Source organism: Entelurus aequoreus, linkage group LG18 (assembly GCF_033978785.1).
Source record: "Entelurus aequoreus isolate RoL-2023_Sb linkage group LG18, RoL_Eaeq_v1.1, whole genome shotgun sequence".
Classification (NCBI taxonomy): Eukaryota; Metazoa; Chordata; class Actinopteri; order Syngnathiformes; family Syngnathidae; genus Entelurus; species Entelurus aequoreus.
Genome location: NC_084748.1, coordinates 15,297,688 through 15,402,464, shown reverse-complemented (window position 1 = coordinate 15,402,464; position 104,777 = coordinate 15,297,688). Strand labels below are relative to the sequence as shown.

At 38.2% G+C, this 104,777-nt stretch overlaps 4 protein-coding genes and 1 long non-coding RNA gene across 5 annotated transcripts in view; 1 reads left to right on the top strand and 4 right to left on the bottom strand.

Moving 5' to 3' along the window:
• Window positions 1–12,740: 12,740 nt before the first annotated feature.
• thumpd1 (THUMP domain containing 1) lies at window positions 12,741–22,908 on the bottom strand. The gene is made up of 5 exons (XM_062026589.1): window positions 22,397–22,908; window positions 18,350–18,509; window positions 17,901–17,986; window positions 15,730–15,892; window positions 12,741–13,568 (listed from the first exon to the last, which is right to left on the bottom strand). The coding sequence occupies exons 1-5, from the start codon at window positions 22,604–22,606 to the stop codon at window positions 12,973–12,975; spliced, it is 1,215 nt and encodes a 404-aa protein (XP_061882573.1). The 5' UTR covers window positions 22,607–22,908; the 3' UTR covers window positions 12,741–12,972.
• A 1,998-nt stretch (window positions 22,909–24,906) lies between these two features.
• On the bottom strand, window positions 24,907–38,700 carry eri2 (ERI1 exoribonuclease family member 2). The gene is made up of 9 exons (XM_062026587.1): window positions 37,850–38,700; window positions 37,678–37,742; window positions 37,520–37,600; window positions 37,080–37,207; window positions 33,596–33,758; window positions 33,412–33,512; window positions 32,005–32,086; window positions 31,848–31,936; window positions 24,907–28,768 (listed from the first exon to the last, which is right to left on the bottom strand). The coding sequence occupies exons 1-9, from the start codon at window positions 37,870–37,872 to the stop codon at window positions 27,710–27,712; spliced, it is 1,791 nt and encodes a 596-aa protein (XP_061882571.1). The 5' UTR covers window positions 37,873–38,700; the 3' UTR covers window positions 24,907–27,709.
• LOC133633845 (RNA exonuclease 5-like) lies at window positions 38,278–66,788 on the top strand. Its single transcript, XM_062026586.1, has 19 exons — window positions 38,278–38,400; window positions 40,578–40,829; window positions 43,725–43,845; window positions 43,919–44,039; window positions 47,031–47,138; window positions 47,213–47,301; window positions 47,378–47,493; window positions 49,142–49,280; window positions 49,354–49,448; window positions 49,520–49,622; window positions 54,030–54,118; window positions 54,510–54,618; window positions 58,257–58,364; window positions 58,430–58,567; window positions 58,686–58,778; window positions 60,135–60,462; window positions 66,048–66,178; window positions 66,411–66,523; window positions 66,600–66,788. Exons 2-19 carry the CDS (start codon window positions 40,597–40,599, stop codon window positions 66,664–66,666), a joined length of 2,301 nt encoding a protein of 766 aa, XP_061882570.1. The 5' UTR covers window positions 38,278–38,400; window positions 40,578–40,596; the 3' UTR covers window positions 66,667–66,788.
• Window positions 40,330–73,798, bottom strand: LOC133633847 (uncharacterized). The gene is made up of 5 exons (XR_009821841.1): window positions 73,644–73,798; window positions 66,041–66,158; window positions 47,045–47,237; window positions 43,706–43,995; window positions 40,330–40,849 (listed from the first exon to the last, which is right to left on the bottom strand). It is a non-coding gene; the product is annotated as an uncharacterized LOC133633847 (long non-coding RNA).
• A 1,205-nt stretch (window positions 73,799–75,003) lies between these two features.
• parn (poly(A)-specific ribonuclease (deadenylation nuclease)) overlaps window positions 75,004–104,777 on the bottom strand; it is a 33,173-nt gene continuing 3,399 nt past the window's right edge. The window contains exons 3-26 of the mRNA XM_062026585.1: window positions 104,116–104,195; window positions 99,952–100,019; window positions 99,302–99,383; window positions 95,441–95,501; window positions 92,538–92,706; window positions 92,370–92,432; window positions 92,203–92,241; window positions 92,082–92,124; window positions 89,234–89,314; window positions 89,085–89,141; window positions 88,913–88,990; window positions 88,792–88,835; window positions 88,677–88,719; window positions 87,543–87,618; window positions 87,366–87,476; window positions 87,236–87,305; window positions 87,104–87,159; window positions 83,986–84,072; window positions 83,826–83,900; window positions 80,022–80,181; window positions 79,768–79,886; window positions 77,365–77,407; window positions 77,110–77,264; window positions 75,004–75,739 (exon numbers count right to left, since the gene is read on the bottom strand). Of these exons, the coding sequence (XP_061882569.1) occupies window positions 75,696–75,739; window positions 77,110–77,264; window positions 77,365–77,407; window positions 79,768–79,886; window positions 80,022–80,181; window positions 83,826–83,900; window positions 83,986–84,072; window positions 87,104–87,159; window positions 87,236–87,305; window positions 87,366–87,476; window positions 87,543–87,618; window positions 88,677–88,719; window positions 88,792–88,835; window positions 88,913–88,990; window positions 89,085–89,141; window positions 89,234–89,314; window positions 92,082–92,124; window positions 92,203–92,241; window positions 92,370–92,432; window positions 92,538–92,706; window positions 95,441–95,501; window positions 99,302–99,383; window positions 99,952–100,019; window positions 104,116–104,195 (1,904 nt within the window). The 3' untranslated portion in view covers window positions 75,004–75,695. The remainder of the gene's footprint in view (window positions 75,740–77,109; window positions 77,265–77,364; window positions 77,408–79,767; window positions 79,887–80,021; window positions 80,182–83,825; window positions 83,901–83,985; window positions 84,073–87,103; window positions 87,160–87,235; window positions 87,306–87,365; window positions 87,477–87,542; window positions 87,619–88,676; window positions 88,720–88,791; window positions 88,836–88,912; window positions 88,991–89,084; window positions 89,142–89,233; window positions 89,315–92,081; window positions 92,125–92,202; window positions 92,242–92,369; window positions 92,433–92,537; window positions 92,707–95,440; window positions 95,502–99,301; window positions 99,384–99,951; window positions 100,020–104,115; window positions 104,196–104,777) is intronic.

Genomic DNA, 104,777 nt, shown 5'->3' with positions numbered 1-104,777 from the left:
CAGCAGCTGCTGGTGACGTCAGCGGGACAATCCGACGAGAGCCTCCATCAAAACGACAAAGAAGAAGGAAAAGAGAAAGAGTAATTATTTAAGTGAACAAAAATCAAACCTCTCAGTGGACAAAATAACTTTTTTGGAGTATCGCAATGCTTTTTCTAACGATATAGTATTGATTTATAATGTTTTTAATAGCTATAAAAAAAAGTTTAGAATTGAGAAAGGCAGTACAAGAAGTGGACATTTAGGAAGTAGCAGACTATTTGTTTACATTTAAGTGGCAAGCTTTCTGTACAATTGCAATAAATGATTATAATTTTCTGACTCAGTTTGTCTACCGAATTATTACATACAGTACATATAAATTGTAATTTACATTTAAGTTAAAGTACCAATGATTGTCACACACACACTAGATGTGGCGAAATTTGTCCTCTGCGTTTGACCACACACCCTGGGAGGTGAGGGGAGCGGTGGGCAGCAGCGGTGCCACGCCCGGGAATCAATTCCAACCGTTGATGCTAAGTAATTACCCATTACCAGGGAGGTAATGGGTCCGACTCGGCCGGGGTTTGAACTCACAACCTACCGATCTCAGGGCGGACGCTCTAACCACTAGGCCACTGAGTAGGTATATTTACCACTGAACTATGCAGAATAATGAAGCATGTCACATGTAGACGCATTTTTAAAGTATATATATATATATATATATATATATATATATATATATATATATATATATATATATATATATATATATATATATACACGTATTTTTAAAGTATATATATATATATATATATATATATATATATATATATATATATATATATATATATATATATATATATATATATATATATATATATATATATATATATATATCCATCCATCCATCCATTTTCTAGCCCTTATCTCTTTCGGGGTCGCGGGGGGTACTACAGCCTATCTCAGCTGCAATCGGGCGGAAGGCAGGGTACACCCTGGACAAGTCACCACCTCATCACATATATATATATATATATATATGTATATATATATTAGGGCTGCAACTAACGATTAATTTGATAATCGATTAATTTGTCGATTATTACTCCGATTAATCGATTAATAATCGGATAAAAGAGACAAACTACATTTCTATCCTATCCAGTATTTTATTGAAAAAAAACAGCATACTGGAACCATACTTATTTTGATTATTGTTTCTCAGCTGTTTGTACATGTTGCAGTTCATAAATAAAGGTTTATTAAAAAATAAATAAATAAATAAATAATTTTATTTAAAAAATAAATTAAAAAAAAACCTCTGCGCATGCGCATAGCATAGATCCAACGAATCGATGACTAAATTATTCGGCAACTATTTTAATAATCAATTTTAATCGATTTAATCGATTAGTTTTTGCAGCCCTAATATATATATATATATATATATATATATATATATATATATATATATATATATATATATATATATATATATATATATATATATATATATATATATATATATATATATATATATATATATATATATATATACCTACCTAGGGTTGGAATTGGGGGTTAAATCACCAAAAATGATTCCAGAGCGTGGCCCACCGCTGCTGCTCACTGCTCCCCTCACCTCTCAGGGGGTGGAACAAGGTGATGGGTCAAATGCAGAGAGTAATTTCACCACACCTGGTGTGTGTGTGACTATCAGTGGTACTTTAACTTGAACTTTTTAACTTTATTGCAATCAAAGAAGAATTTTGGCATTTAATAAAATAGTGAACATACCGTACTAGACAACTGCTCTTTTAGTAGTAAGTAAACAAACAAAGGCTCCTAATTAGTCTGCAGACGTATGCATTAACATATTGTGTCATTTCCCATTCCATTATTATGTCAAAATTATGAGGGACAAGCAATAGAAAATGAAGGAAGGCAAGATCGTTCTATAAATATGTCCGCCATGCCTCCATGGTTTGATTTCACATTTTTGGGACTTCCTAAATATCCCAAATTCACAAAAACAGGTACCAAGAGGTAAGAAAAGTTAGTTTTGCATAATAGGTCCCCTTTCAACTTTAACTTAACCGTGACTTTTATTACCATAACAATTCAGGCATCTGGATAACAATATCAGCATTAAAAAACAAAGTCATGTGACATTATTTAGAGATTTGGGGTTAGGTCAGATTGGACCTTTTCTTGTCCAATCACATAAAGGTTTCCCTAAATAGTGACAGGTATTCAGAAAAACTCCTTGTCTCACCACTAATAGCTCATAATAACTCTTTCACAACGCCCGGACTGTGTCGGCCGCAAATGACTTCCCCGTAATCCCAATCAACTAAATCCGCCAGCTGGGGACCAATGGGAATGTTTGCAATGTGTGTTCCACCTGTAGGTGAACGCTAATAGCTGGCTGCAGAGGTTTGATAAGCACTTTCTATTATTATAACACACACTCCTAAACACTCCACATCATCCTGACTAACAGTGATTGGAAGTAAACAAATGCATCTCTTCGATGTGTGTGTGTGTGTGTGTGTGTGTGTGTGTGTGTGTGTGTGTGTGTGTGTGTGTGTGTGTGTGTGTGGCGGCAGCACCTTGCCTGGGGGCCAGGAGGACAAAAAAAAACAACATCTCGCCGCTAAATCCCAGTTTGGCATGCGAGGACGCAAACATGGCGACTCGCTGTTGTCGAGCACAACGCGGCGTGAGAGAGACTTTAGTGGCTCACCAAAAACCTCATTACGCCTTACGACGCCGCCTCATTTGCATGAAAATTACACTCATCTGCCAACAAGTACGGTGGCGCCTCGGAGATGGCGCACCTTTTGTTTGGCTTTGGGACATTTCCCACTGCCGTGGAAAAATTATCTGTTACGGGGTCAACGTAGCATTTTAGCATTGCTAACTGTCATGCAAGTGTAGGGATGGGTACCAGTCCCATTTGAACTGATAATGTACCAATAACCGGTGCCTGGGAATCGATAGCAGTACTAAATGTCAGTTTTATGTGTATGTTAATACATTTTATTAATTTTTTATAGAGATGTCCGATAATATCGGACAGCCGATGTTATTGGCCGATAAATGCTTTAAAATGTAATATCGGAAATTATCGGTATCGGTTTCAAAAAGTAAAATTTATGACTTTTTAAAACGCCGCTGTACAGAGTGGTACACAGACATAGGGAGAAGTACAGAGCAGTTGTGTCTCCCAGTCATACTTGCCAACCCTCCCGGGAGACTCCCGAATTTCAGTGCCCCTCCCGAAAATCTCCCGGGGCAACCATTCTCCCGAATTTCTCCCGATTTCCACCCAGACAACAATACTGGGGGCGTGCCTTAAAGGCACTGCCTTTGCGTGCCGGCCCAATCACATAATATCTACGGCTTTTCACACACACAAGTGAATGCCATGCATACTTGGTCACTTGTGATTTAGGGCTATATAAATAAACATTGATTGATTGATTGATTGATTGAACAGCCATACAGGTCACACTGAGGGTAGCCATATAAACAACTTTAACACTGTTACAAATATGCGCCACACTGTGAACCCACACCAAACAAGAATGACAAACACATTTCGGGAGAACATCTGCACCGTAACACAACATAAACACAACAGAACAAATATCCAGAACCACTTGCAGCACTAACTATTCCGGGACTTCAAGAAGGACACTTTTTACGTATGTCTAGCCTGTGTGCTATTGTGTGCTTAGCTGTTGTGTAGCTGCTAGCTCCTATAGTAGCCTACCATGTTAACCTGTTGCACAAGTAAATGGCCTGCTTGTTTCGCAGATTTTAGATGCAAGTCCATATCGTCATTAACCTACAGTTAACAACTAAGTTATTTCACTTCACCTTTTTCTGTGTTGATTGAGGTGTGTTGAAGCAGCAAAAAAGGACATTATGTTAAATGAAGAGTTTCTGTCTCTGCTAGTTGATATAATAATGTAACTGCATCATAAAGCCTACATGAACTCCATAGTCTCTCCTATTGCTATTGCACTATTTTTTCAGCTACAGTTACATTAATCATTAGTAATGGAACAGCCTAGTTTTGAATGGCAGGGTCCCTGCTATCACATGTTGATAAAAATATAACACTTACATAATAAAAATCAACTACAGGCTTCCCAAATGCTGTAATAAATTAAGCATGATGAGTTGAGCATATGTCAGCATGTGGCCCCACTTTCAACTCTTTTTTTCAAACGCTTATTGCAAACGCTTACTTACAGTAAGTCATTCATTTGACTTTGTAAGTCATTGTTTTAGTATCTCAGGTAACTAGGACTGTTTTGTTTTTACTTTACGGAAAAAATATTGAAATATACTGTATATCGTATATCGCCATTCAGCAAATGGAGCGGAAAACACAACCAAAGGTTGTAGGCTTCTACACGCGACGAAGCCGGCCTACTTCACCGCAGTCTGTAGTCTACTGCCCCCCCCAGGCTGTAGTGGCAGCGACGAGGTGGAGACGTGATGGTGACAGGCCGAGTTACACCGATCCTTACACCCACCCACCCCCTTCCCCGGTCCCTTCCCCCTGGAGAGTCACCACCTTAACTAACACATTTTCTGGGGGAAACACTGTATCCCGGGGGTCACCAACGCGGTGCCCGCGGGCACCAGGTCGCCCGTAAGGACCAGATGAGTCGCCCGCGGGCCTGTTCTAAAAAAATAAAAAATAAAATAAAATTTTTTTTTTAAAAATAAATAAAAATTTTTTTTTTTTTTTTTTTTTTAATTAAATCTACATAGAAAAACACAAGATACACTTTCAATCAGTGCATCAACCCAAACAACCTCCCCCATGCACACCCACTCACACAAAAGGGGTTATTTCTTTCTGCTACCAATATTCTGGTTCCCACAACATAGACAACACATCTGCAAGGGACACAGTCCCTGAAGCACACATGATTGTATAGGCTGCTGGTCCACTAACATTTTCATTAATTACTATTTTTTATGTAATTATTTTTATATTGTTTCACTTTCTTTTTTATCCAAGAAAATGTTTTTTATTTATTTATCTTATTTTATTTTTATTTTTTTAAAGGGCCTTATCTTCAACAGACCAGGTTGTCAATGAAATTAGATTTTTTTAAAGGGTTTTTTAAACCAGGCCCAGTCCAGATAATGTCCAAGTCGGACTCAGCAACACACACCTTCATTCATGTACACAGAAAAAAATTAGGGAACACAACAGATTGCATATAATTTATAAACAAAACACTTTGCATTCCATTCGAAAGGACGTTCCCTTTAGATTTCCGATCCTTAACATTTTACATTTATCATAATTAAGCTTAAGGCCAGATTGCTGTGAAAATATGTCCAAAAGATTAAGAAGGTTCCGCAAACAATGAGGAAAAATCTTATCTTTGTGAATCAGCCTTTTCTGACATGAACTTCATCAAGAACAAACACAGAACACGCCTCACTGATGCACATCTGCAAGACTCACTCAGAGTTGCAGTGTCAAGTTACACACCAGAGTACAACACACTAGTTAACAGCATGCAATGCCAGGCTTCCCACTAACTGACAAAGAAACAGATAACAGATTTGGTGTCCAGTTCAAAGTGTGACATGATTTAAAAATTTGAGAGTTTACTTTTGTATTTTACATGAGTTATTATTTGTACAAACATGGTGCAAAGTAATTCATGATTTGTTAAAAAAATGTTAGTGGCTAGCTAGTTAAAATGGGATATTGTGATTTCACAAGACTGTCTTAGAAGTGATCATTTGAAAATGTTCAATTTGAAAAATGTGCACTTAGAGAAAATATAAAAATAAAGCGTTGCATATTGATATTTATCTGTTTCTATATATATTTATTGTGAGAAATCATTAAGATGATCAGTGTTTCCACAAAGATAAATATCATTAATTATTAATAATAACAGAGTTAAAGGTAAGTTGAGCAAATTGGCTACTTCTGGCAATTTATTTAAGTGTGTATCAAACTGGTAGCCCTTCGCATTAATCAGTACCCAAGAAGTAGCCCTTGGTTTCAAAAAGGTTGGTGACCCCTGCTGTATCCTAATGAGCTGGTCCCCATAGGTGGGTTGTCGACATAACATGAACAGGTTCTGGGGTACCATTTCTTGTTTAATACATCCCCCACCCCCCAAAAAAAAATGCCAAAGAAAAAGCACAATATATTACCTTAGAAGCAGCAAGAACATTCAAATGTAAAAATAAGTCGACCAGTGCTTGGGAGGCGAGTCTCTTCACATAAATACCTTCTTCTATTGTCATCACACTTTGCCATCACTGCTCCGCTGATATTGCGGTGTGACAAAAAAAAAAAGCAGAAGAAAAAGCTTGATATGCTCTTTAGCAAGGTAGCAGTTTGACCCCGGAACAGATCATTTCTATGGCCATTGACTCCCTATGGCGAACGATGAGGAAGGAATGTGAAAAGAAAAAAAAAGTCCTCCTTTTGCAGGACATTGTGCAGGTTGGATGGGAGAAGAGGCGGCCATTGTTTGGCTAAAGTGAGACAAATGAGACCCAGGAGATCACTACTTAGCCGCTCATAAAGGTCAAATATGGAGCCACAGCGGCGCGCGCGGCTAATCCCGACCCCGGGGGACGGCGTGCACGCTGGCCTGAGGACGCCATTGTTTCAGCGACGCTGACATTTAAACGCTGTGGATGTTTGTCTTCCTCCTAGTTGGGCTCCGAGGCTTAATTAGACGTCGCCTCGGGGGCCATTTTTAATGTAAATATTCTCCCCCTCGCTACATTTGGACAGCGGCAATTCTCGCCACGGTACTTTAAGTGGCGCTAACCATTAGCACGGTCATTAAAAACCCCACCGCGTATGCTAGCCGTCGCCCAGTCAAGTCACGTCTAATTGGCATCACAGGCGTGATAATAAATAACACACCGCCACGTGGCTGTCTGCGGGTCACGCTGATTGGTGCCCCTCCGTAACGCAATCGGGAAGAGTCGCAGGTAAGCATGGCAGAGATAACGAACGCTGGGTCAGCAGCCGTGCAGGTAAAAGCGTAATGAGCGCCCAGAGAAAAAACAACATGGCTTATTTACTGCACATTTTCACAAAATCAGCTTTTTTTGGCGGAAAATAAGGGAAATTCTGCCCCAACTCACAGTTAAAACGCATGTTTTAACCTTGGAAATTGTATAAATAAATTACCAACTGTTAGCATTAGCATCCGTGTTAACGTGACTGTTCTCAAACATAATTTTGAAGAAGAAACAACTAAATAGCAAACACTTAAAAGCAGTGTTGGGACTAGTAACGCGTTACTGTAACGCCGTTAGTTTCGGCGGTAACTAGTAATCTAACGCGTTATTTTTTATATGCAGTAACTCAGTTACCGTTACTGCATGATGCGTTACTGCGTTATTTTACGTTATTTTTATGTAGTATCGGCTAGAAACAGAAGATCTGAGTGTGTTTTATTGGAGCGCTCCAGTGGAAAATAAGAGGCGTGCTTTCTGTGGGTGGGGGAAAGCACGCCTCCCCGCAGGGACTAACAACCTTCACTTTACCCGGAAGTGGGTCTTTACAGCTGAGGGTGAATGACGAGACCGGTGGTTTGTTGCAACTTTGTGACTTTATTGGACGCAGCCATCCACCAAGCTAGAACACCTGCACGCACTCACTGTCGCCGCTCCCTCACCTCTCTCGCCCACTCACTCACTGACGTCACTCACCTCACATGTTGTCATATCTTAAAGGGCCACACACACACACACATACGCTACTCTCATAACAACTAACAAGACATCATGGTGAAGCCAGAAGTCGAGTTTTTTAACATGGAGACATTCTCAATACTTTTCTTTTGTCGAGCACAAAGAAAATAACATTTTAGTTAAATGTAAGTTGTGTCTTGGATCAAAGATCCTATCGACTTAGAGTTAAAGTTAAAGTGCCATTATGTTGCAGCTATTTAAAATAGTTTTGTCAATTTTTTCTGGCCTGAAATAAATTGGCCCTTTGAAACATATCTTTGTCTTTGTGTGTTGTCTGTAGACCACATTGTTTGTGTGTTGTATGTAGACCACATTGTTTGTGTGTTGTATGAAGACCACATTGTTTGTGTGTTGTATGTAGACCACATTGTTTGTGTGTTGTATGTAGACCACATTGTTTGTGTGTTGTATGTAGACCACATTGTTTGTGTGTTGTATGTAGACCACATTGCTTTCTGAGTTCAGTGATGAAAATGCATGTCAAGTTGATCAACAGATTGTATTATTCTCCAGTGCAATAACAGTACTGAAATGAAGGCTAAAAGGACATTAATGGGAGCCTTAAAAAAAAGGGGAAAAAAATAAGTAACTAAATAGTTACTTTTCACAGTAACGCATTACTTTTTGGTGTAAGTAACTGAGTTAGTAACTGAGTTACTTTTGAAATAAAGTAACTAGTAATTGTAACTAGTTACTGGTTTTCAGTAACTAACCCAACACTGCTTAAAAGTAGGGATGATGTTCGAAATCGGTTCTCCCGGTTGTTCGATAAGAAAAGAACCGTTCGATAGGAAAATAACCGATTCCATGGACTCTAATCCCTTTTTGAGAACCAGTTCCCGTTATCGAGGCCACTATAGTAAAGAAAAAAAGTTGGTTCTTTATTTGAATCCCTGGGAACGAATCCCGTCCCACAAGAAATGCCCTGTGCGACATCACAGGAAATGTCACACAAGCAGCAAAAATAATGGACCGGAAAAAACGCCTCAAGGCATGGCTATTCACCTATAGTGATCACAGAGACAGGTTGTTTTTGTGTTACTGTATGTATTTGTTTTTCTGAAAAATCCCACTTAAAATAATTTGGGTAACAGGGGGGTAACAGTCAATATATATATATATATTTCTTTTCTTTTTTTCTTATAAAATAAAAGTGAGCTTTTGTTAAACCAAATATTGTGTTTTTTTCCATATACAACAACCTATCTGGATTCGATAAGAGAATAGATAAGGAATCGGTTCGATAAGAGGATTCAATAATGGGCTCGAACTCGATAATTTCTTATCAAACATCATCCCTACTTAAAAGTCAACAAACAGCACAAAAAAAACCTAATAACATAACATGAATTTCCCAGCAAAATAGTCTCAAAACAATTATTTTATTTGTAGTTTGAAATAACCTTGGAAAACTTATAAATCAATTACCAACTGTTAGCATTAGCATCCGTGTTAACGTGACTGTTCTCAAACATCATTAAGAAAAAGAAACAACTAAAAGGCAAACAACTAAAAGGCAAACACTTTAAAGTCAACCAATGGCAAAAAAAAACCATCTCAAAACAAAACAAGAATTTCACAGTAAAATAGTCTAAAAACAATTATTTTATTTGTATCTTAAAATAACCTTGGAAAAATTATAAATCAATTACCAACTGTTAGCATTAGCATCCGTGTTTATATATATATATATATATATATATATATATATATATATATATATATATATATATATATATATATATATATATATATATATATATATATATATATATATATATATATATATATATATATATATATGTATATATATATTAGGGCTGTCAATCTTTGGGTGTCCCACGATTCGATTCAATATCGATTCTTGGGGTCACGATTTGATTCAAAATCGATTTTTTTTTTTCAATTCAACACGATTCTCGATTCAAAAACGATTTTTTTCCGGATTCAAAACGATTCTCTGTTCATTCAATACATAGGATTTCAGCAGGATCTACCCCAGTCTGCTGACATGCAAGCAGAGTAGTAGATTTAGGTAAAAAGCTTTTATAATTGTAAAGGACAATGTTTTATCAACTGATTACAATAATGTAAATTTGTTTTAACTATTAAATGAACCAAAGATATGACTTATTTTATCTTTGTGAAAATATTGGACACAGTGTGTTGTCAAGCTTATGAGATGCGATGCAAGTGTAAGCCACTGTGACACTATTGTTCTTTTTTTTAATTTTTTATAAATGTCTAATGATAATGTCAATGAGGGATTTTTAATCACTGCTATGTTGAAATTGTAACTAATATTGATACTTTTGTTGATAATATTCATTTTTGTTTCACTACTTTTGGTTTGTTCTGTGTCGTGTTTGTGTCTCCTCTCAATTGCTCTGTTTATTGCACTTCTGAGTGTTGCTGGGTCAGGTTTGGTTTTGGAATTGGATTGCATTGTTATGGTATTGCTGTGTATTGTTTTGTTAGATTGATTAATTAATTTAAAAATAAATAAAAATAAAAATAAAAAATTTTCAAAAAATTATATATATATTAAAAAAATCGATTTTTAAAAAATGATAATCGAGTCTGAATCGCACAACCACCCCTAATATACATATATATATATATATATATATATATATATATATATATATATATATATATATATATATATATATATATATATATATATATATATATATATATATATATATATATATATATATATATATATATATATATATATATATATATATATATATATATATATATATATATATATATATATATATATATATATATATATATATATATATATATATATATATATATATATATACACAGCCTGGCCCTCGGCCATATTGTTTTAACCCAATGCGGCCCCGAGTCAAAAAGTTTGGGGGACCTCTGATCTAAAACAAAGCCAACAAACAAGATCAACACAGCTAATCTGCCGACTAATGACGTAACACCAATAAAAGATATGTCTACACTAATGTCGATTCTCGAATCAAAATATCGATATTTTAATCACTTTAGTTATTGGCCTTTTTTGTAAGGGGCGCCGGAAGTTGGCAGACCCGTCAGCGATCCTGTTCTGTCTCCCTGTAATGTTTGTCTGATCTTGAGTGGGATTGTGCTGAAAATCTTAATTTCCCCTCAGGGATTATTAAAGTATTTCTGAGTCATTAACAGGAAGACAGCGTAAAGCAGAGGGTGTCCATACATTTGGACTTGGGGGCCACATTGGGCTAAAAAGAGTACAGCCCCCCTTTAAATTAAGGTTCATGTAAACATAAACCAGCACTAGGGAGTTAGCTTGGTAGCATCACTGCTGCTTTTTAAAGATGTTTGATTTTCACCGAAACACACACAAAAAACGTTGTAATGTGAAACAAATAGCCCTAAAATGAGATTAGCACAGTTAATCTACCTACATTTATATTAATACTTGGAATATGTACTGTTGTGTAATATTAGCATTAGCATCGTTGCTAACGTGACTTCGCTAACGTTTTTCATTGTTCAAAATATTTTTAACAAACATACATCCCGACTTCAAATAAGATTGTAATTTAAATAAGTTAGCTTGTTACCATTCGCATCATAATTGAGTTGTTTGTACATTAAATAAATAAAAAACGGCCACACTAAAATAACATATTATATATTTAGCATTTATTAGCATTGCCGCCTTGCGGAGTATAATATCCGAGAACACATTTAAACATGTTAACTTTAGCATGGCCAGTTGTTTATCACAAACGTTTAGTCATTCTTACCTGTAGAAAGAGATTTTTGCTCCGGGAATGTATTTAAAAGAAAGGATAAAGAAAACAAGGGAAAAGCTACGTTTTATTGTGACTTAATTGACCAGTTCGAAGTTGGCTTCTGCGCATGTCCAATTTATCGAGGTCAAAGTTCGGGAGGGATAAACAAAGCCAAGCGACTCCATACTTTTTCTGGTAAACTTCCGTCAGTTTGGGGTTTGTTTTTACTCTTTAACGTGAATAGGAGGATATATATTTCTGATGTTTTGTTTATTCCGCGTCGTGTACATTTTTTTTAATATGCCGAAGATTTCCTTAAACGTAATGGTTGCAAGGCTCGGGAGAATGCTTTCAGTAGCGCCACTTAGCGGTGTGGCGGACAACTGCAACGAACAGTCCCAACACAACAGTCATCTTAACCATTGTGTGGTGTTCGGGTCTGTGTTCGTAATACCATGAATTGATTACGTGGACCCCGACTTAAACAAGTTGAAAAACTTATTCGGGTGTTATCATTTAGTGGTCAATTGTACGGAATATGTACTGAACTGTGCAATCTACTAATAAAAGTTTCAATCAATCAATGTGGGACCCATTTTCATTTTTTATTAAAAGAAAAATGATACAATTAATAAATTTTTCAAACTGAGACTCACTGACTTTGGCTCATTTTCTGTGAAGAACATATATCAGAATACATATTTAATGACCACACACCATACACATTTCTATTACATATAAGATGTCCGGGTCAACTGAACCCGGGGCTAATAGAAGTGTGGAAATTGATGTTCTGTGTACCACACACATATTCACCCACAGACACACACAGCAGGCCTAGACAGGAGGACAGAGTGTAGGTACACAGAACATCAGAAGGTCAAATGTGCGAGAAAATGAGAGCAGACAGTGTTGACAAACAATGTTGCAACCTTGTGTGGGAACCGCAGGTGCAGAAACACAAAAGAAGAATCCCTGTGGGATGCAGAAACTGTGCAACGTTCACATTGTTACTCAGCCAGCGTTTTTCGGTCTGATGGACTCGTTGCATTTTGTGGCTTTTAATGTTTAATGAACATAAGTTTATTGGGATAAGGTAAACATCTGTTCAGTATTTTAACATAAAAGTGTTTGATTGTGAGGGAGACCCACAAACGCTGGCTGAGTAACAACAATATGAACATTACACAAGGGTTAATTGAATTAAATGAGTCAAAACACATAAGGGCAAATTTTAATGGAGGAACTTTACAGAAGTGTGACACAGGATGACCTGATGAACATGAAAATTAAAGGAAAATAATTAAGATACATAAAAATTAAAAAAAATACTAAAGATTGAAAACAGCATAATACATAAAAACATATACCACTATTTTTGCTGAACTTAACTGATGGGTTATGGACCTAAAAATAAGCTTCCATGTAAGAAAAACAAAAAAACAAAAACTCACTCTCCATCTTTTTTATCGTCACAGTCCTGTGTCTTCTCTTCTTCCTCCACATCTCCTTTACCTGCCATCTTCTGCTCCTCTACACCATCTACCGCTTTTCTTTCCTTCTCCTCCTCTGACGCTTTTACTGTGTCGTCTTCCTTCTCTTCTACTTTGTCGTCTTCCTTTCCCTTCTCTGCTGCTTTGTCGTCTTCCTTCTCGCCTTCTTTCTCTTCTGCTTTGTCGCCTTCCATCTCTTCAACTTTGTCACCTTCCATCTCTTCAACTTTGTCATTTTCTTTTCCCTCCTCTGCTGCTTTGTCATCTTCCTTCCCCTCCTCTGCTGCTTTGTCATCTTCCTTTCCCTCCTCTGCTGCTTTGTCGTCTTCCTTCCCCTCCTCTGCTGCTGCTGCTGCTTTGTCACCTGCCTTCTCAGGCTCCTCCGTCTTGGGGGGGTCGTCTCTGACCACTTCCTGTAAGTTGTACTTCTTGTACACGGTGTATTCTCTGGCCACGCTGACACAGCACACCGCCTTGATGACCTCCAGCATGATGGTGAGGTCCGGCTTGCCCAGGTTCACTCTGTTCTTGGAGTTCATCTTCCCCACCAGGCCTGAAAGACAAACACAAGTTGTGGATGTTGTTCCACTCCCGTCCTGCAGACGGCGCTAACAAGTAAGGTGCCAGCTACAAACTGCATGTTTGTTTAAAACACCGGTGCCATCTGCTGGGTGTTTGTTACTCTGCTAACCAACACACTTGGATGTGTTGAAAACTAAAATAGCGGCTTGTTGTCTGTTTTTTTATTGGTCTACTGCACATTGAATTAAAAAAAAAAAAGATTTTAAAATGTGAAAAATAGAGCAAATTGGTAGACATGTGAATACAAAAGGCTTTAATGTTGATAGCTTTGAATCTAAATATTTATTTTAAAAACTGTGGTCAACATTAGGCAATTCCAGCCAATCAGAAGACATTAATTCTCAGCAAAAAAAAAGGGTGTGTGTATACCTGAAATTAACAAAACACACAAAAAAAGCTGGTTATATATTTGTGTTAGGTGGTGGGTGATAATGGGAATTTGGTATCGCTCCGATACCCAGTAAATAGCGAGCTGTTATCGCCGATACGGATACCAAAACGTTTGACTGGAAATGTCAGCATCGTTAACTAATTGTGTGACCTGGTTAGTTAGTCGATCATGCTTGGAAGAACACAGGAAAAATATTTCATGAACAATGTAAAAAAAAAAAAAATCACTTCATTTACTACATTGTATTGTAGACAATTGATGGAAAAAGTGGTAACCGCAAAACAAAAACAAAAAAAAACAACAATGTGCAGTAACAAAAATGTAAACAAAACCACTTCCAGCATTCCACGCCGATATTTGTGAAAAATTACGCCAGTAGTCCGGATGGCAGGGAGGGGAGGGGCAAAGACAGAGAAAGAAAGTGAAAGAAGAGATAGAAAAGAGAAAAAAAGAAGATACAAGATATAAAAAAGTGTGGAGGGAGGTGTGGCCAGCGTTGCCTGCAGGAGCAAAGGTCACCGCCTCTGTCCATGGTGCTGAGGACAGAGCACCATCAGACGGGGGCGTGGCAGTGCTGACGGCGAGACACAGCTGGCAGGTGATTAGATTTCACAGGTGGTACGTGTTAATCTAATCATCTTTAACAGTAAGCGGCCGGGAGCAGGAGGGGAGAGAGGATATGGACGTGGCTGAAAAGTCGCGTCCTGCTGGAGAGAAAACTTGTGCTAAAACAAATGATTATTAAAACCTTGTTAAAACCTGCAGGCTGGGCTCCTGTGCCGTGTCTGACAGTGGGACTGCGAGGAAGCAACATCCACAGGGTGAAAGAAGAGTAAAAGAAAGAGAAAAGAGAGAAAGAAAGAGACAAAAAGAAAGAAAGAAACAGAGAGAAAGAATAGACAAAGAAAGAAAGAGAAATTGAGAAAAATAGAAAAAAGACAAAGAAAAAAAAGAAAATGAGATAAAGACAAAGAAAAAAAAGAGAGAAAGAAATAAAGTGTGACAAGCGGTAAAAATGGATGGATGGAATTAAAAGAGAAAACGAAAGAGATGGAAAGAGAGAGAAGAAAAGAAATAAAAAAAGAGAAAGAAAGAAGGGACAGATAAAAGAGCTAAAGAGAGAGAGAAAGAAAGAAAAGGAGACCGATAAAAGACAGAGAGAGAGAGAGAGAGAGAGAGAGAGAGAGAGAGAGAGAGAGAGAGAGGACAGATTAAAGAACTAAAGAGAGACAGAGAAAGAATAAACGACAGAAAGAAAGAAGGAAACAGAAAAAAGAGAGAAAGGAGACAGAAAAAAGAGAGAAAGAAAGAGAATAAGACAGATAAAAGAAAAAGAAAGATAAAAAAGCAAGTAAAAGGCAGATAAAAAGGCATAAAGAGTGAGAGAAAAAGGAGACAGGAAAATGTGATGGATGGAAGAGAAACTGTAAGAAAAAGTATTGATCCATTATCAATACTCACCTTGGTATCAATAGTCAGATGGATACACCCACCCTTAATAGGTGGTGATTCCCGTAGAGAAATACCTAAATGGACTTTCAAATCAAGATGGCCGACAACCTATATGTTCCACAGCATACTGTAGGTACTTTGAAGATTTTCATGTGTATAGTAATATGTATATTACCATATATACATAAATATATCAGGGGGTTGCCTACAGCCACAGCCGGTGCGAATTACATTCCAAATTAAGAGCGTGTGGCGTTGAAATCCAACACGAGCGGGGCGGAGAGTCTACCTGCGACGGATTTGATGACATCCTCCCTCTTGCTGTGGTTGTTGTTGCGGGCCTTGTAGACCACCTGGTAGGTGGCTGTGTTGGGCCTCTTGAACCAGGGCTGCAAGAAGGTGGACAGGTACTTGAGTATGTCGTCCAGGAAGGCCCTGCATGTCCCCATCACCTGGGAGAAGCGACAAAAGAAAAAACAGCCCAATGATTCTTGTTCATTCTTAACTGGAAGAGACGCTAGCATGCTAAAACTGCTGCAAAATCATTTTCAAATCCTATTATAATTACAGATGTCCGATAATGGCTTTTTTGCCGATATCCAATATTGTCCAACTCTTAATTACAGATTCCGATATCAACCGATACCGATAAATACAGTTGTGGAATTAACACATTACCGTATTTTTCGGACTATAAGTCACAGTTTTTTTCATAGTTTGGTGCGACTTATACTCAGGAGCGACTTATGTGTGAATTATTAACACATTAGCGTAAAATATCAAATAATATTATTTAGCTCATTCACGTAAGAGACTAGACGTATAAGATTTCATGGGATTTAGCGATTAGGAGTGACAGATTGTTTGGTAAACGTATAGCATGTTCTATATGTTATAGTTATTTGAATGACTCTTACCATAATATGTTACGTTAACATACCAGGCACGTTCTCAGTTGGTTATTTATGCCTCATATAATGTACACTTATTCAGCCTGTTGTTCACTATTCTTTATTTATTTTAAATTGCCTTTCAAATGTCTATTCTTGGTGTTGGGTTTTATCAAAGAAATTTCCCCCAAAAATGCGACTTATACTCAGTGCGAAGTATATATGTTTTTTTCCTTCTTTATTGTGCATTTTCGGCCGGTGCGACGTATACTCCGGAGCGATTTATAGTCCGAAAAATACAGTAGTGGTCAATTGTACGGAAGATGTACCGTACTGTGCAATCTACTAATACAAGTTTCAATCAATCAAAAACAAGGTTTTCCAAAATAAGAGAACAACTTCAACTCCAGTTATGGAAAAAAATGCCAACATGGCACAGCCATATTTATTATTGAAGTCACAAAGTGCATTATTTTTTTTAACATGCCTCAAAACAGCAGCTTGGAATTTGGGACATGCTCTCCCTGAGATAATCCTAATACCCACTACAACTATGGGAAATACTATACTTTGACTTTCACAAAGTGCATTATTTTTTTAAACATGCCTCAAATGCCGAAAATATACTTTTCAGTTCTTATGTGTCTTGTGCATGTTAAGAATTGACAATAAATCATCTTCTTCTTCTTAAAACAACAGCTACAAAAACAATGAAGGCACACAGCTTCAGTCCAGAGTATACTAGAGCATACTTGCCAACCTTGAGACCTCCGAATTCGGGAGATTAGGTGGTAGCGGGGGGTTTATATTGTAGCGTACCGGAAGAGTTAATGCTGCAAGGGGTTCTGGGTATTTGTTCTGTTGTGTTTATGTTGTGTTACGGTGCGGATGTTCTCCCGAAATGTGTTTGTCATTCTTGTTTGGTGTGTGTTCACAGTGTGGCGCATATTTGTAACAGTGTTAAAGTTGTTTATACGGCCACCCTCAGTGTGACCTGTATGGCTGTTGACAAGGTATGCATTGCATTCACTTGTGTGTGTGAAAAGCCGTAAATATTATGTAACTGGGCCGGCACGCAAAGGCAGTGCCTTTAAGGTTTATTGGCGCTCTGTACTTCTCCCTACGTCCTTGTACACAGCAACGTTTTAAAAAGTCATACATTTACTTTTTGAAACCGATAATTTCCGATATTACATTTTAAAGCATTTGTCGGCCGATAATATCGGCAGTCCGATATTATCGGACATCCCTAGTGCGGTTTATATGCTGGAGTGCTCTATAATCCGGAAACATACAATATGTGTGGTTCCTGTTGATATCGTATCGGATCAATATCGGTGTCACCCAGTACTCAAGGCTCTAATATCCGTATTGTGTTGATTGAGAAAAAAGCTGTATCAGGACACTACTAAAAGTGAATTTAAACACTTAATAAAGCTTTCATGGTGGACACGGTTTGATCCTGAAACAGATTATTTCCTCGATACTTCCAAATTCAGAAATGAACAAAAGACAACTTGGCAATTCAATGTGCTAAGAAAAATAAATTAAAATATTTCTGGCGTCTCACCGGCAGCATTCGAAGGATCACGCGCGTCTTTTTCTTCTTGGTGGCGTGCAGATCTGACAGGATGTGATGCACCAGCTTATCTGACTCTACACCAGAAGGCAAAAAAACACAACAAAAGACATTTTTGGACTATTTCTGCACAGTTGAAGTGAATTATATTTATATAGCGCTTTTCTCTAGTGACTCAAAGCACTTAACATACTGAAATCCCAATATCTAAGTTACATTTAAACCAGTGTGGGGGACACTGCGAGCAGGTGGGTAAAGTGTCTTGCCCAAGGACACAACGGCAGTGACAAGGATGGCGGAAGCGGGGATCGAACCTGGAACCCTCAAGTTGCTGGCACGGCCACACTACCAACCGAGCCGTAACGCCCCAGTTGTAGATAACCATGATATTTACATAGTGTGATAAAACATTCAAGTCCACTTCAAATGACAAGGTTTACCCAGATTGCGGGTTCTGATGAAGATGACGTTGTTGGCGCCGCTCTCAAGGGCCTGGAAACGCCGCTCTTGGTAACCAGGGGGCCCTCTCAGCTGCGCCACTTCCCTCTTCAGCGCATCGTCCACGTCTTCATCGGGGCAGCTCCCCTCGCCCCCTGGAAACTGTCCAACAGTGTGAAAACCACATTTAAACTGGTTTAAAGGTTATGCAAAAGTGACTTAATAATAATAATGTTGTAGCATTATTATATCATGTTTATGAGCACCAAACGGGAGAAAAATTAATCATCCCTTCACTTGCTGGCTCCACTGTTGAGAGAAAAAGGTGCTCAAACGCTCGATTTTGAAGTTAAGGATGTCATGAAAGAAAAATTGTTAAAAAACAATATGTGGAGGGGGCGTGGCCTGCGGACCTGCAGCGAAGCGGGGTGTGCCAGGACCGGCTTCGAGATCCGCGACAGGTGCGTAGATGGCCCGCCTGGGCCTGCTTATCTAATCACCTGTCGCTCTGTTAAAAAGGCAGCAGCAGCCGGGGAGCAGAGGAGAGTTGGTGGTGGAGCACGAGCGAGACTGACACAAAAGACAATTGCTGAAAAGCACAACAAAAGACGATTCACTGAAAAATAAACATTTTTGTAAACCTGGAAGAGCCTGTCATGTCGGTGCTTGGTGGTCCGAAAAACCCGGAGGAAAGAGTCTTCCACACAAATAATAAAACAATCTTTGCAACACATCTTTAAAATCGAGCACTTTTATCTTCAAAACCAGTTTAGCTCCATTTGAATTGCATTAAAAACACAATTATTTACATTCTGTAACATCCATCCATCCATCCATCCATTTTCTACCGCTTATTCCCTTCGGGGTCGCGGGGGGGCGCTGGAGCCTATCTCAGCTACAATCGGGCGGAAGGCGGGGTACACCGTGGACAAGTCGCCACCTCATCGCAGGGCCAACACAGATAGACAGACAAAATTCACACTCACATTCACACACTAGGGCCAATTTAGTGTTGCCAATCAACCTATCCCCAGGTGCATGTCTTTGGAGGTGGGAGGAAGCCGGAGTACCCGGAGGGAACCCACGCAGTCACGGGGAGAACATGCAAACTCCACACAGAAAGTTGATACATTATATGCTTGAATGATAGGGCTGGGCGATAAAACAATATCAATATATATTGCGATAGACATGTTATTGATATCAGTAAATGCTTTTACATATATTGTGTAAATATTACATACATGTTATATTTTATATTGCTACTACGGTACATTTTTTGTCAATTTTATTCCTGCATTGTCCTTTCCATCCTTACACTTTCCATCCTGTGTAACTGAGCTACTGTGTGGAACAATTTCCCTTGTGGATCATTAAAGTTTGTCTAAGTCTAAGTCTTTCGATCATTTTTTCTTCTTCTTTGTTGCGATCAAGGTTGGTTGCACGAAAAGGAAAAGAGTTCTGTGGTCTGACGAGTCCACATTTCAAATTGTTTTTGGAAACTGTGGACGTCGTGTCCTCGGGAACAAAGAGGAAAAGAACCATCCGGATTGTTATAGGCACAAAGTTGAAAAGCCAGCATCTGTGATGGTATGGAGGTGTATTAGTGCCAAAGGCATGGGTAACTTACACCTCTGTGAAGGCACCATTAATGCTGAAAGGTACATACAGGTTTTGGAGCAACATATGGACGCCCCTGCTTATTTCAGCAAGACAATGCCAAGCCACGTGTTACAACAGCGTGGCTTCATAGTAAAAGAGTGCAGGTACCAGAATGGCCTGCCTGTAGTCCAGACCTGTCTCCCATTGAAAATGTCAATCAATCATTCAATCAATGTTTATTTATATAGCCCTAAATCACAAGTGTCTCAAAGGGCTGCACAAGCCACAACGACATCCTCGGTTCAGATCCCACATATGGGCAAGGAAAATGTGTGGCGCAATACGAAGCCTAAAATACCACGACGGAGACCCCGGACTGTTGAACAACTAAAGCTGTACACCAAGTAAGAATGGGAAATAATTCCACCTGAAAAGCTTCAAAAATTGGTCTCCTCAGTTCCCAAACGTTTACTGAGTGTTGTTCATCATCATCATCGTCATTTCTTTTTATTCCTTTCATGAAAATGCATATATACAAGCCATATACAGTTGACACTTTCATTGTTTTTTTGTTTCTTATACATTTCCATGATCAGAAAGGAGCAGATGGAAGAATATTATTCTTATATTTATCTGCCCCCTTTTTAACACAAATTATTTTAGATGGACTTTATCACTGTTCCCTCCACCAACACACTTTTTACTGAGTGTCGTTAAAAGGAAAGGCCATGTAACACAGTGGTAAAAATGGCCCTATGCCAACTTTTTTGCAATGCCATTAAATTATAAGTTAAAGGCCTAGTGAAACCCACTACTACCGACCACGCAGTCTGATAGTTTATATATCTATGATGAAATCTTAACATTGCAACACATGCCAATACGGCCGGGTTAGATTACTAAAGTGCAATTTTAAATTTTGCGCGAAATATCCTGCTGAAAACGTCTCGGTATGATGACGTCTGCACGTGATGTCATGGATTGTAGCGGACATTTTGGGACAGCATTGTGGCCAGCTATTAAGTCGTCTGTTTTCATCGCAAAATTCCACAGTATTCTGGACATCTGTGTTGGTGAATCTTTTGCAATTTGTTCAATGAACAATGGAGACAGCGAAGAAGAAAGCTGTAGGTGGGAAGCGGTGTATTAGCGGCCGGCTGCAGCAACACAAACACGTAGCCGGTGTTTCATTGTTTACATTCCCGAAAGATGACAGTCAAGCTTTACCATTGGACTGTGGAGAACTGGGACAACAGAGACTCTTACCAGGAGGACTTTGAGTTGGATACGCATGCTTGTGGAGATGGGACAACAGAGACTCTTACCAGGAGGACTTTGAATTGGATACACAGACGCGGTACCGTGAGTACGCAGCTGCGGCTTCCAAACATTTGATCGCTTGCCCGTACGTGCGTGCCGCTATGTGCATGTCACGTACATAACTTTGGGGACTTTGGGGAAATATATGTGCTGTATGAACTTTGGGGAGGTGAACAGTACTTTGGGCTGTGGGATTGAGTGTGTTGTGCTGGTGTTTGAGTTGTATTGGCGGGTTATATGGACGGGAGGGGGGAGGTGTTTGTTATGCGGATTAATTTGTGGCATATTAAATATAAGCCTGGTTGTGTTGTGGCTAATAGAGTATATATATGTCTTGTGTTTATTTACTGTTTTAGTCATTCCCAGTTGAATATCAGGTCCCACCCGCCTCTCACAGCATCTTCCCTATCTGAATCGCTTCCACTGCCCTCTAATCCTTCACTCTCACTTTCCTCATCCACAAATCTTTCATCCCCGCTCAAATTAATGGGGAAATCGTCGATTTCTCGGTCCGTATCGCTCTCGCTGCTGGTGGCCATGATTGTAAACAATGTGCAGATATGAGGAGCTCCACAACCTGTGACGTCACGCGCATATCGTCTGCTACTTCCGGTACAGGCAAGGCTTTTTTATCAGCCACCAAAAGTTGCGAACTTTATCGTCGATGTTCTCTACTAAATCCTTTCAGCAAAAATATGGCAATATCGCGAAATGATCAAGTATGACACATAGAATGGATCTGCTATCCCCGTTTAAATAAGAAAACCGCATTTCAGTAGGCCTTTAATGATTAATTGCAACAACAAAAAAAAGTTTCTCAGTTCGAGTCTATTCAATTGAATATAAGTTGAAAAGGATTGGCAAATCATTGTATTCTGTTTTTATTTACAATTTACACAACGTGCCAACTTCACTGGTTTTGGGGTTTGTATGAATTAAATAGCAAGGTTTTACACTTTCACACATTCGCATGACCTCCTGGGTTAACATCCGGGGTCTTGAAAACACAAACATCCGGGGTCTAAATGCACCAAACAGTGAATGCACAGCACTTCTTCAAAGGATTATTATATTTGATGACGACACAATAAAAAATGTTTTTTGAGTGAATAAATAATGGCACCGACCTTTTCTGGGCCGTAGAGTTTATCGGCGTACTCGTTGAGCAGGTCGAAGGCCTCGGCGGTGCACTTCTTCTGGTTCATGTTGCAGGTGACGAGGATGCCTTCCATGCCCACTTCCAGCTCCCTGCCGCCCCGCCACCGTTTGTTGTGCGGCTGGCCGACATAGTGCTTCTTGTTCCGCTTCCTCCCTTCTCCCTGCTGCACGGCCGACATTACGCCTAATAATCAAGCAATAATAAGAATAATAGTGTCAGCTGCGTTTAACTAGCTTAGCTTAGCTAGCTTAGCCGCCTCGTGAGCGCGAAAGTAGCTTTAAGGCGACAGGCGACGATATAAAGGATGTAAAAAGACCACTCAATGTGGTTGGATGCGTCTTTGGAAACGTGCGTTTAAATAAATAAAAAAGTGTAACTTAAGTCACCGAGAGATGATTCATTCAGTCGCAAACATTAGCATGTTTTAGTAGTACATGTCCTCTACGGAGTGGCAGGAGGGACAAAAAGAGTGCAGTTGCCCACTCTTCAGTAAGGAAAGTAACTATTGGCTCTCCTAGGTGACGTCATCGCCTCATTTGCATAATTTATTGCAGTGGATGCTGTAGGAGAGAGGAATGAAGTTGAAGGAGAAAAAAGTGAGTTAACAAAAAAACCGTATAATATACGCTTTTTTTTAAAAGAAAATATACGGCGTATATTTTCTTTAAATTTATTTCAGTTACAGAATAACGTTTTATCAAAAGACTGGAGGGTTGTGACACTGTTCTATCCATTGAAAAAAGGGGAATAAAAAAGCAAACAGGTGTAATGTAAGGAGAAAATGTTGCAAACTAATAACAGAAAAATGCCCGCTACACTGTTTTTTGTCTGTTTTTTTTACTTTAAAACCGTCTATGCTCAAAAAAATAATAAAAACGTATAATCAACGGATTGAACTAATGATGGTCTAGAGACTTAAGCGTTGAAAATAAAATAAATATATAATAATGTATGACTTATTTAACACTTTTATGAGTTTTACGCACCTTTAGAAACGTGCGTTTGAATTAAAAATGTAACTTAATTTACCGAGAGATGATTCATTCAGTCGCAAATATTAACATGTTTTAGTACATGTCCTCTACGGAGTGGCAGGAGGGACAAAAAGAGTGCAGTTGCCCACTCTTCAGTAAGGAAAGTAACTATTGGCTGTCCTAGTAGTCACTAGATGACGTCATCGTCTCATTTGCATAATTTATTGCAGCGGATGCTGTGGGAGAGAGGAATAATGTTGTCGGAGCAAAAAAAGTAAAGTTAAACTTTCTTCTGTTGATTCTTAGCTTCTATTTTCTTTAAATTTATTTAAATTAAATGTTAGAGAATCAAATTTGATCAAAAGACTGGAGGGTAGTGACATTATTGTAATCTATTGAAGAAAGTGGGGTAAAAAGCAAACAGGTGTAATGTAACGAGAAAATGTTGCAAACTAATAACACAAAAAATGGCCGGCACGCTGTTTTTATTTTTATTTTAAAACTGTCTATGCTCAAAAAATAATAAAAACTTATAATTGACGGATTGACCTGATGATGGTTTAGAGACTTAGGCGTTGAAAATGAAATCAATATATGACTTATTTAACACTTGTATGAGTTTTATTTGTGACCTTTAGTCAGATTTTTTAACTGTTTTTGTTCAAAGAATAATAATGACTCAAAAGCAATGTTAATATGAATTATTTACCTATTTAAGGTAAATAATATTGCATATTTTGTGTTTTCCTATAAGAGGGTTTTGACAAAAAGGGCATAAACATTCTTAAAACTTTATGTTAACATATATATTTGCAGTTAATCTGTAGGTATTTAAGTGTCGTAAGTAAAAAAATTAAGAAAAATTATATATGACTTATTTTTAACACTTTATTGACGGACCCCCTTTTGGGTCCCTATATATATATATATATATATATATATATATATATATATATATATATATATATATATATGTATATATATATATATATATATATATATATATATATATATATGTATATATATATATATATATATATATATATATATATATATATATATATATATATATATATATATATATATATATATACATACACATATATATATATATATATATATATATATATATATATATATATATATATATATATATATATATATATATATATATGTATATATATATATTGCTTATGTCTGTTAATACTTCTGAACATGTGTTTTTTTTTAAATTTGTAATACATTTGAAAACAATTCTAAAAAAAAAACCTTATCACATTGTCAATATGGGGAATTGTGTGTGGAATTTTGAGGACAGAAATGACTTTATTCTATTTTGGAATAAGGCTTTAACAGAACAAAATGTGGAAAAAGTGACACGTTATGAGTACTTTCCAGATGCACTGTTAAACAAAAACAAACAAAATAAAAAACGTTATATCGACATATAGATCTGAAGCTGATCTAGAGATTTAGGCGTTGAAAAAAATAAAAATAATACATTACTTATTTTTAACATTTTTATGACTGAGAACATAAACTTGAAGGGAGCCCTAAAATAAATAAAAAACATCTATATTTTGTATTTGGTTTTGAAAATGAAAATTATCAAAATAGTCCACACATGTTTTCATTTTTCAGTGGCGATTAAAATTATAAAATGATAAATCAGCAAGTGTAAGAATCCTTTTTATTGTCGGCTATTTGGGGACATGACATACAGTTGATGATGAATACGATAACGTTTGTTGTATCGTTTGAAGATGATTCCCCAACACTTGAAATACACTACTTTTTTTTTACACTAGTTCTAGCACACATGAAGTATATTTGCACAAAGTATCGCCGATTCCAGCCTGTATTTTACTCAATATCGGATCAGACAGAAAATCCATGGCATCGCACATCACAGGCGAAAAGTGGTAGGGGGGGATTTAGCCGAATATCGATACCAAGTGGATTATTATCGTTATCAGACCGATACTAGCATGATATTTTTCAGTTTTCTTATGTTTACTTTTGTCAGGTTCAAACACTGATACATCTATTAATCAGACAAGAAGCAAGGAATCATGCAGAGACAAGAGTTCAATTTGGCTCATATGAGGAGACACGTGTTTTGGGCTGTATTCTAGTTACAGATCCAAACTACGTTCTGAAAGTCAAGCCCGCGCGCTTCCTCTATTTATCTGTTACTTCACTGAAGCTGTCGCTGAGGGAAGGGGGGTAATCTCGACAACTCCAGTTAGACACAATATATGATCATAGAATAAATGAAAATTAGTAGAGCAGAGACAAGTCATATCGCCTTGTCTCTGCTCTGTCTGCGTCACGGCGGTGTTCGGCCTTGGCAGTCAGCAGGCCGAGTCTGGACACAACACTGATAAAGACAGCTGGCAATCTTTTGGACTGCCAGCTTTGCACAGAAATACCACTTCAGCACAATTGACAATCATTTATATCAACGGCCCTTAAGCATAAAGTTATGATGATAATATATACAGAATTATTCTAACAACTTTCACAAATATTAGGGCTGTGAATCTTTGGGTGGAAATCGATTTTTTTTCAATTCAACATGATTCTCGATTTAAAAACGATTTTTTCCCGATTCAAAAGGATTCTCTATTCATTCAATACATAGGATTTCAGCAGGATCTACCCCAGTCTGCTGACATGCAAGCAGAGTAGTAGATTTTTGTAAAGGACAATGTTTTATCAACTGATTGCAATAATGTAAATTTGTTTTAACTATTAAATGAACCAAAAATATGACTTATTTTATCTTTGTGAAAATATTGGACACCGTGTGTTGTCAAGCTTATGAGATGTGATGCAAGTGTAAGCCACTGTGACACTATTGTTCTTTTTTATTTATTTTTATAAATGTCTAATGATAATGTCAATGAGGGATTTTTAATCACTGCTATGTTGAAATTGTAACTAATATTGATACTGTTGTTGATAATATTCATTTTTGTTTCACTACTTTTGGTTTGTTCTGTGTCGTGTTTGTGTCTCCTCTCAATTGCTGTGGTATTGCTGTGTATTGTTTTGTTGGATTGATTAATTACAAAACAAAAAAAACAAAACATTTTTTTTTCAAAAATTAAATAAATAAATAAAATTAAAAAATCGATTTAAAAAAAAAAAGATAATCGATTCTGAATCGCACAACGTAAGAATCGCGATTAGAATTCGAATCGATTTTTTCCCACACCCCTAACAAATATTTATGTTCACATTGCATATTTACATTTTCTTTACAAACTAAGTGAATAAGGGAGGTTTTTGGAGGTAAAATGCAAAATGACTTGTTTTGTATATTAACTGTGTTTTGCTCAAACATTTGCATATAATAAAAGAGAATCATTCGGTTATTCAATCACACATTCTTCAATCACATACGGGCATTTTCCTTGCCCGTATGTGGGCTCTGTACCGAGGATGTCGTTGTGGCTTGTGCTGCCCTTTGAGACACTTGTGATTTAGGGCTATATAAATAAACATTGATTGATTGTTTGACATTTCAGTATGCGACACTGTCTAGTGGTTAGAGTGTCCGCCCTGAGATCGGTAGGTCGTGAGTTCAAACCCCGGCCGAGTCATACCAAAGACTGTAAAAATGGGACCCATTACCTCCCTGCTTGGCACTCAGCATCAAGGGTTGGAATTGGGGGTTAAATCACCAAAAATTATTTCCGGGCGCGGCCACCGCTGCTGCCCACTGCTCCCCTCAACAAGGGGATGGGTCAAATGCAGAGGATAATTTCACCACACCTAGTGTGTGTGTGTGACTATCGTTGGAGCTTTAACTTTTAATATAATCCGACATTTTTTGTTTGCTGATATGGGACCGATATGCGATATCAATATTGGGTAAAGACACCCCCGGGGAGTTTTAACAATAGCTATAATTAATAAAATTCTTGTACTAATTAAAATTTATTTTTTTACATGAGTAAAAAGTGATGATTCTGCAGTGCATGACCTGATCCAGCAGATGGCACTGTGCTCAAAGATATTCTGTTAAAAAGAATGTGTGTTTAAAAGAATTCATCATTCTTGTGTTTTTTGAAGTCCATCCATCCATACAACCATTTCCTACCGCTTGTCCTTTTCGGGGTGGCGGGGGGTGCTGGAGCCTATCTCAGCTGCATTCGGGCGGTAGGCTGGGTACACCCTGGACAAGTTGCCAAAAATGTGTACATTCATGCCTGCTCTCCCTGTCCTTTCTTGGCCTTGTGACTATCTCACATTCCCAAATCTGCCTAGCAACAAGAGCGAGCCCCTCACATGAACTCAAGCTAGCAGCTCTTCCTTTGTGGTAAACGCGGGCCGAGCGTTCTGTCGGCGTGACGGAGCGAGACGGACGCGGCCGCCTCCCACTTGAAGAACTCGCAGCCCTTCTGGGCCGACCGCCGCACGGCGCAGCAGTAGAAGCCCCGGCCTTGGTTGGGACCGCCGTTGGACACCCGCAGACGCTTCGAGCGGCGGCCGCAGTCGCACAGCGGCGACGTCACCTTCCCCCCGCGGGGGACGTTAACGGATAGCGAGGAGAGGACGGTCTTGGCGACGTTGCGGGAGGCGGAAGCCGCAACCCTCGTCTCGGTGTCGGCGAGGACGGTGAAGGACGCCGCCATGCCTTTTTTGGGACGGAAAATGGCGGCAATAGGGGTGGACGTCCTCTCTGGGACGAAGGTCTTGGACCTAAAAAGGGAGGGGGTCTTCATGGTTTTAGTCCAAGTCATCTCTTGATGGATATGATGTTTAGGAAGCGCCTGAGGAACTGCAAAGCCAGCATGTGGTCCACCAGAGACATGTCCTGCTTCTTCTCCTAAAGGGACTGGATCAGTGGGGTGTTGTTCAGGTTCCCCCCACACGTAACACCCGCTGTCATAGTCCGAGACTAGTTCCAATGTCCCCTCCTCTGAGGAGTCCATGCCGACATCATCCAGCGCCACCTCGTCGTAGGACCCGCACCTGTCTTCGTCTTCCGCCGCCAACTCCTCCACCCGCTCTTCGTCCCGCCCTGCGAGTCCGAGTCCGGGTCCGGGTCTTGTATCCTGGTGCTGCTGGAGGCCTCCGAGGACCGTGGAGCACAGAAGCAGGCTGGTGTTCAAGTGTGGGGAGGAGACGTGAGCTGCTGTGCTGCACCTCGTCCTCCTACTCCGGGGAGCCCAGGGAGGTGACGTCGTATCGTTGAGGAGAGTCTTTGGAGACACCAGACTCTGACAGACCGGGACTGACAACTTAGGGCTGGACTTGTCCTCTGGATTTAAGACTTTAGTGGTGTTTGCAACAGACGACATAGTGGAGAATGTTGGCCTGTTTGCTTCCGTTTTGTTTCTTAGCCCTGATGGCGTCTGTGAGGAAAAAAGGCAAAATGAGTCGAGCTAACTTCCAAAACACTAAGAAGAACCACGTAATGTCAGAATAATTGTATCTAAGTTATCACAAAACTTTGTGTTGCCATGAGTTCCCGTCGAGAGGACAAAAGCTGTCTTTGATCTTACCAAGCAAAAGGCTGGCATAACTCCACTGTGTACGATGGGAGGAGACAGGAGGGGTTCGGTTTCTTTGATGTATTGTAATCCACAGAAATATATTGTCTTGACCCGAGATCTACAAAGCGGAGTGGAAGCAGGACCTGACGTAAGCTCCAGGCACCTTTTCTTTGAACTGTTTTACCTTTTTTTTTAACTGTTTTGTAATCAAAGGCGATGGCTGTTTACGACCCCCCTCCCTTAGAAACAGCTGTTGCCATGTAATCAGGGAAAGTCCAAATAAAAGAGGCGTACAATCTTTCCTCAGAGCGTGGTGAGACACTGTACAAGGGTACAGGTGTACGCGCTCTCCTCATTGAGACAAATTGAATTCTGTCTCTGTTTGATTCCTTGCTTCTTACGCGCTCTCCTCATTGAGACAAATTGAATTCTGTCTTTGTTTGATTCCTTTCTTGTCTTGTTTAAAAGATGTCATCAGTGTTTGAAGCTGACACGTAACATTTCGTCCTCTCTCGCTTTTAAACAGGGTGCAAGAGGGTTCACTCTGTGCGTCGCTCTCAGCCCCTGGGCACTTTTATTACAGAGCAGAATTGAATGAACGGGAGTCAGTCAGCCACAATCTCTGTGTCTCTGTGGGTGGAGGCGAGCACACTAGCTTACGCACAGACAAAGCCTCGCTACTCGCTACATGCTAGTTGCTAGTGAGAAGCAGCTCAAAGTAACAAAAATTGTAGCAACAAAAAAAACAACTACACTTCACGATGTCCTATATTTACTGGAGTGCAATTTTTGGCAAAAGAGATTGACAGTCCATTTAATTTTTTTTATTTTTCACTTATTTTTATTCCATCCATCCATTTTCTACCACTTGTCCCATTCGGGGTCGCAGGGGGTGCTGGAGCCTATCTCAGCTGCATTTGGGTGCAAGGCGGGGTACACCCTGGACAAGTCGCCACCTTATTCTATATATATATATATATATATATTTATTTATTTTTAAAATTTTATTTGTTTAATTTTTGAAATTGTATTTATTTTTATTTCTTTAATTGTATTTATTTTTATGAAATGACAAGAAAAAACCTTTTAAAATGAATTATTGCAAGAATAATGTTAAAACTATTTAAAGAGCTGTTATTAATTAAACAAGAATTAAAATGTAATTGTCAGATTTTTTGCTCGTAATATGACATTTTTTTTCCGACGAAATTATCTTGTAATGTTACGATTTTATTTTCATAAGATTAATCATATTCTTAAAATAATGCTTCATTATGGCAATAGAACAATTGTACACCAGGGGTCTTCAACGTTCTCCAGGAATGGACCCCTAAACTGGTGGAGAGATGGAGCTTATATATACTGTACTAAATTTTGTTTTAACTTTAACTGGTCCTTAAGGTACCTTGTTATTATGCAATAAGAAGATATACAAATAATACAGTATAGTGCCGCATAGCCAGCATAAACATATTAATACAATGTAATTGTTCTATATTTATTGGAGTGCAATGTTTGGTAACAGAGGTTGAGAGTCCATTTTATTAGATTTTTTGTTTACTTATGCAGGATAAGAACCTACTCAGTGGCCTAGTGGTTAGAGTGTCCGCCCTGAGATCGGTAGGTTGTGAGTTCAAACCCCGGCCGGGTCATACCAAAGACTATAAAAATGGGACCCATTACCTCCCTGCTTGGCACTCAGCATCAAGGGTTGGAATTGGGGGTTAAATCACCAAAAATGATTCCCGGGCGTGGCTACGCTGCTGCCCACTGCTCCCCTCACCTCCCAGGGGGTGATCAAGGGGATGGGTCAAATGCAGAGGACAAATTTCACCACACCTAGTGTGTGTGTGACAATCATTGGTACTTTAATTAAAACTTTCACGCAAAAATGAAGAAATACATACACATTTATATCATATTATTTTTTTACATTTGTATTATTTTTTTTAATTGTACTGACTTTTCAGGTTCATAATTCAAGTGTACACACACAAGGAAAGGGTGTACAATTTTGCACTCACATTTGTATTACATCATATTTTTTATTGTAGTTTTATTTATACTTTTAATATCCATTAATACATTTTATTCTTACTTATTATTTGTGTATTTTTTTCTATATTGTTAAAATGCCACACATTTTTTCAAACAAGTGATGTCCCTGCCAAAATTTTGAAATAAACAACAAAACACCAACAAAAAATACAATCATAGCCAATATTTCAGAATAATTCCCACCAACAGAGTAATATTTCTGTAAATTAAATTATTATCTACATCTTATTGTATAACTGATACTAGTGATTTTTTGATGAAAAAAATAGCTATAATAACGAGTCAGTCTTTTAAAAGAAACGGCTCCTCAAGATCCGGCTCCCCAAGGCCTTTTGGAACTTGGGTAGCTAATCATTGCGATTTGGAAAAGTTAAGCTCCTTGTGTTAGCTATCATGATAAAAATAGTTTATTTCTATATGTTATAATTACCGTTTTCATTTCAAAACACCTTAATATATTTATAGAATTTTTATATGTATGGACTTCAAATTTATCGTAACTGTTAGATTTTTTTTTTCCATTCCTAAAATATTATGAACATTTTACTGCTAAAAAAATATCTGATTAATAACAGTTTACATATCAAATACTATTATTACTCACCATGTGAATATATACCTGTTTTAACTGTATCATGCTGTATGCGATGATATATAAAAAGGTGGTGCCAGGTAAATTAGCATCTGTGCTAAAGAGTTAGCATGTTGTGATTGTATTGTACTTTTATTACATTAAAAACATGACGAGCAAAAATAAGTCTTAGTTTATTAAATAGAATAAAAAAATAAACAAATTTCACATTTTTCGGAGGCATGCTTGGACAGGAAGCAGGAAATGAGGATTGGAGGAATCGGGCTCCGTGGTTGGACGACCACTCACCCTCTCTAAGCGTCTCGTTATCTTCATCACGCACCCGTCCCTCATCATCCTCGCTGCCAGGTGAGCGGTGTTGCGAGCGTCGTCCACGCCTGATCGAAAGAAAAACAAGGTCGTGAAAATCTCCTCCGTCAAACGGACCCAAATCTTGTCAACCCACCGGAATGTTCTCTCCCACAGAACTGGATTCCCAGATCTTGTAGCGCTCCGTTCAACCCTTTGGGCTTCCTGCTGTAAAAAATGTGGAATGAGATGAAGAAAATGAAAAGCTGAAAGTCTTTATGAATCACAAAGAAGTCGCCTCAAAAGAAAAAAAATGACAAGAAAAAACTTTTGAAAATGAACTAGATGAGACAATTCCTGAAGGAATTGCGTGTGAATGCTCCAATGCTGAAATTGAAGTGAAATGCTGACAGAATGTAGTATGAATGTAAGAATAGTTTGAATGTTGACGAGTTTGAATTTCCAAGAAAACCGGAATTTGGTGTCCAGGATGAGTGGAATGTGTTGATGTTGGAATGGTTTGAAAAGGTTGACAGATGTGGGAATTGTGCAACTTGGAAAAATGTCCCATTCATTTCAATGGGAACTTCCTGGAAATTTGGGAAAAGCTGGATTTTTTGGAAAATGATTAATAGCATGAATGTCCTGAATGAGCTGAATTGGTTGGTGTTAGAATTGTTTAAATCAGTCCAGAAATGTTGAAGTAGTAACATGTAGAATTGAGAAATTGTATTACGGAATTCCTGGAATTTGGGGAAAACCGGGAATTTTTCCAGTTCAAAACACAACTTTGTTTTTTGTCCTGATTAAGAGGAATGATTTGACGGTGGAACGGTTGAAGTGGGTTGAAAAATGTGGAAGGAGTAGTCGACAGAAAAAAGGGTGGAAATAGGGCTTTGAAAAACCAGGAATTCTGGAAAATGCTGGACTTTTTTTGAACTTGGAAAAAAAGGTAGTTTGAATTTCCAGGATGGTGGAACATGTTGAAGGTGGAATGGTTTGAATCGGTTGAAAGATGTGGAAATAGTGGAAGTTTGAAAAAATGGGAAAATGTTCAGGAAAACATGGAATTCTGGGAAATCTGGGGAATTGTTTTAATTTGTCAAGGGAAAGCCCGCGCTTCCTGAATAGGCTGAACAGTTTGAAGTTGGAACGGTTTGAATCGGATGAAAAATGTGGAAGGTAGAGCGCACCAAAATCTGGAGAAGAAGAAGAAGAAGAAGAAGAAGAAGAAGAAGAAGAAGAAGAAGAAGAAGAAGAAGAAGAAAAAGAAATAGATGCATTTTGGTGTAGAAAACCATATGTGTGAATGACTTGGAGCCAAATATCTTGTTCTATTGGCAGATAATTTTGCTTAGTTCAAAAACCCCTAATTTTTGTAGTTGTTTTTGAACACTGACTTTTTGCAGTGCAGAAAGTGTTGGGTGTTTTTTTTTGTGCAAAATTGCATATTTTTTTTCTCATTAAATTAGGATTTTATTGTCACAATTCTATGATTTTAGTTTCATAGTAATATTGGTTGTCCTTGTCAGTGTGAAATAAAGATACAATAAGATGCACTTGCCCTGTATGTGCTCCTCAGGTCGATCCAGCTGTTGACCACATCTGGCTTGTGGATCTGCTTGCGTTTACACTCGTAGTGCAAACACACCCCGAGATCCCAGTCTGACACAGGACACACGTGTTGTTTAGCTCCAAGCTACGCATGCAGCACAGCAGTGTGCAGCTGTAATGTGTTCATCTTTTACCCGACCACGTGAGGAAAGCGCAGAGCTTTTGGGAAGGCGGAGGAGTGGAAGAGCTCTGTTGGCGGGCAGGAAAGACCACCTCTTTCTCCAGCCGCAGCTTGTGCAGCCAGCGGTTGAACTGAGACAGACAGATCTGGAGGGGGACCCCCGCTTCAACTTGCATCTACAAGACACGCGGCAAAAGTCACACTTCATGCAAACACAAACAGTACAACTGTATAGTCATTTGTCCTTAATACCGTTACTAATGTATCATTAATTGGAAAACGGGTTGGCATTATTAGTATCTACTTCACTATTTTTTATATACTAAATACCAGTGGCGGGCCGAGCGATTCCCACCTAGGCCTTCAGTGATCTCCGACTTCAATGATTACCTCTCAAAATACCATAACTGATGTCACCACATGATCATTGCTGGAGAAATACTATACAGGAACACATTTACACCCGACTGTGCATTGGATCACATCAACAGCATACAAAACGGGTTATTTTCTGGCACATTTAAAAATCAATTAAAACGCATCAGCAATTAAAATGTATACCGTCAATTTCTCTGCTTGGCTTATGCAACTTCCGGTCAATAAAGTTTGATTCAAAGTACACACTTCTCAAAGATATATTAACAGCCCTGACCACATGATGGCAACAAATACACATGGAACAATGTTAATTAAATGACAAGCATGACACACTTTAACAACAAGAGTTTACAAATTTTAGTTACTGTCAACAACTTGTGATCTGATTGGCTATCGCAATTGTCTCTCAACTCTATGTGTTCTCAAATTCATCCGTCACAGGACGCGTAAATGTCACGTTAGACGAGAGGCCATCTAAAAGGCCTTACTGACAACAATTCGTGATCTGATTGGCTATCGCAATTGTCTATCAACTGTGTGTCCCTGTTCGCTTACAGTACACGGACGCCCGCATTGTTGATTCTGGAGGCGTCTGGCAGATTTCATACAGCATAGCAACATAAGCTGTCTGAATTCTGATTGGATACAAACTAAAACTAAAAACAACAGCACTGGAAGGAGCATAATATGACATGAGGAGAATATGAATACTTTTAGATATTTAGGGAAAATAAAAATAAAAATAATTGTATCTTTAAAGGCCTACTGAAACCCACTAGTACCGACCACGCAGTCTGATAGTTCATATATCAATGATGAAATCTTAACATTGCAACACATGCCAATACGGCCGGGTTAGATTAGTAAAGTGCAATTTTAAATTTCCCGCGAAATATTCTGCTGAAACGTCTCGGTATGATGACGTTTGCGCGTGACGTCACGGATTGTAGCGGACATTTTGGGACAGCATTGTGGCCAGCTATTAAGTCGTCCGTTTTCATCGCACAATTCCACAGTATTCTGGACATCTGTGTTGGTGAATCTTTTGCAATTTGTTTAATGAACAATGGAGATAGCAAAGAAGAAAGCTGTAGGTGGGAAGCGGTGTATTAGCGGCCGGCTGCAGCAACACAAACACGTAGCGGCTACGTTGTAGCCGGTGTTTCATTGTTTACATTCCCGAACGATGACAGTCAAGCTTTACCATTGGCCTGTGGAGAACTGGGACTACATAGACTCTTACCAGGAGGACTTTGAGTTGGATACGCATGCTTGTGGAGATGGGACAACAGAGACTCTTACCAGGAGGACTTTGAATTGGATACGCGCTACCGTGAGTACGCAGCTGCGGCTTCCAAACATTTGATCGCTTGCCCATACGTGCGTGCCGCTATGTGCATGTCACATACATAACTTTGGGGAAATATATGTGCTGTATGAACTTTGGGGAGGTGAACGGTACTTTGGGCTGTGGGATTGAGTGTGTTGTGCGGGTGTTTGATTTGTATTGGCGGGTTATATGGACGGGAGGGGGGAGGTGTTTGTTATGTTGGATTAATTTGTGGCATATTAAATATAAGCCTGGTTGTGTTGTGGCTAATAGAGTATATATATGTCTTGTGTTTATTTACTGTTTTAGTCATTCCCAGCTGAATATCAGGTCCCACCCGCTTCTCACAGCATCTTCCCTATCTGAATCGCTTCCACTGTCCTCTAATCCTTCACTCTCACTTTCCTCATCCACAAATCTTTCATCCTCGCTTAAATTAATGGGGAAATCGTCGCTTTCTCGGTCCGAATCGCTCTCGCTGCTTGTGGCCATGATTGTAAACAATGTGCAGATGTGAGGAGCTCCACAACCTGTGACGTCACGCTACTTCCGGTACAGGCAAGGCTTTTTTATCAGCGACCAAAAGTTGCGAACTTTATTGTCGATGTTCTATACTAAATCCTTTCAGCAAAAATATGGCAATATCGCGAAATGATCAAGTATGACACAGAATGGATCTGCTATCCCCGTTTAAATAAGAAAATCTAATTTCAGTAGGCTTTTAATTATGATCATGATTTATGGTTATGTTAGGCCAGTAGAGAAGGCCTTGCTGGCCCTGACGGCCCACCTTTGCTAAATACTGGTATCATGAGTAGATATGTCTGGTAATATCGGACTGTCGATATTATCGGCCGATAAATGCTTTAAAATGTAATATCGGAAATTATCGGTATCGGTTTCAAAAAGTAAAATTTATGACTTTTTAAAACGCCGCTGTACGGAGTGGTACATGGACGTAGGGAGAAGTACAGAGCGCCAATAAACCTTAAAGACTGCCTTTGCGTGCCGGCCCAATCACATAATATCTATGGCTTTTCACACACACAAGTGAATGCAAAGCATACTTGGTCAACAGCCATACAGGTCACACTGAGGGTAGCCGTATAAATAACTTCAACACTGTTACAAATATGCGCCACACTGTGAACCCACACCAAACAAGAATGACAAACACATTTCAGGAGAACATCCGCACCGTAACACAACGTAAACACAACGTAAACACAACGTAAACACAACAGAACAAATACCCAGAACCCGTTGCAGCACTCACTCTTCCGGGACGCTACAATATACACCCCCACAACCCTGCCCTCCTAAACCTCCTCATGCTCTGCATGTCCCAAATTCCAAGCTGCTGTTTTGAGGCATGTAAAAAAAAAACTATGCACTTTGTGACTTCAATAATAAATATGGCAGTGCCATGTTGGCATTTTTTTGATTTATTTTGGAAAACCTTGTTACATTGTTTAATGCATCACAACCAAATTAGGCATAATTATGTGTTAATTCTGTATATATCGGTATCGGTTGATATCGGAATCTGTAATTAAGAGTTGGACAATATCGGAATATCGGATATCTGCAAAAAAGCCATTATTGGACATCTCTAATCATGAGTATTTATTGTATCAGCCGTTGTAGTTCGGTTGTGGTAGTAAAATAAAGAAAAATGGCTGAAATCGATAAAAAAAGGTGATAGGATATACACGATAATCGGTCGATCCAAATAGTTTTCCTTCCTCCTATGTACGGTTTTACCACGTCAACATGTATATTTTGTTACCTGTGTAATGCCGGTGAGCTCAGTGCAGAAGGTTGAAAGTATTGGATGCTCCTGTGGTTGAACATACTTGTGGAACTCAGACTCAATCTCCCCAGTGGACGTATTTAGAAGAACAGCTGGGAACTCAACTGCGTCAAATGAAAGAAAAGTTACCATGCAATACTATTTAATAATAGTAATAATTATAGTACCGTAATTGTAAATAATGTAAATAAGTCCATGTATATACTCTGATGATTAACTTGTGTGATGACTGTATTATGCTGATAGTATATATTTATACCATGAATTGATCAACGTGGACCCCGACTTAAACAAGTTGAAAAACTTATTTCGGTGTTACCATTTAGTGGTCAATTGTACGGAATATGTACTGTACTGTGCAATCTACTAATAAAAGTCTCAATCAATCAATTGGAGAGTTTTCATTGGAATATTACTTATTTCTTGAGTGGAGTTCTTTTTCTCTTTCCAGCAAGTGGACTCAAAGTCAATGACGATCAGATATGAAAACACTTGATCTGAAAACAAGAAATTGGTGAAATATTACAAAATGCCCACAATGCAAATGTGTGTTATGTTGAGTATTGGTGCTAACTTGACAACAGAGTCTTTTTCAAGCCAATTGAGGTTTTACTGCGCTGCCTCAGCAGTCCCAATTCTCTGAGGAGGTAAACAAATAAAAGTTAAAATATCCAAACAAGTAAATTATAGTATTAATGTTATTGAAGTAACTCGCCATTTAGCAAACATGATGCTATGCTACTTACTTGGCTAACTTCTTTGTCGACATATCCGCCACTTGTTGGAACTCGACTCGGATACTTTTAAAAATATATTTTTTATAATAATTAAGGTTGTTTAAAAGGTGGCAAAACCGCGATTTCTTTTAAAATATTTGGCATCCATTTCTCTTTATTCTACTAGTTTGGTCCACTGAAATAAATCATAAAAGACGAGAAAGACTCGTTCAAAAAAAAAAAGGCTGCTTTAGCGTTTCCGGTTGTGCTTTCTGAATAAAACTCAGCAAGTTACGGTCGACGTTGCTAATCTGGCGGGGTACAGTTTAAACTAATAAAACAACCTTTGAGACTAAATCATTATTTTTTTAAATCCAAAAACAGATTACAAGACAAAAGCATCTTTATCGCTGTGTCTCATATAATATTTATTTTGACAATGACAGAACGGAAATTATACCCCGGCTTCCGGCAACAGGAAGTACTCTACCGACACATGCAGGGTTACACACGCATGGTTAAAAGATGTTGTCAACGATGTAATGATGTGTGTTTGGGAGTCGCTAAAAGCTCATATCATGGTAATTCAACTTTTGTACCATTCTCCTTCGTATATTTTATTCTAAATAACGGTCATGTTTTAGTACGGGTAATATTTTCATGATCAGTTATCAATCCAAGACTTCTGAATGAAAAGCACTGTTAGTTTCAAAATATAATATTATAAGACATTTAAGTGTATCATGTAACGCGTTGTGGCTTGTGCAGCCCTTTGAGACAAAAGGGACAAGCGCTAGAAAATGGATGGATTGATGATTGATTGATGGTTTAAATTGTTTTAGCTGTTTGGCCTTCGAGCCCTCATAAAACAATAATTTGCTGAATGAAACATGTTTTTTTTTGGTTTCAAATTTTTTGTTTTTATGTACTTTCATGTTTTTTTATTATTTGAAAATTAATTTATGTGTGTATTTATATATATATATATATATATATATATATATATATATATATATATATATATATATATATATAAATAAATACATATATATTATTTTTTAAATATATATATGTGTATATTATATATATATATACGTATATATACGTGTATACTATATATACAAAAAGTATACACATATATATATAAAAAAAATATGTATATGTATATATATATGTATATATATATATATATATATATATATATATATATATGAAAGTTGGTAGAGTGGCTGTGCCAGCAATCGGAGTGTTGCTGGTTACTGGGGTTCAATTCCCACCTTCTACCTTCCTAGTCACGTCCGTTGTGTCCTTGGGCAAGACACTTCACCCTTTGCCTCTGATGGCTGCTGGTTAGCGCCTTGCATGGCAGCTCCCGCCATCAGTGTGTGAATGTGTGTGTGAATGGGTAAATGTGGAAGTACTGTCAAAGCGCTTTGAGTACCTTGAAGGTAGAAAAGCGAAAATCATTTATATATATATATATATATACAGGTATATATATATATATATATATATATATATATATATATATATATATATATATATATATATACATATATATATATATACATGTGTGTACAGCTCCACTAATGGACATTGGAGTGTTACTTTCAAAGGCAAAATTAAAGTATTGCTAGAAGCATAATTTTATATGGGACTTTATTGTATTATATGTATAGTACATGTTCCAAAAAGAAAAAAGCATAAAACACAGTATATTTAAATATACTAAATGTAAAAAAGAGAATAAATATTCAAAATAAGATCATTAAATGAAATGTAGTTTGGTTGCGCCATCATTAGCGCAACACAAGGTTGCAAAAGTTTCAACTACAATTCTAAATAAGATGTCAAAAGCAAACTGAAATCAAATACACACAGCTTAAAGATTGATCAATACCTATTTAAATTTAGTAATACATAAATATGATGATTTATCCAAATATACCTGAACAGAAAGCTCATGATGGTTACACCAAAATGTAACGCTATGAATCGCGTTTTTCCAAGTTTTTGGGGCATTTCTATGCTATTTCCAAGCATCTCCTTTTTATTATCGTTGATTTTAAATGGTCAAACTAATGCATATTATATATGCATGGCCTAGTAAACAAAAAATAAGCCATATTTATTTTGATTGTTACATTTTGAAGTACATTTGTGCAGGTGGGTGCGAATGTACCCATTACAAGAGCTGTACACACATATATTTATATATCAATCAATCAATCAATGTTTATTTATATAGCCCTAAATCACAAGTGTCTCAAAGGGCTGTACAAGCCACAACGACATCCTCGGTACAGAGCCCACATACGGGCAAGGAAAAACTCACCCCAGTGGGACGTCGGTGAATGACTATGAGAAACCTTGGAGAGGACCGCATATATATGTGTATAGTATATATATATATATATATATATATATATATATATATATATATATATCCAAAAAATATGCACCTGGGGATAGGTTGATTGGCAACACTAAATTGGCCTTAGTGTGTGAATGTTATCTGTCTATCTGTGTTGGCCCTGCGATGAGGTGGCGACTTGTCCAGGGTGTACCCCGCCTTCCGCCCAAATGCAGCTGAGATAGGCTCCAGCACCCCCCGCGACCCCAAAAGGGATAAGCGGTAGAAAATGGATGGATGGATATATACTTACACACATATATATACCGGTATATATATAGTGGTAGCTGAAAAGTTATGCATCAATTAAATTCTTTGCAAATTAATTTTGTGTTTACTATCCAGCACAAGGGCCTGCTCTAACATGGAGTCCTCAACATCAGCGCCATTAAAGGGACAGAAAAGGAAAAGCGACACACGTCATGGGTCGGCTAAGAGGCTCAACGGAAAGCAAGATGAAGTCGGTGAAAATGGGGAACGTGGGCCGGCGATGTCCGTGCTGCCCGACCACCTCCAGCGTCCTATCTCGGGGGAGGAGCTGACGGAGCTACTGCATTACGCTGCTCTGCGGGGAACAAACCGCATAAAACAGCCCAGGTTATCATCGCCTGCTTCATCTGCAAGAAATAAGCTAGTTGTCATTGTCGTCATAAAATGTTTTAACCGTCAGATAAGTGTAAAAAGAAGTTAGGCACTATTTATCGTATTACAGGGGTGTCCAAAGCCTTTTGCGGCTTGTAGTTAATTTGTTAGCATTCTAGTATTAGCATGGTAGCTTTTATGCAGGTGTACACCTCAGCGTCAAAATATGTTGCTATTTGTAGGTATACACCTCAGTCCTATTTTGGTAATTGATGCATGATAGTGTTAGCAGGGTAGTCTTTAAAAAACATTTTAAGGAACATAACTGACGCATGCTACAGTTAGCATTTTAGCATTCCTCAGTGTTAGGGGCTGTACATCTTCGAGCACCACACGATTCGATTTGATCCGATTCTTAGGGGTAACGATTCGATTCAGAATCAATTCTCGATTCAAAGTCAATACTTTTTTATTAACATTGGATGCCAGTTTTATGATTAACTGCATTCCTCCATAAATTAGATAAACACCTCTGATCAATTTCTGTATTACTTAAAAGAAAACTGGTTTTGTTTAATAAAATTATCATACCCAAACAATTAATAATGTCAAAACCAAATAAGGCAACAAGAGAAGTTGTCTTTTCTGAAGTAAATCTGTACAACAAATATGGGCATCTACATCAACAACATGATTTACCTGAGTGGCTGGACAGGACAGGTTAAAATTAAGTTAAAGTACCAATGATTGTCACACACACACTAGATGTGGTGAAATTTGTCCTCTGCATTTGACCCATCCCCTTGTTCAGCTCCTGGGAGGTAAGGGGAGCAGTGGGCAGCAGCGGTGGCCGCACCCGGGAATCATTTTTGGTGATTTAACCCCCAATTCCAACCCTTGATGCTGAGTGCCAAGCAGGGAGGTAATGGGTCCCATTTTTATAGTCTTTATAGGGTTTGAACTCACAACCTACCGATCTCAGGGCGGACACTCTAACCCAGGGGTCACCAACCTTTTTGAAACCAAGAGCTACTTCTTGGGTACTGATTAATGCGAAGGGCTACCAGTTTGATACACACTTAAATCAATTGCCAGAAATAGCCAATTTGCTCAATTTACCTTTAACTCTATGTTATTATTAATAATTAATGATATTTACACTTAATTGAACGGTTTAAAAGAGGAGAAAACACGAAAAAAATGACAATTAAATTTTGAAACACAGTTCATCTTCAATTTTGACTCTTTAAAATTCAAAATTCAACCGAAAAAAAGAAGAGAAAAACTTAAAAAAAGAATTTATGGAACATCATTAGTAATTTTTCCTGATTGAGATTAATTTTAGAATTTTGATGACATGTTTTAAATAGGTTAAAATCCAATCTACACTTTGTTAGAATATATAGCAAATTGGACCAAGCAATATTTCTAACAAAGACAAATCATTATTTCTTCTAGATTTTCCAGAACAAAAATTTTAAAACAAATTCAAAAGACTTTGAAATAAGATTTACATTTGATTCTACAGATTTTCTAGATTTGCCAGAATAATTTTTTTGAATTTTAATCATAATAAGTTTGAAGAAATATTTCACAAATATTCTTCGTCGAAAAAACAGAAGCTAAAATGAAGAATGAAATTTAAATTTAATTATTATTGTGTACAATAAAAAAAAAAATTACTTGAACATTGATTTAAATTGTCAGGAAATAAGAGGAAGGAATTCAAAAGGTAAAAATGTATATGTGTTTAAAAATCCTAAAATCATTTTTAAGGTTGTATTTTTTCTCTAAAATTGTCTTTCTGAAAGTTATAAGAAGCAAAGTAAAAAAAATAATGCATTTTTTTAAACAAGTGAAGACCAAGTCTTTAAAATATTTTCTTGGATTTTCAAATTCTATTTGAGTTTTGTCTCTCTTAGAATTAAAAATGTCGGGCAAAGCGAGACCAGCTTGCTAGTAAATAAATAAAATTTAAAAAATAGAGGCAGCTCACTGGTAAGTGCTGCTATCTGAGCTATTTTTAGAACAGGCCGGCGGGCTACTCATCTGGTCCTTACGGGCTACCTGGTGCCCGCGGGCACCGCGTTGGTGACCCCTGCTCTAACCACTAGGCCACTGAGTAGGTTGAGACTGAAAAAATATATATATATTTTAAATTTTTAAAAAATCAATTCAGAGTTGTTACAAATAACAATCGCGATTACCGTATTTTTCGGAGTATAAGTCGCTCCGGAGTATAAGTCGCACTGGCCGAGAATGCATAATAAAGATGGAAAAAAACATATATAAGTCGCACTGGAGTATAAGTCGCATTTTTGGGGGAAATTTATTTGATAAAACCCAACACCAAGAATAGACATTTGAAAGGCAATTTAAAATAAATAAAGAATAGTGAACAACAGGTTGAATAAGTGTACGTTATATGACGCATAAATAACCAACTGAGAACGTGCCTGGTATGTTAACGTGACATATTATGGTAAGAGTCATTCAAATAACTATAACATATAGAACATGCTATACGTTTACCAAACAATCTGTCACTCCTAATCGCTAAATCCCATGAAATCTTATACGTCTAGTCTCTTACGTGAATGAGATAAATAATATTATTTGATATTTTACGGTAATGTGTTAATAATTTCACACATAAGTCGCTCCTGAGTATAAGTCGCACCCCCGGCCAAACTATGAAAAAAACTGCGACTTATAGTCCGAAAAATACGGTACTTCTTTGGGAGGGGAAAAATCTATATATTCTACTGGTGTTTAAAGTGAAAACTACCAAAATGGTCCCTGTGTAGTTTGATTTGTCAGTCCCTCAGTGGAAAAAGTTTGGGCACCCCTGTAGTAAAACCTGCAAAAGCCAATGATCTGAATTAATTCACCTATTTGTCTTTCTTTTAGTTGGTGTCGCCTGTCCGGGAGTGTGGAAGGCATCAATGTGGTGGTGGTGGAGGGCGTGACCCAAAGTGACTTTTACAAACACTACGTGACTCTGAGGTGCCTGAGGACCAACTACACCACTGTAAGTACAGCTTACAGTGCAGACGAACATAATGTAGCGCATTGTTTACGATGTTTCCGGTCGACTGCTTCAGAGAGTCACCTTCACGCCGTCCAACAGCAACCTGCTTTCTGGGATATTCAGCAGTGACGTCGCCACTTTGGATGGATCCTGTGTGGGCAGAGCAGAGAAAGAGAGCAGCAAGTTTCTCCAAGGTGAGACTTAATATATTTCATCTAATTACACTGCAAAAAGTCAGTGTTCAAAAACAAGAAAAAAATATATAAAAATAAGGGGAATTTTATTTGAACTAAGCAAAATTATTTGACAATAGAACAAGAAAATTCAGCTTGTCAAGACTTTCCAAAACAAGTAAAATTAGCTAACCTCAATGAACCCAAAAATACCTTAAAATAAGTATATTCTCACTAATAACAAGTACACTTTTTAAAGATTAAAGATTAAAGTACCAATGATTGTCACACACACTAGATGTGGTGAAATTTGTCCTCTGCATTTGACCCATCCCCTTGAGGAGCAGTGGGCAGCAGAGGCGCCGCGCCCGGGAATCATTTTGGTGATTTAACCCCCAACTCCAACCCTTTGTTGCTGAGTGCCAAGCAGGGAGGTTATGGGTCCCATTTTTATAGTCTTTGGTATGACTCGGCTGGGATTTGAACTCCAACCTACCGATTTTTCTTGGTAGAAAGAAAAAAAAAGACTTTTTTTGCTCAATATGTTGAAAAATATTCTTAAATTAAGTAAATGCTAGTGCCATTATCTTGACGTAATGATTTGCGCTCGGCATCATGATATTTTTTTTTCATGCTTGAAGTAAGAAATTATTATTTAAAAAAAGTAGTTTTATACTTGCGAGTGTTAATGACACAGCTTTGCATCAGCTGATATTCTAGTTTCAAGCATGATATACTCAATATAGGTCATCAAATCTCAGCTACAAGCTGTAATATCTTACTGAGATCATTTAGGACCAAAACCCTTAAAACAAGTAAAACACTAACATAAAATCTGCTTAGTGAGAATAATTATCTTATCAGACAGAAAATAAGCAAATATCACCCTTATTTGAGATATTTCATCTTACTTAGATTTCAGTTTTTGCAGTGTAGGCCCTATACCTCGTCCCTACGGGGTTTCACTGGCTTTTTTTGGTGATTGTTTGCCGCCTAAAATGCCTGAATGTTTTTCAGAATTATTGGGACCCTCCCTTTTGCAGGGAAGAGTCCTCCCAGATTATTTATTCTAAGGCCGTCTGAATAAGGAGTGTTAGGTTCAAACACTGATGACATCTATTAAACAGGCAAAGAAGCAAGGAATCAAACAGAGACGGAATTCAATTTGGCTCAATGAGGAGAAACGCGTAGACCTGTACCTTTTGTACAGTGTCCCACCACGCTCTGACGAAAGATTGTACACCTCCTCTTTTATTTGGACTTTCCCTGATTTCATGGCAACAGCTGTTTCTAAGGGAAGGGGGGTCATAAACAGCCGTCGCCTTTGGTTACAAAACAGTTCAGAGAAAAGGTCCCTGGAGGGGGGTCAGGTCCTGCTTCCTCTCTGCTTTGTAGATCTCGGGTCAAGAGAAAATCTTCCTGTGGATTACAATACATCAAAGAAACCGACACCTTCATGTCGCTTCCCATCCTACACAGTGGAGTTTTGCTCGTCGGGAACTCATTGAAACACCAAGTTTTTTGTGATAAATTAAATACAATTATTCTGACAAGAGAGGTGACTAGAATTGAAGATTAACAGTTTATTCTATACCAGGGGTCGGCAACCCAACATGTTGAAAGAGCCATAATGGACCAAAAAATAAATAAAAATGTCTGGAGTCGCAAAAAGTTAAAAGGCTTATGTAAGTGTTATAATGAAGGCAACACATTAAGTTAGTGTCTCAGAGGGTTAGATAACTCCTGGAAATGACTGGCTTGAAACTGCCAAAAGTATAGATGTGAGTGCCCAAGTTAAAGGAAAGGACAGGCTGTCTTCTTCTAGTGGATTTATTACAATTTTTGGCAAGCTGGGTAACGTTTGCTGTGGTCTGGAACAACATGGCACACAAACAACTATCAGAAATGCAGCCAATATTACCCACGGATAATGTGTCATGACTCATGAGACATGCAAATATAAATTAAATACACAGAGGACATAAGTCAAGGAAATTAAATGAACTCAAATATACCTACAAACGAGGCATAAGGATGCAATATGTACACACAGCTAGCCTAAATAGCAGGTTAGCATGGATTATTAGCACTCCACGCAAGTCAATAACATCAACAAAGCTCACCTTTGGGCATTGACACACAGCATAAAACGTTTGGTGGACAAAATGAGACAAAGAAGGAGTGGCATAAAACACGTCTTTCTGTGGCAGCGTACACCATACTTGCCAACCTTGAGACCTCCAATATCGGGAGGTGGGGGGTGGGGGGGGGCGGTTGTTGGGGGCGTGGTTATTTACAGCTAGAATTCACCAACTCGAGTAAAAAAATACTTGAATTTCAGTGTTCCGGTGGCTATCCATTAGATGGCAGTATTCTCCGTTCATTGGGCAGGCAAGCTGTTTATATTGTGGGAAAGCGAGGCTGTCCCCACTCAGTCTCAGGTCCGCATTGAGCTGGAGGGGGCGTGGCCTCCAGCTCCGGGAGTTTGTCGGGAGAAAATCTCTGCCGGGAGGTTGTCGGGAGAGGCGCTGAATACCGGGATTCTCCCGCTAAAAGCGGGAGGGTTGGCAAGTATGGCGTACACCATGACACGTAAAGCAACTACGGTGAGTTCAAGGACCGCCAAAATTAGTAGGAAAAAGCGGTCCGCATTACTGAAGACGCCGCACCGATCGTGAACAAGACTTCGAGGTACTTTAACTCCTCCACATAGGGCAAGGGATGGCTTTCCACCCTTTATAACAAAAAAATACAGAAAGAAACACAACCGAAGGCTTCCTTTTTTACTGCTGTCTGCCGTGTTGTCCACATGTTGCAGACATTTTTGCTTGAAAAGTGTTCCAACACATTTACCCCCGCACATTAAGAGCATTTGTGAAATGATGAAAGCGATTTATAGCGCTCATTTTTGTTGGTAAATGAGAAGATGAGAGATGATCATTACACTTCAACATCTCTAACATTGCTGGCGAACCCTTAAACATCTCATTCTATTTATTGTGTGTGTGTTAGTGCTGATGGCTCACCCGGTTGTGACCAAGTTTGGGACGAGGAGGCTCGGTCTGACGGCCTACCTGCTCCCACTGCAGGAGATGATCAAGCGACGTTACCCGGTCAAAGGTGGCCGCCTCTTCTCCTCTTCCTCGTCGTCACCCGTCAACCTCTCACTTCCCGTTCTTCGCCTCTCGCCGCAGGCATGCCGGGCTTCGAGGAGTTTACCTGCACCGACAGCGATGACCGTGTCACAGACTCCAGTCCCCTGTTTGGACTGGACTGCGAAATGGTGAGATGGCAAAGACCACTTCCTGTGTTTAACCCCGCCCCCTTTCCTGGTGTTTCCTCACTGTTGGTGTCGGCAGTGTTACACAGTGCGAGGCAACGAGCTGACCAGAGTCTCCCTGGTGGACTCGGAGGGGAAGTGCGTGCTGGACCAGCTGGTGAAACCCGACAACAAAATACTCGACTACCTCACGCGGTAAGCACACACCATCCATTAAAAAGAAAAATACCGGTTGCCTAAAATGGGCTAAAAAAAAGTTTTTCAAAACAGGATAGAAATAAATGCTCATTCTGGTTGCATGGAGATGGCCTAAAAAAACATATTTTTAAATATGAATTGTTATGAAAAATATGTTTGTATTTTTAAATTATTTTATTTATATTTATATTTTGGATTTTGTTTTTTTAATCGACTTTTGAAAATTAAAGTTGATTTAAAATCAGACTAAATAGGAATCGCAATTCGGACGCCAATTTGTGCACCCCTATTGCATATTTACGTACACAGCGTATTAGAAAGTATCCAGTAACAAATGTGTCCGCATCATTTGACTTACCGAGGTGAACTTCATGAATTACTGTGACGACTAGGTGTTGCTAAAACAATTGCCATTCCACTTCATCTTAAAGACGGCACATGTACATTTCAGACGGTGTGTTTTTAAAACGACCATTGTTCTCTGTTTGACTAAATTCACTTGATCGAGCCTTTTCTTGCATTCCGCACTACAAAATAAAAGTATGCATGATTATCGTATTGGCCAATACCCAAGGCTCCAATATTGGTATCGTATCGGAAGTGAAAAAGTTGTATTGTTACATAATGAATACATGATGATAAATAAATAGCATAAATGAACGATAATAAAATGTTATTTACAAATTTGAGCAAACTGGAATATTTGTAGAAGATAGTATGTTGGCTGCGCTAAAAACGATAACTAGAGATGTCCGATAATGTCTTTTTTTGTCCAACTCTTAATTACTGATTCCGATATCAACCAATACCGATATATACAGTCGTGGAATTAACACATTATTATGCCTAATTTTGTTGTGATGCCCCGCTGGATGCATTAAACAATGTAACAAGGTTTTCTAAAATAAATCAACTCAAGTTATGGAAAAAAAATGCCAACATGGCACTGCCATATTTATTATTGAAGTCACAAAGTGCATTATTTTTTTTAACAAGCCTCAAAACAGCAGCTTGGAATTTGGGACATGCTCTCCCTGAGAGAGCATGAGGAGGTTGAGGTGGGCGGGGTTGAGATTGGGGTGTAGGGAGTAGCGGGGGGTGTATATTGTAGCGTCCTGGAAGAGTTAGTGCTGCAAGGGGTTCAGGATATTTGTTCTGTTGTGTTTATGTTGTGTTACGGTGCGGATGTTCTCCCGAAATGTGTTTGTCATTCTTGTTTGGTGTGGGTTCACAATGTGGCGCATATTTGTAACAGTGTTAAAGTTGTTTATACGTCCACCCTCAGTGTGACCTGTATGGCTGTTGACCAAGTATGCCTTGCATTCACTTGTGTGTGTGAAAAGCCGTAGATTATATGTGCCTGGGCCGGCACGCAAAGGCAGTGCCTTTAAGGTTTATTGGCGCTCTGTACTTCTCCCTACGTCCGTGTACACAGCGGCGTTTTGAAAAGTCATACATTTTACTTTTTGAAACCGATAACGACAATTTTGAAACCGATACCGATAATTTCCCATATTACATTTTAAAGCATTTATCGACATCCCTAACGATAACCAAATAAAAAGTGTCCTGGAATGTAATGTAAAATAATGATTCAGAAATGGGATTAAAAACCCAATCTCAACGACTATTATTTTGTGTGCAGGTTTTCCGGCATCACGGCGGCCATGTTGCAGCCGGTCCGAACCACGCTTCGCAATGTCCAAGCTGAGCTGAGGAGGTTGTTGCCCAGAGACGCGGTCCTGGTGGGGCACTCCGTCAATTATGACCTGAAGGCCCTCAAAGTTGGTCGAGTACTTTCTCTTGTCGTTGCCGTGGCAACACTCTGAGCTCCCACTTTGATCGTCCCCGTTGCAGCTGATCCACCCTCACGTGATTGACACCTCGCTGCTGTACAGGAGAGAGTTCGGAAAGATGTTCAAACTGAAGGTTCTGGCCGGGACCGTGCTCCGGTAGGTCGCTTGTTAATATTTGTTATGTCGTTTATTTCCTGCTTCCGTCATCATTCCTACTCCTGCATTAGGAGGCAGATCCAAACGGATGAGATAAAAGGTCACGACCCTACTGAGGACGCTTTGGCGGCATTACAGCTGGCTCAGTACTTCATAAGAAGTGGACCTCTGCAGGTAACAACACTTTCTATTCAAATGTAAAAAAAACAAAAAAACTGTGCAATTTAATGCAGGGGTGTCCAAAGTGTGCAATTAATTTTTTAACAACCCGTGACACAATCTAAAATAAATAAAACTAATAAAAACAAAACTTCCAAGCAGGCTGTTTTTTTTAAAACTGTTATTGCTCAAAAAATAATAATTAATCAAAAACAATGTTATTATGAATTATTGGCCTATTCAAGGCTCCAATTACTTTACATCAAATATTCCACTTTGAAATATTTTTTGGGGAAAATATGGCATATTTTATGTTTGCCATATAAAGAATAAAGTTTTCCATGACAAAAAGAGCATAAAATGAACAAGGAAAAAAAATAAATATTTTTTAAAATCCTTCTAATCAACGGATGGATTTGAAGTTGATCTAGGGACTTACGTGTTGAAAGTTAAACAAAAAAAGCTTTAAACACTTTGATTAGTGTGGCCCATTTGGATACTGAAGATTTTTTTTTAAACTGTCATTGTTCCAAAAAAATGAAAAATACATAAAAAAATGTGGAATAAAAGAGCAAACAGATCAAATGTAACAAGATTTTTTTTAATGTTGACACTAATAAAACAAAACTTCCATGCAGGCTGTTTTTTTAAACAATTACATCACATACAATTTTACACTTTACATTTTTGGGGGTAAAATTGTGCTATTTTGTGATACAAATACGATCTTCTTTGGCAAAAAGGGCATAAAACATAAACATTTTATTTTACTTTATAGTGATGGATAGACCTGAAGTTGATCCAGAGATTTAAGCGGTGAAATAAAGAAAATATATGGCCTATTAGTATTATTTAGAGGATTTATTTATATCGCCAAGAATTTTAGTAGGATTTTTTAAAAACTGTCTAAACTCAAAAAATAATAATTAATTAATGGCCTATTCAAGGCTCCAATTACTTTACATCAAATATTCCACTTTGAAATAATTTTTTGGGGGAAATATGGCATATTTTATGTTTGCCATATAAAGAATAAAGTTTTCCCATGGCAAAAAGAGCATAAAACGAAAAAGGAAAAAAAAAAGAAGAAAAAAAAAAAATCCTTATAACCAACGGATGGATTTGAAGTTGATCTTGAGACTTACGTGTTGAAAGTTAAACAAAAAAATCTTTAAACACTTTGATTAGTGTGGCCCTTTTGGATCCTCAATTTTTTTTCTTAAACTGTCATTGTTAAAAAAAAAACGAATTAAAATCAAAACATAAAAAAGTGTAATAAAAGAGCAAAACAGATTAAATGTAACGAGAATTGTTTTTAATGTTGACACTAATAAAACAAAATTTCCATGCAGGCTGTTTTCTTAAACAATTACATCACATTCAATTTTCCACTTTACATTTTTTGGGGGTAAAATTGTGCTATTTTGTGATACAAATACGATCTTCTTTGGCAAAAAGGGCATACAACATAAACATTTTATTTTACTTTATAGTGATGGACAGACCTGAAGTTGATCCAGATTTAAGCGGTGAAATAAAGAAAATATATGGCCTATTAGTATTATTTAGAGGATTTATCTATATCGCCAAGAATTTTAGTAGGATTTTTTAAAAACGTATTTAAGGCTCCAATTACTTTACATCAAATATTCCACTTTGAAATGTTTTGGTGTAGAGGGTATATTGCATACTTTGTGATTTTGCCATAAAAAACAAAAAGGGTATTTCTAAATGTATATTGACAGATAGATCTTCAAGTTGATCTAGAGCACTAATTCTCAAACTGCAGTACTCGGGCTCCATCTAGTACTTGATTCAAGTACAGTGGTTTAAACACAGTTTTACTGTTCAAACCATGTGTAATGTTACTGTGGCCAACAAAAATGTAATATACTTGTTAAATAAAACCTCTCCCTTGTCTTTAATGACTACTCAGGCCTACTACGCTACTGTATTTAAATTTTGGTCACTATGGTGGTACTTGAACAGCCAAGTGTTTTCCAAGGTGGTACTTGGGGACAACAACTGATGTACAGATTTAAGCATTGAATAATAATAATCATCATTTAAAAAAAACATATGACTTAGACCCTTTCGAATCCTTGGGGCCACACTTGAGCGGAGTTCTAAAGGCTAATAAATTCGATATATTGTCTTGGTTTTGAAAATAATTTTTTACCTTGAAAATCAACTTTTACCTTGAAAATAATTTTTTACCTTGAAAATCATTCTTTACCTTGAAAATCATTTTTTACCTTAAAAATTTACTTTTACCTTGAAAATCAACTTTTACCTTGAAATTAATTTTTTACCTTGAAAATCATTTACCTTGAAAATCATTTTTTACCTTGAAAATCAGTTTTTGCTTAGAAAATCAGTTTTTACCAAAAAAAAATTGTTTTTACCTTGAAAATAATTTTTTGCCTTGAAAATCAACTTTTACCTTGAAAATCATTTTTTACCTTGAAAATTAACTTTTACCTTGAAAATCAACTTTTACCTTGAAAATAATTTTTTACCTTGAAAATCAGTTTTTACCTTGAAAATCAGTTTTTACCAAAAAAAATTTGTTTTTACCTTGAAAATAATTTTTTGCCTTGAAAATCAACTTTTACCTTGAAAATCATTTTTTACCTTGAAAATCAACTTTTACCTTGAAAATCATTCTTTACCTTGAAAATCATTCTTTACCTTGAAAATCATTTTTTACCTTAAAAATTAACTTTTACTTTGAAAATCAACTTTTACCTTGAAAATAATTTTTTACCTTGAAAATCATTTACCTTGAAAATCATTTTTTACCTTGAAAATCAGTTTTTACCTTGAAAATCAGTTTTTACCAAAAAAAATTAGTTTTTACCTTGAAAATAATTTTTTGCCTTGAAAATCAACTTTTACCTTGAAAATCATTTTTTACCTTGAAAATTAACTTTTACCTTGAAAATCAACTTTTACCTTGAAAATAATTTTTTACCTTGAAAATCATTTACCTTGAAAATCAACTTTTACCTTGAAAATCAGTTTTTACCTTGAAAATCAGTTTTTACCAAAAAAAATTTGTTTTTACCTTGAAAATAATTTTTTGCCTTGAAAATCAACTTTTACCTTGAAAATCATTTTTTACCTTGAAAATCATTTTTTCCCTTGAAAATCAACTTTTACCTTGAAAATCATTCTCTACCTTGAAAATCAACTTTTACCTTGAAAATCATTTTTTACCAAAAAAATTTAGTTTTTACCTTGAAAATAAATTTTTGCCTTGAAAATCAGTTTTTGACTTGAAAATCAACTTTTACCTTGAAAATAATTTTTTACCTTGAAAATCATTCTTTACCTTGAAAATTATTTTTTACCTTAAAAATTAACTTTTACCTTGAAAATCAACTTTTACCTTGAAAATCATTTTTTACCTTGAAAATCATTTTTTGCCTTGGAAATCAGTTTTTACCTTGAAAATCAGTTTTTGCCTTGAAAAACAACTTTTACCTTGAAAATCATTTTTTACCTTGAAAATCATTTTTTACCTTGAAAATCAACTTTTACCTTGAAAATCAGTTTATACCTCGAAATTTAGTTTTTACCTTGAAAATAATTTTTTACCTTGAAAATCATTTTTTGCCTTGAAAATCATTTTTTGCCTTGAAAATCAACTTTTACTTTGAAAATCATTTTTTACCTTGAAAATTATTTTTTACCTTAAATCAACTTTTACCTTGAAAATCCGTTTTTACCTTAAAATTTAAGTTTTTACCTTGAAAATCAGTTTTTACCTTGAAAATCAGTTTTTACCTTGAAAATCAACTTTTACCTTAAATTATTTTTTACCTTGAAAATCCTTTTTACCTTGAAAATCAGTTTTTGCCTTGAAAATCAACTTTTACCTTGAAAATCAACATCCATCCATCCATTTTCTACCGCTTATTCCCTTCGGGGTCGCGGGGGGCACTGGAGCCTATCTCAGCTACAATCGGGCGGAAAGCGGGGTACAACCTGGACAAGTCGCCACCTCACCGCAGGGCCAACACAGATAGACAGACAACATTCACACTCACATTCACACTGAAAATCAACTTTTACCTTGAAAATCATTTTTTACCTTGAAATTTAGTTTTTACCTTGAAAATATTTTTTCCCCTGGCACGTTTAATTTTTTTAGCGTGGAAAAAGTTTGGATCCCTGGTCTAAAGAGATGCAATACAACACGTGTAATTCTGACTGTATCACAGTTTCTGCTATTTTGAGCCTCTCACGCCCCTCAACAAGGTTCACAACACACGAGGAACTAAGTTTGATGCACACGGACGTGTCGGCGTCATAAGCAGGACCGACTTGAGCGGGTTCTACTGTGCACTTCCTGCCTTGGAGCCCCGAGAGTGTGCAGGTGTACTAAAGAAGTGACGTGCACGTTGTCTTGTGTGTCAGGTTGTTGAGCATCACCTGGAGGAACTTTGGGGTTTGACACTACAAGAAGAGTCCACGCAGACTGAACCAGAGCCCAGGGCGAGTAGCAGGTACGAACATTGTTTAGTTAACGTTACCGAAATCGATCAATGGCCGATTTTGGTGGGAAAATACGTTAGTCCCCCGGCTGACAAGTGGCTAGCAGATCATTATGTGTCTCTAAGTCAGTGTTTTTCAACCTTTTTTGAGCCAAGGCGCATTTTTTTCTTTGAAAAAATCCAGAGGCACACCACCAGCAGAAATCATAGGCCACTGAGTGGTTAGGTCGATATTATTGTTACTGTCAATGTTTAAAAATAATTCCCTGAGTTTTTGAGGGCAAGAACCAAAGGGTTTAATTAAGCAACAGATAATAGGTTTTGCTTTTGTTTAGTTATTGTCTACTCTTAACTTTGTTTTCATCACTTTATTATTTTATTTCATTATTTTCATTTCGTGCAGGTTTCCTGACGTGTTACGGCGACTCGGCAGGTCTGTTTCCTACCTCGGGAAGCGCTCTGACATCACCTTACACCCGGCCAATCAGCAGTGGCTGCCCTCTGACAAAGAAGTGAGTATCTAGCTCCGCCTCCTTGGGCTCACTACCACTTCACCGATACACTTGATACAGATAACACAATGTTTTATGGTGGAAATACAAAATAAATTATAAAAACTAGACCAGGGGTGTCCAAACACACTGAAAAATAAAAGCATGGGGGGGGCATTTTTATATTTTTTTCATATTCAAACCCTATACAATTTTTTTTAACCTATAGAAATCCCGGGGACCCAACTCAATCATATATATATATATATATATATATATATATATATATATATATATATATATATATATATATATATATATATATATATATATATATATATATATTTTTTTTTAAAGTCCTAAATTATATATATTTTTTCAATCCCTAGATCAAATGTGAGTGTGAATGTTGTCTGTCTATCTGTGTTGGCCCTGTGATGAGGTGGCGACTTGTCCCGGGTGTACCCCGCCTTCCGCCCGAATGCAGCTGAGATAGGCTCCAGCACCCCCCGCGACCCCGAAAGGGACAAGCGGTAGAAAATGGATAGATCAACTTCAGATTTGTCTATATAAAGTTTAATATTTTTTTGTTTATTTTGCATGACAAGAAAACCTTGTTTTTTTATATATATATAAAAAAAAAAAATGCAACATTTGCACCAAAAAACTTTTCAAAGTACAATATTTGATGTGAAAAATAATTGCAGCTTTAAATAGGTCAATAATTCATTACATTGACTTTGATTCATTAATATTTTTTGATCAATGACAGTTTAAAAAAAAATCCCACTAAAATTCTCAGGGAGCGAAAAGGGCCCCACTGTTAAAAATAGGTCATACATTCTACTTTTTTATTTTTATTTTTTTAACTTTCAATGCTTAAATCTCTAGATGAACTTCAGATCTATCTACCAATTATACTTTAAAAAAAAAAAAAAAGTTTTTTTAGTTAGTTTGATCCCCTTTTTGTCATAGAAAACTGTGTTTTTTTTAGGGCAAACACACAAAATCTGCAATATTTTCCCCCAAAATATCTAAAAATGGAATATTCACTGTGATCTAATTGGAACTTCTACAGGTCAATAATGCATAACAACAGTGATTTCAATTCAGTATTATTTCTTCGAGCAATGACAGTTTTAAAGAAAAAAAAACAGCCTGCAAGACAGCTTTGTGTTAATAGAGTCAATATTGCAACTTTTTCTCATAATGTTTTTTTATTCAACTTTTTTATGTTTTTTTTTTTTTTTTTGTAAAAATATTTTAAGAATGTGCTAAAGGCCGGTAAAAAAAACAGCTGCGGGCCGCACTTTGGACATCTGTCATCTAGACCAGTGTTTTTCAACTTTTTCCGTGGGAGATTATCTAATGTCACCTATTTGCGTTAAAAATATTTTTTGCAAACCAGTAATTATAATCCACAAATAATGTGCCGTTGTTAAGTGTCTGTACTGTCTGGAGATCGGCAGACTTAGCACGTTATACTCTTCCATATCAGTAGGTGGCAGCAGGTAGCTAATTGCTTTGTAGATGTCGGAAACAGCGGGAGTCAGTGTGCAGGTAAAAAGGTATCTAATGCTTAAACCAAAAATAAACAAAGGGTGAGTGCCCCTAAAAAAAGGCATTGAAGCTTAGGGAAGGCTATGTAGAACGAAACTAAAACTGAACTGGCTACAACATAAACAAAACCAGAATGCTAGACGACAGCAAAGACTTACCGTGGAGCAAAGACAGCATCCACAAAGTACATCCGAACATGACATGACAATCAACAATGTCCCCACAAAGAAGATAAAAACAACTGAAATATTCTTGATTGCTAAAACAAAGCAGGTGTGGGGAATAGCGGTCAAGGAAGACATGAAACTGCTACAGGAAAATACCAAATAAAGAGAAAAAGCCACCAAAATAGGAGCGCAAGACAAGAACTAAAACACTAATCACAGGAAAACAGCAAAAAAATCAAAATAAGTCAGGGTGTGATGTGACAGGTCGTGACAGTACACCTACTTTGAGACAAGAGCTATAGTGATGCATGCTTGGTGATGGTTTAAAGCAGGGGTGGGCAATTAATTTTTACCGGGGGCCGCATGAGCAACCCGAGCACTGCTGTAGGGCCACATCGACAATATTTCAATTAAATTTTGCTCAATATTATTTTTGATATATACCGTAAGATTAATAATAATAATAATAATAATTAATAATAATAGTAATACTTCAACATAGTGTGTGTAACAGCATTCCATGACTAATATAAATAAATTAACATTAATAATAAATGACAGTAAAATAAGCACACGTATGACTGAGGAGTCATAGTGTAACTTTGTGTGGTGTTTGAGTTGTCCGACTTTTTGTGTGGCCATAAACGCACCAGTGGTTTAGTGCTATGCGTGTTGGTGACAGATGATAAGTTGGTTTTGGCCTGGTTTGTACGGCAGAAAATGACTAGTTTTTCGAGATAGACGTGTTTTACTCATGTTTTTGGTGTGGTTATGTCCGAATATAAACAGTTTTGCACAATAAAGTGATCGATATAATTCCTGTCCTCGAAGCATCTCGATAGACGTTACAATAATTGAACGGTGTTCAATTGAACGGCGTTGACGAACACCGTTAGGGCCGCTTGTTGTCACTGTCACTCAAAGTTGCATTGCAAAATTACACAGAATAAATGTGTTTATTTTGTTTAGAATTCAGATGGGATTTGATTTGGTGCGCGGCATATATTTGCTGTGCGCAGCGGACGCTTGAGCAGTGCGCAATTGCGCAGGCACGCACCTTAGAGGGAACGTTGCTTGGCAGTCCATGTCTTGTTGAAAACACGCCATTCGTCATCAACTTTTCTCTTTTTAGCGTCTCGGGTGTAAACAGTGCATCACTTGTCGCTGCATGTGCACCTTCACTCGCAGGTTACACATGGACACACGCCCATAAATAATACTTTTCAAAATAAAAGCAGCACAGTTGTATTGCGCGCACGACATAGATGTTTTTTCAACTTTATTTTGTAATTTGTGATTGCAGCTGTTCACATTCACTCACAATCACGCACACGCATACGTCCACACGGAAGTAATACAAATAACGATTTTCAAAACAAAAGCAGCACCTTTGTATTGCACACTCGACATAGATACTTTTGTAAATTTATTTTGTAATTTATAATTGGCCTCACGCGGGCCGGACAGGGACGCACAAAGGGCCGGATGCGGCCCGCGGGCCGCAGAATGCCCAGGTCTGGTTTAAAGTCATATCCAACAATTGCGAGAATTACTTTTTACTGTCTATATCGGCTGATGAGTTTCATTTTTTAATGTTTTGTGCTGGTGTTGTGCCTCCGCATTTTTTCAATGAAAAAAAATGTGCCTTGGCTCAAAAAAGGTTGAAAAACACTGACCTAGACTAACACCTCAGAAGAGTGCAGTTCCACCCCAGTCCTGTAGGTAGTAGTAGTGCATCACCCCCAAACACAGGGCCTTGTTGGGTCACTGCCACAGTCTGCCTAATGCAAGCGGACTGTAACTGTCCAAAAGAATCAAAATGAACAAAAAAAAATCTGCACTTTTATCCTGTTCTGCATAAAAAATGTAAAAAAGTCAAATAAAATGTTATATAATAATAATAAATACGATCGTTTCTTGCTGTTTCTTCAGGTCGTGGCCACTTTTAGGAGGCAGGCCAAGGTTCCGTTCTTCTCCGTGCTTCACTTGTCTTCCTTTTCAAAGCAGTCCCAGAACCTGCATCTTAATCTGGACCACGAGGTAAAGACTTTGAGTTATGGATCAAAGTGTGAGTCTTGCTCACAATGTGTGTGTTGTTCTTGTAGGCGAGTGCCCACCTACGGGACATGTGCGCGGTTTTCGCTGGACCACTTCCTGGGGGTTTCTCCGAGCGGGAAGTGAGGCGACTGTTCCGCTGCTGTGGACACGTCCGGACTGTCCAAATGCTGAATGGGACACACAGGGTACGCCTGTGTCGCAACATACTTCCTTCCAGCTTCTTCTTCTGTTGAACGGACACGGAATGAGGAGGACCTCCTCGTCTTTGCTCTGCTGACTTCTTTGGGATGTTTTCCTGCGCAGGTTCACGCCTTGGTAAGGTTCCAGATGTTGGAAGGCGCCGTGCTGGCACTGCAAGCTTTGAATGGCATCCATTTGCAAGGACACACCTTGAAGGTAAAGACCACCACACGATTCCGCGACATGTCCTCCTAAATCACTATTTTATTTCAATACATATTCTATACATCTTTGTTTTTGGAGTAGAGTGGATGTCCAGTAACTCTTGAGTTTGGACAACATATACTGTACATACATACACAAATACATATATGTGTGTATGTGTATATATATATATATATGTACAGCCCTTTGAGACACTTGTGATTTAGGGCTATATAAATAAACATTGATTGATTGATTGATTGATATATATATATATATATATATATATATATATATATATATATATATATATATATATATATATATATATATATATATATATATATATATATATATATATATATATAAAAAAGTATTTAAAAAAAGTAATCAGAGCGAAGGGTGGCTATTTTGAAGAAACTAAAATACAAAACATGTTTTCAGTTATTTCACCTTTTTTTGTTAAGTACATAACTCCACATGTGTTCATTCATAGTTTTGATGCCTTCAGTGACAATCTACAATGTAAATAGTCATGAAAATAAAGGAAACGCATTGAATGAGAAGGCGTGTCCAAACTCTTGGCCTGTACTGTGTGTGTGTGTGTGTATATATATATATATATATATATATATATATATATATATATATATATATATATATATATGTGTATACATACACGATATATATATATATCTTTTTTTTAATAGATTTAAAAAAAAAGACGTTTCTAGGCCATCTCCACGCAACTACAGCAGGCTTTTCTAACCTGTAATCTGTTTTGAAAACGTTTCATTATAATTATTATACCAAATAAAACATTGTGAATACACCCCCTGATACCCCCCCAACCCCGCCCACCTCAACCTCCTCATGCTCAGGGAGAGCATGTCCCAAATTCCAAGCTGCTGTTTTGAGGCATGTTAAAAAAAATAATGCACTTTGTGACTTCAATAATAAATATGGCAGTGCCATGTTGGCATTTTTTTTCCATAACTTGAGTTGATTTATTTTAGAAAACCTTGTTACATTGTTTAATGCATCCAGCGGGGCATCACAACAAAATTAGGCATAATAATGTGTTAATTCCACGACTGTATATATTGGTATCGGTTGATATCGGAATCGGTAATTAAGAGTTGGACAATATCGGAATATTGGATATCGGCAAAAAAGCCATTATCGGACATCTCTAATTTAGAGGTTAACTGGCTGTCCAGCTTTGCACAGGTAAGCACGCTGCAGGACAGCTTGTATCGGACATTTCATATGCAAGCTGATATAATCCGATACTGGTTTTATTTCGCTGATATTGAACCGATATCATTATCGGCTCGGGACAGCCCTAATATTCATTGCCTCTTTTAGGTACAAAGGCCAGTAAACGAGTCGACGCTGGACTTTGACGAGACTCTGGATGCTCTGATGAGCGACGTACTCAACACACGACGACTCTACGCGGTCAAGCTCCACCCGCTCTTCGCCCACAGCGTCTCAGGGAAGCATGACGGACACACGTTGGACGCCCAGCGCTCCGATGCGAAGATAAACGGCGGCGCATCGGCGTCTCTTCCTGCCAAGACTTCTTCGGAGTTGCGCGAGGAAACGCTCACGCAGACATTCAGCCGCTTCGGTGCTGTGGAAAGAATCTTTACGACCGCTAAACCTGGAAGACGAGCAAGATACGCGTGCATACGTAAGTAGACGAAGAGAGTTCTGGTTTTGGAATAAGAAAGACGAAGCTTTAAGATGCGGGAAGGGCAATCGTTGAGGTATCGTATTTTCCGTACTATAAGGCGCACTTAAAATCCTCTTTTCCCCCTCAAAACTCGACAGTGCGCCTTATAACCCGGTGCGCCTGATGTAAGGAATAATTCTGGTTTTGCTTACCAACCTCGAAGCAATTTTATTTGGTACATGGTGTAATGATAAGTGTGACCAGTAGATGGCAGTCAAACATAAGAGATATGTGTAGACTGCAATATGATGGCAGTCACACATAAGAGATATTGTAGACTGCAAGACGATGGCAGTCACACATAAGAGATATGTGTAGACTGCGATATGATGGCAGTCACACATAAGAGATACGTTTAGACTGCAATATGATGGCAGTCACACTTAAGAGATACGTGTAGACTGCAAGATGATGGCAGTCACACATAAGAGATACGTGTAGACTGCGATATGATGGCAGTCACACATAAGAGATACGTTTAGACTGCAATATGATGGCAGTCACACTTAAGAGATACGTGTAGACTGCAAGATGATGGCAGTCACACATAAGAGATACGTGTAGACTGCGATATGATGGCAGTCACACATAAGAGATACGTTTAGACTGCAATATGATGGCAGTCACACTTAAGAGATACGTGTAGACTGCAAGATGATGGCAGTCACGCATAAGAGATACGTGTAGACTGCAAGATGATGGCAGTCACACATAAGAGATACATGTAGACTGCAAGATGATGGCAGTCACACATAAGAGATACGTTTAGACTGCCATATGATTGCAGTCACACTTAAGAGATACGTGTAGACTGCAAGATGATGGCAGTCACACATAAGAGATATGTGTAGACTGCGATATGATGGCAGTCACACATAAGAGATACGTTTAGACTGCAATATGATGGCAGTCACACTTAAGAGATACGTGTAGACTGCAATATGATGGCAGTCACACTTAAGAGATACGTGTAGACTGCAAGATGATGGCAGTCACACATAAGAGATACGTGTAGACTGCGATATGATGGCAGTCACACATAAGAGATACGTTTAGACTGCCATATGATTGCAGTCACACTTAAGAGATACGTGTAGACTGCAAGATGATGGCAGTCACACATAAGAGATACATGTAGACTGCGATATGATGGCAGTCACACATAAGGGATACGTTTAGACTGCAATATGATGGCAGTCACACTTAAGAGATACGTGTAGACTGCAAGATGATGGCAGTCACACATAAGAGATACGTGTAGACTGCAAGATGATGCCAGTCACGCATAAGAGATACGTGTAGACTGCAATATGATGGCAGTCACACGTAAGAGATATGTGTACACCGCAATATGATGGCAGTCACACATAAGGAATACATGTAGACTGCAATATGATGGCAGTCACACATAAGAGATACGTGTAGACTGCAATATGATGGCAGTCACGCATAAGAGATACGTGTAGACTGCAATATGATGGCAGTCACACGTAAGAGATATGTGTAAACCGCAATATGATGGCAGTCACACATAAGGAATACATGTAGACTGCAATATGATGGCAGTCACACATAAGAGATACGTGTAGACTGCAAGATGACTCAAGTAAACAACACCAAAATGTTCCATTGAAAATATACAACATTTTACACTGCGCTCAAAAATCTATCAAAATGTTTTAGTACGACTTTGGTAAGCAATGAAGCACCGCTTGATGTGCTTCAACATAGGAGTATTATTATGGTGTGTGCATAAGGTAAGACATGTTATCTGGCGTTTTGTTTGGCAATAATATGCAAAAGCAACTTTTCTTACCTTCTGGTACCTGCTGATCTGTATTTGGGATCTGCATAAGTCCTGAAAATGTGCACACATCTGCCTTTTTAGTCCGTGCTGACACCGTAGTCGATAAGCTTCTTCTTATTTTCTCTATCTTCTTGTTATGGGACATTCAACCTCCGCTGTTGCCATTTCTAATATAAAGTACTGTAAGGTTCTTACTTATATCTGTCAGTAAACTCGCCATGAAAGCACTAAAACATACCGGTGTAGTGAGTTTACATTATTCACCCAAGGAACTTTAGTTATCAGAGAGTTCCGGTCGGACGGTTTTTCACGGGACATGTTTCCGGCGTGGTTGTTGTTGTTGCACTAGTGAGCCACAGATGAGGAGATACTGCTCCGTTATTGATTGAAGTCAAGTCTGAATGTCATTAAAACAGTTAGCTCCATCTTTTGACACTTTTTCCACCTGCGCCCTTGCACGCTACACCGCTACAACAAAGATGACGGGGAGAAGATGCTGGCGAAAGTGAGCCACGTAAATAAGACCGCCCACAAAACGGCGCATCCGGAAGCGACTGCCAGAAAGCGGCTTGAAGATGATCTGTAAAACATCATCTATGCAACATTTTGACTAAAAAACATGTTACATGTTATGTAGATCACAAGGAAGTGTTTTACATTTAGAAAAATAAATAAATAATATGACTCCTTTAATGCGCCCTATAATCCAGTGCGCCTTTTGTATGAAAAAAGATAAAAAATAGACCACTCATCGGCGGTGCGCCCTATGATTCGGAAAATACGGTACATGCTTTCATGTTAAAGTCTCAAAAAGTGTCAAGTGAGACCAAACGAAGATGTGTCGCTAGTTCCTTTTTTGAAAAAGAGATATATAAAGTTGCTAATATGGCAACACTGATCGCTCCCGCTACGTCTTCTTATTCTCTGGCAGACCAGTGTCAAAAAGCAGAGTTATGATGCCGTCTGCTGTACGATGTGGTAACTACAAGCTGCATTCAGAGACAGTCCCATCATAATTAGAGATGTCCGATAATATCGGCCGACAAATGCTTTAAAATGTAATATCGGAAATTATCGGTATCGGTTTCAACCTCCCGATTTTAAAGGGAGACTCCCGAATTTCAATGCCCCTCCCGAAAATCTCGCGGGGCAACCATTCTCTCGATTTCCACCCGGATAACATTATTGGGGGCGTGCCTTAAAGGCCTACTGAAACCCACTACTACCGACCACGCAGTCTGATAGTTTATATATCAATGATGAAATCTTAACATTATAACACATGCCAATACGGCCGGGTTAACTTATAAAGTGACATTTTAAATTTGCCGCTAAACTTCCGGTTCGAAACGCCTCTGAGGATGACGTATGCGCGTGACGTGGACCGGGGAACACGGGTATGCCTTCCACATTGAAGCCAATACGAAAAAGCTCTGTTTTCATTTCATAATTCCACAGTATTCTGGACATCTGTGTTCGTGAATCTGTTTCAATCATGTTCATTGCATTATGGAGAAGGAAGCTGAGCAAGCAAAGAAGAAAGTTGTCGGTGCGAAATGGACGTATTTTTCGAACGTAGTCAGCCACAACAGTACACAGCCGGCGCTTCTTTGTTTACATTCCCGAAAGATGCAGTCAAGATGGAAGAACTCGGATAACAGAGACTCTAACCAGGAGGACTTTTGACTTCGATACACAGACGCCTGTAGAGAACTGGGACAACACAGACTCTTACCAGGATTACTTTGATTTGGATGACAAAGACGCAGACGTGCTACTGTGAGTATGCAGCTTTGGCTTCTAAACATTTGATCGCTTGACCGTATGTGCGCAACTTTTTTTTGCGTATGTACGTAACTTTTTTAAAATATATAAGCTTTATGAACCTTGGGTTAGGTGAACGGTCTTTTGGGCTGAGTGATTGTGTGTGTTGATCAGGTGTTTGAATTGTATTGGCGTGTTCTATGGAGCTAGGAGCTAGCATAGGAGCTAGCATAACACGTACCGTACCGTACGTGCGCGTCACGTACGTAACTTCTTAAAAATATATAAGCTTTATGAACCTTGGGTTAGGTGAACGGTCTTTTGGGCTGAGTGATTGTGTGTGTTGATCAGGTGTTTGAATTGTATTGGCGTGTTCTATGGAGCTAGGAGCTAGCAGAGGAGCTAGGAGCTAGCATAACAAACACGCAGGTGTTTTTATGCAGGATTAATTTGTGGCATGTTAAATATAAGCCTGGTTGTGTTGTGGCTAATAGAGTATATATATGTCTTGTGTTTATTTACTGTTGTAGTCATTCCCAGCTGAATATCAGGTCACCCCCGGCTCTCACAGCATCTTCCCTATCTGAATAGCTTCAACTCCCCACTAGTCCTTCACTTGCACTTTACTCATCCACAAATCTTTCATCCTCGCTCAAATTAATGGGGAAATTGTCGCTTTCTCGGTCCGAATCTCTCTCACTTCATGCGGCCATCATTGTAAACAATAGGGAACTTTGCGTATATGTTCAACTGACTACGTCACGCTACTTCCGGTAGGGGCAAGCCTTTTTTTTATCAGATACCAAAAGTTGCAATCTTTATCGTCGTTGTTCTATACTAAATCCTTTCAGCAAAAATATGGCAATATCGCGAAATGATCAAGTATGACACATAGAATAGATCTGCTATCCCCGTTTAAATAAAAAAAATTCATTTCAGTAGGCCTTTAAAGGCACTGCTTTTAGCGTCCTCTACAACCTGTCGTCACGTCCGCTTTTCCTCCATACAAACAGCGTGCCGGCCCAATCACATAATATATGTGATTGGACAAGTGAATGCAAGGCCTACTTGGTCAACAGCCATACAGGTCACACTGAGGGTGTTCGTATAAACAACTTTAACACTGTTACAAATATGCGCCACACTGTGAACCCACACCAAACAAGAATGACGAACACATTTCGGGAGAACATCCGCACCGTAACACAACATAAACACAACAGAACCAATACCCAGAACCCCTTGCAGGGACGGCGTGGCGAAGTTGGTAGAGTGGCTGTGCCAGCAATCGGAGTGTTGCTGGTTACTGGGGTTCAATTCCCACCTTCTACCTTCCTAGTCACGTCCGTTGTGTCCTTGGGTAAGACACTTCACCCTTTGCCTCTGATGTCTGCTGGTTAGCGCCTTGCATGGCAGCTCCCTCCATCAGTGTGTGAATGTGTGTGTGAATGGGTAAATGTGGAAATACTGTCAAAGCGCTTTGAGTACCTTGAAGGTAGAAAAGCGCTATACAAGTATAACCCATTTATCATTTATAACTCTTCCGGGATGCTACAATATACAACCCCGCTACCACCAAACCACGCCCCTTCAACGAGAAAAGTTACATTGTTTAATGCATCCAGCGGGGCATCACAACAAAATTAGGCATAATAATGTGTTAGTTCCACGACTGTATACATCTGTATCGGTTGATATCGGAATCAGTAATTAAGAGTTGGACAATATCGGAATATCGGCAAAAAAGCCATTATCGGACATCTCTAATCATAATGTGTTTATGAGCAAGTAGCCTCCACAAACAAACGGTAAACACTAGAATGATCCGTTGCAGAGTCAAGCTGCGGCCATCCTAAAACCTTTATTAAGCGTACAGCCAATGTTTTATGTAGCATTTTAGCATTCTAACCCCTGTCATACAAGTGTAAAAAGAAGTTACCCTTAATATTAATATTATGTTTTTACCTAATAGAGTTTGAGGGTCCAGATGGGAAAGGTGCGGCCATCAGCGCTTCAGAAGAACTTTGGAGGGAAAACTTCCTCGTCTGTCCATCGCTGACTCCGCCCCACATGACATCATGGGCTGCTGACGAAGAGGAGCATGTAAAAATTTATGTTTTTATTATTCAAACTGGGCTTGTTTTTATTGCTCGAAACGTTAGTTTCCCCACCTCTTTTATTCTACAATGATTGTTTGTTACTGTGCAAATATTTTAACGCAATCTCGTTTTTGTGAGCGCGATACCCCTCGCAGCCACTAGGGAGAAAACTGCTCGTGTTATGAGTTTGACTTTGAAAGTAGTAAGAATAAGAACCTTGTTTGTTTGACTCACAGGAGGTGGAGATGGAGGAGAGCATGATGAAGAAGCTGGACCGCCGCCTGGGGAAAGTCTTCGCGTCTCTCCCACAATGCACCTTGTCTGCGGTGGTTTTGCTCGGAAATCCCAGGTGCGTACTTTTGCCACGTCCGTACTGGCGTTTGTGTGTTTTTATAAGATGTTTTTTTCCCTTTCTATTTCTTCAGCGCTCACAACTCTTCGCCTGGTTTGTGCTTCTTGGAGTACAAGCAAAAGTCGTCCGAAGTTTTATAGGCATTTTTAAGCAGTTTCTGAACAATTCTGTCATGGAATTATGCAAAAAGGAATTTGGTACAAATAATTAGCAGCACATTGTTGATGTAAGTTTGTACGATTAAACAGTCTTTTGTACCTTAGCCCTCGTACTATTGAGATCCACTTTTTACATGTACACTGTAACTGTGCACTTGTCCAATGTAATAGATGTCATAATATTGCATACAACAATGTGATATCATATAATAATATTAAGTGGGACAGGAGTACACAAACATTAGCTCAAGTGCTAACATTGCATTGACATTTTAATGTCATGCTAGATTAGCATATTTGCTAAAAAAGTAAAACATGATCAAACTTACGGCTCAGGTCTGTTGGCTTTAGTTCAAGATGTGTAGCGAAGCTCGCATTTAAAAAAGGGGGGGCCGTCAATGTTTATAATAACGGTGTTACTAACACTGTTACTTTTACTAGTCACAAGTATTCAAATTAATTACTTTTATGTACGTTGCAACGCCGTTACCGATACGTTTAATGTAACATGGCAGCGTCGGAAGCGCGGCAAGTTCAATGCAGGAAGTAACGTTTTACCGATGAAAGCAACAAGCAGCACCACACTAAAATGAATGTGATATCAAATAGAAGGAGGCAACATCACACAGCAAACAACATGTAATACACAGCTGAGCTAAACTCATTTGCCTTTTAAAGGCACACACACACACACACACTCTGCTCTCATGAAACATCTCTCAACTTTCAAATGTTAAATATTTTATGTTTTTTTAAATTTTCCCTTTTAATTCCATTTACAATTTTTACATTTTTGGTAAAGTCACAGGCTACTATAAATAGTTACTTTTTTTTTAAAGTGATTTCCCAAACATAAATGCGCTTCTACAAGGGGCGGGTCAGAGGAGGTATCATGTCCACTCAGAAGGATAGTTTTTTTTATCAAAATTATGGATGTCCGATAATATCGGACTGCCGATATTATCAGCCGATAAATGCTTTAAAATGTAATATCGGAAATTATCGGTATCGGTTTCAAAATTATCAGTATGTGTTTCAAAAAGTAAAATGTATGACTTTTTAAAACGCCGCTGTGTAAACACGGACGTAAGGAGAAGTACAGAGCGCCAATAAACCTTAAAGGCAGTGCCTTTGCGTGCCGGCCCAATCACATAATATCTACGGCTTTTCACACACACAAGTGAATACCCAGCATACTTGGTCAACAGCCAAACAGGTCACACTGAGGGTGTCCGTATAAACAACTTTAACACTGTTACAAATATGCGCCACACAGTGAACCCACACCAAACAAGAATGACAAACACATTTCGGGAGAACATCCGCACCGTAACACAACATAAACACAACAGAACAAATACCCACAACCCCTTGCAGCACTAACTCTTCCGGGACGCTACAATATACACCCCCACAACCCCGCTCTCCTAAACCTCCTCATGCTCTCTCAGGGAGAGCATGTCCCAAATTCCAAGCTGTTTTGAGGCATGTTAAAAAAAATAATGCACTTTGTGACTTCAATAATAAATATGGCAGTGTCATGTTGTAATTTTTTTCCATAACTTGAGTTGATTTATTTTGGAAAATCTTGTTACATTGTTTAATGCATCCAGCGGGGCATCACAACAAAATTAGGCATAATAATGTGTTAATTCCACGACTGTATATATCGGTATCGGTTAATATCAGAATCGGTAATTAAGAGTTGGACAATATCGGATATCGGCAAAAAAGCCATTATCGGACATCTCTAATCAAAATCAAAATCTGCAATTTTCTTTTTTAAAATTTTATTATTCATATATATATTCAGTATATATATATATATTAGGGCTGCAACAACTAATCGATTAAAAATCAAATAAAAATAGTTGCCGATTAATTTAGTCATCGATTCGTTGGATCTATGCTATGCGCATGCGCAGAGGTTTTTTATTATTATTATTTTTTTTTAATTACTTTTTTTTTTTTTTTTAATTTACCTTTATTTATAAACTGCAACATTTACAAACAGCAGTATGCTGTTTTTTTTTCAATAAAATACTGGATAGGATAGAAATGTAGTTTGTCTCTTTTATCCGATTATTAATCGAAGTAACAATCGACAGATTAATCGATTATCAAATTAAACGTTAGTTGCAGCCCTAATATATATATATATATATATATATATATATATATATATATATATATATGTATATACATATACATTATATATGTATATATATATGTGTGTATATGTATTTGTGTGTATATATATATATATGTATGTATATATGTGTGTTAAAAAAATCTTTTTTTTTAATTCGCAATTTCAAAAGCGAGCAAATAAGTTGAGACATGATTCATTTTTATCACGTGTAGTGTTCATAAAAGACTCGAGGGACACATTACTGTCGAAACATCTCTAAAAACATTTGCATAATAACAGACTTTAAAATAAATATGTGATAAATTCGATGAAGCAATAAAAATGTTAACACCTTCATAATTTTCAAAATTATATAAAAAAATGATTTATATGGCTCTGCTATAGTGGTTGCTGGAGCTCCGTGCTGTTCTGTGTCCTCCTTTGGGTTCTTGATTTTTCCCTCCTTTTCTCATGTGTTTTTTTGCCTTATGGTTCGGGCCCCTATCAGGACCACGCAACAAGTGGTGGCACTCTCGTGACTTCTGTGGGGCTTTTTTGGTGCCTTTTTGTGCATTTTTGGATCTGCCTCGGTTGGGGGAGTCTTTTACCCAAAGCCAGGTTTGCACCAGGGACCAGCTGCCGGCTCTCTGCAGCACCAAAGTCCACGCCGAGAGACCGGCAGAGATGCAGAGGAAGAGTCGGGGTTGCGGAGCTAGGGTCGAACTTCACGGAGCCCTGTGGCTGCATGAGCATTTGTCGGACACTTTGGTCACCCTGGAGAGATTCTCGCTCATCAGCGCGGACTGGACATGGGCCGAGAGCTAGTGGGCGGCCTCGGACGGAGTTGGGTCTGTTCCTGTCTCTGGCATGGATCACCGCAGAGGCCACCAAAGGTGTATGTAGGTGTTGAAATTGTGTTTTTTTTTTATGTTTTGTTGTTTGTCTATGCATGGTACAATACTATGTCCAATATGTATTATTTATTGCTCATTTTTTGTTGTTTTACTTTCGTAGCTGTGGCGCAGCTGAAGTGGCAGATGGTGCTTCAGCTCTGTGTTTTTTAAAGTTAAACTACACTTTTTTAAATGTTGCCTATCATTCACAATCCCTATGTAAGACGAGAACACGTTTTTATTTTTTTTATGCATACTAAAATAGGAGGTGGCTAACAATGGGGAGTACACTATTGTGCCCATAAAGCCCTCTAAAAAACAATAAAAAACAACAATATATTTACATCCTGCATATTAACCAATGTTGCATCGACCAGCTCTTCCTCCCAAGGAATCTAAGTTACTGGTCAATCCAAAGTTCTTTCGATGACATATATGCTGAGTAAGAAGGACCATCAAGACAGAATAGGAATATTATCAAGTTTTACTGAAATTTCAGGAGAACCACCTAGACCAGTGATTTTCAACCACTGTGCCGCGGCACACTAGTGTGCCGTGAGATATTGTCTGGTGTGCCGTGGGAAATTATGCAACTTAACCTAATTGGTCCAAAAATTGTTTTTTTGCGAATCAATAATCCTAATAATGTGCCGTTGTCTAGTGCCTGTGCTGTGTAGAGCTTGGCAGGGTAATCTTGTAATACTCCATACCAGTAGGTGGCAGCAGGTAGTTCATTGCTTTGTAGAAGTCGGATCGCGTCGAGGATGGTTTGTCGTGATCCCAATATGCAGAGCACAGCGGGAGACAGCGTGCAGTTATTTAGGTATGTAACGCTTAAACCAAAAATTAACAAAAGGCAAGTCCCGCTAGGAAAAGGCACTGAAGCATAGGGATGGCTATGTAAAACAAAAGTAAATCTGAACTGGCTGCAAAGTCAACAAAAACAGAATGCTGGACGACAGCAAAAACTTACAGAGTGTGGAGCAAAGACAGCGTCCACAAAGCACATCCGTACATGACATGACAATCGACAATCCCCCCACAAAGAAGGATAGCGTACGCACAACTTCAATAGTCTTGATTGCGAAAACAAAGCAGGTGGGGGCAATAGCACTCAAAGGAAGGCGTGAAGCTGCTACAGGAGAACACAAACAAAACAGGAAGGGTCACCAAAATAACAGCGCAAGACAGGAACTGAAGCACTACACACAGGAAACAACAACAAACTGAAAATAAGGCACGACAACCTGGTGGAGTTTAATTTTTTAACCTTTTCTGCTGGTGGTGTGCCTCTGTATTTTTTTTATGAAAAAAATGTGCCTTGGCTCAAAAAAGGTTGAAAAACACTGACCTAGACCAATACATTCATACCGGCTTCTTAAGTTTGTTCTAACATTCAAACAGAAAAAACTACTCTTTAAAGAAGAAAGCAGCCCCCCCCCCCCCCCCCCACCCCCAGAACTGGAATGCCTATCCCTTTCCCAACACTGATATGGCAAGGAGGGGGGATGTATTCATATTCCAATGTCTAAGACACTAAACAGACCTATGAAGACAAATAGAAACTGGTATACAGAATATACAAAGGAAAAGTACTAGCTACTCTAAACATGGCTATGAATAAAGAAAGAACTCTTAAACATATATGCATTCTCCACACCAATTATTAGCGATATTATTATAAGCGCTTAAGCCCACGATCTATTTTTAGCGGCGCCGTGGTCACAGAGAGCTAACTAGCGTATTGACATATTGAACCAGTGAGATGCTGCATCGCCTCTGAGTTGGTGAATGTTCATTGTAGATTATAAATCATGCCTCTCAGCTGGATAGTAGAAGAATGTGGAAATAAACCAAGAAGTTGGTCAACCTTGACATTCAACTTATACCCAGAGATGGCGAGAAAGACAAGAAAAGACGCTTGTTTGAGGCCCCTTTTTTTTTTTTTTTAAACCTGCATGAGGTGCATGACTGATTCTTCATCTAAACGGGAAGATATGAACATCCCATCAGTCGGCAACCCAATGAGCGCAGACATTGTACAGTAAGTGTTTGGTTTATGTTTGTAGTTTTGTATATCTTGTTTAGCACTTGGCAATACTGCTACATGATGCTTTGTGTTTCACTAACTGGATCGGTTTAGCTTCTAAAACCTGTCACTCATCCTGCTTGTATTCAGGCAAAAAAAAAAAAGGGTTATGGATCATAATTTGTCCCAAAGTAGTATTTGTTGTCCGTCATCAAGTCTGCCATGATTAATAGTGTTGTTGAAGGCAAAGGCGAACGTTGTGATGCATCTGTGAAATTAATACGCCGCAGTATGCTCAAAACACGTAAATATTATAAATGTTCCTTGTACTACATTACATATTTACAGTATGTACAGTGCAGGCCAAAAGTTTGGACACACCTTCTCATTCAATGCGTTTTCTTTATTTTCATGACTATTTACATCAGGGGTCCCCAAACTCCGGCCCGCGGGAAGTCCCAAGTATAAAAATAAATACAAATATTTTTTTCTGTCTTTTCTTATCCACTTTGTACCGCTTGCTACTCACGGTGTCTCCTAGCTGCTCAGGCAAATCATATTGTCTAAAAATGCATTTTCTCATCGATAACGTGACATCATCGCACACGCGGAAAGTGCGCTATATATATATCTAATATATATATATATGTATATATATATATATATATATATATGTATATATATATATATATATATATATATATATATATATATATATATATATATATATATATATACACATATACATATATATATATATATATATATAACATATATATATAATATATAATATATATATATATTATATATATATAATATATATTATAATATATATATATTATAATATATATATATACATTATATAATATATATATATACATTATATAATATATATATATACATTATATAATATATATATACACACATATAATATATATATATTATATATAATATATATATATATATATACATTATATAATATATATATATATACATTATATAATATATATATATATACACATTATATAATATATATATATTATATAATATATATATATATATATATATATATACAATACATATATATATATATATACACAATACACATATATATATACATATATACATATATATATATATGTATATATATATATATATATATATATATATATATACACACAGCCTGGCCCCCGGCCAAATTGTTTTAACCCAATGCGGCCCCCGAGTCAAAAAGTTTAGGGACCCCTGATTTACATTGTAGATTGTCACTGAAGGCATCAAAACTATGAATGAACACATGTGGAGTTATGTACTTAACAAAAAAAGGTGAAATAACTGAAAAGATGTTTTATATTCTAGTTTCTTCAAAATAGCCACCCTTTGCTCTGATTACTGTTTTGCACACTCTTGGCATTCTCTCGATGAGCTTCAAGAGGTAGTCACCTGAAATGGTTTTCACTTCACAGGTGTCAAAGTTTTGATGCCTTCAGTGACAATCTACAATGTCTACAATAGTCATGAAAATAAAGAATACGCTTTGAAATGAGAAGGTGTGTCCAAACTTTTGGCCTGTATTGTATATATATATATTGGCTCCAATGTTAGTTGACTTTTGCTAACGTTTATTTACGACTTAGCATGCTTAAAAAAGAAAACATTGTGCTCGTCTTACATGATTGTGAATGATAGACAAAATTCTAAAATAAAAAAAGTGCAATTCCTCTTTAACCCCAAATCATGTTCTTTGATGTTTGCCTCTTGTTTTCAGCTGATTTTGGTGGACTTTTTGAATCTGCACAGCAACCACATAATACTCCCATTGCGGGATAAATAAAGTCTTTCCTATCCTATCCTAAAAGAGCCCAATTACGTAAATCTTCACCGTGAAAAAGGAAACACGTCCTACCGCGTAGTGTAGCCCCAGGTCACCAAAGCAAAAACGAATATTAATCAAAGTTCTTCTAGTCGGCTGGACGTCCTCTCGACAGGAGTTAGCAACAAAGCTAGCTTAGCATGTAGGCTAATAATGGCGGATAAACTTTTGCGACTAGAGATACATTTTCCAACAAATAACGCGTTTGAGTGCTACAAAGTTAAGGACTAAATATAAATTACATTTAAAATGTAATACAATAAAATAAATAAATAAAAATAATATATGTTCAACGTATATATACACACATATATATATATATATATATATATATATATATATATATATATATATATATATATATATATATATACACATACATATATATATATTATATATATATATATGTATATATATACACATACATATATATATTATATATATATATACATATATATATATATATACACATACATATATATATTATATATATATATATATATATATATATATATATATATATACACATATACATGTATACATACACACATATATATATATGATGGATGGATGATATATACATATATACATACACATATATACATATTTACATATATACACATACATATACATACATACATACACATACATGTATATGTATATACACACACACACACATCTATACATATGTATATACACATACATATGTACACATACATATATACACATACATGTATATGCATATACACACACACATCTATACATATGTATATACACGTATGTATATATATATATATATGTATACACACACACATCTATACATATGTATACACACACATCTATACATATGTATATACACATGTATATATATATATACACATACATATATTTATAGGTATATATATATATACATATATGTATATATATACACACACATACACATCTATACATATGTATATACACACACATATATATATATATATACACACATACACATCTATACATATGTATATACACACACACACATATATATATACACACATACACATCTATACATATGTATATACACACACACACATATATGTATATTTATATATATATATACACACACACACATGCATATATATACACTTATGTATGTGTACACACACACACACACACACTCACACGCACACACACACACACACGCACACACACACACGCACACACACACGAGCCGGAAGTACATGTTTAAAGATACATATTAAAATTACAATTATTAATAACACTTTTCCAATAAAATATCAAATATAACCTGTGTATGACCGCATATTTAAGGTTATTGTGACAGAATAAAGCAGAGGCAGAAATAGTAAGAAAATTCTTTAATTTTTTCCCCTTTTTTTCCCAAGGAGATTTTTTACATGTTTTACCAAAGAACATACATTTACACGTTTTCAATAGACGCTGGTTACAAAAACAAACATCTGTACAAAAAAAAACAAAAGCACCTCTGGAGGAGTGAAATTACAGCTCTAATAAATTATCACATTATTGTTGATACATTTATATATATATATATATATATATATATGCTGGATAAAACAGAAGTTGATCGTTTACATTTTTTCTAAAAAAAACTACAAAAAAAAAAGAGTTTTTTTTAAATACATATTATAAACCCTGATGTTGTAAACTACATAACTTGTCGAGTGGCAGCTTATGGAATTAACAAACACACACACTTTAACGCTCATCTTTCGTGTGAACACACACACACAGTAAAATACACCGTGAGTCAAAAGGGGACGACGCCATAAAAATGACTCCAGCGTGGGCTGTGGCGCTCGATGCCAGTATTCACACTTAACGTATAAAATAACTTGGAAAAACAAAATGATTTTCAATTTCAGATTGTGTGTTTAAACCAGAAGACTTGTCACATATGGCTTGTATTGATTTGAGTAGTAGTACCAGGCCACACCTGCCCAAGAGGAGGCCCCCAGCTATGCAACGACCTCGCAGAAGAGTCCAAGTGCTTCGGGGGGGGGGGGGGGGGGGGGGGAAGCATTAAGAGCGGCGGCAGCGGCACGCCTCCTCTTCCTGCTACCACACCTGGGGAACCTCAAAGAGTGGTGATGTTCCAGCAGCTGCACAAAAACAAAAACCACGTAAAGGGAATACCGTATTTTTCGGACTATAAGTCGCTCCGGGGTATAAGTCGCACCGGCCGAAAATGCATAATAAAGAAGGAAAAAAACATATAGAAGTCGCACTGGAGTATAAATCACATTTTTTGGGGAAATTTATTTGATAAAAGCCAACACCAATAATAGACATTTGAAAGGCAATTTAAAATAAATAAAGAATAGTGAACAACAGGCTGAATAAGTGTACGTTATATGAGGCATAAATAACCAACTGAGAACGTGTCTGGTATGTTAACGTAACATATTATGGTAAGAGTCATTCAAATAACTATAACATATAGAACATGCTATATGTTTACCAAACAATCTGTCACTCCTAATCGCTAAATCCCATGAAATCTTATACGTCTAGTCTCTTACGTGAATGAGCTAAATAATATTTGATATTTTACAGTAACATGTTAATAATTTCACACACAAGTCGCTCCTTAGTATAAGTCGCACCCCCGGCCAAACTATGAAAAAAACTGCGACTTATAGTCCGAAAAATACGGTATATTTCATATGGTGAGATGAGTAAGATTATTTTGATAATGAACAGATGGATGGGTGAAATAAATTCAGAACGTTTATCATGGTTCTTCTTCTTTGTACTTATTTAACACTAAGTTTAAAGAGTTTCTTGAAGTGGATCATATTAGTACATTGTTTGATTGCTTTGATTAATCCATTCCATAATTTAATTCCACATACAGATATACTGAAGGTCTTAAGTGTTGTACGTGCATACAAATATTCTAAATTACATTTTTCTCTAAGATTATATTTCTCCTCTTTTTTTTGAGAAAAATTGTTGTATATTCTTGGGTAGCAGGTTATGGTTTGCTTTGTGTATAATTTTAGCGGTTTGCAAATTCACTATGTCGTGGAATTTCAGTATCTTTGATTCAATAAATAAAAGGGTTTGTATGTTCGCTATATCCAACTTTATGCATTATTCTAACTGAGGGTCTGTGTTAGTATTATTAAATTACAATGGCATTCTTTTTGTATTGTTTCAATTTCACAAATTCCTCAGTAAATTCACTAAAAAGTCACCGTGGAGTTAATGAGTCTTTTCAACTGATTGGACAAAGACTTCTGTTTTGCTTGATCAGCCGTTTTACTGCTGTGTTACAGACACCGTTTGGAAACAACTAAGTTATGTAAATAAACATTTACAGAATCTTTTTCTGTAAATAACTCATTTGGCAACATATATATCTGCGGCTTATAGTCCGGTGCGGCTAATATGTGGAAAATGATTTTCCCCCTAAAATTTAGTGGGAGTGTCGAATATACCGGTGCGGTCTGTAGTTTGGAAAACACACCTTCAGACTTTTTCTTGTTCTTTTGACTTTTGTGCCCAGGTACGGCGGCCGCCTGTTGCCAGGTGAGCGTCCCCTCGGCGTCCTTCGCGTGATCCGGAGCACCGGGACTGTTCTCCTCGGGGACGGGACTCGACCCGGGGGACTGTGATGCCTCCCTGCAGGGTGCAGCGCACGCAGAGAGAATGGTTGTCAAGATGGAAGTACAAAATAAAATTTAAAAAAATAGACGAAAAGAAGGCGAATGATGTATCTTACGTGGTTTTGAGCCATCCTTCTGATGTCTTACTCTCCACAACTTCTACAAAAGAGTCAAAGCGCACACAGTAAGGCCATATTCCAAAATATCTGAATCCTAATGTTACCATATGTTTGTAGAACGGTTAGAACGGTGTTATGACTCTGGGGTTTCCCGATTCAATATTGGTCCAATAGCAGCAAAAAAACTTCGAAATATACGGGCTTGCACATAAAATATCCGATAGAAGCGCTTGTGCAAAGATGGACAGAAAGTTATCATGTAAATGTTCTCCAATAAGCACACAAGGTTGGTCTTTTCTTCTATTTCAGTCATTAAGAAAAAGAAAAAAAATTAATGCTGAAAAGGTACATACAGGTTTTGGAGCAACATATGTTGCCATCCAAGCAACGTTACCATGGACGCCCTTGCTTATTTCAGCAAGACAATGCCAAGCCACGTGTTACATCAACGTGGCTTCATAGTAAAAGAGTGCGGGTACTAGACTGGCCTGCCTGTAGTCCAGACCTGTCTCCCATTGAAAATGTGTGGCGCATTATGAAGCCTAAAATACCACAACGGAGACCCCCGGACTGTTGAACAACTTAAGCTGTACATCAAGCAAGAATGGGAAAGAATTCCACTTGAGAAGCTTAAAAAATGTGTCTCCTCAGTTTTCAAATGTTTACTGAGTGTTGTTAAAAGGAAAGGCCATGTAACACAGTGGTGAACATGCCTTTTCCCAACTACTTTGGCACGTGTTACAGCCATGAAATTCTAAGTTAATTATTTGTAAAAAAAAAATAACGCTTATGGGTTTGAACATCAAATATCTTGTCTTTGTCGTGCATTCAATTGAATATGGGTTGAAAAGGATTTGCAAATCATTGTATTCCGTTTATATTTACATCTAACACAAATTCCCAACTCATATGGAAACAGGGTTTGTATATTAATTACACATGCAAAGTCTCCAAGGCAGAAGCGCATTGAAAAGTATCCAGTAACAAACGTGTCTGCATTATTCAGCTCACCGTGTCGTGGGCTGAACGTCATAAATTATCGTGGCCACCAGGTGAGGTCAAAAACAATTACCACTCCACTTCAACGTCAAGAGAGCATAAGTCAATTCCATAAGGTTAATAATAAATAGGTTAGGGTTTTTCATACCTAACATTGTTCTCGGTTTGATAAATTTCACATGATCAAACCTTTTCTAACATTCCGCTAAAAAATCATATTCAAATTTCGATTCTAAATCAATTCATAATTTTCCAAAATCTATTAAAAAAAATTATATATATATATATATATATATATATATATATATATATATATATATATATATATATATATATATATACATACAAATGTATAATATATATACAAAAAAATATATACATATTTTTTCAATAATAAAAAAAAAAATATTATTTTTTTATTATTATTATTATATATTTTTTCAATGAGATTTAATTAAAAAAAAATGTTTTAGGCCATCTCCATGCAACCAGAAGGAGCTCTTCTAATCTGTAACCTGTTCTGAAAAAAGTTTAATTATAATTATTATACATTGTGAGAATCGGTTTCGAATCGAAAATCGTGTCAAATCGAGAGAGAGAGAAGAAATGTTTTTTAGAGATGTTTCGACAGTAATGTGTCCCTCGAGTCTTTTATGAACACTACACGTGATAAAAATGAATCATGTCTCAACTTATTTGCTCGCTTTTGAAATTGCGAATTAAAAAAAAAGAAGTTTTTTTAACACACATATATACATACATATATATATATATACACACAAATACATATACACACATATATAATGTATATATATATATATATATATACATATATATATATATATATATATATATATATATATATATATATATATATATATATATATATATATATACAAATGTATAATATATATACAAAAAAAAATATACATATTTTTTCAATAATAAAAAAAAAAATATTATTTTTTTATTATTATTATTATATATTTTTTTAATGAGATTTAATTTAAAAAAATGTTTTAGGCCATCTCCATGCAACCAGAAGGAGCTCTTCTAATCTGTAACCTGTTCTGAAAAAAGTTTAATTATAATTATTATACATTGTGAGAATCGGTTTCGAATCGAAAATCGTGTCAAATCGAGAATCGACTCTGAATCGAACCGTCACCCCAGGAATCGGAATTTGATCAAATCATTAGGTGCGCTAAAATTCACACTTCTAAATTCCGCACTACAAAATAAAAGTATGCATGATACCTTCTGATATCGTATCAATATCGGTAGTGAAAAAGTTGCATCAAGACACATAGCAGTGACAGGTTTGACCATGGAACCGATTAGTTCTATTTCTTGCCTTTACCTTGTGACAATGGCCAACAATGGCTTAAAAAACAAACACACCGTCAGTTTTCATCTTCTTGCTTGCCGTGCTGTCCGAGTAAGAGTAGTTACTCCAGCCGTCAGCCGCGCCAGCTTCACCTTGTTCCAGCTGAACGGGACTGATGCTTCGTTTCAGAGCCCTGGACCACACACACGGGCATCAGCTTGTTTTGCTACATGACAATAGTGGGACCACAGTACCAACAAATACTGGAGCATGATTAAAAATCATGTGTTTGTGTGGAAAATCAGTTTAAAAAAAAAAGGTGTCATACCGGGAGTATCCAGAGGGGGTGTAGTGAGGCTTCACCCAGCAGTCCTCCTTCCAGAATTTGGAAGTGTGAGCCAGCTTGTTTTTGTCCTGCTGCTTGCCTCGGATGTACTCGGCGTACGTCTGGATCTTGTAGCTCTCTGCATAGCGGCTGGTGTTCATGGCTGAACACAAAAACAACAACAACAGCGCCAAAGATAAGACCTCATGCGACTGTCCTGATGGCTCCAATTAACACCTCTCGCCAATTAACTGTTGCCCGGCGCTTGGTCTACAAAGCGGTGAAGGATTTTTTAAACCTTATTGACCCTTTTAATTTGACACAGTTTGTGTCTGGCCCCACACATGGACGTGGTCACACGCTTGATCTTGTCCTTTCATATGGTCTACCTGTGTCTTAACTTGGACATTTGTGACAATGTGCTTTCAGACCATATGCCTGTCATATTTGAGGCCAGTTTTAACCGCTTGACAGCTGGAGCGCGCGCTCCTGCGCGTCTCTATCGAGTTTTTAACCCTTCCACTGCTGGTCAGATTATTACTGCTTTTAACCAGGTTTTTTTACCCTCTGACTCTGTTTTTTCTAGCACAGAGTCTGTTTTTTCTGACACTGAGAAACTCAATGAACTCAGTGGCTCCTTTAAAAATCAAAAAGGCCAAAACTAAATCAGAACCCTGGTTTAATGAGAGAAGCCGTGCGATTAGACGTGAGTGCCGCAAAGCTGAACGCAGGTGGAAGAAGGACAAGCTTCAGGTGTCACTCCAGATTTTAAAGGACTGTTGGCATCGATATCAGAGCACAGTAAAAGAGGCAAAAAGAGAACATTTGGCAAACATTATTGCCTCAAATAGTCTTGACCCTCGTGTTTTATTCAACACCATTGACTCTGTTCTTAATGCCCCTCAGCCTACATGTTTGGAACCCTCTGAATTGTGCAATGCCTTTTTAAAGTATTTTATTGATAAGATTGCCACAACGAGGGCTCTCATCTCTGTTCCGACCTCTGACCCTTCTGTCCCGTTTAACTACTCTGCTGTTTTTAATCAGTTTGAGCAAGTGACTCTGCGGCAGTTACAAGAGTTAACTAATCATATGAAGCCCTCAGGTTCCCCCCATGATGCTGTCCCTCCTACATTTTTTAAAGAAGTGTTTTCTTGCATAGGGCAGCCTGTTCTTAACATTTTAAATAGCAGTCTGTTTTCTGGTGTGGTTCCTACCAGTTTTAAACACGCCGTGGTTCAACCGCTTTTAAAGAAACCTGGTCTGGACAGTTCAGTTTTAGCCCATTTTAGACCCATTTCTAAGCTGCCTTTTCTCTCAAAAATCTTGGAGAAGATTGTTTTTACCCAGTTAAACACTTTTTTAGAGGACTCTGATATTTTAGAAGTCTTTCAGTCTGGGTTTAAACCCCTCCATAGTACCGAGTCAGCATTAGTAAGGGTTTTTAATGACATCTTTCGAGCAACAGACTTAGGTGATCATGTGATTTTAGTTTTACTCGATCTAACAGCAGCATTTGATACGGTGGACCATAATATTTTAATTAGCCGCCTACAACATCAAGTGGGCATCTGTGGTACTGCCCTGAGATGGCTGAAGTCATATTTGACTAACAGGACCTTCTCTGTAAATTTTGCTGGTTCTGAATCTTCTGTTGCTCCCTTAACATGTGGGGTCCCACAGGGCTCAGTTTTAGGACCACTGCTCTTTTCTATTTATTTACTTCCCCTGGGCTCAATCCTAAGAAAGCATGGTATTTGTTTTCATTGTTACGCTGATGACACACAAATTTATTTTCCGTTAAAGAAAAATCATGCCTCTTCAATACAGCCATTACTTGCTTGTCTTGATGACATCAAGGCCTGGATGGCCCTACACTTCTTAAACTTCAATGAAAAGAAGACAGAAGTAATAGTGTTTGGACCTAGTGGTACCTGTGAGCTTCCCCCTGTTGACTTTGGCCCCTTGGCTTTGTACGTTAAGCCCATGATCACCAACCTGGGTTTTCGTATTGACAGTGATTTTAAATTGGACCGTCAGATTGGCACAGTGGTGAAAGCCAGCTTTTTTTATTTACGTCAGCTGGCTAAGGTTAAAAACCTTCTTTCTAGGCAACAGTTTGATACAGTAATCCATGCCTTTATTACATCTCGGCTGGATTACTGTAATGCTTTATATTTTGGAATTAGTCAGTCCTCCCTCTCACGTCTGCAGCTGGTCCAAAATGCAGCTGCCCGACTTTTAACAAACACAAGAAAAAGAGAGCACATTACTCCTGTTTTAGCCTCCCTCCACTGGCTGCCTGTGTCTTTTAGAGTCCATTTTAAAATTATCTTACTTGTTTTTAAATCCTTACATGGTCTTGTCCCACCTTACCTCTCTGAGCTGCTCCACCTCTATGCCCCCACCCGGTCCCTCAGGTCAGCTGATCAGCTGATCCTGGAGGTACCCAAATCCAAGCGTAAGCTCAGGGGGGACAGAGCGTTCTCTGTTGCGGGCCCCAAACTCTGGAATGATCTTCCACTCCATGTGAGACAGGCCCCTTCTTTGGCTATTTTTAAGACCCTTCTTAAAACCCATTTTTATTCACTAGCTTTTAACCCAGCATGAGACTTTAAACTGTTTTTAATTTTTAACTTTTTTAACTGCTTTTTATCTAACAAAATTGTTCTTAGGGTAATTTTGTATTTGCTTTTTTAATGTGTATTTTACTTCTGTTTTAAATTTTATTTTTTAGTCTGTCCTTTGCCTTTATTTCTTTGTGGTGTACAGCCCTTTGTTTTTCAACTGTGGTTGTTTTTAAAGGGCTTCATAAATAAAGTTGGTATGGTATGGTTACTGGCACCGTTTGGAAACAATTCAGGTATGTAATACAAAATCTTTCTGTGTAAATGACTAATTTCACAAAGTATATATCTGTGGCTTATAGTCCGGTGCAGTTATTATACAGAATTTTTTTTTTCAATATTATGTCAGACCCACTCGACATTCATTGCTTTCGGTCTCCCCTAGAGAGGGAGGGGTTACCCACATTTGCGGTCCTCTCCAAGGTTTCTCATTGTCATTCACATCGACGTCCCACTGGGGTGAGTTTTTCCTTGCCCTTATGTGGGCTCTGTACCGAGGATGTCGTTGTGGCTTGTGCAGCCCTTTGAGACGCTTGTGATTTAGGGCTATATAAATAAACATTGATTGATTGATTGATTGATTTCTTTTCAAATTTAATGGGTGCGGCTACAGTCCGAAAAATACGGTAGTTAGAATTTATTTTAGTACTGCGTAATTATATATAATTTTTTTAAATAAATTTTTGATAACTACCTTATTTTGCATTGTATTTGATTAGTTTTTATTTTTGTAATCAGTCTGACCTTAGCCTTAATAATAAAAAATTTAAAAATAAATCTTCGATTAACACATGGTTTCGTACCATTTGACAATGCTTATCCTGTTAAACTCGAAGTGGGTTAAAGAGTCATTGAGTAATATCAAAACCAAGAGTAAGGTTACTAATTAATTGTTAATATTTGAATGGGTCCCAGACCCCACTGTAGTGGAAAAGTTGGGCTTTGAGTTAAAAAAGGTTAAAAAAACCCTTCTGTAGATCATTAAAAAAATCTAAATAAAAAGCCTTGCATTTTTTCTGGCGTTATCGGACCCGCTGTACATAACATATCATGTCCCGTCTTCTTTCTAATGTACGTCGAATCATTGAGTTACAAAAATAAACCGGTTATACACAAGTACTTTCAACTCAAGCCCTGTCCTTTTTGCACTTTAGGTACTGTAAATAAAAAAGACACACACCTATTTGCACCTGGTCCGTTTGACTGAGGGACACGAAGGCAGAGGTGTCGTCCACCCATGAGACCTGGATGTTCCCTGAGTGGACAGCGAGGTGACAAGAAAGGTGAGCGAAACACAAACAGTACAATTCTTCACACGATGTGACATGAGGGATTCTTACCGAAGGCACTAAAGAGCTGGTAGAGGTCGCTGGTCTTCCATTCTTTAGGGAAGGTGACATAGAGTACGTTGTCCCGTTTGGGTTGCACTGGGACAGCAGAGATGGTCCATTAGAACATCAACACATTTTCCTCCCATCTAGTAGTCAGAATTAACTTCATACTTTGGAAGTATTTGCACGCTCTGATATTTGAAAAACTTTTCGGTCTGCTTTAAATTGTAATGAATTTAATTTTTTTTAAATGGCGACGTAAATGAGAAGGGCTTTGATGGCACTATTTATAGGGGTATAAAAATGCTGTAGCTATGAACCCATCACACAAACCGCTTTTACTAATGTTGTGTTGGAAAACATTTATGTACCTTTGTGTAAATTTCTGTGGGGAAAGCACATTCTGGACTGTGTGCGTGACCTTGTCCACATTGACTGACTGTGAAAGTATCTCTTCTTCCTTTTTGTTGCTCCTTTAAAAATGCACCATTTTTCCCAGCGTGGGCACTTTTCACTGAGTTGCGTCATATGCGCCCCCCTCCCACCTTCTATTCAGTGTATCGAGGATAACATCTCTCTTCCTATTGCGCACTCCTTACATACTTTGCTATAAAAGTGGCCTGTGCTTTTTGAGCTGCTCGAGCTTCTCGAATAAATCTAAGAAAGACAATTTTGTTTGACTAATTTATTAGAAAATTTCCAATACAATGTGTAACTGCACGTTTTTAAGTACATTTGTTTAATGTGTGAAACTGAACTTAAAACCTGTTTTAGGCACATTATGGGTTTTAAGTATTACAAAAATAGGCATTTTAGGGCTTTTTATGGGCGCTTCCATTGACGTTTTTTCGCCCTTCGCAGGTCTTGAAACGTAAACCCTGTGAATGAGGATCTATGATCTAATTTATCCCGAAATGGTAAAATTATGTAGTTGCAGTGCAGATTCAAAAAGCCCACAAAAAAGTATTAAAACATGGCACAAAAGTCATGAAAGTGCCACTCTCTGTTAAGCAGTCCAAAAAGGATTTAGAAAAAAAAAACATGAACAAGAGGAAGCATTAAAAAAACGCAAAGGAGACTATAAAAGAGCACAGACCTGCTGCAACTAGTTACCACTTCAGCAGTGCCAATTTTACATTCAGCAACAAAAGTAAAACGAAATGAGTAAAAAAAAGTGACATACTAAATATTACAATTACACTCAGTCACTCTTTCTTCCAAAAGGGGTATAAAATATCAGATAACAGCATGGAGTCGTGAGATGGTATGTACATCATTATGACTTTATCAGCACCTGCTTTTTAAGTCTTAAACAAGCCAACTATGCTTGCAGTGCAACGTGCAGTGCAGTTTTTATGTCATCATTTTGTAAAGACCAAAGAGATCCATCAGTGTTTATTAATAATTACAATTACACTCAACTAGAAACATTTATGTATGGCATTCATGTGCATAGCACAGACCTTTTACATGATGTATCACATCAAATATATTATATAAATCGATATAATCAATTAGCATTAGCATGTCGGTGTGCATTTTGTACTACATAGGAATTGTTATTTGCGTTTATATTGCACACGGACGTACTTCAGTGACGGACCGGAGGCCATATTGAGTGTTGAGAGCTACCTATATAGTGTAGTATGTACTTAATAAATAAAAAGACTCGGTGATTACTTAAATGTTTCACTTTTTTGAGTGGATTATGATTGGCCTGTGGATTACTGGATCGCTAGGAGGACTGTTGATGAAGTGCGGTAGCGTGTGGTCGTGACTCTTTGGTAAAGCGCGTTCACTAACTTACTAGCGTGCGTGACTTTGAGGGACTTTTGAGGAGGAAATGTTCTTGTTACAAACTTTTGTGTGGTGTTTCTTATTTGTGATTATTCCAAACTGATAATCAGATCCTACCCGTGACTTTTTTTTTTAATGTGTAGCAGCGGCTGTATATATACATATAAAAAAAACGAATAACGTATAATTTGTCCAGAATCTTAACAGTCCCCCTGGTCTGACCCAATTAGGAACCAGTACCAAAAAATACTGTTACCACTATGCATTTTATTAGTGACAGAAGTAATGAACCTTAATTAACCAAAAGTGAAGTATTAATGAGTCCTTTAATGAGCTGCCTTTAGTGGTCAAAAATATGTTTTACACCAAGCAGTGCAGTTTGATAAACTATTTTTGCTTTGTTAAAATTGAAAGCAGTCAAATTATAAATTATATTCCAGTGACTATTCCAAACTATGGCCCGCCAATGTCTTCAATCTAGCCTCTGAGACATTATGACTTTAATAAGGAATCTTACCCACAAAGAAATTTCATTCGTTTTGATAGCCTGACAATGTTAATGCTGCTATCATGTCGCCATCTTATGGACAACGTGTGTAATTCAGGTCAATGACTTTTAATCAGAAACACGAGCAGCATAAACTTATATGACCAAATGCAAACAACCTTCCCTAGTCATGGTGGAGAAAAAAATAATCCAACCAACACAAAATGTCAACAGACATGGTCACACATAACCTGCTCACTGAACTTTGTGGACAATATAAAAAATGTCCATGCACAATTAAAAATGACACCCATGTAAATCCATTACAAATCATGATGGGAACATGCAAAACACTCCACACTTATCCATGTTTGGCGCATTATAGCGGATTGATATTTATGATTGATTACAGATTGATTGTGAAGTTGGTAAAGTGGCTGTGCCAGCAATCGGAGTGTTGCTGGTTACTGGGGTTCAATTCCCACCTTCTACCTTCTCAATTCCCACCTTCTACCTTCCTAGTCACGTCCGTTGTGTCCTTGGGCAAGACACTTCACCCTTTGCCTCTGATGGCTGCTGGTTAGCGCCTTGCATGGCAGCTCCCGCCATCAGTGTGTGAATGTGTGTGTGAATGGGTAAATGTGGAAATACTGTCAAAGCGCTTTGAGTACCTTAAAGGTAGAAAAGCGCTATACAAGTATAACCCATTTATAACCCATTATTACAAAATTTTAAGGGGCGCATGCATGCAGATTTATTTTTTTTTAGCCCAAAGCGACCCCTGAGTCAAAAAGCTTGGATATATCCCTGCTCTATGCTATTGTCGGATGCTAAAATACTCACAATCTGGTCCTGTGATGTTGAGGTAGGGAATGTCAATGATTCTCATCAAGAACAGCCTTGAAAGGAAAAAGATGGCGATGAAAAAGGGTTGGACTAGCGACACAGAGACAAACAGAGCTGCATGCTGCTTACTTGTTGTAGAACGGCTCGATGAGTTTGGAGCGAGCTGAGACGTACGCTTTGGGCGGAGTCAGGAAGGAGCCTGAAAAGAGAGAGCCAGTTAAAAGACTTTTCATTGGATGGAAACGTGTGAATGAACTACCCAGGAAGTTGGCCATGGAGATGAAGCAGCGGCCTGTGATGTAGGCGTCGTAGCCGGCCTCGTGCAGCTGCTCCTTGGCTGTGTTGTAGCTGGGAAAGCCTTCTGCCGCCTCTGAGAGCGAAACAGTCGCCATTGACAAACACGTTGTGCTTTTTGAAAACGCGCGTGTTTACACACCAATTCGAGGAGCCTTGAAGGGGCTCTCGTTCAGCTGCTTCTCCAGCTCAGCCAGAGAAGTGTTGCTAATCATTTCCTGGAAGGTAGAAATACAACAAGTACAACTGATCAGCTAAATGATACAATTCAACCGAATGTAAATTAGGGATGGACATTATTAGCAATTCATGGATTTTTTTGGGTCAATTTCTCAGCTTTTGATGTAGTATCAGAATTAGAACTGAGGTAGGAGAAGTGTCGGGAGTAGCAGGAAGTTTAACACATGAGGTGAAAGCAATTGTTGTCTAACAAGTACAGTATTTTAGACACCGGATGTCAATATTTAATGTCGCTAGGTTAGCGATAATACAATATCAATATATATCACTATAAACATATAATCGATATCAATTAAAAAATGCGTTCAATAAAACGTTCAATACTTTGTTTCCTTCTTTTTTGTCGGGAGAAAGCGGAAGCTGCGATCAAGGTTGGTTGCATGAACAAAGGCACTCGCTCTATGGTAACCGAGCAACACAGGAAGTGATCACTAATCAGTGGGAGTGACCCACTAACAGCCAATCAGGTAACAGTATCAACCATCACGTTTGGTTGTGCCATCTTGTTGTCTGGCGGTTGAATCTTTGCATGGAGTGAGAAGAAAGTCAAAATGAAGAAACGGTGGATAAAATAGGAAAAGTCACCTCGACAGTATGGCAGTTTTTTGGATTTTTATAAAAATGGACCGTAGTCAGACCAATGTGGTCTGTAAATGATGCAAGGCGCTCGTCCCCACCAAGATCGGTAATACTACCCCACCTTAGCCACGCTTACCCTTTAGAGCACAGCCGTAACTCCCTGTCACTAAACCTGCAGAAAATAATTATTCTCAGGTTTCTCTCTGTTTACATTTTCACACTTTGCACTATTTTCTTACACTTTATTAAGCACATATTCCTTATTTTTTTTACCTTCATTTTAATAACTTATTGTTAAGTGATTTTACAATTTGTTTACATGACTTGTCTAGAATGTACCCTGCTTTCCGCTCGTCAAATTTAAAATACAATGTAGAATCAATTACTTTTTTCCGATAGTAATACTTTTCCAACCTTTTAATAAAAATGTGATCCATAGCAGTGTGGAACTGTTTACCTTAAAGGGCTGAGTGGAAGCCATCAACTTTGTATCCAGAAGCCTGCAAGCAGATGCATAAATTATACAAATTCATGTTTAAAAGCAAGCGTGTGATGAGGGCAATCAAACTCACTTAGGGAAAACACACATCGTGACCTCTTTGAAATCTTGAAGATCCTGGAGAAAAAAGCATGGGGGGTAAGTAATGCAAACCATTTTGCTTAAACATTTTGTTTGAGCGCAGGCGCACGTACATCAGGTAGAGGGCAGTAGAACTGGTGGATGGTGTGCATGACGTCTAACAGCATGTTGTGGCCCACCACCAGCTTACCCTGCAAGTCAGAGGACATTTAAAATTTAAGATCAACAATGTGACTGAAATCACTTTCTTGAAAGGCAGTGAGGACCGCCAGGCACCTGACTTACAGACTTGGAGATGGCGTGGATGACCCGGGAGAAACCCACTGCGTCGTTTAGCTCCTCCTGAAGGAAGTTAAAAAAATAAATAAATAAATTAAAAAAAAAAAGTCAAAACAAACTTCAATCAGTTCTCATCTCAAGTTCTTTCTACTGACCTGTTCTCGCTCCAGTTTTTGCTGCTCCCGCTTTTTCCTCTCCTCTTCATCCATCTTGCTGACCTGGATGAAGCGCTCCTTCTGCACAAGACAATCAGTATTCCACATGAACTCAAAGAAAATATTTGTTAGTAACTGATGTCATTCATATAGCATTTCATGCAGCCAACATGTATGTGATGTGTAGTTCAATGTTTCTTAACTATTTTTGAGCTGCAAAAATATCGCTTTCTCAGCTGTGGTTCGAATAGACTGCAACCGTACTCAGCAGCAATACACTTTTCCACCACTTGTGGCAGTAATGCATCAGTTACTGAGTGACTTAGGACCAGCTCAAACCATGTGAAGTCTGGAGAAAAAGTCACGGAGAAGTTTCCCAAGCACAAAAATTATTAATAATTTTATTTAAATGCCTTTTTCATCAAAGTCCCTTATTTTACAGTATATTTGTTTTAATAAGCCTGATCTAAACCTTGTTTGTAATGTTTTATGTGCGGGTTTATGTGTTAAAGGGGAACTGCACTTGTTTTGGAATTTTGCCCATCGTTCACAATCTTTATGAAAGATGGATGTTTTTTTAAAATGCATTTTTACTCGTAAATAAAAGTCCGCCAATGGGAGGCCCTCTATTCCGCCCATAAAACCTGACAAAAAACATCCAAAAACCGCCAACAAAACTCCATTTACATCTCATAACTTCAATATTAACCAAGTACCGTATTTCCTTGAATTGGTGCCGGGGCGGTAATTAATTTAAAACCTCTTCTCACTCCGGCGCTTACCAAATGCATGCGGTATAGGCAAGCATGCGCTAATTATTTTAAAACCTCTTTTCACTCCGGCACTCACCAAAGGCAAGAGGTAAATTTAGGCCTGCGCTTTGAGTGTGATGTAAGGATACCATCATTAAAAGCACATTTAATAAAAAAAACGTTATTATGGTCTTACCTTTACTTATAAATGAAGTCCATGCGCAGCTGCTTCTGAACAAAAGCATCGATAACTTGTTTATAGAAGTCTTCCTTATCTTTCTTCAGTTTTAAAAGTCTCTCTGTCTCGATGGAGATATTCCTTTAATTATTACCTCCTGCTTCGATTGAAAGTCCAGTTTAGAAAACTGTTTTATTTTAGATATGTAATCCTCCATGTTAAAAGTGCAAACGAGAGGAAAAAATAAACGATTGCTGCTTGTTGTAACTTCTTCTGCAGCAGAGTACCGGTAGTCGCAAGAAGGATCACTAGCGCCCTCTACCACCAGGAGGTGGGAGTCATTTAATGACTCACATTTGACACAAGCAGCTACGGTATATTAAGATTAAAGTACCAATGATTGTCACACACACACTAGATGTGGTGAAATTTGTCCTCTGCTTTTGTCCCATCCCCTTTTTTATAGTCTTTGGTATGATTAATAAGACATAGCTGCTTACTGTTCTTTTTAGCATATATAATAGCTTGGACCTTAAATCCTACTGAATAGCTCTTAATCTTCTTCCCTTTATGCGATTTCAAATTGTTGAAATCAGCCTCCTCCATTTTGAAAATGATGACAGGTGAAGTGTCACTCGTGACGTGACGAGTTTGACCCGGCAGAAATTCTAGGCATATGCTAATTATTTTGCGAAACGAGTTTGACCCGGCAGTAATTCTAGGCATGCGCATACTATATTCCAGGCGGCAATTCAAGGAAATACGGTATTAGCAATATTGTTATTATAAGCGCTAACGCAGACAAACTATTGCGGCGCCATGATCACTAACTTGTGTGGCTACGTTGGTAAGCGGCTTCTTCATCTCGGTGCTGGTGAAAGTTTATTCTAGACTATAATTAATGTCTATAACTTTGATAGCAGAAAGATGAGGACGTAATCTGACAAGTTGGTACACTTTGACAGCCAATTTAGACCCGGAATGACGAGAAAGACACAAAAAAAGTTCCACCCCCTTTTTTTTAGCGAGGATTATGATTATGCTTGGCGATAAAACAATATCAATATATATCGCAATAAACAATCGATATCAATAAAAAATGTGTTCGATAAAACGCTCGCTATTCTTTTTTTCTTGGTCATTGGAAGAGAGTGGAAGTTGCAAAGCAAGGTTGGTTGCATGAACAAAGGCACTCGCTTTCTGGTACCTGAGCAACGCAGGTGATCACTGATGAGTGGGAGTGACATGCTAACAGCCAATCAGGTAACTTGCATGGCGTTAGAAGAGATACCACAGTTACAGTTGCAAATCCAAGACATTAGATGGCAGTAGTGTATAGCTTATGGTGTTTTGTTTTTTTGTTGCGCCTTTAAAAGTGTTATTACTGTAAGTATTGTACTTATTACGCACCGGCTGTTTGATTGTAACGTGCATCTTGGCTGTAGTTATCATTAACAAACTTGGAGGTGTTGAAATCGACATGTAAAATTGCTAATGCTAAACAGTAGCATGTCAATAGCAAAGTCAATGCATATGAGTATCAAGCTAGCGCATTTTTGGAAAAGTGTAGCCTTACTTTACTTACGCTGTAGCATTTTTTGATTCAGTTTCTTTGATGGCATTGAAAACTGCAACATTACCTAGAGGCAGCGCAGCTGAGTCCGCTCTCAGTGCTGCTGGAGTGACCGAGAAGTGCAAAGTCGGCGACCAGGTGTGACAACACACGCAACCCAGGTACCGAAAGATGGCACCGTTGGATTTTATGTGAATCGTTTGGTGCCATAAAAGTACCGGGTTCAGTACCCATCCCTAAAGCTAAGATTACGTAAATGTCAGTCTACCTGTCCGAGGGATGTTGACATAAATGGGTTCCGCTGTGTTATGAGAAAATAGTTACAGCTATATACTTAGTTCCTACCTTGTCTGTTTCCACGGTTTCCACATGGAGCCCCTTGGGAAACCTGTCAGTCACAAGAAAGGAGGAATAAACAACCGACGAACCAATTAAGCAGAGGCGGCGGGAAAAAAAGCACACTCACTTCCTGTTGAGTGTCTGGTATATCAGCTTCCTCTGGAAACTGCCAAAAATCAGAAAGACATTCAACGAAAAAGAAAGCAATTGCAAGGTGGTAGACAACCACAATGCATCACTCGGGACATGAACGGGATTTTCTCATTTAGTACAATTAGAGGACAGTTATCTTACCCGGTGCATGACTCCAAGTCCACAGTCTTTTCTGTACCCGAGAAAAGCATCTCAACCTTCTCCCTGCATTGGGAAAAGCACTTCATAATTCCAAAAAAAAGACAACATCCCTTCTGCAGTGAGACTTTCTAAGCAACGGAGCCTCCGCCTTGCGCATTCCAAACTTACACTACTCTGTTGATGAAGTCTTTGTGCTCATCGGGTATGTGGGCGGGGCCTTTGGAGCAGGACGGCGAGATGAAGGAGGGCGTTCCCACGCCGTTAGCTTGTTGGCTCCGCCTCTCCTCGGTCTGCTCTCTCAGTTGGGCCTCTTCCTCCTGGTTCAGGTAAGGAATTCCTAAAACAGATATTTCAGTTTGTTTTGACTTAAAAGTAAATAATAAATAGTATTTTGCCAAATTTTTTCAGGAGGGGCACTACCCACGTTGATTAATCAACAGAAACACGATCCTGTTGTTGTAACTAAAAAGGGGTACCAAATCCTGTACATTTTTAGCATCTATCGAATCCCACCGGGCACCAATTCAAAATCCAACGGTGCCATGTTACGGTACTTGGGTTGCACGTGACGCCACGCCCTGCTCATCGCACTTTGGCCCCTGGCGATCACTCCAGCAGCACTGAGAGCGGCCTGGGCCAAACTACCTCTAGGTAATGTTGCAATTTTCAATACCAATAAAGTGATTAACTCAAAAAACACTTCACCTAGGTAAAGTAAGGTTCTACTTTTCCAAAAATGGGCTAGCTTGATGCTAATATACATTGGCTTTGCTACGGACATGCTACTTGTTAGCATTAGCGATTTCAACACCTGCAATTGTGATAATGAAAAGAACAACTAATGTTACATTCAAACTGCTGGTGCATAATAAGTACAATACTTACAGTATCGACACTTTTTAGGGTGCAACAGAAAACAGAAAAACACCATACACTATATACCACTGCCTATTTAGCTCTTGGACTTGCAACTGTAATTGCAACTCAATGTTATACTTGCAAATTATACGATAAAACTGGACAGCAGTTATAGTCAACTCATTTTAAATGTTGCAATAAAAAAAATAGATTTTTATCATCAAAAATAATATTTACTACTCAGTGGCCTAGTGGTTAGAGTGTCCGCCCTGAGATCGGTAGGTTGTGAGTTTAAACCCCGGCCGAGTCATACCAAAGACTATAAAAAAAAATGGGACCCATTACCTCCCTGCTTGGCACTCAGCATCAAGGGTTGGAATTGGGGTTAAATTACCAAAAATGATTCCCGGGCACGGCCACCGCTGCTGCTCACTGCTCCCCTCACCTCCCAGGGGGTGAACAAGGGGATGGGTCAAATGCAGAGGACACATTTCACCACACCTAGTGTGTGTGTGACAATCATTGGTACTTTAACTTTAACCTAACACACACAAAAGTACCAAAAATTGGTTCGGTATCAATTCCCAGGTATCGGGAATTGTAACCGTATTGGTTCAAATGTGAACGATACCATCCCTAGTTGTGACTGTGACTATTCCTGCTTTCCAACAGATACAATGCCCATTAATATGATCTAAGGGGAGAAATATTGGACCAAAAACACAACTTTAAAGGCCTACTGAAACCCACTACTACCGACCACGCAGTCTGATAGTTTATATATCAATGATGAAATCTTAACATTGCAACACATGCCTTAACATTGCAACACATGCCAATAACTTATAAAGTGCAATTTTAAATTTCCCACTAAACTTCCGGTTGAAAATGTCTATGTATGATGACGTATGCGCGTGACGTCAATCGTTGAAACGGGAAGTATGCGGACACATTGAATCCTATACAAAAAACTCTGTTTTCAACTCAAAATTCCACAGTATTCTGGACATCTGTGTTGGTGAATCTTTTGCAAATTGTTTAATGAACAATGAAGACTGCAAAGAAGAAAGTTGTAGGTGGGATCGGTGTATTAGCGGCGGACTACAGCAACACAACCAGGAGGACTGAGAGATGGATAGCAGACGCGCTAGCCGCCGAACTGACCTTAACTTCCTCCGTCTCCGGGCCACCGACCGCATCTGTGATCAGGTGAAGTCCTTCGTCGCACCGTCGATCGCTGGAACGCAGGTGAGCACGGGTGTTGATGAGCAGATAAGGGCTGGCTGGCGTAGGTAGATAGCTAATGTTTTTAGCATAGCTCTGTGAGGTCCGGTTGCTAAGTTAGCTTCAATGGCGTCGTTAGCAACAGCATTGTAACCTTCGCCAGGCTGGAAAGCATTAACCGTGTAGTTACATGTCCATGGTTTAAAAGTATTGTTTCTATCTATCCTTCCAGTCAGGGGTTTATTTCTTTTGTTTCTATATGCAGTTAAGCACGATGCTATCACGTTAGCTCCGTAGCTAAAGTGTTTCGCCGATGTATTGTCGTGGAGATAAAAGTTACTGTGAATGTCCATTTCGCGTTCTCGACTCTCATTTTCAAGAGGATATAGTATCCGAGGTGGTTTAAAATACAAATCCGTGATCCACAATAGAAAAAGGAGAGAGTGTGGAATCCAATGAGCCAACTTGTACCTAAGTTACGGTCAGAGCGAAAAAAGATATGTCTTGCACTGCATTCTAGTCCTTCACTCTAACGTTCCTCATCCACAAATCTTTCATCCTCGCTCAAATTAATGGGGTAATCGTCGCTTTCTCGGTCCGAATCGCTCTAGCTGCATTGAAAACAATGGGGAAATGTGAGGAGCCTTTCAACTGTTGACGTCATGCTACTTCCGGTACAGGCAAGGATTTTTTTTTATCAGCGACCAAAAGTTGCAACTTTATCGTCGATGTTCTCTACTAAATCCTTTCAGCAAAAATATGGCAATATCGCGAAATGATCAAGTATGACACATAGAATGGATCTGCTATCCCCGTTTAAATTTAAAAAATTCATTTCAGTAGGCCTTTAAGGGGTTACTTGTTTGCTATTGCAAAAACACTTTTTAGCACAATCGCATTGGCGTACTTGGTGTTGATTTACCATTCCAAACTGAACTGAACTGGACCAAATGGGAACAAATGTGGCTGAACGGCTAAGCTTTACTCACCGTTACAGAAGACCTTGTTGAAGTCAAAGCCTTGACTGGCCAGGAAGTCAATACTGGAACTCTAAAATAATAAAATAACATCACCACAAATAAATAAATGTTTTAACTTACAATACAATACCGATAATTGAGCCGTGAGTATTGGTCGATACGATATCAACAGGAATCATACATACTGTATTATTCTGTAGTAGTGTGCAACGTTGGAAAAGGTTTGATTTAGTGGAATTAGTCACACCAAGAACGAAAGGTAAATATTTATTATTAACCATCTGGAAACAACTTGCGTCCTTTGTCTGCTGGCCAATCAGAAGGGTTTAAGGAAACAGCGGGTTTGTGTGTGCTACAGTGGAGGCAGCCAGTACGGCAATAACAAACTTGCTCCTTGGAAAACGTTTTAACAATCACGAGGCCTGAGCCAATTCTCAATATGTCAATCAATCGAACAAAAAAGAAAATTAAGTCGAAATACTTTGCCATTGATAAACTGCTATGTACAAACCCCGTTTCCATATGAGTTGGGAAATAGTGTTAGATGTAAATATAAACGGAATACAATGATTTGCAAATCATTTTCAACCCATATTCAGTTGAATATGCTACAAAGACAACAAATTTGATGTTCAAACTGATAAACTTTTTTTTTTTTTTGCAAATAATCATTAACTTTAGAATTTGATGCCAGCAACATGTGACAAAGAAGTTGGGAAAGGTGGCAATAAATACTGATAAAGTTGAGGAATGCTCATCAAACACTTATTTGGAACATCCCACAGGTGAATAGGAAAATTGGGAACAGGTGGGTGCCATGATTGGGTATAAAAGTAGATTCCATGAAATGCTCAGTCATTCACAAACAAGGATGGGGCGAGGGTCACCACTTTGTCAACAAATGCGTGAGCAAATTCTTGAACAGTTTAAGAAAAACCTTTCTCAACCAGCTATTGCAAGGAATTTATGGATTTCACCATCTACGGTCCGTAATATCATCAAAGGGTTCAGAGAATCTGGAGAAATCACTGCACGTAAGCAGCTAAGCCTGTGACCTTCGATCCCTCAGGCTGTACTGCATCAACAAGCGACATCAGTGTGTAAAGGATATCACCACATGGGCTCAGGAACACCTCAGAAACCCACTGTCAGTAACTACAGTTGGTCGCTACATCTGTAAGTGCAAGTTAAAACTCTCCTATGCAAGGCGAAAACCGTTTATCAACAACACCCAGAAATGCCGTCGGCTTCGCTGGGCCTGAGCTCATCTAAGATGGACTGATACAAAGTGGAAAAGTGTTCTGTGGTCCGACCAGTCCGCATTTCAAATTGTTTTTGGAAACTGTGGACGTCGTGTCCTCCGGACCAAAGAGGAAAAGAACCATCCGGATTGTTATAGGCGCAAAGTTGAAAAGCCAGCATCTGTGATGGTATGGGGGTGTATTAGTGCCCAAGACATAGGTAACTTACACATCTGTGAAGGCGCCATTAATGCTGAAAGGTACATACCGGTTTTGGAGCAACATATGTTGCCATCCAAGCAACGTTACCATGGACGCCCCTGCTTATTTCAGCAAGACAATGCCAAGCCACATGTTACATCAACGTGGCTTCATAGTAAAAGAGTGCGGGTACTAGACTGGCCTGCCTGTAGTCCAGACCTGTCTCCCATTGAAAATGTGTGGCGCATTATGAAGCCTAAAATACCACAACGGAGACCCCCGGACTGTTGAACAACTTAATCTGTACATCGAGCAAAAATGGGAAAGAATTCCACCTGACAAGCTTAAAAAATGTGTCTGCTCAGTTCCCAAACGTTTACTGAGTGTTGTTAAAAGGAAAGGCCATGTAACACAGTGGTGAACATGCCCTTTCCCAACTACTTTGGCACGTGTTACAACCATAAATGATAAATGATAAATGGGTTATACTTGTATAGCGCTTTTCTACCTTCAAGGTACTCAAAGCACTTTGACAGTATTTCCACATTTACCCATTCACACACTGATGGTGGGAGCTGCCATGCAAGGCGCTAACCAGCAGCCATCAGGAGCAAGGGTGAAGTGTCTTGCCCAAGGACACAACGGACGTGACTAGGATGGTAGAAGGTGGGGATTGAACCCCAGTAACCAGCAACCTTCCGATTGCTGGCACGGCCACTCTACCAACTTCGCCACGGCGTCCCATGAAATTCTAAGTTAATTATTATTTGCAAAAAATAAATAAAATGTATTAGTTTGAACATCAAATATATTGTCTTTGTAGTGCATTCAATTTAATATGGGTTGAAAATGATTTGCAAATCATTGTATTCCTTTTATATTTACATCTAACACAATTTCCCAACTCATATGGAAACGGGGTTTGCACATCTGTGGTGGTTGTCTTGGTCAACAGGCTCTCAGAACGTGTATTTCACAGTAGAATTAACTGAACGCAGTGAGTCCTCTCCTCAGTCATTCACAATCTTTGTCTTGGTGAGCGGAGAGAAAGACTGCCTGCTTACATAGACAGGAAGCACGTACAGAGAGCTTTGCTCCTCGCGACTCACTAGTGAGAAGTTCCGCAAAGTAACAAAAATTAAGAGGAAAAAAAATAAGATTACGGAGCCAAATGTCCCATTGTGGGAATATTTCAGCTTCAAAATTGGATGGGCAATATGAGCCCATCAACACGGGCGAATGAGCGAGAATGCCGGTATGATGTGATGGTAACTACCCGACGTAGTATTTCGAACTGAAAAAATAAAAAAGCACTTTAAGATGTTGAATATTTAGGTTACATTTTTGCATACAAAGATGAGTCCATTTTATTTTCTTTGTTTATTTAAGATAACGTTATTTACCTTTCAATTACAGTACAATGGTATACAATTCTACAGTAATGAGAAATAAACGTTTATATCATTTTAAATGGTTACTTGCATTATTATTATAAATTATAATTCAATATCCGATTAGTCGACTACTCGTTAAGATAATGGTTGACTAATTTGCAGCTAATTGACAGCTTATCAGTAACCTGTCTTCCTTAACTTGTTACTTTCGCAGTTTTATGCATTTAAATGTATAAATATAAAAATAGCAAACTGAATTGCAATTGCAAATAGTTTTTTTCTCAAAATCTTGCAGCCCTAGTGGGGTGGTAATTGGTTTAGTGAAACCTAGTAGTCCAATGCATTAGGTTAAGCTCATGACAAAGTAAATAGAATGATGCGGACACGTTTGTTACCGGACACTTTCTAATACCTTAGTAGACTTTGTACTTGCAAGTAATATGCAACTGTAATTATTTGATACTCATATTGACAACTGTGCTGTTCTAGACTGCAATATTGTTAAATTAAGGGCACTTATGTATGTCTGGCTTGTGCGCTAAGTTGTTGTGTAGCTGCGAGAATACATGACTTGACTAAAATAGAAAAAAAAAAAAAATGTTGTCTTCAATCGGAGGACATTCAGATGTTAACTGGCTGTCAAGTAAATAACTGCAGGACTGCTTGTATCGCAGCGATTATATCAAAGATTTTAGATGCAAGCCCAAACAATGCGATACTTGTTTTTTGCAGATATCGGACCGGAATACCTTTAATAATGGCAATGAGAATAACAATAATAACAACAATAATAATAATAATAATACTACAGTGGAACACGTTTATGGTGAGGGCCCTCAGACTGGCGTCGACATAAGCAAAACTAACAAACAAACTAAACATTTTAGTGATAAAAAGAAGAACACAATGGACTGGCACTTGATGAGTTTCTCTACACTGACGGGTTGTCTACATAAAAAGGGACCGACTGTAACAACGACATTGTAAATGAGATTGTAAAATGGCAGCGTGGAGGAAAAGACGTGACGACTTACTTGACAGATGAACTTGATGTCGGGAGACGATCGGTTGAATGGTTTGGGGAAAACGTAAAAGTTAAAAGTCTTTGTGATGTACCTGCAGACAGAGACAGTGTAACATTGTTTTTATGCTTTCATATTAACAGTGGTTGGCTTGATTGTACACATGTGTGACAGTTAAGGGTAAAATGTAATTTTAGAACACTCCTGGTGCAGTTAAAAAAGGTTGCGTATGTCCACAGTTTGACCCTGGAACTGATTATTCCCATTTAAATTATTGTCTATGAAGACAAATGGATTCCAAATGGAAACAACCTTCCATGAACGGATTGTGTTCAACTTTACGAGGTTCCATTGTAACACTGATCCCTCCTGCTGTCTTCTTATTCTCTGGCAGACCAGGAGTATTATGTGTTTATGAGCACCAATACATGAATGGTAAACACCGACTTCTACAACAACAATAAAAAACAATGCTAAATTAATACCTCAGAAGTAACGTTATTATTTTTGTACAAGGCATATAATTTTGATGCAGTTCTTGCGTTCTCATTCGGTTGTCCATGTGTCCCTAATGAACTGACCCGTGAGTTATAAAACCCCATCAGCCGGTTTCCTACACAAAAGCACTTAAGAATTCAGACTGTCGGACACAATTCACTTACTTGGACTCTTTCTGGTCATAGTTGAAGGTGCACAGTCCAAACTGGAAGAGCAGAAAGTCCATGGAATGCTTTTGAGAACAGAGAAGGAAGACACCAAATGTTTAGAGCAGTGGTCGCCATACCCATTTATTGAGAGTCACTTATTAAGTCGGGCAATGCTATCCAATCAACCTTAAGTCCTGGCTGTTAACTCACTGTCCAGCGCTGCTCTTAAGGCAGGGTTTCCTCAACATGTAAATGATCGTGGTGCACTGCCACTGCAAGATAAATGGCGCCACACCTTCAAAATAAGTTTTTTTTCCATGAAAACATTTTTTTCTCTCCAATTAATACAAATGTAAGTAATATATTGTATGAATGGATGTACTGTATATAGTCTATTATTTACGTACTATTAATCATAAGTTTAAAAAACATCTCAAATCTCAAAACTGCTCCTCTATACTTTATTTTGGAAACAAAAACAGCACCTGATTGGAGTTGACACCTGGCCAAAGTAAAGAAAGAAAGTTGAAGAGAGAGGAAATTCAAGTTAATTCAGCTATTTCTTGTTCAAGCCTGTGTAAACTACCCTAATTATTTTGACATTATTACAGACAATAATGTCTAACTTTACACTGTGTGTGTCTTAGAACCTCCGTTTGGTCGTCTCTGTGTGGGAGAACCCCCGTGTGTGTGTTCTGGCAATGCTTACCTAATGGGGACATCGCTCTGTTTACACCAGGGGTGTCAAACTCAAATACAGAGTGGGCCAAAATTTTAAACTGAACAAAGCCGCGGGCCAAGGTTGAACAAATTAACCTTTTAATAGGGACCCAAACAAGTTTTGCATTGAATATTGAACAAGCAAGACCTATATAACTTTATAGTGACATGCAAAATCGAGTTTCAAATAATAATAATAATTTAAAAATATCAATGGCATATCAAATACAATTTAAATAATGAATGCCTCGTTTCTATTTGCAGCCTTCTGAGGTAAATATCAACATTAACTTTTTCCACAGGCTAAAAAATTAGAAAAGAAAATAACAATGAATAAACCAACCATTCAGGACTTTAAACTGCTCAGTTTGCAACACACTGATCTAATCTGATGTGCCCAAGCCAGATACCTGGCATCTTTTCTTGGATGCTAGTTCATTAATGTCAGGGCTCAGGCTTTGAGCTGAGGAAACCTTCATTATCGAACGAAGTTGTTCATCGGTCATTATATCTCGTAGTCCACCCGGACCACAGTCTTGGGGGCGTGCCTTAAAGGCACTGCGTTTAACCTCCTCTACGAGCTGTCGTCACATCTGCTTTTCATCCATTCTAACAACGTGCCGGCCCAGTCACAAGATATGTGCGGCTTCTGTACGCACACTCACTTGAATGCAATGCATACTTGACCAACAGCGATACAGGTTACACTGAAGGTGCCCGTAAAAATAACTTTAACAATGTTAGAAATATACGCCACACTGTAAATCCACAACAAACAAGAATGACAAACACATTTCGAGAGAACATCAGCACCGTAACACAACATAAACACAACAAAACAAATACCCAGAATCCCATGCAGCCCTAACTCTTCCGGGCTACAATATACACCCCCGCTACTACCAGACACCCCCTCGCCCCCCTCCGTGCGTCGGTTGAGGTGGGCGGGGTTGGGTGGTAGCGGGGGTGTATATTGCAGCCCGGAAGAGTTAGGGCTGCATGGGATTCTGGGTATTTGAAAGAGGACAGCTGTAGTGCTGTATTCTGAGGATCATGTCATATTTAATTTGAACTAAAAAATTTTTTTTTAATTTTTTTTATATAAATGGTCTTCAGTAGTCACGTACAAATTTGTGTGAATTATGCAAAATTATTTAAATTTGGTCCCCATGAACTTAACTCTTTTTCCTCAGGGTCCCCAGTATGAATGATCAGCACATTACTTCATCAATCCAGAGATTTAACTGGGCAGTGGCCATTTTACCAGCATTTTTTATGCCTCCACAACCTGTAGAAAGGGTGGTCCCCACAAGTGATGATCAAAAACTTGGTCCCCATTCCAAATGATAAGCATGTGTGTGTGTGTGTGCTTTCTCCCACGTTCCAAAAATATGCATGTTAGGTTTATTGTAGACCGTAAATTGTCCATAGATATGAATGTGAGTGTGAATGATTATTTGTCTATATGAGCCCTGCGATCGTCCATGCTCATTTTGGTTAGCCTGTCAATGAGTTTGTCCATTGTACGTGAGCATCAAGCTGGCGCCATTAGAGCTCAACCATCATCCTGCATAACTGTACTACTTTTTGCAGTTTATTCCAAACTACATTTTCAAAACAAAACATGAAATAATACTTAACAGTAGAGATGTCCGATAATGGCTTTTTTGCCGATATCCGATATTCCGATATTGTCCAACTCTTAATTACTGATACCGATATCAACTGATTAGGGATGATGTTTGATAAGAAATTATCGAGTTCGAGCCCATTATCGAATCCTCTTATCGAACCGATTCCTTATCGATTCTCTTATCGAATCCAGATAGGTTGTTGTATATGGAAAAAAACACAATATTTAGTTTAACAAAAGCTCACTTTTATTTTATAAGAAAAAAACAAAATAAATAAATATTGACTGTTACCCCCCTAAAAAAATAAAAATAAATATTGACTGTCGTTACCCAAAGTATAGTAAGTGGGATTTTTCAGAAAAACAAATATATACACTAACACAAAAACAACCTGTCTCTGTGATCACTATAGGTGAATAGCCATGCCTTGAGTCGTTTTTTCCGGTCCATTATTTTTGCTGCTTGTGTGACATCACAGGAAATGACGTAGCTCAGTCATTAGACTGAGCTATGTCATTTCCTGTGACGTCCCACAGGGCATTTCTTGTGGGACGGCATTTGTTCCCAGTGATTCGAATAAAGAACCAACTCTTTTTCTTTACAATAGTGGCCTCGATAACGGGAACCGGTTCTCAAAAAGGGATTCGAGTCCATGGAATCGGTTCTTTTCTTATCAAACGGTTTTTTTCTTATCGAACAACCGGGAGAACCGGTTTCGAAAATCATCCCTACAACTGATACTGATATACACAGTCGTGGAATTAACACATTATTATGCCTAATTTTGATGTGATGCCCCGCTGGATGCATTAAACAATGTAACAAGGTTTTCCAAAATAAATCAACTCAAGTTATGGAAAGAAATGCCAACATGGCACTGCCATATTTATTATTGAAGTCACAAAGTGCATTCTTTTTTTTTAACATGCCTAGCGGGGGTGTTTATTGTAGCGTCCCGGAAGAGTTAGTGCTGCAAGGGGTTCTGGGTATTTGTTCTGTTGTGTTACGGTGCGGATGTTCTCCCGAAATGTGTTTGTCATTCTTGTTTGGTGTGGGTTCACAGTGGGGCGCATATTTGTAACAGTGTTAAAGTTGTTTATACGGCTACCCTCAGCGTGACCTGTATGGCTGTTGACCAAGTATGCCTTGTATTCACTTGTGAGTGTGTTAAAAGCTGTAGATACAATGTGACTGGGCCGGCACGCAAAGGCAGTGCCTTCAAAGTTTATTGGCGCTCTGTACTTCTTCCTACGTCCGTGTACACAGCGGTGTTTCAAAAAGTCATACATTTTACTTTTTGAAACCGATACCGATAATTTTGAAACCGATACCGATAATTTCCGATATTACATTTTAAAGCATTTATCGGCCGATAATATCAGCAGTCCGATATTATCGGACATCCCTACTTAACAGATCATGTAATATGATTGCTCATGTTTTTCAGTCTGTACAGATTGGTGTCCTATCACAATGTGTTGTGTATTACACACTCAAAAGCCATTCAGCTGCTGATGCCAAAAGATAACTTACCTCTTGCTGTAGCTAGTTTATGGCTGAAACTGCACGCTGATGTGTTAGTACGCTACAAAAACGGTCCCTCTGTTTTCACTCTTACAATAACAATGTTGCTACAGCTTAGTTATTATACAGGTTACAAAACGTAAATGAAGTATTGTTGGCGGTTTTTGGATGCATTTTTAAAGTGATTTAGAGCCAGAGTGGATTGCTCCCATTAGCTGCAGATTTTGTAACTGCAATAACGCACGCAGTATGTACAAAACTGTTACATCACTGTTGGCGCTTGCAAGTGCTCGTCTCCTACCTTTTTGAGCTTGGTGTAGCGTTCCTCGGGCGTGTCCAGCCCGTTGGTGAGTGCACTGACGCTGGGGCCATCGCTGATTCCTGCGGCAGCACAAAGACAACCATCACACATGCACAAAAACAACCATAGACACCAACGCAACCATCACTGGCGCACACACCGACAACAATCACAGGTGCACACACAAACAACCATGCACACCAACTCAACCATCGCACACCAACAAAACCATGCACACCAGCACAACCACGTACACCATCACACACCAACAACAATGCACACCAGCACAACTATCAAACAAACAACCATGCACACCAACACAACCATTGCACACCAACACATTACACTTGCACACCAACACAAGTACACACAAAACAACAATGCACAAGTGCACACACCAACACAACCGTCACAAGTTCACACAAACCAAATCATGCACACCAACACAACCATGACATGTGCAAATTGACAACCATCACACACCAACACACATGCACAACAATCACAAGTGCACACACCAACACAACAATGCACACCAACACAATCATCACACATGAACACAAACAACCATGCACACAAACACAACCATCACACGTGCACACTAACACAACCATCGCACACAAACACAACTGTCACACGTGCACATCAACAACAATGCACAC

What these genes read in the sequence shown, in the direction of transcription:
- LOC133633845 (XM_062026586.1), top strand. Translation starts at nt 40,597, where the DNA reads ATGGAGTCCTCAACATCAGCGCCATTAAAGGGACAGAAAAGGAAAAGC. An exon ending in AACCGCATAAAACAGCCCAG is followed by an intron (nt 40,830 to 43,724) that starts GTTATCATCGCC and finishes TCTTTCTTTTAG; the next exon opens with TTGGTGTCGCCTGTCCGGGA. An exon ending in CTGGCCGGGACCGTGCTCCG is followed by an intron (nt 49,449 to 49,519) that starts GTAGGTCGCTTG and finishes CTCCTGCATTAG; the next exon opens with GAGGCAGATCCAAACGGATG.
- thumpd1 (XM_062026589.1), bottom strand. Translation starts at nt 22,606, where the DNA reads ATGTCGGCCGTGCAGCAGGGAGAAGGGAGGAAGCGGAACAAGAAGCAC. An exon ending in AACTCTACGGCCCAGAAAAG is followed by an intron (nt 18,510 to 22,396) that starts GTCGGTGCCATT and finishes ACTGTTGGACAG; the next exon opens with TTTCCAGGGGGCGAGGGGAG. An exon ending in CATCAGAACCCGCAATCTGG is followed by an intron (nt 17,987 to 18,349) that starts GTAAACCTTGTC and finishes CTTCTGGTGTAG; the next exon opens with AGTCAGATAAGCTGGTGCAT.
- eri2 (XM_062026587.1), bottom strand. Translation starts at nt 37,872, where the DNA reads ATGTCGACAAAGAAGTTAGCCAA. An exon ending in TCGACAAAGAAGTTAGCCAA is followed by an intron (nt 37,743 to 37,849) that starts GTAAGTAGCATA and finishes TTACCTCCTCAG; the next exon opens with AGAATTGGGACTGCTGAGGC. An exon ending in CGCTTTCCTCACGTGGTCGG is followed by an intron (nt 33,513 to 33,595) that starts GTAAAAGATGAA and finishes GTCCTGTGTCAG; the next exon opens with ACTGGGATCTCGGGGTGTGT.